This window comes from Oncorhynchus nerka, linkage group LG1 (genome assembly GCF_034236695.1).
Source record: "Oncorhynchus nerka isolate Pitt River linkage group LG1, Oner_Uvic_2.0, whole genome shotgun sequence".
Classification (NCBI taxonomy): Eukaryota; Metazoa; Chordata; class Actinopteri; order Salmoniformes; family Salmonidae; genus Oncorhynchus; species Oncorhynchus nerka.
In genome coordinates this window covers 20,990,032-21,132,355 of record NC_088396.1, presented here as the reverse complement: position 1 = coordinate 21,132,355, position 142,324 = coordinate 20,990,032, and the positions used below count along the sequence as shown (strand labels likewise).

Below are 142,324 nucleotides of genomic sequence, written 5' to 3'. Positions count from 1 at the left end.
TAGACCACCGGAACCTCACCTGTGCAAATAGGACACCGACTCTTACTTTTAGGTTTACACACACCTGCACACTGTATGTTCCGTAAAACACTCTCACACACCCACACAGGAGAACAGGGAGTTAAAGAAATATGTGAGGTGGGGCCAAACAGCATACAGTAGGTGTGATCAAAAGACAGACCTGCTGGAAGGGCTTTGGCCTGCTTAAGGCTGTGGGAGTAGGCCAGTCTCTCTGACAGCTGGAAGATGGGTCTCTGGATCAGGATGTGTTTGACCATTTTCTGCTGGCCCTAATATCATGACACAATCATTAGATTATTACAGGATGTGACCTACTGGAATCAAACAAGGTTCAGAATGTCCACTGACTACCTTTCTATATTGCACACCCTTTGGTTTGTCCATTTTCATCTGTCGCTCCGTCACCCTCCTCTCGCCACCGTTGGAAGTTTGTTGTGCGGCCCATCTTGGGGGCTCTCGTGCGTGGTCACGCAAGGGGTTGCGTGCGCCGGGAGGCCGAAGGTGGACCGGTGAGTGGTTGGGTCCAGCGGTTGGCGGCGACTCTGGACGAGTGCCGGGCCCTTCTCACGGATCTCCCCAGCTACGGCGCTTGCCGGCCACGTTTACGCTGTGTCTCCAGCGGAGAACTGGTGTGGATCAGGGGAATCCGACTGTTTAATTAAAACAAAACATCCCAAAGGCCTGAGGTGGGTGTTGACGAGATGTGATTTCTGCCTAGTACTCTGAATGTCAAAGTGAAGAAATTCAATGAAGCGCAGGTAAGCGGCGGGAGTAACAATGACTCTCTTAAGTAAGTCCTTAGCGTTAGTAAGGGAGATAACGAGGTAGCCCTCTAGCAGGGCTCTTCCAATCCCTCCCTGTATGTCACCTGTTTTCAGTGTCGCTAACGATGCAAACCAAACTGGAGTTACCTCGGTCCTAGTCCGTACGCAAAGAGAGTCCTGCAGATGGTGACGGCTGTTGATCGTTAACGGAAGGCGGCAGTCGGTCCTGGAATATGGGGCTTTCGGTCAAGCATGAAAATGTGAGGGCGGTTCCACCAGACTCAACTATTTGCTGCGGAGCTATTGTAAATGAATCCTGACCTGGACAGGAAGCCAATCAGAGAATGAACACATCCCTGGCTTTGGCTGGGAGGGGGAGACGGCTGATGAAAGTGTACTACTGACATCAGTCTGATCACAGAGCGGCTGTGGTGAAACGTTTAAACACGCGTCCCCCGTATACTTAGCTAACTCTAAACTGCGAAGGTTTGAATCGAATGTTGGCTTTGGCTGGACCCGCTAACAGTGGAGCACTTAATGGAGATAGAATGTGCTTAGCAGTTATGGACACTGCCAAGTCTCAGGTCCGCCTGGGTGCGGGACTCCACACATTCTATGTGGGAGCTCTCCTCCACTCTCTTTGGAGCATGTCGTGGAGATGGCATGTGCCTTACCATTAGCTGACACTACCAGGCCTCAGGCTTGCCTGAGTGCGGGACGCCACACATTGTAGGTGGGGAGGTCTCCTCTGCGCTCCCTAGACTTGAGGCGGAGACTAAACCCATTGGCCCCGCAGTGATAGGGCATTGCAAGGATCTGGATCGTGCCCTACAAAGTAGGGAGAGGTATCTCCAGCTTGCCTGGGGTGGGAGGCCTACATCTGATGTGGGTAGTACCATCGACACCCATTGATTTGCTTCAGACCCATAAATCGGACAGAAGAAGCCTAGGTTCTCACTGGGCATAGATGTCAACTTGACGAAATTCAAAGGAGCATACCCACCTGTTGCGGTCGCACTCAAATCACCCAAGCACATTTGGTGTATGTGCTTGGCTGAGGAGCCAATGGTGCAAGGCTATCATCTGTGGGATTATGACTGAACGCCTCTAAGTCAGAATCCCCCCTAAATGTAACAATACCGTAGCGCCGCGGATCTTCAGTTGTCCCGGGATAGCCTGCTTCTTTTGGCAGGTGAGTGGAGCCGTTAGTGATCTCCTGATGCACACTGCATGTTTGTGGGGAACCTGGTGATAAATCACTCGTAGACGACCTGATTCTGGGTCAGGGTTTCGTACGTAGCAGAACAGCTCTCTCGCTGCGATCTATTGAAAGTCAACCCTCGATCCAAGCTTTTGTCGGGGACGGAAGACGTTTTCCTCCACCATCCTCCTTCTTTACTTACGGGTTACCAGGTGGACACAGAAGGGCCAGAGGCCAGACACAGAGTGTGACAGAGCCCAGGCAGGTGGGTAGAAGGCGTAAGACATTGACATGGGGCTCTAGATAGGTAGGGGGCTAGGTGGTGGTCGCCCATCCGCCCGGCTCGTCCTCTAGTGGGACTGTGTCAGGTTTGGACTCACTGTGGAAGTCAAAAGGTCACCAGGTGCACGAGGAGGCCTCCATCAAGGCGGGAGGCGCTCAAGAGTCCGAGCAGGGGCGGCCGGACACGGGGGCCGTGGAGTTGGGACTTGAATTATTTTTAATTTTATTTAACCTTTTTAACTAGGCAAGTCAGTTAAGAACAAATTCTTATTTACAATGACGGCCTACCCGGCCAAACCCAGACGGCGCTGGGCCAATTGTGCGCCGCCCAATCACAGCCGGATGTGATGCAGCCTGGATTCGAACCAGGTACTGCAGTGACGCCTCTTGCACTGAGATGCAGTGTCTTAGACCGATGCGCCCCTCGGGAGCCCCACTCAGAGACTAAAAAAGCGGGCAGGTCACCAAGTGCACAGAGCCTGTTTTGGGTTACCAGGTGCACATGGTTCTTGACAGTGGAAATGTAGACATCTTAGTGTGGTTGCCCCGGTTCGCCTGGTGGGCAAGGTTATGGAGATGGTTGAGCCCTGGCCAGGATGTGGTGATGCGCAGTGAGAGGGGTGTTGACTGGGTAGGGAGAGTAGGTGTGGAGACCTGGAGGTCTGTAGTTCCAGGGAGTAAGCTATACACTCTCAGGCCCAGGGAGAGGGTAGGCAGGCAGGGAGTGTAGGCCTAGAGGCCTGGAGTCAGAGATCATCAGGTCAATGGGGGCCTGCCTAGAGGTCAGGAAGGCCCAAGTGAATAGGTGTGTGAGTTACACTGTCCTTCAGGGGAACAGAGCAGGCAATTAATGTAAAATCATGTGAGATGAAAAAGGACAAACAAAAGGGTGTGCCATGTATAAGGCTAGTCAGTGGATATTCTGAAAGTAGTTTGAGGCTTGTAGGTCACATGACCAGGGAACTATTGAAATGTAAAACGTTTAAAAATTCATGTAATTCATGCATGAGATGAAAATGGGCAAACTAAAGGGTGTGCAATATAGAAGGGTAGTTAGGACATTCTGAACCTTGTTCGAGTCCAGTAGGTCACATGACCAAGGAGCTATTGAAATTAGAAAGTTGACCAAATGAATGTAAAATTGTGTGAGATGAAAATGGACAAACAAAAGGTTGTGCTACATATAAGGCTGTCCAATGTGTAGGCCCACTGAGTTTACATTATGAACCTTGTTTGAGGTGTGTGGGTCACATGACCAAGGCACTATTGAATTTCAAAAATTAAAACACATAATTTTAAATAGTGTGTAGTGTAAACTGACAAAAGAAAGTGTGTGCAATGTGTGTCTATGCCATCGGATTAGCTAGAACCAGTTTTGAAAGTTTTAGGAGTAATGGTTAAAGAGCTATTGAAATTTGGTTTGTCACTATGTTGACGGTCCCTAACTACTGTTGGTGGACTTAAGGAAAACTCAAGGCAAATATCTGACCTCTGTCACGTTACCAAATGTTTTCAACATCTGAAGAGGACATCAATGACCTATTAATTGTATTCACTTATGTTACATCTCGCCTCTGTTTACTTACACACTCTTATTCCAACAGCATTTTATTTATAAATTGGTCCTGACCATTTTTTTAGAGCAAGGACGGTGTTGGGAAAGCGTTCCTCTCTGCTTCAAACACCACTGAGGAGGACATCAGTTATGTTGATATTTAGCTAATTATTTCCCCAACAGATCAGTATTACACATGCCCATTTTCCTTACTTTATTCCATGATGAATGAATGAATGACAGGCGCACGCTTGAATTCACTATATGTACCTGTACATTGTGTTGTTGTCGTGGATGACATTGTAATGACTAGCCGGCAATGATTGGTTTGAATTGTTAATTTCTAAGCAATGATTGGAACAGCTACACAAGCAGCAGCAAGAGGTACACACACCTGCTTAAACTTGGACTGCAGTTATTCAAAAACTAAAAGCAGAGTTTAAAAAATGTAGCAATGTTATTTCTGATAGTTGCTGGTTGAAAATACAATCTATACAGGACCTTCTAATCAGCAGGTTTACAAGGGCAGGAGTTGTGGGAAATTGGGAAATTGGTTAATAGACCAAAAATAGAGTTGCAAACCTCTGCCAACAACAGCTGGTTTTCAGGTTCCCCCTCCCACTGGCCTGGGAGAGCATAGACCCACCCACTGGGGAGCCAGGCCCAGCCAATCAGAATGAGTTTTCCCCACAAAATTGTTTTATTATAGATGGAAATACTCCTCAGGTTCATCAGCTGTCCGGATGGCTGGTCTCATACGATCCTGCAAGTGAAGAAACTGGATGTGGAAGTTCTGGGCTGGCATGATTACAGTTGTGTGGCCGGTTGGACTTACTGCCAAATTCTCTAAAATTATGTTTTGAGATGGCAAATGGTAGAGAAATGAACATTCAATTCTCTGTCAACAGCTCTGGTAGACATTCCTCTAGTCGGCATGCCAATTGCACGCTTCTTCAAAACTTGAGACATCTGTGGCATTTTATTGTCTCCAGCACAAGGTGCACCTGTGTAATGATCATGCTGTTTAATCAGCTTCTTGATAATCCATCCACCTGACAGGTGTGGCATATTTTGGCAAAGGACAAATGCTCAATAACTCAGATGTAAACAAATTTGTGCACAAAATTTGAGAGAAATACACTTTTTGTGGGAATGGAACATTTCTTTTCATGTTGCGTTTATATTTTTGTTCAGTATACATTGAGATCATTATGGACGCATGCAATATTATTTGTATTTGTTAAATGGCAGCCAAGCATCGATCATCATGTCACCAGAATAAGACTCAATATTTATTGGAAAGGAGTATCAAGCTCATCACCTCAGACATTCACCACCCTGTGATGTTCATAATTTATTTAATTTGTAGCCTAATAAACTGCAAGCTTTCCCGAGTTGTAGTGGGAGGACCACAAAACATATCACGTGATGCCATTTCTCACATAATTAATTTTACAGACACAAAATGTCAAGCAAACAAGTTGTCTGTAGGCATTTATACAATTTTAAGAGCAATTCATGTTTCCATCAGCCCAGTCATGACTTTCTTTCATGTGTCAGGTCATCAATGCACAATTTTTTTAAAAGTGCACTTAAATTACTAAAAGTTAACTGATAAACACTGACAGCCCTATAAATTATGTATAGCGTTACTGACTGCTGGGTTATATTGCCACTGTGGGTTATCGGTGAGAATGCATAATGTTTTGATATTTATTCATACAGAAAAGGCAGCGAGGATGGTTTGATGGAGTTTGGGTAATGAAGGTTTAGGGTTTGGAATGGGCTTTAGGAGGGTTGTGGTCTGTGAAACGGAGAATAAGAGGGAAAAGGACATAAACACCATTATGTGATGGATAAATAAATAGGGATAAATACAGATAACATAACGTTAGCACAGGGTGTAAAGTACTTAAGTAAAAAAAAATACTTGAAAGTACTACTTAGTTTTTTTGGTTATCTATACTTTACTATTTATATTTTTTACAACTTTACTTCACTACATTCCCAAAAGAAAGTTAAGTACTTTTTACTCCATACATTTTCCTTGAACACCCAAAAGTACTCGTTATTTTTTGAATACTTAGCAGGACAGGAAAATAGTCTAATTCTCACACTTCTCAAGAGAACATCCCTACTGCCTCTGATCTGGCAGACTTCCAAAACACATGCTTCATTTGTAAAGGATGTCTAAGTGTTGGAGCATGCCCCTGGCTATCTGTAAAGAGAAAATAAAATTGTGATCTGGTTTGCTTAATATAAGGAATTTGAAATTATTTATACTTGTACTTTTGATACTTAAGTATATTTAAAACCAAATACTTCTAGAATTTTACTCTGTGACTTTCACTCCAGTCATTTTCTATCTTTACTTTTACTCAAGTATGACAACTGGGTACTTTTTCAACCACTGCATGAGCATGACAGACAGGGAAGTTGCAGATGACCAAAGTTGGAGGGTAGATGGACTTAATACTTACACTTAAAGTGTAGATTCAACCAGCAGAACAAAGACTTAGGCACAGGGGTCGAAATGAATTAAGGTTAGGTTTAGAAAATAGGCTTAGGTTAATTAAGGTTATGTATAGTTTCAGTGAGGTCAAGGAAAGGGTTACTGAGTACCGTGGGATGCCTTTCTATCCGATTGTCCTGGAGAATCTTGTCACCGGACGTGCTATCACTTAATGTTGGGGCATGTCAGGGATTAACATTTTTAGCACCGGTCTAAATTGCATGTCTGCCGTGTACGGAAAAACTCAGAGGTTTCGGAAGCTGGGACTATCGTTCCCACGTCTCCCGAATGTAAGTCAAGCATTAGCCTAATTGTCCTTGGACTGACAAATCATGGCAACCAACAAAGCATTATTGAATGCAGGAACAGTCAGGTCTCCAGGCTAGCAGCTGTCCAAGAGATTTAAAGTCAAAATGAGAAAAGTCATCCAGGCTATATGAATGTATACACATTCATGAGTCCATATGCCACTCGCTATATGGATGTTAGTCAGTAAGGTCTATGAGGTGCTGTTAGAGCCATCAATAACATTCATCAGCACAGATGGACTGAGTTTATGGGCAGTCTCTTAGCCAATCCCAGAAGACTAGGAGCAGGACAGGCACTTCAAATTGGACTTTCCAGTGTGTGTGTTGCTGCTCTGTGTCTGTCTCCTGTGTTCTGAGTGGGGGAGTCAGGCTGTGCTGTTTCGGCAGATGGGGGCGGCTGTGGTGTGCCTGTTCTGTCGCTGGCACCCCCCTCTGCCTCCTCCTCTCTCTGTTGCACGGAGGACAGGTACTGCTCCAGCAGACTGCAGTCCTGACTGTTCCCCCCACAAGGAGCCAGGAACCCCCCCACGACCAGCGGCCGCACAGTCTCCAGAGAGTCGCCCGTCCCACAGCTCAGGAAAGTGTCTTCCTGCCCCACCTGCAGTTCATCTGTTGACTGGAACCCCGAGTCTGGGAAGGAGAGGACTGTACAGGCTGGGTTTGCAGTGCTGGAGGCCAGAGGTAGGGGGAGTCGAAGAGCTGGGAAGTCACAGAGCCCGGAGGTCAGGGCTGGAGCAAGAGATGACCCGGCCTGAGTCACGCTGGCCAGCTGCCCCTCTACAGAACACTGCCACTGCTGCATGGACTGAAGCTGCAGAGATGGGGAGAAGGAGTGAGAAAGGGTGTGTGTATGTGCATTTACATTTGATGCATGAGCTTGTTCATCACTGACCTGCCTCCATAGAAACCTCACAGCCTCCTCCTGTACCAGTCTCTTCAACCTCTCCTCTTCATGCTGCTGCCTCACTCTGAACACACAAACAACAGAGTATTCTTTGGAAGAATTTGACATATTTGTCTGATATGTGATCTTCAACAGAAAGAGCTAGATACCTTCATCCTTCAGACTTATCTGGGTGCGCCATCAGAAGTGTTGAAAGAGCTAGCTAGTTACAGTTGAAGTCAAAGGTTTACATACACTTAGGTTGGAGTCATTAAAACTTGTTTTTCAACCACTCCACAAATGTCTTGTTAACAAACTATAGTTTTGGCAAGTCGGTTAGGACATCTACTTTGTGCATGACAAGTCATTTTTCCAACAATTGTTTACAGACAGCTTATTTCACTTATAATTCACTGTATCACAATTCCAGTGGGTCAGAAGTTTACATACACTAAGTTGACTGTGCCTTTAAACAGCTTGGAAAATTCCCAAAAAGGATGTCATAGCTTTAGAAGCTTCCGATAGGCTAATTGACATCATTTGAGTCAATTGGAGGTGTACCTGTGGATGTATTGCAAGGCCTACCTTCAAAATTAGTGCCTCTTTGCTTGACATCATGGGAAAATCAAAAGAAATCAGACAAGACCTCAGAAAAGAATTGTAGACCTCCACAAGTCTGGTTCATCCTTGGGAGCAATTTCCAAACGCCTGAAGGTACCACGTTCAGCTGTACAAACAATAGTACACAAGTATAAAAATTGTGGCCTGGTTCATCCTTGGGAGCAATTTCCAAACGCCTGAAGGTATTGTACAAACAATAGTACGCAAGTATAAACACCATGGGACCACGCAGCTGTCATACCGCTCAGGAAGGAGACGCGTTCTGTCTCCTAGAGATGAACGTACTTCCTATATCGACATAACCTGAAAGGCCGCTCAGCAAGGAATAAGCCACTGCTCCAAAACCGCCATAAAAAATCCAGACTACGGTTTGCACATGGGGACAAAGATTGTAGTTTTTGGAGAAATGTCCTCTGGTCTGATGAAATAGAACTGTTTGGCCATAATCACCATTGTTATGTTTGGAGGAAAAAGGGGGAAAGCTTGCAAGTCGAAGAACACCATCCGAGCCGTGAAGAACGGGGGTGGCAGCATCATGTTTTGGGGGTGCTTTGCTGCAGGAGGGACTGGTGCACTTCACAAAATAGATGGCATCATGAGGAAGTAAAATTATGTGGATATATTGAAGCAACATCTCTAGACATCAGTCAGGAAGTTAAAGCTTGGTCGCAAATGGGTCTTCCAAATGGACGATGACACCAAGCATACCTCCAAAGTTGTGGCAAAATGGCTTAAGGACAACAAAGTCAAGGTATTGGAGTGGCCATCAAGTGACCTCAATCCTATAGAAAATTTGTGGGCAGAACTGAAAAAGCATGTGCGAGCAAGGAGGCCTACAAACCTGACTCAGTTACACCATCTCTGTCAGGAGAAATGGGACAAAATGCACCCAACTTATTGTGGGAAGCTTATGGAAGGCTACCCGAAATGTTAGACCCAAGTTAAACAATTTAAAGGCAATACTACCAAATACTAATTGAGTGCATGTAAACTTCTGACCCACTGGGAATGTGATTAAAGAAATAAAAGCTGATAAATCATTCTCTACTATTATTCTGATATTTCACATTCTTAAAATAAAGTGGTGATCCTAACTGACCTAACAGGGAATTTTTACTAGGATTAAATGCCAGGAATTGTGGAAAAACTGAGTTTAAATGTATTTGGCAAAGGTGTATGTAATCTTCCAACCTCAACTGTATATACATACAGTGGGGCAAAAAAGTATTTAGTCAGCACCAATTGTGCAAGTTCCACCATATTTTCCACCATCATTTGCAAATAAATTCATTAAAAAATCCTACAATGTGATTTTCTGGATTTTTTTTTCTAATTTTGTCTGTCATAGTGTAAGTGTACCTATGATAAATTACAGGCCTCATCTTTTTAAGTGGGAGAACTTGCACAATTGGTGGCTGACTAAATACTTTTTTGCCCCACTGTAGATACAGTTGAAGTCGGAAGTTTCATTTAAACTTAAATAAAATAAATTTGTATGTAAACTTCAGACTTCAACTGTACATAAAAAATGGCACTCTGTTGCAGGAGAACATGGCTTCCAACATTCCAATGGATATAGCCATATTCTGGAGCATGGCCAAAGACAACGCTTTGTGCAATCCTTACAAAAGGCTAAATGTCTGCTATTTTTAATGGGAATTGAAGTTTTGTATGGATATATTCTTGCCAGTTTCTTATCTAGCTCACCAGCAAGTCTATAAACAAATGCCTTTTAGGCAACACCATCCAGACATAGTAATGAACCATGCCTTTTAGGCAACACCATCCAGACATAGTAATGAACCATGCCTTTTAGGCAACACCATCCAGACATAGTAATGAACCATGCCGTTTAGGCAACACCATCCAGACATAGTAATGAACCATGCCTTTTAGGCAACACCCTCCAGACATAGTAATGAACCATGCCTTTTAGGCAACACCATCCAGACATAGTAATGAACCATGCCTTTTAGGCAACACCATCCAGACATAGTAATGAACCATGCCTTTTAGGCAACACCATCCAGACATAGTAATGAACCATGCACATATGATATTGGTAATACCTCATGCATAATCACAATTTGTCTGGTTGTGTTCAAGCCCAGTGCCAACAGACATGATCCAACTAATTGAGGGCTTTATAACTAGTAGCAGTTTATATTTTATTCTATGAGCTTTAAGATTTGTTTTTTAATTAAAATCAATTTACAAATTTGATACATTATTACTAGTGGACTGATTGAAACTGGTGAAGTCTGCACACTTTGTGGACCAGGACTGGAGAACAGTGTCTAAACTCCAATTCTCTACCCTTCTCCTTGAGTGTGCACTCGTACACTGCCCCTCATGAATTTGAAAGGAATGGACTGGTGAGAGGAATATGGTGGAAACTCACATCAGGCATGTACGCAGCAATCCAATGCTTTTTAATGCATGAGGGGGGAGTGAATGAGAGCACCCTTCTGGAAAAGAGTAGAGAATAGGAACGCAGCCCTTGGATTGATTGGGGTCTGTTCCATACCTCTCAAACTCTCCAGAAAGGAAGACTATGTGCTCCTGCATCCTGCGCAGGCGGATCTCACACCGCACCTCTTTGGCCAGCGGGTGGCAGCGCCGAGTCCACATTCCCCTCCACCATGCCTGGATCCTGACGGCTGCCCTATCCGCCTCACAGCGACCCAGCCCATCACATCTCACCAATGCTTTATCTTCCTGCTTAGACCCTGCCCTCACCTCTACAGCATTGCAGTTTGAGTATGCTCCCTGGAGCGGAGCGCTGTCATTGGTCTGTGATTGGTCATCTCCCATCATAGGTAGACCGGCAGTTGAGGTTAAGGTACAGGTGAGGTGGCTGTCACCTGACACCCTTTCTCTCTCCATCTCTCTTTCCTTCTGGCTCTCACTCCCTTTCACCAAGGGTGCCTGTAGGGTCTTTTCAGCAAGGGTCTTTTTGGGATGAATGGGGTGTTCGGGTACCAGCGAGTCGTGCTCAAACGTCTCCGTCTCATCCTCGCTGTCAGAGCGGGGGGGTTCAGAGGTGACTAGAAGGAAGGTGGACTCAGAGGAGAGCAGGCTGCCGTTGAGTTTGTCCTCATCTGTCTGGCTCTGCACGTCCTCCAGGTAGAGGCGCTCCTCCACACCCCTGAGGCTACGGAGAGGTGGTGAGGCCACCTGGGAGGGGTCGCAGCCTAGCCAGGTGTTCACCTGCACCGTCGCTCGCTCTGAACATATGCACACACACACACAAAGAAGAGATTAGATTTACACACCAGACACACATGGGGATTGATTGACGAGTTGCAGAATTGAGAGAAACACAAACACAGGTAGAGTTCATGTCCTCCACCTGTCTGTCTGGCTGATGGAGCAGTCACAGGCGTTGTGGTTCTGTCTTCCTCTATTAGAGGCACATGGCGGGGGCTTTGAGTCTCCACATCCAGTTGGGTGGGGCGGGGAGGGCTGGGAAAGCCCCCCTGGGTCTGCTGCAGGAGCTGCCTCTGGTGGAACCTGTATATATTACACACACACACACAGGTCCCCTGGTTAACTAATGTGATACAAAGGAGAGAGTAAATAAACAGTCATTTCAATGATTGTGCAAGCTGTCTCATCTACTTCATATTTCTCATCTGGTTAAAAGATAACTTCAAGGTACCGCAAGGTAAATGACGAAAACTAAGCAGAAAAGCCACAGATAGATCCAGTTTAATATCAAATGGATTCTAACAATGGGTAGGATTTATATTTGGCACTTTTTCCATGTGATCACAGGGAGGAGAACACATCCACTACCTGTGTGATAGTTTGTTGGCATCACAGTCCTTTTGTGAATGCATTCTCCTACCTCTGCTTGCTGAGGATCTTCTCCAGCTTGGCATCCTCCGCGGTCTCCAGGGCTGTCGTGGAGGTCAAAGGGCACACGGTGGCTAAGTACTGGACCAGCTGCATGTGCTGACCTGGCCGGTATGATCGACCTTTGCCCTGGCTGTACAGCCACTCTGCCTTCAACCTGAGATCAGACGTTAGAGACATTAATCACCAGCAATAAGAGTGATCATCACTCAACACTTGGATGGTATAACTGGATAATACGACCCGGCGACTTTGCAGTCACAAGTCCATTTCCCTACCAAGGGATTGACATTATGGTCTGAAAGGCTCTCGCCCCTTTGGGCAAGTCAGGAGTATTTTTTGATTGCCCAAAGATTATGATCCCTTGCAGAAAAATGTTAAGTAGCTATTTTCACCTACAAACAGGAGGAACCTAAAAAGCCCAGACTACTGGAATTCTTTGCATTTTGGTTATTATCTTAGAGCAGGCTCAACTTGTGCAACTGCTGAAGTCACTTCCTCGGGCAATAGGGAAACCCTTCATCTCAATCCCTGCCTACCCCCCTTCCCATGCCTAGCTGGCATTTGTGAGTTCTGGAACTAGTCTCACCCTTCTTTCTGAGACACCACATATCCATCCAGGATCTTGAGATTCAGACACCAGCTCATGATGTACGGCCGGTAGTCGTATCCAGGCAACGAGGGTGTTACCATGACGCAGGGGTTAGTCATAATGGAGAGCTGTTCCAGGTCATGGAGGGGTGCCAGGTAGGAGACCTGTGGGAGGCAGAGAGAGAGAAAGAAAGAAAGAGACAAGCAGGTGAGAGAGAACTCAGAGAGATTGTTGTAAAAGCTGAGCAGGTGAGAGTGCAAAGGAACAAAAAGGAAGGGTCTTTACCTCATTGAGGTCTCGAATTTCATTCTCTGCCAGGGAGAGGATGGACAGATGGATGGGCAAATGAGTGGGAACGGTCTGCAGCGTCGTAATGCTATTTCCATGGAGGAGAAGGGTCTGCAAGAGAAATGGCAGCCAGTCAATCAACACCACAACCAATCACTTAACTTGTTTGGGATAGGGGGCAGCATTTTCACTTTTGGATGAATAGCGTGAACTGCCTCCTACTCAGTCCCGGATGCTAATATATGCATATTATTATTATTAGTATTGGATAGAAAACACTCTGAAGTTTCTAAAACTGTTGGAATGATGTCTGAGTATAAACAGAACTCATATGGCAGGCAAAAACCTGAGAAAAAAATCCAAACAGGAAGTGGGAAATCTGAGGTTTGTAGTTTTTAAACTCACCCCTATCGAATACACAGAGGGATATGGGTTATTTTTCACTTCCTAAGGCTTCCACTAGATGTCAGCCATCTTTAGAACGTTGTTTTAGGCTGCTCATGTAAAGGGGGGCCGGATGGGAGATGTTTTACTAAGGGGTCTGCCTACAGCCTCGTTCTCAGTCACACGCTTTCACTTGAGGTGTTGCTCTCATTCCAGTGCAATTCTACAGACAATGGAATTCTCTGGTTGGAACAATATTGAACTTTTATGATAAAAACATCCTAAAGATTGATTCTATACTTAGTTTGACAAGTTTCTTTGACCTGTAATATAACTTTTTGAACGTTTTGTCCGAATGGACCAGATCGCGCTTTTGGATTGTTTACCAAACGCCCTAACAAAAGAGGCTATTGGACATAAATGGACATTATCGAACAAAACAAGCATTTATTGTGAAACTGCGATTCCTGGGAGTGCATTCTGATGAAGATCAAAAGGTAAGGGATTATTTATAATGCTTTTTATGAATAATGTTGACTACCCAACATGGCGGATATTTCTCTGGCTGGTTTGGGCTCCGAGTGCCGTTCTCAGATTATGCTTTTTCCGTCAAGTTTTTTTTCAAATCTGACATAGCGGTTGCATTAAGGAGAAGTGCATCTAAAGATTCATGTATAATAGCTGTATTTTCATCAACATTTATTATGAGTATTTCTGTGAATTCATATGGCTCTCTGCAATATCACTGCATGTTTTGGAACTACTGAATCTAACACGCCAATGTAAAATACGATTTTTGGATATAAATATGAACTTTACCGAACAATACATACATGTATTGTGTAACATGAAGTCCTATGAGTGTCATCTGATGAAGATCATCAAAGGTTAGTGATTCATTTGATCTCTATTTGTGCTTTTTGTGACTCCTCTCTTTGGCTGGAAAAATGGCTTGGTTTTTCTGTGAGTTGGAGGTGACCTAACAATCGTTTGTGGAGCTTTCGCTGTAAAGCATTTTTTAAATCAGACACTGTGGCTGGATTAATAAGAATTTTATATTTAAAATGGTGCCTAATACTTGTAATTTGATTTATGAGATTTCTGTTGATTTGTATTTGGCTCCCTGCAATTTTATTGGCTGTTGGGTTGGCGAGGGGTTCCCCAGTCCTAGACAGGTTTAAACTCTCCTACTTACTGCTCCAGAATTCTATCTGAATCCCCATCATTCTGAAAAGCCAAGAGGCAAGACCTGTTCTCACCTTCAAGGCTAACAGCTTGGTAACATCACCAATGTTGGAGATGTTGTTATCAGACAGGTCCAAGTGTTGGAGAGCCACACAGTTGTTGAGCTGCTCAATGACCTGAGAGAAAAGTGGACATCCATATTGCATGATCAGGAGACAAAATGTACACAAATATAGAGGGAGTACCTTGTCCACTTTTTTCACCTCACCTTGATGTTGTTGCCTGCCAAGTTGAGCCACTCCAGGTGTGGCAGGTCTCTCAGCCCTTCAATATAGCCAATACTGTTATTGGGCAGGTTCAGAACTCTCAGCTCGGTCAGACGACACACACCCATCATTCGCACCAGGCAGTTTCCAACAACAGATAACTGCACAGCAAAGAAAACAGGAAAGAGAGGCAGGATGAGACAACAAAACAATATAGATGGAACTAATCCAACCCAATGTGGTACATTGCAAGTTTGCAATAACATATAGAAGTAGTAAATGCCCATTTCACAAATTAGATAAGGAATTCAACCATGTTCAACAGTTAAGTTGAACATATTCCATCTAATGTGCCTTGGTGGAAATGCAAATGTAGTCACACAAACAATCAAGTAACAGTACCCAGTAAGAGGGAGTGTGTGAAAGGCTGTGATGTATTTGTAGTTAATCATATCAGTAATTTTAGTTCATCATATCAGAGCTGTAGCTCCGCCCACCGGTGAAGTGGAGTAGTGCATGCTGTGCAATCTTCAGCTCAAAGAAGATCAGCTCGAGAGAACGTTCCAGCCATCCATGTTTCTTCCCACCAGTTAGCTTTCATTGTGTTAGCCAAGACCAGTGTGTGTCCTTGTTGATATTCCACACACACTTTGGTTGAATAAAGTTGACAGACCACTAAGTGCCTTAGCCAATCCATACTACATACACTGTGCGGTGCTGTTCTGTGCCTGTGCCTCTTCAGCATTATTAAACCCCCTCAACTGGAATCCTACCTGTCTGTCATCTGTGCCCTTACCAGCACACGGGAGCAAACACTAAGTAAAACCTAATCTAAAGAATATACAGTCCACCAAGACCTCACTTACAGAGAGCCTACCTGTTGGAGGCCTTGGCTCCTCTCCAAATGGTCTAGTTTCATGATGTGGTTCCGGTCCAGGATGAGCGTGTGCGTTTCATCAGAGCAGGTGAAACTGGGCTCCAGCTTCTGCAGACCCTGGGCTGACAAGTCCACCACAGGACCTGAAGGGGAAACCGGGAGAACCATAAACATGGGAGTGGATGGATGAATGTATAATCTATTATGCACATGTTGATAGTATCACCATGAACGATGCATAGAAACAATATCAGCCTCTCAAAGGCAACTAGGGAGGCAAGCTTATAAATCTACTATACAGACAGGGAGCCAACTGAAACATGCAAGCAGTCTTGGAGAACTTCTGTTGATCACCATTATGCAGTTTATTCATACTGGGTCTACTATAGTCTGAGGGATGATGATTCATTCATATTCACTCTGTTGATTGAGTAGCTGATAAAGCAGTGGGATTGGAGACATGATGGTTGTGAAAATCGAGCATGATATTGGGACTCTTGTTCAGACAATGAAAATATTTTTTCACATATCCAATGCAGCATGGCCCAACTGAAAACACTAATCAATTAGGCCATTGTGATCTGTTGGCTCTACATTAGTCCTTCAGTCCTGTAAGCATGACTATGGACTATGAGATGAGACCACATTCGCTGGAATGAGGACAGGATAGGTAGTTACAGACAGTAAGTAGCTCCAGCTAGTTATCTAGCTAAGGATAGGATAAAGCCAATCATTTGAAAGAAACGTTATAGCTATGTTCGCTAAATCGAACATCAGAAAGGGAGCGGTCATGCACTCACTCACCAGTTGTGTCAAATGTTACATCTGATATTCCCATTCTGCGAAGAATATACGATAATGCACAAAATTCGCTAGCCTGGTTCCCAGCGCACAACTGTCTTGTCAGTCAGTACAACAGAAAAAACGATTAAGAATTTACCGGAATATGTAGTACAAAAAAAATCCGTTCGCCATAAAGGACCACTATGCTTGATTTCAAAAAGACTACAAACATGCTTTACCGCAGCGCGTCACTGTTGTCGATTCCCCGGGGGAAATAGACTTCAATAGATTTACAGCTGATAGCAATTCCAATATGAAAGGACTGGAATCAAGATGCTATTTTCAAAGTGTATACTGATCTAGTATATCTCTTACTTTTGTTCATTTTTTGATTGGTTCCTTTCGTTAGCCTTTTTATCAAGGCCATACCTCAAGGGCTAGAGAAACTAACAAATGGCTTTCCTTTTTGTTTTTGAAAAAAAAAAAACGGTATTAAATCTTTTTTTAAAGTTTGACTTAAATAATTACTTTGACACATTAAATGGAATGTTCTGTAAGAATAAGAAGTTACTGAAATCAATTGAAACTCTTAATTAAGCTTTCTCATTTCTTTGAACGTAAAACCCTGTAACGTTTTGTGTTTATCTGTTTGTGATGTTTTATGTCAAACATTTTTAAGAAGGATGTATAGATTTTTGTAACACATTTTAATTTGTATCCCTCAAAATGTATGGAATTTCAATAAAACAAACAAAAAATAATATGCAAATAAAAAAATCAAGGCCACACTTCCCGCTTGTGTCAACGCCAATCAACCGATCGAGTTGCTTATTGGTCAACTACTTTGCATGAACAACATTTATATTTAAAAATCCAAATAATGCTTCTGACTGAAATGTAAGGGGAAAAAATACATGCTGTGTCGAATAAAATAAGTGGGAAAAAATAATAATAGATAATAATGAAGAAATCCTACCTGTAACTTCGTTTCCGTTTCCGACATCTTTCTTTCCGGTTTTGTGTTCCCCCTCAACCATCATGAAGTGAGTTTACGGAATAATATCTATTGCCATCAAAGCTTTAAAATAACAGTTTTAGTGCTAAAAATGCACTAGTATACAGAATGACACGTTTATCTTCTAATGATTTATATTATTCCGCTACAGGGTCGAGCTGTGCAGTTTCAGTGGGTACAAAATATACCCCGGCCATGGTGTCCGATACGCCAGAATAGATGGGAAGGTACTGCACCCTAGGTCTACTCTTTTCCTTCCTCTAATGCCACTTAGTTAATTTTGTTTTATCATGGTTGGTTGCAATAAGCCATGGCTGACATTCTATTAAAATTGTTACAGTAGAACTGTTCATTGAGTGTGTACTTGGTTCTTGGCCTGTCACTTGGACAGACGCTGCTATGCAATGTATTCATTGTTGTGACAAGGAGTAAAACTACGACCGGAAGTGACTTTTCGTAGTAGGTTGAGTGCATTTTAGGTAACCGTTTTCCTAACGTTAACTTAATTCTCATAACCTTCTACAGTAATTATCATAACTTACTACGAAAAGTCACTTCTGGTCGTAGCTGTATACCACCTAGTCAAAACCTTTCTCCACTGCAGTTATAACAATATTACAACTAGACATGGGCATGTCAACATGCCAAATAACTGTCAAATATCTCACTCATGTATAGTTTACGCCCCCACCCAGGTTTTCCAGTTCCTGAATGCTAAGTGTGCGTCTGCCTTCCTGGCCAAGAGGAACCCCAGACAGATCAACTGGACTGTGCTGTACAGGCGCAAGCACAAGAAGGGCCAGTCTGTAAGTACCTCGTGTGCATAATTTCCCCTCAAATGCTGACAAGTGGTGGCTACTGTGAGTGTTTACCTTGTGATTCAGTTATACAACCTAAGTTTTGACACGGTGTGTTTTGGTGTGCCTTTGTTTTTGGCTGCGGGTGGGAAGGTGTGCGTGGTTGCCATCTGCGTTATGTGCTGTTGCCAGGCTGTGTCCTATAGCTTGTACGGCAGTGCTCACTCCACATACCTGCGGCCATAGAGCCACTGGAGATCATAGTACTGGCTCTGTGACGTCTCTGACTCCTTACCACTGGCCAGCCTCCATACTCTCCTACAAACCTTATATGTGAGAAAGGGGTTTGCAGTAATGCAGTACACCTGTGTGGTTGTTACTGTTCCTTTGGCACAAAACTATAGTGTTAATGAGCATTCTTATTGGACTAGTTCAGCTACATGAGTGCTACTTAAAATGCAATGTTTTCTCCTGTGTTGTACCTGCTAATAACCTAACACTACCAAACTGCCCATACTTGATCCTGAATGTGGCCGTGCTGTTCCCTGTCCCAACAGGAAGAGGTGACAAAGAAGCGCACACGCCGTGCCGTGAAGTTCCAGAGGGCCATCACCGGCGCCTCCCTGGCTGAGATCATGGCCAAGAGGAACCAGAAGCCTGAGGTCCGCAAGGCCCAGCGTGAGCAGGCCATCAGGTGAGGACCTCACCAAAACCATGCTTTACCAGAAACTTGGCTTTAGATGTCAATAGCTGCCATTTTGGTGCCAAAGAAAGTGAATTGTTTACTGCTATAGTGAACTATTGTATAGTGTTTAACAATTTAGTGTTGTCAGAGTTGGCTCTGTGAAGAACAAATAGCTAGCTGTTCACACTGTGACACTGACTTTCCTGTGGTACTGTAGTTATTGTATTTTTAAAATTCAACAGTGAATTGTCAGTCTTGTTTTTTTAGCAATAATGGTGTTGTATTACTCTAGTCAGTCGATGTGTTATTTCTGCAGTCTGTGGCCTAATTTCTATCATTCTTTTGTCACTAGAGCTGCCAAGGAGGCCAAGAAGGCAAAGCAGACAACCAAGAAACCCTCTGCTGCCGGTGCTAAGGTAAGATTAATATAGCCATGTGTGAATCTGATTGGTCAGAAAGTAAAACCATTATGACCTGCGTTTATAAAACACAGCAAGGTTTTAATGTGGAATCTACATTTTCACACTGAAGGTAGACTCACAAAGTAAAAATGGTCAGTTTTGGACCCACTTCAGCAAGCAAGCATGTAGCAACATGCTCCGCAGTATTCTCAGCAGTTGTCATTCAGCTATCATTTTGCAGGAGAGTGAAGGGACCACTCACAATTGCATCCTCTTGGATCGCTCTGCAATATCTTTAGTTTACATTGCTGCTTTTAGTCACCTCAGCCTCTGGCAGAAATGTCTCACATGGTTTATTTATGCTTGGAATTTTAATGGCACCAAGTGGTTTATCAAGAGCTGTAAAGAAAAAAACTAGCACTGTGGTAAGGAACTACATTAGATTCCTATTGGAGAGTCCAAAGGTGTCAGTTATATCCCATTCATATAGCCTGAAATCTTGATATTTTTACCATACCTGCATTTTTATATCTGCTTTTTTGTCTAAAAGCAATAGGGGGGTAGAGAGATATCGGTCGGGTCGATTTATCTTTGGCCGATATTCGCCTTTCCTAGTGTATCGGCCCTTGTGTCGGCCTTTCCCCTTAATAGCAAGTGTACTTGCCTCGTGTGAAACTCCTGCAAGCTGGCGCCACTCATTATTAGTTAGCCTGTTCTCGAGGAACCTCTGAGCTGCTTGCTGCATATAAATGTAGCACATTAATAATGCCATACGGAATGTAGAAATGTATTTACTGTTACTGCAAAACAATGTCCGTACAGGCTGCAGGGCTTTATAAGGCAACGTACTGGTAGCTTGCTAGCTAAACACCATTCATAGAGCTAGCTGTGAAAATAACGTCAGTTCACTACCCTAGAACTTTATTTGTGATAGCTAATATGCAATCAATAATGCAAAATGTGCTCATTTCAAAGATGATTGTCACCAAATGTTGGCAAAATCACTTGTCTTTCCATTACCAGAATGCCTGGTTACTTGACACAAGTGGCGTCGTCTCTCTTAAAGAGATGGTGCACATTTTTATAAAAGAAAATGGGCTATTTCTATAAAAATGTTGATCAGTAGGTCTCATGGTCCCAAATGAAAGGGAAACATATATTTTGTCACCTGTAGTCCCATAAACTAATGAAATCAGCCAAAAATTTGCTCAGTGCATTCACAAAGTCCTATTGAACATGAATTCACCTGTATTGCGAGTTGGTCTATGCCAAAATTATTACTGTGTATTAAAAGTCAAATTGATTGTATGGTTGTGTAATTGATTTAATGCATACATAGCGGTTTCGGAAAATGTCTCATCAAAATGTTCAAATGTAATTATATTTATTATCAGCATACAATAGCCTCCTTGACCCCCAACATCGACATTAGCACTTAAAAACCCATGTCTTTCTCTAGTAGGGAGTAAAAAACAAGGTACATTAAAAGCCACCTAAAGACCTAATGATTCCTGCATTTTCTGTAACCAAAATAGTTTAGTTTATTTGGATCCCCATTAGCTATTGCATAAGCCGCATCTATACATTAAAGCAAAACATAATACTACAAAAGAAAGTAAATAGAATAAACAATTACATAATATTAAAATCCAAAACCAACAATATAATACCTGTAACCAAAATACAGATATCAGGTCTGAATGTTTCTGCTTTTTCAGATAAATTCATTAACACTTCCATTGTTTAATAAATTTGAAGTGCAAATAGCCCCATGGTTTAACACCACCCCTCCCAATTTGCCAGTAACCCACTATATATAAAAGGGTGTACCTGCAAGAAGTGATACAGGGGCTGTTTAAAAGGGGGTCATCAGCATTACCTTATAGTTTTTACAGGTAATAAATATACCACATCTGTTTTAAAAGGGTTATTAGTACTTTGTCTAATCTGTACTTTGTCTCCCTATGTAGGCACCTGCCAAGGCTGCACCCAAACCCAAGGTGGCAAAGCAAATGAAGGTCAATGCGCCTCGCGTTGGTGGCAAACGCTAAAGCTTTTGGCTTCGTTGATTGTGAATAAACATTCTTGGTAATCAAAGATGTTTGGTGTTTGTCAGTGCTTTTGTTTTCTGGATTTGTGTAATTGACAATTGTCTGACCTGATTTGGTCAGGCACCCTGAACTGTCCTTCCTTGCTCGTGGTCAACAGTCTGGTTAGTTGGTCATAGGACTCCAATCTTTCACCTGGTACAACCAGAAGATGTGCCTCCCCTTGGATTCTGGTTTCTTCCTCCTTGCGATTTTTTTCCTTGCCACTGCTTCTACTTACTCTTTAAGGGTCTAAGATGGGTTACTGTAAAGCACTCAGTGACTTGAATAAAAATGTAGTGTGCATACGAAGGTGGACCAATCAATGGGGACTACATAAAGATCATGTCAAACCAGTCATTTATTCAGAGGCATGGCCATTTGTTCTACCCTTGTGCCAAGTTGCACTATCCAAACCTCAACAGTCAATGCCAAGATGGGTCAAAACCATGTTTTGAAATCTGAGCCTGCATATCTGTGCAAGAATAACACTGCTGCAGAATATGCCAAGATTGAATATGCCAAGATTGAATTCAAATAGTTGTAAACAAAATGTACCTTTAGTCAGTTAAGAACAAATTCTTATTTTCAATGACGGCCTAGGAACAGTGGGTTTAACTGCCTGTTCAGGGGCAGAACGACAGATTTGTACCCTGTCAGCTCGGGGGTTTGAACCTGCAACGCTCTAACCACTAGGCTACCCTGACACCCCAAATAGTTAATACAAGAGCATACCATTACAAATACACTAAGTTTATGTTCAGTTATTACAGGTTGTGTGCATTATGGACAATGTAGTTTGCCAGTTATTGCATCGTCTATCAGAGGATAACTATTTCCAATGTGTAGGATTGATAGCATGTGTTCTCGTCTACACTAGTTACATTTAACACATTATGCATCTCCCAATTACTGAGAACTAACCAATAGGAGACAAGGACCTTGACTACAGGGCCAATACAAACAGTGCCTATAGAAAGTCAACACCCCCTTGGAACATTTTCATATTTTGTTACAAAGTGGGCTTGAAATGGCCTTAATTGTAATTTTGTCATTGATCTACACAGTACTCATGTCAAGGTGAAAAGCAAATTCTACACTTTTTATTAAATAAAACAAATGTAGTTGTTGCACAATTATTCAACCCCTCTCCCTTGACTTTTAAAGCACAAATTCAACTAAAGACCAGGGAGCTTTTTGAAACCCTCAAAGGGCAGTGATTGGTAGATGGGTAACAAATCAGACATTGAATATATCTTTAAGCATGGTTGCAGTAAGCTAATAATTGGGCTGTGGATGATGTCCCCCTGAACTGAGCTGCAGGACAGGAAGGAAACTGCTTAGGGAAGCCATTGGTGATTTTAAAAAGGCTGGAGTTCAATGGCTGTAATGGGAGAACTGAGGATGGATCAACATTGTAGTGACTCCACAATTACCCTAACATATCAAAAATACAAACATTCTTAAACAATGCAACAAGGCATTCAAGTAATACTGAAGAAAAAAAACTGCAAAGGAATACACTTTAGCCTAAATACAAGCCTTACGTTTGGGGCAAATCCAACATCACTGAGTAACTGCCTCATTATGAAGCATGGTGGTGGCTGCATCATGGTATGGGTATGTTTGACAGCAAAGACAAGTTTTTCAGGATGAAAACAAACATGAGCTAAGCACAGGCAAAATCGGTTTGCTTTATACCAGACACTGGGAGAGAAATCCATCTTTCAGCAGGACAGTAACCTACAACACAAAGCCAAATCTACACTGGGAGAAGAATCCACCATTCTGCAGGACAGTAACCTACAACACAAAGCCACATCTACACTGGGAGAAGAATCCACCATTCAGCAGGACAATAATCTACAACACAAAGCCACATCTACACTAGAGTTGCTTACCAAGAAGGTAGTGAATGTCAGTTTTGACTTAAATCTGCTTATATCTATGGCAAGACTTGAACATTGCTGTCTAGCCATGATCTCCAACACCTTGACAGAGCTTGAAGAATTTTGAAAAATAATAATGGGTAAATACACAATCCAGGTGTGCAAAGGTCTTAGAGACTTGCCCAAGAAGACTCCGCTGTAATTGCTGCCAAAGGTGATTCTAACATGTATTGACTCAGGGAAAAATACTTATCTAATCAAGGTATGTTTTATTTTGAATTAATCTTTAATTGTATTAATTTTTCTTCCACTGTGACATTAGATTGTGTTGATCATTGTCAAAAAATGACAATTCAATCCATTTGAATCCTATTTTGTAACACAAAATGTGAAGAAATCCTAGGGGGATGTAGACTTTTTATATGCATTGTATCCCTAAAGTTTTCCTTATTGACTCCAGGTACTAGATTCAGCCCCATTGACCGTGACACCAAACATTACTCAATGATCAGGGAAAGAAAGCTGGTGATTTCATGTTTCTATTGGCAATAGGCAGAGTGCCAATTACACTAGATCTACAGTTAAAAGCTACTATGTGAAATGTTTACCTGATTGGTTAAAGCAGTTACAACACGTGGAAGGAACAGTCAGCCACATGGCATGAATGTATGGTTTAATCATCCTTCAGGTACGACTATAAAAATCATTACCAAAATTGATTTAATAAATATTGGAGACATTCAAACACAGATTTAAGATCATCCTTAGGAAACCACACCATGAGGTATGATGACAAAAAAAAGTTTGGAAAAAAGCAACACTTCCAAAAAAATGCATGATAAACATTAATTTAAGAATAAACAATTAAACAACTTGTTTCATGAAGTAAAAATAAAACATTGTGCGCAGATGACACCATTTGAGTGTGTTTTGGTAAGGGTTAATATGCCATTATAAACCTGAAGAAATCCAGGCAAATTAAATGATCTCCAGCAAGGAAACATTCTTTTTTTTTACTGTAAAATGGAGCAAGGGTGGAAGTGGAATGGAGGAGCTGGGTTTCTGCCGGTAATGAGGCTCCCTTTCGGTCCAGGGAGTTGGATTAGATTGGTGAAACTCAACACTCAAGACTCTGCAGGGGCAGCCTCCTTTGCTAGTGCTCATACCTATAGTGTGGGATAAGGCAAAAAGACAAAAATAAAAACATGTAGGTTTATGTAAACTTAGTCTTAGCCTTTGGCCTTTCCTTCCAGTTCTCTGCTGCCAATAACTGGAACTAATTGCAAAAATCACTGAAGCTGGAGTCTTATATCTCCCTCTCTAACTTTAAGCATCAGCTGTCAGAACAGCTTTCCGATCACTGTACCTGTACACAGCCCATCTGTAAATAGCACACCCAACTACCTCATCCCCATATTGTTATTTATCTTTTTGCTCTTTTGCACCCAAGTATCTCTACTTGCACATCATCATCTGCACATCTATCACTCCAGTGTTAATGCTAAATTGTAATTATTTCGCCTCAATGGCCTATTTATTTCCTTACCTCCCTAATCTTCTACACTTGCACACACTGTAAATATATTTTTCGATTGTGTTATTGACTGTATGTTTGTTTATGCGTAACTCTGTGTTGTTTTTGTCGCACTGCTTCGCTTTATCTTGGCCAGGTCGCAGTTGTAAATGGGAACTTGTTCTCAACTGGCCTACCTGGTTAAATAAAGGTTAAATAAAAAAATTAAATAGTCTAATACATTTCCCATCCTAATTCCAAGGAAATAAAGCTAAATATTAAAAAAGAAAACACATAACTTTAGTTACAACAGTTTGAGCCTACAGATTGATTCGTAAAGAATAACTTTACTGGGCTGATTATGGTGATGCCCAATCCATAGGTCTTCATTCCTTGTGCTCTAAGATACTTACTAGAAGATCCTGTAGAGCTGGGATATTCCAGCACTACCCACAAATAAGTTGACAAAGAAGTTCCAGTTCTTTGGAATGATGACCAAAGAGTATCTGGACCAGGTCAGACCTGAGAAAGTGGGAAATGGGATTAGTCAAGGAGTGAAGTTGTTAATTTGACTGAAGAATACAGGATTAATTTAAACTGTACCTGTTACTCACTGAAGAATATAGGAACTCCACTATACATGTGGCTGTCAGTACACCAGACAGGGAAAGGCTCAGTTTCTCTACTGGTTGACTCATTTCTGTCAGACCAGCCCCGACCAGACCCTATAGAGATGAAGATGCATCTGACCTGGAATTAGTTTCATTAGACAATACCTTCCTACATGTTTACGTTTAGATAAATGCAATAGCTCAAGCTTAGCAAATGCAGCCCTTACCGATTTGAACACTGGGGCCCAGAAGAAAAACAATCCTTGGACCTAGAATGAGAGAAAAGACAATCCATGAAAAAGAATGTTACAAAACATCCAAAATCAGACAATTCTTTGCAAAAAAGTTACTTTGTTGTGACAACACGTTATAACATACTATAATCTTCCATGAAGCACTCTTACCACTACCATAGACTTGTTTAAAAGGGCAATTCCGCCACTTTCCAACCTCAGCTCCATACCAAATTGTATTAGTCACATACATATTTAGCAGATGTTATTGTTGAAGGTGTAGCGAAATGCTTGGGATACCAGTGTCTACATTTGTGAAGACTGCATGTTTCTATGATCTGTGGTTAAAAAGAAGAATGGTCCTAAAACATTATTCTCTGTGACATCACAGGGTAGGATTAAAAATAAGAAAAACAGTGATTTTCTAAATTTGCTATGAGTGTCTAGCCAGAGGAAGGGTCTTTTCTTGCTCCCCGAGTCACCGCGAATCTCAGTGTTTGAAAATCACTGTTTTAAAAATGTTTTTTTTTTTAAACTTTTGATGTTTTAAACTTTTAATTTTTAAAACTTTATATTTGTTTATACAAAACGTAAAACTGTGCCATTTTCACAAATGAAGACACTGGTATTGTGGCCGAGATCATTAAAATGAGGTTGAAAAGTGGTGGAATTGCTCTTTGACATAACCCCAGTACTTACATCCTGATCAAGAGGTCAGTAAGTGCTCTGTCAGAGGCACACTAAATGAAACATTATTCCTCTGACTTAGTTCAGGGCAGGGAAATCTTAGACACCTAATACTTATATACTCATATAATTGATGGTTGTGGATTGGTAGGCTGAACTATTTTCATTGTTCTGCTATAACCAAAGTAGGCTGAATGACCTCTCCGAAGAAACATCAAGCCATGGTCATGCCAGGCTGCCACAACAAGGTCCTGATAATGAGGAACTCATTGAAAATGTATCTATGCAAGGCTTCCCCCTCCTATATACGAAAAGTAACGTTGCCAGAATGCAACTAATGCAACTAGTGATAACCACAACAGAGCAGCATGCTGTTCAGCAAAAGATACACAGCAGAGAGCATCTTATGTAGGACTTTGCAACAGGTTAGACCAGTGTTACATCTTTGTCCCTTCACAATATTTGTCTGCCGAAGGCACATGCAGGTAACTGCCAAAACACCAACATAAAGTGTCTTAATAGTGTGCTGGGCCACCACGAGCCGCCAGAACAGCTTCAATACGCCTGGCATAGATTCTAGTGTCTGGAACTCTATTGGAGGGATGCGACACCATTCTTCCAAGAGAAATTCTATAATTTGGTGTTTTGTTGATGGTGGTGGAAAACACTGTCTCAGCCAGAATCTCCCATAAGTGTTCGATTGGGTTGAGATCTGGTGACAGATAGCCACGGCATATGGTTTACATCATTTTCATGCTCATAAAACCATTCAGTGACCACTCATGTCCTGTGGATGGGTACATTGTCATTCACTCCCATCAGGATATGAATGAATTAAATAAACTGAAGGTGATCACTCAGAATGGCTTTGTATTTATTGGCATTTACCTTGCCCGTGAACATATAATAACACATCTTATCACCTGTGCACAATGGTGAGTCTGTCCTCTCCCAAGATATGCACAGGTTATAGAAAGGGTATCGGATTTGGTAAGGACAAAGGTTAGAAAACAGCTGTAGCTAAATATACTGGTGTAGGTGAGTGTTCAAAGACAGCAAGGAGTTTGCGCTCAACTTTCTTTGTCCTTGAAGGTAGTCACATTGATTTCCTCAAAACACGCAATCACTCATTCTGTGAGGAACCATGCCAATTCTGAAAATGAAATTGCTACTCTTGGCAACCAATCTCTTTGGTATTGGGCAATTCCATTGTAACATATTGATGCAGAGACTCAGATATTTTACTTTAAAATGCATTTCAAACAAAGACCAACCAGTTCAACAAACCATACAGCTCTATGCACAAGGACTATAGATTCTAGAAAAACATATACTTGAAAAACACCTGCAGATGCAAAGTAAGGTAACCGAATGAAAGCACAAACCATTTCCAAATTCAGTGGAAATTGTTAAAGTAGTCTTTGCATATAGTTGTATGGTTTGTTTAACTTTGTAATCATTGTTTTTTGTTTGATATACATTTTAAAGTGCATCATCTGAGTCTCAGCATCACTCTGTCATAGTGGAGTTGCCCTATTGGATTCCAAAAATCCATCTCACACACAAAACTCCACGTGACCTGCAACCAATGTCTATGTCTGCGCTGCAACCCCACTCATGCAGCCAGCTACTGTGTACCATAATCTGTACACACTGGGATAACAAATCTGCAAAACAGTTGGCTGGTTCTACCTCGCTCTATGCAGATTTAGAGGCGTCAAATCTGTATTTTGCCATTTGTTTGGGTTTAAAACACTAAGATAAGCAAAAGTGGCGAGATTAGATAGTAGCTATTGGTTGCATACATCAAAAGATTTAGCAAGGGTTTTTGACTAAGGCCACTTCAGCAACAACCACGGTCATCAGTGTATACTAGTCTCTCTAGACATCCGTGTTGCCTCCCACAATTTTCAAATGCTCTGGCCTAGGGTCTGTTTTTTTTCAGGTTCGTGCTTCTCATCCCCTTCCATAAACCCTATTCGATGGGATAATATTTACTGGGGGAGCTCAGGTAATATAATCATGTGCACGAGCACAAATCGCCACATCCATAATTTGAGTCCTGTCAGATTCTGCCATGTCAGTAATTTTTACTTGGCAGGAAGGTTATTATCCCTGCCCTAAATCCCCACTGTTTTTCAGCAAACTCCCAGGTCCCCTGATAATACTTGTCCCGTGTGAATCGCCATCCCTGTGTTTTGAGGGATATTACAGAGTTTAAAACAGGTGCTGCACCCAGTTTGGGTAAGAACATGGGAACAAATTGATGCTTAAAATAAAGTGCTATGCACATAGCCTACAGATGAATGAACTGTTTTGTCAAACTTTCCTAATGCAGTTCTTCTCTTTTAAATAGTGTAAGTGGACAATATTGTGCCAATGAATTGACAGATTGCCAAATACATCAGCTAATTAAATGTCTGCATAGGTTACCGTTCATGGTTCTTATTGATATGCATTATTTAGACTCTTTGAACTGAAGGCCATTAGGCCAATATTAGGCTAGACATTTGAAAAGTCTTCACACATTGAAGAGCCTACAGGCTTCCGTCATAACAGTACATTTTGAAAGAGGATTTATTTTTTACAGGGGCAGTTTGGTAAAACTAAATCGTCTGAATCGTCCACCGTAAATACTGGGGTAATAATTACATAACCGACATTCTAGTAATACTAGTCCCGTGTGAATAGAGCTATAGACCTACATGGTAATTATGACGACTTCCGGAGGACGTCCTCCATCCAATCAAAGCTTTTGCAGTAGGAACTGACATGTTGTCCATCCAATCAAAGTGGGCATGTGTGATTTAGAAGCTTGGTGAGATTGTAAGATGGTTGGATAGATAAAGATTGAGATACTTTTGCATTTTTTAGGATATTATTAAATTCAAATGACTTTCGTCAAACTACAGGAGACAGAGGTAGATGATATTGTTTTCTTGGCTTTAGAACTTGGCTTTAGAACTATTTCTGTCGAGTTAGTGCAATTTATTTCAATCCTCCCGATATGATTGGTTTAAACCTTTAATATAACAGTGTACAGAACATTAGGAGCATCTTCCTAATATTGAGTTTCACCCCAGAACAGCCTTCAACTCTACAAGGTGTTGAAAGCGGTTCACAGGGATACTGGCCCATGTTGACTCCAATGCTTCCCACAGTTGTGTCAATTTGGCTGGATGTCCTTTGGGTGGTGGACCATTCTTGATACACACGGGAAACTTGTGTGCAAATCAAATCAAAGTTTATTTGTCACGTGCACTGAATACAACACATGTAGACCTTACAGTGAAATGCTTACTTACAGGCTCTAACCAATAGTGCAAAAAAAAGGTCTTAGATGAACCCCAGCAGCATAGCAGTTCTTGACACAAACCTGTGAGCCTGGCACCTACTACCATATCCCACTCAAATTCACCCTCTGAATGGCACACAAACACAATCCATGGCAAGGCTTCAAAATCCTTATGTAACCAGTCTCCTCCCCTTCATATACACTGATTGAAGTGGATTTAACATGTGACATCAGTAAGGGATCATAGCTTTCACCAGTATGTCATGGAAAGAACATGAGTTCCTAATGTTTTGTACAGTGTATAGCTCATTGGTTAAAGTGTACTGGAGTTCGGGGGTTTATTTATTACACCAATTTTGTTTCAAAACAAAACGGGGAGGGACCCACCTGAAATGTCCAACTTCCATTTAGCAACTGTTTGGATTAATGAATACACTAGGGTCATGTTAAGTACGAAAACATTATCGAACTTGGCAGATTGTGTTATAATGTGAGGCAGGAAGCAGGTGCAATGTTTAATAAAACAAAAATGAGACAAATCCATGTGGCTACAAGCCGGTACAGAAGAACAATACCAAATGGTGAGTGAACATAAGCGAGTGACATAAAAAGGGTAGGAAATGAGGGTTATGAAGTCCAGGTGTGAATCATAATGATGAACAGGTGTGCGTAATGATGAATCTCAGGACCGGTGGTTACTATTCTGGTGACGTCGCATGCCGGAGGGGAGGAGCAGGAAAATATGTGACGGCACCCCACTGCTGACACGCGGCTCCAGCCACAGGACAACGCCGACCAGAGGGACGACAAGGAGGAGCTGGTCGGTCCGGGCGGCGAAGGTGTAAATCACAGATGTTGTTGGGGTCCAGAATGTCCTCCACCGGAACCCAACACTGCTCCTCTGGACCATACCCCTCCCAGTCCACCAGATACTGGAGCCGACACCCACGATGTCGGGAGTCCAGTAGGGATCAGACGGCGTATGCCGGACTCCCCTCATTGTCCGGGGGTGGGGTGGTGTCGTGGGGGACAGTATAAGCTAGGGGACCAGGAACCACCAGCCTGAGAAGAGACATGAACCGAGGGTTAATACGATAGTGACTGGGTAGTTGTAACCTGTATGTCACCTCGTTGACCCTCCGGAGAACCTTGAACAGCCCCACAAACAGGGGGCTCAGTTTCTTGCAGGGCAGCTGGAGTGGGAGGTTCCTGGTAGAGAGCCAGATGCGGTCCCCAGGACGGAACATAAGGGTCTCACTGCGGTGGCGGTCTGCCTGTTCCTTCTGACGATGGACGGTGCGCCGGAGTCTCACGTGCGTGTAGCTCCACACCTCTGCCGCCCGCTAGAACTACTCATCTACCCCAGGAGCCGCGCTCTGGCTGGAAAATCCAAAACACACTGGAAGGGGGTCAACCCAGTGGAGGAGTGACCTAGGGGGTTGTGGGCATACTCTGCCCAGGGAAGAAATTGTGCCCACTCACCCTGCCACTCGAGATAGTGACTCCTCAGGAACCTCCCCAGCTCCTGGTTCATCCTCTCCACCTGCCCATTGGACTGAGGCCGATACCCGGAATTGAGGCTGACCGTGACCAAGCTTCTCCAAGAAGGCCCTCCAAACTCGTGATGTGAATTGGGGGCCACGGTCAGAGACAATGTCCTCCGAAAGGCCACAATGCCGGAAGAGTGGCTCAGCAACCTGGAGAGCAGTGGGGAGACCAGGAACTAAATCGACAGGACTTCTGGGGGAACTTGGTTTGAGCACATACGGAACAGGAGTTGACATACCGTGTGACATCCTGCACCAAGGTGGGCCACCAGTACTTCTCAGCGATGGAGTGAATGGTGCGAGAAATACCTGTATGTCCAGCGATGACAGCTGTGTGTGCCCAGGTCAGCAGCCAATCCATTATCCCTGTGGGCACGTAGATGCGCTCAAGAAGACAATTCCGGGGTGCGAGCTCCCTCTAGAGCCTGGCAGATGTCCACGTCTACATCCCAAACCACTGGACTCGGGAGGATGGGATTATGGGTGCCCTCTGGACAGAACCTCTCCCGAATCGTAGATACGGGACCGAGCATTGGCCTTTATGGCGATAGGTCAGCGTGAAGTCGAACCTGGTGAAAAAAAGTGCCCACCTGGCTTGGTGCGGATTCAGTCTCCTCGTTGTCCGTATGTACTCTAGGTTCCGATGGTCGAAGAGGATGACAAATGGTTCCTTGGCACCCTCCAGCCAGTGTCTCCACTCCTTCTTCACCACCAGGAGCTACCGATCCACAACGTCATAATTCCTCTCTGCGCAGGACAGTTTCTTGGAGAGAAAAAAAGCACAAGGATATAATTTAATTGGGTTACCCTGTCATGGTGACAAAACTTCCCCCACGCCCACCTCAGATACGTCTACCTCAACCACAAAAGATAGCGTGGGATATGGGTGCTTTAGCAAGGAGGGGGAGGAGGTGAAACGCTCCTAGAGCAAAGCCTCGTCGGCTGCTGGAGACCACGCCAGCCTGCGAGGCGCACACTTGAGGGAGGTGAGAGGGGTGGCGACAGCACTGAAGTTCCTGATGAAGCGGCGGTAGAAGTTGTCAAACCCCAAAAACCATTGTAACCCGTTGGTGGTAGGGACTGGCCATGACTTTACTGCATCCACCTTCCTATCCTACATCCTCAGCTCCCTGTGGACTGATTTGGTAACCCAAGGATACCGCCCTCTGGTGGAATTGGCACTTCTCCGCCTAGACGAACAGGTGATTGTCCAAGACTGCTCGTGGGTGAAGTGATCTTTCAGGTTGGCCGAGAGGATCAGGATGTCGTCGATGTATACAATCACCTGCCATCTGAATAGGTCCCTGAACACCTTGTTGATGAATGCCTGGAACACTGACGGAGCATTGGCTAAGCCAAAGGGCATAACCAAATACTCGTAGTGACCAGACATCGTACTGAAAGCCATCTTCCACTCATCCCCTTCCCAGAAGCAGAGGAGATTGTAGGTACTCCGCAGGTCCAGTTTGGTGAAGAACTGGGCCCCGCGGAGTTGCTCGATGGTACCAACGGGAGAGGGTACCGATATTTCTTAGTGATGTCAAGTCCATGGTAATCGAAACATGGGCGTAATCCTCTCTACTTTTTGGCCACAAAGAAGAAACCAGCCAACGCAGGGGACATGGGTGAAACCCAGTTGGAGCGCTTTTTGAATGAACACTACCGTTCAAAAGTTTGGGTTCACTTAGAAATGTCCTTGTTTGGAAGAAGAGCACATTTTTTGACCATTAACATAAAAAATGATCAGAAATACAGTGTAGACATTGTTAAAGGATGTTGTAAGTGACTATTGTAGTTGGAAACTGCAGATTTTTTATGGAATATCTACATGGGCGTACAGAGGCCCATTATAGCAACCATCACTCCTGTGTTCCAACGTCACGTTGTGTTAGCTAATCCAAGTTTATCATTTTAAAAGGCTAATTGATCATTAGAAATTGCTTTTGCAATTATATTAGCACAGCTGAAAATGGTTATGTTGATTAAAAGAAGCAATAAAACTGGCCTTCTTTAGACTAGTTGAGTATCTGGAGCGTCAGCATTTGTGGGTTTAATTACTGGCTCAAAATGGCTAGAAACAATGAACTTTCTTCTGAAACACAGCAGTCTATTCTTGTTCTGAGAAATGAAGGCTATTCCATGTGAGACATTGCCAAGAAACTGAACATCTCATGCAACGCTGTGTACTAATCCCGTCACAGAACAGCGCAAACTGGCTATAACCAGAATAGAAAAGGGAGTGGGAGGTCCTGCTGCACAACTGAGCAAGAGGACAAGTACATTACAGTGTCTAGTTTGAGAAACAGACACCTCACAAGTCCTCAACTGGCAGCTTCATTAAATAGTACTTGCAAAACACCTACTCCTCTTTCTATTCTGGTTAGAGCCAGTTTGCGCTGTTCTGTGTGACCCCAAACGTTTGAACAATAGTGTAATCCTCCATGGCCTGGGTCTCAGCCACAGGGTAGATGCGTCCGAGCGGAAGTGTAGCACCAAAAAATTGGTCGATGGCACAGTCCCAGGGGCAATGAGGGAGACAAGTAGCCGTAGGCATTTGGAAATTGCTCCCAAGGATGAACCAGACTTGTGGAGGTCTACAATGTTTTTTCTGAGGTCTTGGCTAATTTCTTTTGTTTTTCCCATGATGTCAAACAAAGAGGCACTGAGTTTGAAGGTAGGCCTTGAAATACATCCACAGGTACACCTCCAATTGACTCAAATTATGTTAATTAGCATATCAGAAACTTCTAAAGCCATGACATAATTTTCAAAATTTTCCAAGCTGTTTAAAGGCAGTCAACTTAGTGTATGTAAACTTCTGACCCACTGGAATTGTGATACAGTGAATTAGAAGTGAAATAATCTGAAAAATCAACAATTGTTGGAGAAATTACTTGCGACATGCACAAAGTAGATGTCCTAACTGACTTGCCAAAACTATAGTATGTTAACAAGACATTTGTGGAGGGGTTGAAAAACAAGTTTTAATGACTCCAACATAAGTGTATGTAAACTTCCGACTTCAAATGTACTCCTTAGCACCCCCATACCCACCCCCCTCAGACAATCCCGCAGGTGAAGAAGCTGGATGTGGAGGCCCTGGGCTGGTGTGGTTATACTTGGTCTGTGGTTGTGAAGCCAGTTAGACATACTGTCAAATTCTCTAAAATGATGTTGGAGGCAGCTTATGGTATAGAAATGAACATTACATTCTCTGGCAACAGCTCTGTTGGACATTCCCGCAGTCAGAATGCCAATTGCACGCTCCCTCAAAACTTGAGACATCAGTGGCATTGTGTTGCGTGACAAAACTACACATTTTGAAGTGGCCTTTTATTGTTCGCAGGACAAGGTGCACCTGTGTAATGATCACACTGTTTAATCAGCTTCTTGATATGCCACATCTGTCAGGTGGATGGATTATATTGGCAAATGAGAAATGCTCACTAATAGGGATGTAACAAGTTTGTGCTGAAAATTTGAGAGAAATAAGATTTTTGTGTGAATGGAAAATGTCTGGGATTTTTTTATTTCAACTCATGAAACCAACACTTTACATGTTGCGTTTTATATTTTTGTTCAGTATACATATATAAAATGGTGTGTATAGACAGTATGTGTAGTTAGCAGTAGGTAGGATGAGCCTTGACTAAAATATAGTATGTAAACATAATTAAAGTGACCAGTGTTCAATGACTATATATATAGGGCAGCAGTCTCTAAGTTGTAGCGTAGAGTACTGGGTGGGAGCCAGCTAGTAACAGTGACTAAGTTCGGAGCAGGGTACTGGGCGGAGGGTGGAGATAGAAGCTGTTTTTCAGTCTTTCGGTCCCAGCTTTGATGTACCTGTACTGTCTCCTCCTACAGTAAACTCCAAAAGTATTGGGACAGTGACACATTTTTTGTTGTTTTGGCTCTGTACTCTAGCACTTTGGATTTGAAAATTATACATAAATATCATACCTCCCAAAACTGCTGACCTCCCCTGTTATGCTGACCTCCCCTGTAATAGTGAGAAGTTAGCATGTCTTGGGGGTATGATATTTGTACATCTGTAATTTGTCCCAATACTTTTTGTCCCATAAAATGGGGGGGATTATGAACAAAGATATTACCTGACACCCTCAAATTAAAGCTGACAGTCTGCACTTACCTCATAGTCATTGTATAATTTCAAAAACAACTAAAATGTGTCACTGTCCCAATACTTTTGGAGCTCCCCGTAGATGGTAGCAGAGTGAACAGGCGCCGACCAGGTAGTGTAGATGTCCTGGAGGGCAGGCAGAGGGCAGGCACATGATGCTCTCAATGGTGCATCTGTAGAAGTTTGTGAGGGCCAAGACGAATTTCGAGGCACTGTTGCGCCTTCACCACACTGTTTATGGAAGGACAGTTTCAGGTTGTCAATGATGTGTGCGCACCAAAGAACTTGACGCGTTTCATCTGAATGCTCCAAAACGTTGCGTCCTGCTGAACGGTCCCCAGAGTCTACCATTTGTTAATCTACCTACACATCCAGTATTAATATGATAACACTTTACTACATAATCGCGCAATTATAACTATATTATATATAATGGCCTCAACTGGGTTTTCAACTAATATTGTTAGAGACTAGGTTCTTCTCCTTGAGTGCTTGCTGCAATGTTGACGGTCTCGATTAATGGTCTCGAACATAGAAATACAACGCATAGAACGGTTCACATACCACTGAGAACCTGCTTTATTGCGTTGTTTCAACCAGGGAGTTCATTGGTTGCATAGGCAGGGTTTGACACAACAAGACAGGGAAGTAGAGAGCCATCCAAATAACAAGCATCAGAAGAATATTGCGGCCGAAGAGAGGCTGCAAAGTGAAGAGGGGCGATAAAGATAAAAGCTTGATATAGCTAGAGTTAGCTTAGCGCCCATGCTGACGTTACTAGCTAGCTACTGTACGTCGCAACGGCCCCAACGACCCCGCAGAGAACAAGCAAAACAACATCCAAAGGCGATAGTCAGAAGGCAGGGTTTACAACTGTATTTCAATGCTATTTTTAAGTAAAAGGAGGTTCGAGCATGATGTCCTGCTCTGGTAACCTGGTTTGGGATGTTAACAAGCGCTCTATTGGATATAATGAACCGAATGCTGTCAGGATCAACTACTTAGGTAAGAGCTCCTGACTGGGTCCAAAATAATTTGCTACAGCTAGTGAACGTCGATCAGTTAACTAGCTAGCTAACTATATTTTCGATTAGCTTGCTGACACGTGAAATACAAACTTGCAACAACATTGTCGCTAATTTGTTTCCCAGTTTAGACATTAGCGTTGATACTTCGTTTCATTGCAACGATTGCTTGCCTTTCCGCTTGGGCAGCTGGCTATTTGTAACAATACCCCTTTGCTTGCCACATCTAGCTATGCCTTTTTAGGTAGCGACACCCAAGATACACCATTACTTATAGTTCTGTCAATTCCTGTGTTGATATTGATGTTTGATTAACCAATTATTTCCACACAGAGGTTACACTAGTTGTAGATGGTACCCAGGGGTACATTTCTATATCCATCTGCAGTCTACCTCTCCTTACAAAATAAATAATAACAATAATAATAATGCTGGTCATTTGAAGATTGTATTTCGACAGAATATTGTATTGGGCTTAGTCATTGGAAATGTTGATTATTGCAATTTGCCCAGTTGCTAATCAAATTAGTAACTATCATTATATTATACAGTACCAGTCAGAAGTTTGCACACACCTACTCATTCAAGGGGTTTTCTTTATTATTATTTTTTACTATTTTCTACATTTTAGAATAATGGTGAAGAAATCAAAACTATGAAATAACACATGGAATCATGTAGTAACCAAAAAAGTGTTAAACAACTCAAAATATAATTTATATTTGAGATTCTTCAAAGTAGCCACCCTTTTCCTTGATGACAGGTTTGCACACTTGGCATTCTCTCAACCAGCTTCACCTGGAATGTTTTTCCAACAGTCTTGAAAGAGTTCCCACATATGCTGAGCACTTGTTGGCTGCTTTTCCTTCACTCTGCGGTCCAACTCATTTCAAACCATCTCAATTGGGTTGAGGTTGGGTGATTGTGGAGGCCATGTCATCTGATGCAGCTCTCCCATCACTCTTTGTTAAATAGCCCTTACACAGCTTGGAGATGTGTTGACTCATTGTCCTGTTGAAAAACAAATGATAGTCCCACTAAGCACAAACCAGATGGGATGGTGTATCGCTGCAGAATGCTGTGTTAGCCATCCTGGTTAAGTGTGCCTTGAATTCTAAATAAATCACTGACAGTGTCACCACCAAAGCACCCGCACACCATCACACCTCCTCCGTGCTTCACGGTGGGAACTACACATACAGAGATCATCCGTTCACCTACTCTGCGTCTCACAAAGACAGGCGGTTGGAACCAAATATCTCACATTTGGACTCATCAGACCAAAGGACAGATTTCCGCCGGTCTAATATCCATTGCTCATGTTTCTTGGCCCAGGCAAGTCTCTTCTTCTTATTGGTGTCTTTTAGTAGTTGTTTCTTTGCAGCAATTCGACCATGACGTCCTGATTCACACAGTCTGCTCTGAACAGTTGATGTTGAGATGTGTCTGTTACTTGAACTTTGTGAAGCATTTATTTGGGCTGCAATCTGAGGTACAGTTAACTCTAATGAACGTATCCTCTGCAGCATAGGTAACTCTGGGTCTTCATTTCCTGTGGCGTTCCTCATGAGAGCCAGTTTCATCATAGCACTTCATGGTTTTTGCAAAATCACTTTAAAGAAACTTTCAAAGTTCTTGACATTTTCCTTATTGACTGACCTTCATGTCCTAAAGCAATGATGGACTGTCATTTCTCTTTGCCTATTTGAGCTGTTCTTGCCATAATATGGACTTGGTCTTTTACCAAATAAGGCTATCTTCTGTATACCACCCCTACCTTGTCACAACACAACTGATTGGCTCAAATGTATTAAGAAGGAAATAAATTCCACAAATGAACTTTTAACACAGCACACCTGTTAATTAAGATGCATTCCAGGTGACTACCTCATGAAGCTGGTTGAGAGAATGCCAAGAGTGTGCAAGGCTGTCATCAAGGCAAAGGGTGACTACTTTTGAAGAATCTCAAAAATAAAGTATATTTGGATTTGTTAAACACTGTTTTGGTTATTAAATTATTCCAAATGTGTTTTTTCATAGTTTTGATGTCTTCACTATTATTATAATGTAGAAAATAGTACAAATAAAGATAAACCCAGGAATAAGTAGGTGTGTCCAAACTTTTGACTGGTACTGTACATTTGAGACTGGACTATGAATTGTATCCCGATAGCCAGAAGGGGGAGTCATGGGAAGCATTGATCTACAGAAATTCAGCAGTGGCATTATATTCATTTTGACAATAGATATTCTGCTGGTTAAAGCAACTGGGATATTATTCCATCTACCAAGGCCAGATTTAACTGATTTTGAGCATTTTGTTAATTTGTGGCTATGGTTTTATCTAAGGAAATATATATACTCCCAAATATAAAAAGATAACTATCGGGTTCCATAAGTAGAGATGGAGTCCTCCATCGGGGTCTGGAGAGGCAGTAGGGCTGATTTTGGTTAGATAAATTCAGCTTAATCTCAAGCAATAAAATGTATCTACGGTCTTCAGTGCGTTTGGGAGCGATTGAGATACATTGTCTAAATATAGTAAAATATTGTCTGTGCATAATGAGATGAAGTGATCAGTAGATTTTAGAGAAGTGTTATTTTCTTCGATTGACGAATCGCTTAGGCCAGGGGTTCCATGGATAATAAGAATAGAAAAGGTGAAATTGGATCAACTTGTCTACTGCTTTATTGATTCTGAACAGAGCTGAGCATATCAAATCAAATCCAATTTTATTTGTCACATACACATGGTTAGCAGATGTTAATGCAAGTGTAGCGAAATGCTTGTGCTTCTAGTTCCGACAATGCAGTAATAACCAACAAGTAATCTAGCTAACAATTCCAAAACTACTACCTTATAGACACAAGTGTAAGGGGATAAAGAATATGTACATAAAGATATATGAATGAGTGATGGTACAGAGCAGCATAGGCAAGATACAGTAGATGGTATTGAGTACAGTATATACATATGAGATGAGTATGTAAACAAAGTGGCATAGTTAAAGTGGCTAGTGATACATGTATTACATAAAGATGCAGTAGATGATATAGAGTACAGTATATACGTATACATATGAGATGAATAATGTAGGGTATGTAAACATTATATTAGGTAGCATTGTTTAAAGTGGCTAGTGATATATTTTACATAATTTCCCATCAATTCCCATTATTAAAGTGGCTGGAGTTGAGTCAGTGTGTTGGCAGCAGCCACTCAATGTTAGTGGTGGCTGTTTAACAGTCTGATGGCATTGAGATAGAAGCTGTTTTTCAGTCTCTCGGTCCCAGCTTTGATGCACCTGTACTGACCTCGCCTTCTGGATGATAGCGGGGTGAACAGGCAGTGGCTCGGGTGGTTGTTGTCCTTGATGATCTTTATGGCCTTCCTGTGACATCGGGTGGTGTAGGTGTCCTGGAGACAGGCATATATGGCCTGTTATAACTATGGCTGAGGGATTGGCATATAGTATTTTAATCATATTAATGAAATTGGAGCCAATTCCCATATATTCCAAGGCAGATTAGAGATTTGACCATTCTAGTCTATCAAACGCTTTTTCTCCGTTGAGAGATGATACAGCACAAGAAGCTTGTTTCTGATGAAGCATCTAAGATATGTTTATCTTGGCAAGTCATTTAAGAACAAATCCTTATTTTACAATGACTGCCTACCCCAGCCAAACCCTCCCCTAACCCGGACGATGCTAGGCCAATTGTGCGCCACCATATGGGACTCCTAGTCACGGCTGGTTGTGATACAGCCCAGGATCAAATCAGGGTCTGTAGTGAATCCTCTAGCACTGAGATGCAGTGCCTTAGACTGCTGCGCCACTCGGGAGCCCCACACAAAAATAAGATGAACATGTAATAGTCGACAGAGGTTATCCAAGGATAACACTTTTTAACAAACCCGCTTTGGTCCGTGTGGACCAACTTGGGTAAATAAGTCTCAATGATTTAAACATTCTGTTAAATATCTACTCCAAATTAAGATTCAAAGATGTCTGCAGAAAGAATGGGGTGTCATGATATACAGTGCCTTCAGGAAGTATTCACACTTTTTCAACATTTTGTGTTATTTTATTTATTTTTATTGAACCTTTATTTAACTAGTTAAGTCAGTTAAGAACAAATTCTTATTTACAATGACGGCCTACCAAAAGGCCTTCTGCGGGGACGGGGGCCAGGAATAAAAATAAATACAATATAGATATAGGACAATACACACATCACAACAAGAAACACAACACTACATAAAGAGAGACCTAAGACAACAACATAGCAAGGCAGCAACACATGACAACACAGCATGGTAGCAACACAACATAACAACATGGTAGCAACACAACATGGTAGCAGCACAAAACATGGTACAAACATTATTGGTTACAGACAACAGCACAAAGGGCAAGAAGGTAGAGACAACAATACATCACACAAAGCAGCCACAACTATCAGTAAGAGTGTCCATGATTGAGTCTTTGAATGAAGAGATTGAGATAAAACTGTTCAGTTTGAGTGTTTGTTGCAGCTCGTTCCAGTCGCTAGCTGCAGCGAACTGAAAAGAGGAGCGACCCATGGAAGTGTGCTTTTGGGACCTTTAACAGAATGTGACTGGCAGAACGATTGTTGTATGTGGAGGATGAGGGCTGCAGAAGATTTCTCAGATGGGGGAAGTGAGGTCTTAGGGTTTTATAAATTAGCATCAACCAGTGGGTCTTGCGACGGGTATACAGAGATGGCCAGTTTACAGAGGAGTATAGAGTGCAGTGATGTGTCCTATAAGAAGCATTGGTGGCAAATCTGATGGCCGAATGGTAAAGAACATCTAGCAGCTCGAGAGCACCCTTACCTGCTGATATATAAATTATGTCTCTGTAATCTAGCATGGGTAGGATGGTCATCTGAATCAGGGTTAGTTTGGCAGCTGGGGTGAAAGAGGAACAATTACAATAGAGGAAACCAAGCTAGATTTAACTTTAGCCTGCAGCTTTGATATGTGCTGAGAGAAGGACAGTGCACCGTCTAGCCATACTTACAGCCTGAATTTTAAATGTATATTTTGTGCCACTGATCTACACACACTACCCTTAATGTCAAAGTGAAATTTTGTTTTGAAGACATTTTTCCAAATGAATAAAAAATGAAGAACTGAATTGTCTTGAGTCAAGTATTCAACCCCTTTGTTATGGCAAGCCTAAATAATTTAACAAATCACATACGTTGCATGGACTCATGCTGTGTTCAATAATAGGGGTTAACATGATTTTTGAATGACTACCCCATCTTTGTACACCACACTTCTGTAAGGTCCCTCAATCGAGTAGTGAATTTCAAGCACAGATTAAACCACAAAGACCAGGAATGTTTTTCAATGTCTCTCAAAAAGGGCCCCGATTGGTAGATGTGTTTAAAAAAAAAAAAAAAAAAAGCATAAGCTGAATAATCCCTTTGAGTATGGTGGTTATTAATTAGTTTTTACACCCAGTATCAATACAAAGATACAGGCGTCCTTCCTAACTCCATTGCCATAGAGGAAGGAAACTGCTCAAGAATTTCACCATGAGGCCAATGGTGATTTTAAAACAGTTACCGAGTTTAATGGTTGTGATATGAGAACTAAGGATGAATCAACAACATTGTAGTTACTTCACGATATTAACCTAAATTACAGAGTGAAAAGAAGGAAGCCTGCACATGCATCCTGTTTGCAACAAGGCACTTAAGTAATACTGTACAAAATGTGACGAAGAAATTACCATTATGTCCTGAATACAAAACGTTATGTTTTGGACAAATCCCAAAACATCACTGAGTTCCACTCTTCAGATTTTCAAGCATGATGGTGGTTGCATCATGTTATGGGTATGCTTGTCATTGGCAAGGATTAGGGTGTTTTTTAGGATAAAGAGATACCGAATATAGCTAAGCACAGGCAAAATCCTCGAGGAAAACCTGGTTCAGTCTGCTTTCCACCAGACACTGGGGGAAAAATACACCTTTCAGCAGGACATTAACCTTAAACACAAGGCCAAATCTACACTTGAGTTGCTTACTAAGAAGACAGTGAATGTTCCTGAGTGTTCGAGTTACAGTTTTGACCTAAATCGGCTTAAATCTATGGCAAGACTTGAAAATGGCTTTCTAGCAATGATCAACAACTAACTTGACAGAGCTTGAATAATTTAAAAAATAATAATGGGCAATATTGTACAATCCAGGTGTGCAAAGCTCTTACAGACTTACCTAAAAAGACTCACAGCTATAATCGCTGCCAAAGGTGTTTCTAACATCAATCAATCAATCAATCAATCAAATGTATTGATAAAGCCCTTTTTACATTAGCCAATGTCACAAAGTGCTTTACAGAAACCCAGCCTAAAACCAGAAACAGCAAGCAATGCAGATGTAGAAGCATGGTGGCTAGGGCAAAACTCCAGAGAAAGGCAGGAACCTAGGAAGAAACCTAGATAGGAACCAGGCTCTGTGGGGTGGCCAGTCCTCTTCTGGCTGTGCCGGGTGGAGATTATAACAGTACATGGCCAAGATGTTTAAACTTTCATAGATGACCAGCAGGGTCAAATAATAATAATCACAGTGGTTATCAAATCAAATCAAATCAAATTTATTTATATAGCCCTTCGTACATCAGCTGATATCTCAAAGTGCTGTACAGAAACCCAGCCTAAAACCCCAAACAGCAAACAATGCAGGTGTAAAAGCACGGTGGCTAGGAAAAACTCCCTAGAAAGGCCAAAACCTAGGAAGAAACCTAGAGAGGAACCAGGCTATGTGGGGTGGCCAGTCCTCTTCTGGCTGTGCCGGGTAGAGATTATAACAGAACATGACCAAGATGTTCAAATGTTCATAAATGACCAGCATGGTCGAATAATAATAAGGCAGAACAGTTGAAACTGGAGCAGCAGCACAGTCAGGTGGACTGGGGACAGCAAGGAGTCATCATGTCAGGTAGTCCTGGGGCACGGTCCTAGGGCTCAGGTCCTCCGAGAGAGAGAAAGAAAGAGAGAATTAGAGAGAGCATATGTGGGGTGGCCAGTCCTCTTCTGGCTGTGCCGGTTGGAGATTATAACAGAACGTGGCCAAGATGTTCAAATGTTCATAAATGACCAGCATGGTTGAATAATTATATATATTATTATAGAGGCTGCAACAGGTCAGCACCTCAGGAGTAAAGGTAAGTTGGCTTTTCATAGCCGATCATTCAGAGTTTGAGACAGCAGGTGTAGTAGAGAGAGAGAGAGAGAGTCGAAAACAGCAGGTCTGGGACAAGGTAGCACGTCCGGTGAACAGGTCAGCCGCAGGCAGAACAATTGAAACTGAAGCAGCAGCAGGTGCACTGGGGTGGACTGGGTACAGCAAGGAGTCATCAGGCCAGGTAGTCATGAGGCATGATCCTAGGGCTCAGGTCCTCCGAGAGAAGAGAGTTAGAGGGAGCATACTTAAATTCATACAGGACACTGGATAAGACAGGAGAAGTACTCCAGATATAAGACTGATCCTAGCCCCCCAACACATAAACTATTGCAGCATAAATACTGGAGGCTGAGACAGGAGGGGTCGGGAGACACTGTGGCCCCGTCCGACGATACCCCCAGACAGGGCCAATCAATCAAATGTATTTATAAAGCCCTTCTTACATCAGCTGATGTCACAAAGTGCTGTACAGAAACCCAGCCTAAAACCCCAAACAGCAAGCAATGCAGGTGTAGAAGCACGGCCAACCAGGCAGGATATAACACCATCCACTTTACCAAAGCACAGCCCCCACACCATTAGAGGGATATCTTCAAATCACCAACTTACTACACTGAGACAAGGCAGAGTATAGCCCACGAAGATCTCCCCCACGGCACGAACCCGAGGAGGGGCGCCAACCCAGACAGGAAGATCACATCAGTGACTCAACCCACTCAACTGACACACCCTTCCTAGCAACAGCATGGAAGAGCCCCAGTAAGCCAGTGACTCAGCCCCTGTAATAGGGTTAGAGGCAGAAAATCCCAGTGGAGAGAGGGGAACCGGCCAGGCAGAGACAGCAAGGGCAGTTCGTCGCTCCAGTGTCTTTTCGTTCACCTTCACACCCCTGGGCCAGACTACACTCAATCATAGGACCTACTGAAGAGATGACTTAATAAAGACTTAAAGGTCGAGACCGAGTCTGCATCTCTCACATGGATAGGCAGACCATTTCATAAAAATGGAGCTCTAGAGGAGAAAGCCCTGCCTCCAGCTGTTTGCTTAGAAATTATAGGGACAATTAGGAGGCCTGCGTCTTGTGACCGTAGCGTATGTGTAGGTATGTACGGCAGGACCAAATTGGAAAGATAGGTAGGAGCAAGCCCATGTAATGCTTTGTTAGGTTAGCAGTAAAACCTTGAAATCAGCCCTAGCCTTAACAGGAAGCTAGTGTAGAGAGGCTAGCACTTGAGTAATATGATCACATTTTTTGGTTCTAGTCAAGATTCCAGCAGCGGTGTTTAGCACTAGCTGAAGTTTATTTAGTGATTTCTCCAGTTAGCCAAGAAGGTAGGGCATTGCAGTAGATTAATCTAGAAGTGACAATAGCATGGATACATTTTTGCACAGGAGGTTTCTGATTTTTGCAATGTTATGTAGATGGAAATAAGCTGTCCTTGAAACAGTCTTGATATGTTCGTCAAAAGAGAGATCAGGGTCCATAGTAACGCCGAGGTCCTTCAGTTTATTTGAGACTACAACCATCAAGATTAACGAGACTAATGTACAACCATCAAGATTAATTGTCAGATCCAACAGAAGATATCTTTGTTTCTTGGGACCTAGAACTAGCGCGTCTGTTTTGTCTGAGTTTAAAAGTAACACATTTTCCGCCATCCACTTCCTTATGTCTGAAAGATATGCTTCCAGGGAGGGCAATTTTGGGGCTTCACCATGTTTCATCGAAATGTCCAGCTGTGTATCGTCCGCAAAGAAGTGAAAGTTAACATTATGTTTCCGAAATGACATCACCAAGAGGTAAAATATGTAGTGAAAACAATAGTGGTCCTAAAACGGAACCTTGAAGAACACCGAAATGTACAGTTGGTTTGTCAAGAGGACAAACCATCCACAGAGACAAACTGATATCTTTCCGACAGATAAGATCTAAACCGGGCCAGAACTTGTCCGTGTAGACCAATTTGGGTTTCCAATCTCTCCAAAAGAATGTGGTGATCGATGGTATCAAAAGCAGCACTAAGGTCTAGGAGTACGAGGACAGATGAAGAGCCTTGGTATGACGCCATTAAAAGGTCAATTACCACCTTTCCTAATGCAGTCTCGGTGCTATGATGGGGTCTAAAACCAGTCTGAAGCATTTTGTATAGATTGTTTGTCTTCAGGAAGGCAGTGAGTTGCATGTATTGTCTCAGGGGGGTGAATACTTATCTAAACAAAATATATTGGTCTTATTTTTCATAAGCGTTAGAATTTTTCTTCCACTTTGTCATTAGAGTAAATTGTGTAGATCGTTGACCAAAAATTTAAATTCCTTCCATTTGAATCCCACTTTGTAACAAAAGAAAATATAGAAAAAGTGAAGTGCTAACACCTTCAGTTTGAAAAAATCTATTTTGGTTATGGAACTACAGTAACATGCTGACCAGACCGGACATGTCGCGTGCGCGAGCGTCGCAAAATAAATGTAGAAATCCATGTTATTCAATTATTGCACCCACACTGCTCTCGTGCGCCAACGAGTGTCTGCGATGCCAAAGGCTAAAATAGAACTCCTTTCTATTTCTGACGCAGATCGCGCTGCAAGTCCTGCCTCTCCCATCTCCTCATTGGTTTATAGAAGCAGGTACCCACGTGCCATCTCCTCATTGGTTATACCCACGTGGGTGATTGAAAGATGAACTGTTTTGCCGGTTGTTGTGGTAATACTATGAAAGTGTAGATGTCATCACCATATAAGTTCAAAGATGAAAAAGCCTGGAAGGAGGAGAGATGACTAGAAACGATTCGGTTGGCCGTTTTATGTGTGGATTAATTGTCGGAGTAGAGGACCTTGTGCATTTCAGGTAAAATAAAACTCAATATTTATATCCCAGGACAAATTAGCTAGCAACAGCAAGCTAGCTAAATAGGACAAATTAGCTAGCAAGTGCAAGCTAACTAGCTAAATTGCCATACATGTTTAATGCTTTTCGACCTGTCCCCAAATTAATGTCATTGGTTCAGAGTTTGTTTTGATATTTTAACCTGCGTGTCGTGATCGCGTTTGGTGTAGGGGACAAAAAACATTTATGCACGATGGCGCACGCAGCTGGTTTGGGTTCCGTGTAAGTAGTGCTGAGCGATTAGTGCTTTCTGAGGTCGATTTAGTTTCCGTTCGATTATAATTTTTTTTAAGTATCTTTCTTTATTTTTTTCATTTTAAATGCATTATGTGGGTTGAACGCTGTAACAACACAGGATGAAACAATTAATACAAGTTCCATGATGGTAGTGACTGCCCATTTACAGCTTATTCTCATTACTTTAATCAAATATTTCAGTTGTGTTTATTACATTTGTTTTATTTGATGACTTTATTTCATTCGAAGTCATCTCATCTCCAAAGAGCTGCTGCCTATGCTGTTTGAAAAATAAAATCACTATTTTAGTACTTCTTCAAAGTAAATAAGGCATACTTTTATGACTGCTGAATGCCAAATATCAATCACTTAGATAATGTATTTTCAGGTAGTTACCTCGCGAATAAAATAAACACACGTCGGACAAGTGTGCAGATCACTGTCACAATCTCAATTTAATCTATTTTACAGTGTATTCGGAAAGTATTCAGACCCCTTGACTTTTTCAACATTTTGTTACATTACAGCCTTATTCTAAAATTGATTAAATTGTTTTGTTTCACTCATCACAATACCCCATAATGACAAAGCAAAAACAGTTTTTTAGAATTTTTTATTAAAAAGTTATTAAAAAGAAAAAGCTGAAATATCACACATTTACATGAGTATTCAGACCCTTTACTCAGTACTTTGTTGAAGCACCTTTGGCAGAGATGATAGCATTGCATCTAGCTTGGCACACCTGTATTTGGGGAGTTTCTCCCATTCTTCTCTGCAGATCCTCTCAAGCTTTGTCAGGTTGGATGGGGAGTGTCACTGCACAGCTATTTTCAGGTCTCTCCAGAGATGTTCGATGGGGTTCAAGTCCGGGCTCTGGATGGGCCACTCAGGACATTCAGAGACTTGTCCCAAAGCCACTCCTGCGTTGTCTTGGCTGTGTGCTTAGGGTCAATGTCCTGTTGGAAGGTGAACCTTCCGGGTTCAGCGCTCTGGAGGTCTGCAGTGCTCTGGAGCAGGTTTTCATCAAGGATCTCTCTGTACTTTGCTCCGTTACTCTTTGCCTCGATCCTGACTAGTCTCCCAGTCCCTGCCGCTGAATAACATCACCACAGCATTATGCTGCCAGAAATCTGAGTCTCGGCGTCATTTTGTTACCGTTACCGTTGCCCATACACATAACTTTACCTCCTACACATCCAGTTCTCTGCATGTAGAGCAGTGGTACTCATTGCCGCGAGCTGTTAATTTGCGGCTCGCTGTGATTTTCCTATTTCCCATTCATAATACATAACAATGATACAATTTCAATTCAATGTGTTTAATGCAGGCCTGAATCACTTCATTGAATATATCTATTGTTCCCTGGACAGCAGTATAGCGCCGCTGTTGAACAGACAGGCCGAAATAGAATGTTGGCCAAAATAGAACGCAACTGCTCAGCTACAGCGACCGACACATTTCAGTTTGATACTAGCTAATTTTGCAGTCTGGTAGACATGGATCGATTTATTGTAAAAAAGACATGTAAATCTATTGACAATGAATATGAGGGGTAAGAGCTGGAAACAACTTGAAAGCTATGAACAAACAATCAGGAAGATGGCGGCGGAGAAATGCAGCTAGCTAACGTGGCTCCGGTGGCTAAGAGAAGGATAGGGTTGATTCAAGAAGAGATAATGGGATTAGCTCACTTTGTCTTGTTTGCCAGAAGGCAGTCAATTGTTTTAAGCAAGCAAATTTAGAGTGAAATCCAGTCACACCATGCCCATGTTGACAAAACATATCCGCCACAAAGCAACCTCAACAACAAAATAGCGCAACTCAAAGGACAGCTCAAAGGATCTAGCACTGTTGCAGGGAAAATGACAGAGGCAACATTTGAACATTTGCTTGGATACTCGCGAGAAACAAGAAGGCCTTCAAAGATGCGGAGATTGTCAAGTAATGTTTTTTGGCCTCAGCTGAAATATTGTATGCTGATGTAACAAACAAGGAAGCTATTTTAAAGCAAATTAAGGGACTGCAACACTCAGACTCGACAATAACAAGACTCATAGAAGACATCTATGTTTGTTTATTCACTGCTTAAGCACACTCCGCCAACCCTGATGTCCTAACCGTGTCTGAATCCTGGCTTAGGAAGGCCACCAAAAATTCTGAAATTTCCATCCCCAACTACAACATTTTCCGCCAAGATAGAACTGCCAAAGGGGGCAGGGTCACAATCTACTGCAGAGATAGCCTGCAGAGTTCTGTCATGCTATCCAGGTCTGTACCCAAACAGTTCGAGCTTCTACTTTTAAAAATCCACCTTTCCAGAAAGTCTCTAAATTTTGCCGCTTGCTATAGACCCCCCTCAGCCCCCAGTTGTGCCCTGGACTCCATATGGAATTGATTGCCCTCACTTATCTTCAGAGTTCATACTGTTAGGTGACCTAAACTGGGATATGCTAAACACCCCGGCCGTCCTACAATCTTAGCAAGAGGCCCTCAATCTCACACAAATTATCAAGGAACCTACCAGGTACAACCCCAAATCCGTAAACATGGCCACCGTCATAGATATCACCCTGACCAACCTTTCCTCTAAATACACGTTTGCTGTCTTCAACCAGGATCTCAACGATCACTGCCTCATTGCCTGCGTCCGTAATCGGTCCGCGGTCAAACGAACACTACTCATCACTGTCAAACGCTCCCTAAAACTCTTCAGCGAGCAGGCCTTTCTAATCGACCTGACCCAGGTATCCTGGAAGGATTTTGACCTCATCACGTCAGTAGACGATGCCTGGTTATTCTTTAAAAGTGCTTTCCTCACCATCATAAATGAGCATGCCTCATTCAAAAAATGTAGAACTAAGAACAGATATAGCCCCTGGTTCACTCCAGACTTGACTGCCCTTAACCAGCACAAAACATCCTGTGGTGGATTGCATTAGCATCGAATAGCCCCCGCGATATGCAACTTTTCAGGAAGTTAGGAACCAATATACACAGTCAGTTAGGAAAGCAAAGGCTAGCTTTTTCAAACAGAAATTTGCATCATGTAACACAAATTCCCCAAAGTTTTGGGACACTGTAAAGAACATGGAGAATAAGAGCACCTCCTCCCAGCTGCCCACTGCACTGAGGCTCGGAAACACTGTCACCACCGATAAATCCACGATAATCGAGAATTTCAAAAAGCATTTTTCTACGGCTGGCTTTGCTTACCACCTGGCTACCCCTGATGTCCTGAAAGAGCTGCAAAATCTGTACCCCTACAAATCAGCTGGGCTAGACATTCTGGACCATCTCTTTCTAAAATTCTCCACCGCAATTGTTGCAACCCCTATTACTAGCCTGTTCAACCTCTCTTTCCTATCGTCTGAGATCCCTAAAGATTGTAAAGCTGCAGCAGTCATCCCCCTCTTCAGAGGGGGAGACACTCTATACCCAAACTGTTATAGACCTATATCCATCCTGCCCTGCCTTTCTAAAGTCTTCGAAAGCCAAGTTAATAAACACATCACCGACCATTTCAAATCCCACCGTACCTTCTCCTCTATCTCTATGCAATCTGGTTTCCGAGCTGGTCGTGGGTGCACCTCAGCCACGCACAAGGTCCTAAACAATATCATAACTGCCATTGATAAAAGACAGTACTGTGCAGCCTTCTTCATCGACCTGGCCAAGGCTTTCGACTCTGTCAATCACCGCATTCTTATTGGCAGACTCAACAGCCTTGGTTTCTCAAATGACTGCCTCGCCTGGTCACCAACTACTTCTCAGACAGTTCAGTGTGTCAAATCGGAGGCCCTGTTTTCCGGACCTCTGGCAGTCTCTACGTGGTTGCCACAGGGTTCAATTCTCGGGCCAACTCTTTTCTCTGTATACATCAATGATGTCACTCTTGCTGCTGGTGATTCTCTGATCCATTTCTACGCAGATGACACCATTCTGTATACTTCTGGCCCTTCTTTGGACACTGTGTTAATAAACCTCCAGACACGCTTCAATGCCGTACAACACTCCTTCTGTGGCCTCCAACTGCTCTTAAATACAAGTGAAACTAAATGCATGCTCTTCAACCGATCGCTGCCCGCCCCCGCCCGCCCAAGTAGCATCACTACTCTGGACGGTTCTGACTTAGAATATGCGGACAACTACAGATACAGTTGAAGTCGGAAGTTTACATACACCTTAGCCAAATACATTTAAACTCAGTTTTTCACAATTCCTGACATTTAATCCTCGTAAAAATTCCCTGTCTTAGGTCAGTTAGGATCACCACTTTATTTTAAGAATGTGAAATGTCAGAATAATAGTAGAGAGTGATTTATTTAATCTTTTATTTCTTTCATCACATTCCGAGTGGGTCAAAAGTTTATATACACTCAATTAGTATTTGGTAGCATTGCCTTTAAATTGTTTAACTTGGGTCGAACGTTTCGGGTAGCCTTCCACAACCTTCAATACCTTGACTTTGTTGTCCTTAAGCCATTTTGCCACAACTTTGGAAGTATGCTTGGGTTCATTATCCATTTGGAAGACCCATTTGCGACCAAGATTTAACTTCCTGACTGATGTCTTGAGATGTTGCTTCAATATATGAACATCATTTTCCATCCTCATGATGCCATCTATTTTGTGAAGTGCACCAGTCCCTCCCTTAGCAAAGCACCCCCACACAATGATGCTGCCACCCCTATATTTCACGGTTAGGATGGTGTTCTTCGGCTTGCAAGCCTCCCCCTTTTTCCTCGAAACATAACGATGGTCATTATGGCCAAACAGTTCTATTTTTGTTTCATCAGACCAGGAGACATTTCTCCAAAAAGTACGATTTTTGTCCCCATGTGCAGTTGCAAATGGTTTTGGAGAGGTGGCTTCTTCCTTGCTGAGCTGCCTTTCAGGTTATGTCAATATTGGATTTGTTTTACTGTGGATATAGATACTTTTGTACCTGTTTCCTCCAGCATCTTCACAAGGTCCTTTGCTGTTGTTCTGGGATTGATTTGGACTTTTCGCACCAAAGTACGTTAATCTCTAAGAGACATCTCGTATTCTTCCTGAGCGGTATGACGGCTGTGTGGTCCCATGGTGTTTATACTTGCATACTATTGTTTGTACAGATGAATGTGGTACCTTCAGGCGTTTGAAAACTGTTCCCAAGGATGAACCAGACTTGTGGAGGTCTACAATTGTTTTTCTGAGGTCTTGGCTGATTTCTTTTGATTTTCCCATGATAACAAGCAAAGAGGCACTGAGTTTGAAGGTAGGCCTTGAAATACATCCACAGGTACACCTCCAATTGACGTCAATTAGCCTATCAGAAGCTTCTAAAGCCATGAAATCATTTTCAGGAATTTTCCAAGCTGTTTAAAGGCACATTCACCTTGGTGTATGTAAACTTCTGACCCACTGGAATTGTGATACAGTCAATTTTAAGTGAAATAATCTGTCTGTAAACAATTGTTGGAAAAATTACTTGTGTCATGCACAAAGTAGATCTCCTAACCAACTTGCCAAAAACATAGTTTCTTAGCAAGAGATTTGGGGAGTGGTTGAGAACCAAGTTTTAATGACTCCAACCTAAGTGTATGTAAACTTCCGACTTCAACTGTACCTAGGTGTCTGGTTAGACTGTAAACTCTCCTTCCAGACTCACATTAAGCATCTCCAATCCAAAATTAAATCTAGAATTGGCTTCCTATTTCGCAACAAAGCCTTCTTCACTCATGCTGCTAAACATACCCTTGTGAAACTGACTATCCTACCGATCCTTGACTTTGGCAATGTCATTTACAAAATTGCCTCCAACATTCTACTCAGCAAATGATATGTAGTCTATCACAGTGCCATCTGTTTTGTCACCAAAGCCCCGTATACCACCCACCACTGCGACCTGTATGCTCTCATTGGCTGGCCCTCGCTTCATATTTATCGCCAAAACCACTGGCTCCAGGTCATCTATAAGTCTTTGCTAGGTAAAGCCCCGCCATATCTCAGCTCACTGGTCACCATAGCAACACACACCAGTAGCACGCGCTCCAGCAGGTATATTTCACTGGTCATCCCCAAAGCCAATTCCTCATTGGCTGCCTTTCCTTCCAGTTCTCTGCTGCCAATGATTGGAGCAAATTGCAAAAATCACTGAAGCTGGAGTCTTATATCTCCCTCTCTAACTTTAAGCATAAGCTGTCAGAGCAGCTTACCGATCACTGAACCTGCACACAGCCCATCAGTAAATTGCCCACCCAACTACCTCATTCCTCAAATTGTTATTTATTTTTGCTCTTTTTGCACCCTAATATCTCTACTTGCACATCATCATCTGCACATCTATCACTCCAGTGTTATTCCTACATTGTAATTATTTCGCCACTATGGCCTATTTATTGCCTTACCTCCCTAATCTTACTACATTTGCACACACTGTACATAGATATATTTTTTTCTATTGTGTTATTGACTGTACGTTTGTTTATGTGTAACTCTGTGTTGTTGTTTTTGTCGCACTGCTTTTCTTTATCTTGGCCAGGTCGCAGTTGTAAATGAGAACTTGTTCTCAACTGGCCTACCTGGTTAAATAAGGGTGAGAGAAAAAACATTGGCGAGGACATCGGTAAGCAACTGATTACTGACTCATCCGTGGCGCCGTGTTTTAGTATTGCACTTGACGAAAGCACTGATGTTAGTGACATTGCCCAATTATGTGTTTTGGTCCGTTTCCCTCAAAACGAGTCATTCAGAAAGGAACTTTTATGTTTACTGCCCCTTCAGGATCAAACACGAGGAGAGGATATTCTGAAAGCCCTTGTTACATTTTTTGCTGATAGTAATATTGACTGGTCAAATCTGGCATCTTTGTGCACTGACGGCGCCCCAAACATGTGAGGGAAGGAGAAGAGACTCAATAATGAACATTGTGAAACAAAAACAGAGAAACAGACTGAGCAATGGACACCTGGATTGCCTCACAAGCATTGCAACAACAGACTATACGTTTAGAATGAATTCAGTCAAGGAGCAGAATGGACATTTTTGCTTATCCAACTACTGAGGTAAACCTTAATATGGGTCTTACACACATCAAATAGGCTACATCACATGTATATATTTGTGATGTGCTGTACATCAAATCATTTGTATGTGCTCTCTGAATTTGCTCTCAATTGATAATTGATAATATTGGAAGCAAAAGTACAACAAATTTAAAGATCTGTGTGGCCCTCTGAATGATTGTCTCAACCTAAAGTGGCCCCCTTACAAACAATTGTGAGTAATACTGATGTGCGTGTGTGTGCGTGCGTGCGTGGGAGATGGGGCCAGGAGTTGAATAATTGATCATAATCCTTGACACCCTGCTGGGCTTCACAGAACGACAGCCCAAACATCATCATCGCTTCCTTCCGCCCAAACACAGCTCTCCATTAATTTCAGTTACTTTTCATGGGGGACAGTTTTAATTGGGACACGTCATGAGCACAGATTGGAGGATTCATAAAAAAAAGCTCACAAACAAAGCTTTAAAATCAGAGTACAGTAAGTGTTCAAAAACACTGGCATTAGTGTTTGTTTTCCTCGACACACAAGGAAAGAATCAGTTGATTTGGGACAAATGGGCTAGCCATAATATAACTCCGACAGACATTGAAATTAATCTGCTTGAGTGAGAAATGCACTGGAATTGAAAGCCTCTCTCTGACCTGGGTCTTAATCTAAAGTCTCTTGTCTAGAGAAGAAAGACCACTTTTTTCAACCGCTGCCGTGTCTGCAAGGAACAGAGTTCTATGAGTGTGCTACACCAGACTACATGATCTTAGATGAAACAGTAGGCGTATGACAGAGGCTACAGTTATGGAATCCTCAACGTCAAAATGATCATAACAATCTACTGTTTCTATAATGAGGACATGTATTGGTTTACTTAATCCTTCTTCCTGCTCATCTTTATTTCCTGCCTGCAGCTCTGTAGTGTTTACTAACCTTCAGCTGTCCCTCCTACAAGCCACTCTTCCTGGGTTTGGCTCTCTAATACACTGACTGGCATCCCAAGTGGGTGGACCAGGACAACACTGGTGTTTTTCTCTGGTAGTGTGGGTACTGGATATGTGCACTCATGTCAGGACCCTGACCTGGAACTGAACCGGGCTTTTCCTTGAGCACCATTCACAAAAGATCAATGACGCTCTGATGAAAACACTTATGTTTTTATATGCCTATGCTATTTTCTCAATAGAAAATCATATTCAATGTTTTTGATTTGCTGTGCTTATATTTGATTCCTATCTGTTGTGTTGCCCTCTGCTAACATGGATTTCAACAATGTTCTACCACTCCGTCCGTGCCTTTTTAAGTTTCATTGTGTGGATGTTTCACTTGCTGGTGAAAAATAATGATCAAGCTCCATAGAATCATACTGTTATGTGTTATTCACTTATCAAGAGGATTATGAAACACAGTGTTAATTTGATCCTTTGTGTTTGATTGCTATAAAACCAGGTACCACGTCATTTCTCAGGTTGGGTCATGTTGGCCAAACCTTTGCGGTTGACTGACATGTTGATGAATCAGGGAGTTGTCCCTGTAAGGAATGCACTGCCTCCCTTCAATTACTAATGCTCACAGATTTGTTGATATTGCCTATTGAGACAAAGCTTAAGCTGATTTAGTATGTTACGATAAAAATGCAACTTTAGGCCTATAATAAAGCATTCCATGCATCATCGCATTTGCAGACTTATGTAGGCTACTATTCCTCATGTGATGAGTGGATTGGATAGTAATAATTTAGGCTAATAATATAACTCAATCATTGTATGCAAACAAAGACTGTTCAATTCATGGCTGGCTATATCAAATTAGTTTCTCATTTTTTTGCAGGGGAAAAAATGTTGCCTTTTTTAAATGAATTTCATGAAATTTTCTGGAGACATTAGGTGAAACATTTGTATTTCTTTTTTGACACAAATGACAGCATAAACTACTCTGCTGACACTGACAAACAGGTCGATAAAAACAACATTGTCTGATCCATATGTAACCTTTATTTCTCTAGGCAAGTAAGAACACATTCTTATTTACAATGACGACCTACCCCGGACGATGTTGGGCCAATTGTGCGCCGCCCTATGGGACTCCCAATCACGGCCGGATGTGATACAGCCTGGATTCGAACCAGGGACTGTAGTGACACATCTTGTATTGAGATGCAGTGTCTTAGGCCACTCGGGAGCAATATAAAAGGCCTAAGAGAAGGGAAGACTCATACAAAAACCAAAAACACATTTTCAAGTGGCACTGACCCAACAATGATAAAGAGTGAATATGAGCACTCATCAGGGATATGGCCGATGCTCTCCGCTAGTGCCAAATAGGCAGGCCTAGGGAATACTGTTCGCTCAGTTCAGTTGAGAATTTTGACAACTTAAAGACATATTAGAATCTTGTCTTCTCTTTACAGCAATAACTATTTGCTTTCCAAACTGTTTTCCCGCGATTGTATTTTAAAATATTGCGGTATGCCTGGCTGGGCCTCTACTTTTCACTGACAGTCTCAACTCAACAATCATCTGCTTAGCATTTGCTGCTCGCGCTGCCCAAACTGCGGGCCCTTCCAACTGTAGACGATGCGATTTAAAGCAATCCACAGCTGCGTTTTTAAAAAATAGGCTAATGGTCCTCTGTAGCCAAATCATGCTTTCTGGTGTAGTAGCCTATTTTTATGTTATTTATTGGAGTAGGCTAATTAGGCTATATCATTAGGCTATATCATTTTGGCAATTTACTTTAGGGCAAGCTTTATGTGTGTGTGTGTGTGTGTGTGTGTGTGTGTGTGTGTGTGTGTGTGTGTGTGTGTGTGTAATGTATGTATGACTTCAGTGAATCAGTGGTGAGGAAGTGGCTTTGAGAGATGTGATCTTCTGCATGTCTCGCATTCTCTGTTTCCCAAAGATGAATAACAATTACAACATGCTTGCAAATCTACAGTATCAACCACCATGCACAGTGTTTAGCAACATAGCTATGATCATGGTATCCTATGTGATATTGAGTCAAAGACACCTCTGCTCTCAAACTTTATGGACTTGCCAGACACTGTGTTAACCAGGCCATTCAGGATATCAACCATCTTCAATCAGAGTCCCAGACAGTTTCAGTCACGGATGGATTGCAAATGTTGACACACATCTCCATCCATACCAGTGGTTTTAGTGTTATCTACCTCAAGAATGAGAAACGCTGAAATTAAAGGGGTGTCTTTTTTTTCTATGGCTTCTTCAAGCAGAATCAGACATCTTGGGACATGGTCAATTCACTCCTCTAGGGTTTGGTGACACTGGTGTCACGTTAGCTTGTATAGCATGATGCTATATGTGGCTATGCTGTTTGGAGCTACCTGTATGCTAAATGTGTATTTTCTATCTGGGGCCAAGCTAACCTGTGATTGTACTGAGTGAGGATTAGCAGGCCCAGGGGTGGGGCAGGTGGCGTATGGATTTGCCTAGCGCTGCATTTAGCTTGACTAGGCTGGCTGTGTTGCTAGAGCTGTCATTGTCAATGGACAGGTAATCATACCAGTTGGAGACAAAATTTGGCACTGTAAAAGGGCGGCCGCCAAGGGGGGCTAGCATAGCATTTGTGGGGTCTAAATCCCAACAAAAAGCTAGAAAGATACTTCAAGGGATAGTTAGGCCTAGGCTAATCATAGCACATTTTAAGGCTATATTTTGCACGGTCTTCCTCACCCATGAGATTTAGCAAGATCAAAGTAGCCTCCGTGGTTTCAGCTAAATCTATCATCACGTTACTTTCCCATGACATCAATGCCCATCAGCAAATTGAAAAGGGGTTGGGACATGTTTATCTGGGTCTCATTGTCTTTTTGGGCATTTGACTTTAAATATCTGAAGGTTGAAAGACAAAGGAGGGGATATGGAGACAATGGAGACAACACTATTGTTACTGTTTGATTTGAACAGCAATGCAGCAGCAATGAACTAGAACCAAGCTGTAGGACAAAATCTGCCCTACTTATTTATCACATTACCTATTTATTTACCTTTGCCTCTCTGTTATTGAATGGGACCTTCAAATTTCATCTGGCTAGGCGACACAATATACGAAGCGTCAGTGTTAGTTCATTTTATATGAGCATTTCAGGACTGGCACGAGGCACGCAAGGTCACAAAGGCAGACCATAGTGTTATTGACTGTCTGCTGTAATTCTACTTGATTGCCTTTGACATTGGCTGTGAACTGTCAATGCACAGTAGAGTCTGTCATAGTGGATTATGGAACTAAGGCCATCCTTTCCATGCCTACTACGATTGCAGTATACAAGGAATGGTTTTTAGATTCTAGTCTGTCATCACTTTACCTGATGGCATGAATTCTCGCCCAATGTTTTTTGTTTTTTTCTCACTATTCGAAGGCAAGTTTAATCATTTGAGGTGATTTTTATTTTAAAACCTGGATCTTTTAGCCTAATACAGTGTAAGTTTAGAAGCAAGTTCATTCATAAAATACTGCACCTTATGCTATGAACCTTTCTTCATGGCATAAGTCTACAGGATAGGCAGCCTGCTCATTTGGTTTTTCTTCTCTTCCTGTGATGGTGACAGCAGATGCGAGGGAGGCTTCCTCAAGATGAATAATACATTATAAGCCACAGAAAGACAGAATCATTGCAATCAATGTGACACGTTATTCATCTTCCTGCTCCCTCTGTATATACTGAGAGCTGAGGCATGAAAACAAACCATGGCAAAAGAAAACGGAGCCTTACAAATGGGTTCCAACACTTCTGATATAGGGTATCTACCCTAGTCGATGATGGCCATCTACCCTAGTCGATGACTTGAATTCATCAGTTATTTTTTATGCTGACTGAATTAGTGCAAAAATAAATGAAAGTAACAAGTCATGGCTAAACAATTGTGACTTGATAAGAATGTCTTTCTTCTGTTTTTGCACAGGCAGAAGAGAATTTGTCCAGCGGCTGAAACTCGAAGCGACACTCAATGTCCACGATGGCTGTGTAAGTACACACTACCCACCCGTGTGTGTTTGTGTCTGTGGTGTACACTGTGCACATCTGTCCCTACTTTCATCTTTAGAGCACTTCACCATTCACCCTCCCCCGCTGTCTGTCTGTCTGTCTGTGTGTGAAACCTTGAGTCTGACCGACTGAGTGATGGACAGACACAGACGGGGACGGACGGACAGACAGATGGGGACTGACGGACAGACAGACGGGGACTGACAGACAGACAGACGGGGACGGACAGACAGACGGGGACGGACAGACAGACTGGGACTGACAGACAGACGGGGACTGATTGACGGACAGACAGACAGACAGACAGACGGGGACTGATTGACGGACAGACAGACAGACGGGGACTGACGGACAGACAGACAGACGGGGACGGACAGACAGACGGGGACTGATTGACGGACAGACAGACAGGGACTGACGGACAGACAGACGGGGATTGACGGACAGACAGACGGGGACTGACGGACAGACAGACAGACAGACTGGGAATGACGGACAGACAGACAGATGGGGACTGATGGATGGACGGACAGAGAGACAGACAGACGTGGACTGATGGACGGACAGAGAGACAGATGGGGACTGATGGATGGACAGACAGAGAGACGGACGGGGACTGACGGACTGACTGGCGGGGACTGATGGACAGGGACTGACTGACGGGCGGACGGGGACTGACGGACGGACGGGGACTGGCTGACGGACGAACGGACGGGGACTGACAGAGGGACGGACGGGGACGGACTGACGGACAGACAGAGAGACAGACAGACGGACAGAGAGACAGACAGACAGACGTGGACTGACGGACGGACAGAGAGACAGTCAGACGTGGACTGACAGACAGCGAGAGAGACGTGGACTGACGGACCGACAGACGGACGGGGACTGATGGACGGACGGATAGACTGGGACAAACAGGGATGGACGGGGACTGACGGACGTGGACGGATGTACGGACATAGGGGGACTGACGGACGGACGGGGACTGACGGACAGACATACGGGGACTGACGGACGTGGATGGATGTACGGACATAGGGGGACTGACGGACAGACATAAGGGGACTGACGGGCGGACAGACTGGGACTGACTGACGGACATACGGGGACTGACGGACCGATGGGGACTGACGGATGGTCGGAGGGGGACCGACGGACAAACAGACAGACAGGCGGGGACTGACAGACAGACGGACATACAGGGACTGATGGAGGACATACATACAGGGAGTGACGGACAGACCTACTGTACAATCCAGGTGTTCAAAGCTCTTAGAGACTTACCCAGAAAGACTCACAGCTGTAATCACTGTCAAAGGTGATTGTAATATGTATTGACTCAGGGCTGTGAATATTTATATAAATTCAATATTTCTGTATTTCATTTTCAATAAATGTGCAAAAACAATTATCGTTATGGGGTATGTGTGTGTAGATGGGTGTGAAGAAAATGATTGAATCCATTTTGAATTCAGGCTGTACCACAACAGATAAGTCAAGGGGTATGAATACTTTCTTAAGCTACTTTACATTAGGAATATATATACAGTTGAAGTTGGAAGTTTACAAACACTTAGGTTGGAGTCATTAAAACTCGTATTTCAACCACTCCACACATTTATTGTTAACGAACTATAGTTTTGGCAAGTTGGTTAGGACATCTACTTTGCATGACAAGTCATTTTTACAACAATTGTTCACAGACAAATTATTTCACTTATAATTCACTATCACAATTCCAGTGGGTCAGAAATGTACATACACTAAGTTGACTGTGCCTTTAAACAGCTTGGAAAATTCCAAACTCAGTGCCTCTTTGCTTTACATCATGGGAAAATCAAAAGAAATCAGCCAAGACTTCAGAAAAATAATTGTAGACCTCCACAAGTCTGGTTCATCCTTGGGAGCAATTTCCAAACGCCTGAAGGTACCACGTTCATCTGTACAAACAATAGTACACAGGTATAAACACCGTGGGACCATGCAGCTGTCATACCGCTCAGGAAGGAGACGCGTTCTGTCTCCTAGAGATGAATGTACTTTGGTGCGAAAAGTGGAAATCAATCCGAGAACAACAGCAAAGGACCTTGTGAAGATGCTGGTGGAAACAGGTACAAAAGTGTCTGTATCCACAGTAAAGCGAGTCCTATATTGACATAACCTGAAAGGCCGCTCAGCAAGGAAGAAGCACTGCTCCAAAACTGCCATAAAAAAGCCAGACTACGGTTTGCAACTGCGCATGGGGACGAAGATCGTACTTTTTGGAGAAAAGTCCTCTGGTCTGATGAAACAAAAATAGAACTGTTTGGCCATAATGACCATCTTTATGTTTGGAGGAAAAAGGGGGAGGCTTGCAAGCTGAAGAACACCATCCCAACCATGAAGCACAGGGGTGGCAGCATCATGTTGTTGGGGTGCTTTGCTGCAGGAGGGACTGGTGCACTTCACAAAATAGATGGCATCATGAGGAGGGGAAATATGTGGATATATTGAAGCAACTACTCAAGACATCAGTCAGGAAGTAAAAGCTTGGTCGCAAATGGGTCTTCCAAATGGACAATGACCCCAAGCATACTTCCAAAGTTGTGGCAAAATGGCTTAAGGACAACAAAATCAAGGTATTGGAGTGGCCATCACAAAGCCCTTACCTCAATCCTATAGAACAGTTGTGGGCAGAACTGAGAAAGCGTGTGCAAGCAAGGAGGCCTACAAACCTGACTCAGTTACACCAGCTCTGTCAGGAGGAATGGGACAAAATTCACCCAACTTATTGTGGGAAGCTTGTGGAAGGCAACCTAAAACATTTGACCCAAGTTAAACAATTTAAAGGCAATGCTACCAAACACTCAATTAGTATATGTAAACTTCTGACCCACTGGGAATGTGATGAAAGAAATAAAAGCTGAAATAAATAATTCTCTCCTATTATTCTGACATTTCACATACTTAAAAAAAGTGGTGATCCTAACTGACCTAAGACAGGGAATTTTTACTACGATGAAATGTCAGGAATTGTGAAAAACTGAATTTAAATGTATTTGGCTGTGGTGTATGTAAACTTCCGACTTCAACTGTATGTATTTTTTTAAATAACTAGTTCTCAAGATTTGAAAATAAGTTTTCAGTGAATAGCCTATTTATTGCACAATCTCAACCTACATTTGTACAAACATTTTCTGTAACATCAAATGTTGTGCTTTTCTAGGTTGATACCAGTTAACAGCAGTGTAGTATTTAATAGCGTGGCTGTGAGTGTTGAGCTCTGACCAGTCTGCTGATATCGTTTTGAAACCCGAGGCAGCCTTATGGCCAGTCACACACACTGTCACACTGTGAGCCTGCCAGTCACTCCCTCTACCACTGCAAACAGCCTGATGCTGGCTTGGGCCAAGGATTCTGTCATTCTAATCCTGTCCATAAATAATTGATGAAACTGCTGCTTAGTACAAACAAAAAGAGTTGGCCGCCTCGCTTCGCGTTCTCAGGAAGCTATGCAGTATTTTTTTTTTTATGTATTATTTCTTACATTGTTACCCCAGGAAGTCTTAAGTTTTATCACATACAGCCGGGAGGAACTATTGGATATAAGAGCAACGTGAACTTACCAACATTACGACCAGGAATAGGACTTTCCCGAAGCGGATCCTCTGTTTGGACCACCACCCAGGACAATGGATCGGATCCCAGCCGGCGACCCAAAACAACGACGCCGCAGGAGGGGCAGAAGAAGCGGTCTTCTGGTCAGGCGCCGTAGACGGGCACATCACGCACCACTCCAGAGTTTACTACTCACCAACGTCCAGTCTCTTGACAACAAGGTAGACGAAATCCTAGCAAGGGTTGCCTTCCAGAGAGACATCAGAGACTGTAACGTTCTCTGTTTCAGGGAAACATGGCTCACTCGAGATACGCTATTGGAGTCGGTACAGCCACCTGGTTTCTTCACGCATCGCGCCTACAGAAACAAACATCTCTCTGGTAAGAGGAGGAGCGGAGAGGTATGCCTTATGTTTAACGAGACGTGGTGTGATCATAACAGCATACAGGAACTCAAGTCCTTTGGCTCACCTGACCTAGAATTCCTTACAATCAAATGTCGACCGCATTATCTACCAAGAGAATTCTCTTCGATTATAATCACAGCCGTATATATATCCCCCCCCAAGCAGACACATAGATTGCTACACATAGATTGTTACTCTAACTTCCACGACGCATACAAAGCCCTGCCCTGCCCTCCTTTCGGAAAATCTGACCACGACTCCATTTTGTTGCTCCCAGCCTATAGACAGAAACTAAAACAGGAAACGCCCATGCTCAGGTTTGTTCAACGCTGGTCCGAACAATCTTATTCCACGCTTCAAGATTGCTCCGATCACGTGGACTGGGATATGTTCTGCATAGTGTCGGACAACAACATTGATGAATACGCTGATTCGGTGTGCGAGTTTATTAGCAAGTGCATCGGTGATGTTGTACCCCCAGCAACTATTAAAACCTTCCCCAACCAGAAACTGTGGATTGATGGCAGCATTCGTGCAAAACTGAAAGCGCAAACCACAGATTTTAATCAGCGCAAGGCAAACGATAACATGACCGAATACAAACAGTGTAGCTATTCCCTCCGCAAGGCAATCAAACAAGCTAAGTGTCAGTATAGAGACAGAGTAGAGTCTCAATTCAACGGCTCAGACATGAGAGGTATGTGGCAGGGTCTACAGTCAATCACGGACTACAAAAAGAAAACCAGCCCTGTCGCGGACCACGATGTCCTGCTCCCAGACAAACTAAACAACTTCTTTGCTTGCTTTGAGGTAAATACAGTGCCAACGACATGGCCCGCTACCAAAACCTGCGGGCTCTCCTTCACCGCAGCCAACGTGAGTAAAGCATTTAAACGTGTTAACCCTCGCAAGGCTGCTGGCCCAGACGGCATCCCTAGCCGCGTCCTCAGAGCATGTGCAGACCAGCTGGCTGGTGTGTTTACGGACATATTCAATCAATCCCTATCCCAGTCTGCTGTTCCCACATGCTCCAAGAGGGACACCATTGTTCCTGTTCCCAAGAAAGCTAAGGTAACTGAGCTAAATGACCTTCACCCCGTAGCACTCACCTCCGTCATCATGAAGTGCGAGAGAGACTGAAGAGAGTGTGAAGTGTGAAGAGAGACTAATCAAGGATCATATCACCTCCACCCGACCTGACACCCTAGACCAACTCCAATTTGCTTACCTCCCCAATAGGTCCACAGACGACGCAATTACACTGCACACTGCCCTAACCCACCTGGACAAGAGGAATACCTATGTAAGAATGCTGTTTATCGACTACAGCTCAGCATTTAACACCATAGTACCTTCCAAACTTGTCATTGAGCTCGATACCCTGGATCTCGACCCCGCCCTGTGCAACTGAGTCCTGGACTTCCTGACGGGCCGCCCCCAGGTAGTGAGGGTAGGAAACAACATCTCCACCCCACTGATCCTCAACACTGGGGCCCCACAAGAGTGCGTTCTCAGCCCTCTCCTGTACTCCCTGTTCACCCATGACTGCGTGGCCATGCATGCCTCCAACTCAATCATCAAGTTTGCAGACAACACTACAGTGGTAGGCTTGATTACCAACAACGACGAGACGGCCTACAGGGAGGAGGTGAGGGTCCTCGGAGTGTGGTGTCAGGAAAATAACGTCACACTCAACATCAACAAAACAAAGGTGATGATCGTGGACTTCAGGAAACAGCAGAGGGTGCACCCTCCTATCCACATCGACGGGACAGTAGTGGAGAAGGTGGAAAGTTTTAAGTTCCTCGGCGTACACATCACGGACAAACTGAAATGGTCCACCCACACAGACAGCGTGGTGAAGAAGGCTCAACAGCTTGTCACAAAAAACACTCACAAACTTTTACAGATACACAATCGAGAGCATCCTGTCGGGCTGTATCACCACCTGGTACGGCAACTGCTCCGCCTACAACTGTAAGGCTCTCTAGAGAGTAGTGAGGTCTGCACAACGCATCACTGGGGGCAAACTACCTTCTCTCCAGGACACCTACACCACCCGATGTCACAGGAAGGCCAAAAAGATCATCAAGGACAACAACCACCCGAGCCACTGCCTGTTCACCCCGCTATCATCCAGAAGGCGAGGTCAGTACAGGTGCATCAAAGTTGGGACCGAGAGACTGAAAAACAGCTTCTATCTCCAGGCCATCAGACTGTTAAACAGCCGTCACTAACATTGAGTGGCTGCTGCCAACATACTGACTCAACCTCTGGCCACTTTAATAATTAAAAATTGGATGTAATAAATGTATCACTTTAAACTGTGCCACTTTATGTAATGTTTACATACCCTACACTATTCATCTCAAATGTATATACTGTACTCTATACCATCTACTGCATCTTGCCTATGCTGTTCGGCCATCGCTCATCCATATATATTTTTATGTACATATTCTTATTCATTCCTTTTACACTTGTGTGTGTATGAGGTAGTTGTTTTGAAATTGTTAGATTACTTGTTCGATATTACTGCATGGTCGGAACCAGCAGCACAAGCATTTCGCTACAGTCGCATTAAAATCTGCTAACCATGTGTATGTGACAAATTTGATTTGATTTGATACAATTTACTGCAATATTCCCAGATTGTAGGCTACATACATACACATAATTGCCCTAGCGACGGCTGTCTAATTTCGTTAGCTCTATTCTCTCAAACCAGTAGCTTGGAGTTGATGGCATATCACACCCACCTGCTCAGTCTTTCTCATATGAAAGATGTAAAGCGACAAGAAGACGAAAGGAAGCGATTTTTAAATGTTGCTCCGCTTCCTGTATCACCAGCCCCTGTCTCTCTCCCCGAGGTCCTGTCTGTCACTGATGTCCTCTCTCTCATTTTGGAGACCTGAAGTCGTGGAAGTAATTGAGGAGGAAGTGCCCTCCAACATGTCACGTGTGCCATTCTAACTCACAACCCCTATTGTGCCCGTACGAGTGACAAGATGTTGTGTTTGGTGCTGGGGGCCATCACTTTTCAGTTTCTCAAATCCCAACACAACCCCTATTGTGCCCGTACGAGTGACAAGATGTTGTGTTTGGTGCTGGGGGCCATCACTTTTCAGTTTCTCAAATCCCAACACAACCCCTATTGTGCCCGTCACGAGTGACAAGATGTTGTGTTTGGTGCTGGGGGCCATCACTTTTCAGTTTCTCAAATCCCAACACAACCCCTATTGTGCCCGTACGAGTGACAAGATGTTGTGTTTGGTGCTGGGGCCATCACTTTTCAGTTTCTCAAATCCCAACACAACCCCTATTGTGCCCGTACGAGTGACAAGATGTTGTGTTTGGTGCTGGGGGCCATCACTTTTCAGTTTCTCAAATCCCAACACAACCCCTATTGTGCCCGTACGAGTGACAAGATGTTGTGTTTGGTGCTGGGGGCCATCACTTTTCAGTTTCTCAAATCCCAACACAACCCCTATTGTGCCCGTACGAGTGACAAGATGTTGTGTTTGGTGCTGGGGGCCATCACTTTTCAGTTTCTCAAATCCCAACACAACCCCTATTGTGCCCGTACGAGTGACAAGATGTTGTGTTTGGTGCTGGGGCCATCACTTTTCAGTTTCTCAAATCCCAACACAACCCCTATTGTGCCCGTACGAGTGACAAGATGTTGTGTTTGGTGCTGGGGGCCATCACTTTTCAGTTTCTCAAATCCCAACACAACCCCTATTGTGCCCGTACGAGTGACAAGATGTTGTGTTTGGTGCTGGGGGCCATCACTTTTCAGTTTCTCAAATCCCAACACAACCCCTATTGTGCCCGTACGAGTGACAAGATGTTGTGTTTGGTGCTGGGGCCATCACTTTTCAGTTTCTCAAATCCCAACACAACCCCTATTGTGCCCGTACGAGTGACAAGATGTTGTGTTTGGTGCTGGGGGCCATCACTTTTCAGTTTCTCAAATCCCAACACAACCCCTATTGTGCCCGTACGAGTGACAAGATGTTGTGTTTGGTGCTGGGGGCCATCACTTTTCAGTTTCTCAAATCCCAACACAACCCCTATTGTGCCCGTACGAGTGACAAGATGTTGTGTTTGGTGCTGGGGGCCATCACTTTTCAGTTTCTCAAATCCCAACACAACCCCTATTGTGCCCGTACGAGTGACAAGATGTTGTGTTTGGTGCTGGGGGCCATCACTTTTCAGTTTCTCAAATCCCAACACAACCTGTATTGCCAGATGTTGAAAAAGTATGATGGAAGAGATACATTTAGATCTACTCTGTAGATAACATACTGTACACAAGTATTGGATATCAGAAATAGACTACTACATACTGTATTGTCATGTTGGCTATTATTACACTTATTTGACTAAAATACCAATTTCTTAAACAGCCCCTTGCCCTTGTTCCTACTCCTTGTTCCTACTCCTCACAACTTTCTTCTTCCTATAGATCTACAACATAGAAGGTACTGGGGCTAGGAGAAGAAACCACTGTAGGGTTTGGTTTCAGACTGATTCAGAATTAGACTAGTCTGACTGAAGGACCAGAGGGGTATACTATAAAGCAGGATCAATGCGTTAGCCATTTAACTTGGATAAATAACCAAAAATAACTATTGTTTTTCTGGTTCATTTAAGAAAGCTAAACTTTGTGTTTTTGGTTGTTGAGTTAGTTAGACCATGGCTATTTCAAGTTTATCTTTCTAAAAAATAAAAAAGTAATTTCAGGATATTTAGGCAAGTTATTTGGCTAATTCATTGATCCTACTTTGTAGTATAACCCTCTGGTTGAGTCGGGTTGAGGCTGGGGAGTGGAGGGAGGTAGGGACCTGGGCAGCCAGGGGCATCTGGACAGCAGAAGGTGGCACACTGAGTGGTCAGGGCTGACAGACACACAGAATTCCTACAGAGTTTGATCAAGTAGTATCCGTATACAACACAACATGCAGAAGAATGTTTAATGCAAGTGATAGGATAGGCCTTTATTAAGGTCAAGCTACAGTCTGCTTGAACAGAATAGATGGCTGTTGTGGCAGGGGTTGGAACCAGAATTATTTTTCCATTGTGAGCAGAACTCAGTTGGTTCTAACCAAAGAAAAGTTACAGTTCATATAGTTATTTTTTTGTTCCTTTTTTAACCAGTGAAATCAACGTCGTTTTTATATTTAGCTCATTCATTTACTCCCCCAATTAGCGCCGATAGAGCAGCTTGGCTGTGGAACTGGTAAGATCGTTCTTTACATGTTTGATTGGTCAGATAAGTGCAGGGCCGAGATGGCACTGAAATTTCACTGGTGTGGGGAGAGCAAGAGAGAGGGGTGGACATGACGAGTGCTTTGTTTGAAGCACTGAACATCATTACATGACGTGAATTGGAATGTGTTTAGGCTATTACTAGCATTAGAACTTTACAGAATTACAGTGCCTTCAGAAATGATGCACGCCTATTGACTTTTTCCACATTTTGTTGTGTTATTTAAAATGGATTAAATTGAGATTGTGTCACTGGCCTACACACAATATCCCATAATGTCTAAGTGGAATGATATTTTTTAGAAATGTTTACAAATTAATAAAAAATGAAAAGCTGAAATGTCTTCCGTCAGTAAGTATTCAACCCGTTTGTTATGGCAAGCCTAAATATGTTCAGGTGTAAAAACGTGCTTAACAAGTCACATAATAAGATGCATGGACTCACTCTGTGTGCAATAATAGTGTTCAACATGATTTCTTTATGACTACCTCATCTCTGTACCCTACACATAAAATTATCTGTAAGGTCCCTCAGTTGACCAGTGAATTTCAAGCAGGTTCAAGTACAAAGACCAGGGTCATTTTCCAATGCCTTTCAAAAAGAAGGGCCCCTGTTGGTAGATGGATTTTTTTTTTTAAAGCATACATTGATTATCCCTTTGCGCATGGTGCAGTTATTAATAACACTGTGTATGTTGTATCAGTACACCCAGTCACTACAAAGATACAGGTGTCCTTCCTAACGCAGTTGCCAGAGAGGAAGGAAACCGCTGGGATTTCACCATGAGGCCAATGGTGACTTTAAATCAGTTACAGAGTTTAATGTCTGTGGTAGGAGAAACGGCGGATGGATCAACAACATTGCACTAAAGTAAAACTGCAAAAAATGTGAAGAAGAAATTAACTTTATGTCCTGAATACAAATCCAACACAACACATCACTGAGTACCAGTCATATTTTCAAGCAAGGTTGGTGGCTGCATCATGTAATGGGTATGCTTGTCATCGGTAAGGACTAGGGAGTTTTTTTAGTATAACAATAAATGCAATAGAGCTAAGCACAGGCAAAATCCTAGAATAAAACCAGCTTCAGTTTGCTTTCCAACGGACACTGGGAGATTAATTCACTTTTTAGCAGGAAAGTAAACTAAAACACAAGGCCAAATCTACACTGGAGTTGCTTACCAAGACTATTGAATGTTCCTGAGTGGCCTAGTTAGTTTTGACTTAAACCGGCTTAAATCTATTGCAAGGAATGGCTGTCTAGCAATGATGAACAACCAACTTGACAGAGCTTTTTAAATAATATTGTTTAAATATTGTTCAGTCCAGGTGTGCAAAGCTCTTAGAGACTTACCCAGAAAGACTCACAGCTGTAATCACTGTCAAAGGGGATTCTAAACATGTATGACTCAGGGGTGTGAATATTTATCAAATTCAATATTTCTGCATTTAATTTTAAATAAATGTGCAAAAACATGTCGTTATGGGGTACTTCTGTGTGTGTAGATGGGTGTGAAAAAAATATATTGAATCTATTTTGAATTCAGGCTGTACCACAGCAGGGGTACGAATACTTTCTGAAGATACTTTACATTACATACACTGCTCAAAAAATAAAGGGAACACTTCAACAACACAATGTAACTTCAAGTCAATCACACTTCTGTGAAATCAAACTGTCCACTTAGGAAGCAACACTGATTGACAATACATTTCACATGCTGTTGTGCAAATGGAATAGACAACAGGTGGAAATTATAGGCAATTAAGCAAGACACCCCCAATAAAGGAGGGGTTCTGCAGGTGATAACCACAGACCACTTCTCAGTTCCTATGCTTCCTGGCTGATGTTTTGGTCACTTTTGAATGCTGGCGGTGCTTTCACTCTAGTGGTAGCATGAGACGGAGTCTACAACCCACACAAGTGTCTCAGGTAGTGCAGCTCATCCAGGATGGAACATCAATGCGAGCTGTGGCAAGAAGGTTTGCTGTGTCTGTCAGCATAGTGTCCAGAGCATGGAGTTGCTACCAGGAGACAGGCCAGTACATCAGGAGACGTGGAGGAGGCCGTAGGAGGGCAACAACCCGGCAGCAGGACCGCTACCTCCGCCATTGTGCAAGGAGGAGCACTGCCAGAACCCTGCAAAATGACCTCCAGCAGGCCACAAATGTGCATGTGTCTGCTCAAACGGTCAGAAACAGACTCCATGAGGGTGGTATGAGGGCCCGACGTCCACAGGTGGGTGTTGTGCTTACAGCGCAACACCGTGCAGAATGTTTGGCATTTTCCAGAGAACACCAAGATTGGCAAATTCGCCACTGGCGCCCTGTGCTCTTCACAGATGAAAGCAGGTTGACACTGAGCACATGTGACAGACGTGACAGAGTCTGGAGACGCCGTGGAGAACGTTCTGCTGCCTGCAACATCCTCCAGCATGACCGGTTTGGCGTTGGGTCAGTCATGGTGTGGGGTGGCATTTCTTTGGAGGGCAGCACAGAGGTAGCCTGACTGCCATTAGGTGCCGAGATGAGATCCTCAAACCCCTTGTGAGACCATATGCTGGTGCAGTTGGCCCTGGGTTCCTCCTAATGCAAGACAATGCTAGACCTCATGTGGCTGGAGTGTGTCAGCAGTTCCTGCAAGAGGAAGGCATTGATGCTATGGACTGGCCTGCCCGTTCCCCAGACCTGAATCCAATTGAGTACATCTGGGACATCACGTCTCGCTCCATCCACCAACGCCACGTTGCACCACAGACTGTCCAGGAGTTGGCGGATGCTTTAGTCCAGGTCTGGGAGGAGATCCCTCAGGAGACCATCCGCCACCTCATCAGGAGCCATGCCCAGGCGTTGTAGGGAGGTCATACAGGCACGTGGAGGCCACACACACTACTGAGCCTCATTTTGACTTGTTTTAAGGACATTACATCAAAGTTGCATCAGCCTGTAGTGTGCTTTTCCACTTTAATTTTGAGTGTGACTCCAAATCCAGACCTCCATGGGTTGATAAATTTGATTTCCATTGATAATTTTTGTGTGATTTTGTTGTCAGCACATTCAACTATGTAAAGAAAAAAAGTATTTAATAAGAATATTTAATTCATTCAGATCTAGGATGTGTTATTTTAGTGATCCCTTTATTTTTTTGAGCAGTGTATATATATATTTTTTAATGAACCAGTTCTCGATTTGAAAACAGTTTTCAATGAATAGCCTATTTATTACACAATCTAGGCCTACATTTGTACAATACTTTTCTGTAACATAAAATGTTGTGCTTTTCTAGGTTGATACCATTTCACAGCAGTGTAGTATTTAATAGAGTGGCTGTATTGTGTCTTGGCCACCACTGACATACGGTGTTAGCAGAGTAGTGACAACAGGAAAACATTCTTACCCCCTTTGGAGAGACATTCGTGTTCTCTATCAGTGAAAGATAATCTGTCTGTTTCCAATGCATGCATGACATCGTCCCCCACATTTAGAATGAGCTCCCTTTTGTGTCTGTATGTCTGTATAGTGTTGTGTGTGTCTCTTTCTAATCTAAACCATCAACCATATATCTAGTTACAGCAGACGTGTGTTATTTTAGCACGTAACACACCACTCTTATTAAGATAATGTATTTTATCAGACAGTGATGTGAGCAGTTTCTCCGAAATTACAGCCGTTCTGTGAAAATGCAATACCATTTAAAGTGTTTTAAATCTGCTCGACAAGGAAGGGAAAATAAAACACGACAGGGGATTAAGTCACCCAGAAAGACTATTTGGCAATTGGGGGGTGGATGGGGAGGAGGTGTGAAATAATGATCTAGGCAAAGACACGCATAGAGAAGGCCTTAATCGCCTTTAGTTCCATTCTAGTTCCATGTTTCTAATTTGGTGAACGTTCGCCTGGTTACCTATTTGATTTGAGGGACAGTGACACATTCAGATGTTACACCTTAGATTGGTTTAGGAACATCCACAGTTGTAGACGTTGTAACAATATTGTTATGTGTGCAGGGAGTGAACTCACACACTGTATTTTGTCCCAATCAGGTCAATACCATATCCTGGAACGATACAGGGGAGTACATCCTGTCAGGGTCAGACGATACCAACCTGGTCATCACAAACCCATACAACAGAAAGGTAAGGAGAGCTAGAGTCTGATGTACTGTATACCAGACCTGGGTTCAAAAAGTGTATTTTGAAATAGTATTTGAACCCGGTTCTGTTGTATACAGATGAACCTGATGACCTTACAATCACCAACATCATGTAGCTAACTGTGTTATAACAACAGGATCGTCCTGGGTTAAATGATAATGGATTTATAGAGAGAGTGCTTTATTGGTGCTCATTATATTGTGGTGACAGGTAGCCTATTGGTTAGAGCGTTGGACCAGTAACCAGCAGGTAGCCTAGTGGTTAGAGCGTTGGACTAGTAACCAGCAGGTAGCCTAGTGGTTAGAGCGTTGGACTAGTAACCAGCAGGTAGCCTAGTGGTTAGAGCGTTGGACCAGTAACCAGCAGGTAGCCTAGTGGTTAGAGCGTTGGACTAGTAACCAGCAGGTAGCCTAGTGGTTAGAGCATTGGACTAGTAACCAGCAGGTAGCCTAGTGGTTAGAGCGTTGGACTAGTAACCAGCAGGTAGCCTAGTGGTTAGAGCGTTGGACTAGTAACCAGCAGGTAGCCTAGTGGTTAGAGCGTTGGACCAGTAACCAGCAGGTAGCCTAGTGGTTAGAGCGTTGGACCAGTAACCAGCAGGTAGCCTAGTGGTTAGAGCATTGGACTAGTAACCAGCAGGTAGCCTAGTGGTTAGAGCGTTGGACTAGTAACCAGCAGGTAGCCTAGTGGTTAGAGCGTTGGACTAGTAACCGAAAGGTTGTAAGATCGAATCCCCGAGCTGACAAGGTAAAAATCTGTCGTTCTGCCCCTGTTCCTAGGCTGTCATTGAAAATGAGAATTTGTTCTTAACTAACTTGCCTAGTTAAATAAAGATAAAATAAATATATATATATTTTTAAATATGCCTGCTGAAAGGTCTTGCCGATAAATACGGACAAAGAAAAAAGCAGATAGTGGTTAGATGTCAAAAACCTCCTATCACCCGAATCAACAGTCAAATAAATTGGCTGTGGAGGGATTCTTAAACATCAAAATCAGCAATGTCTGTCTCTTGTGTTGATATGAAACTTGAGGACCTGGGTCAATTAAGCGCTGGCTTGATTTTTTTCAGTGCCCGGGTGTGCATTAAGTAAACCTTTTTCAGCCCTCTTATATTTTACAATTATTATACAATCACTTAAAAGTGCAATATGCAGATATCTCTCCGCTATTTCGTCAGTTTATGCGACAAAGCAAGCAAATATAGTGTGGAGCATGGGTATACAGCTCTTACCCTATGAGGTCCGGAGCTTGCTGGGTTTCTGTTCTACCTGATAATTAATTGTAGAGAATCATTGTACCATCTGCACCGCTGTGAAATACCTTTTCAATAACCCAAAATATAGTATTTTCAGCTGTTTGAAGCTGGTGTACAAAACCAAAAGTAAAAGATGCAAAAACTTAAGAACCAGAAGCATAGAAATAGCGAGCATAGAACAGATCTACCGCTTCTTAGACTTGCTTTCAAGTAGAATGACAGACACATTTTGATGTGAACTTGGTCGCGCCTCACAAAAAGTTACATCTTAAAGCTTTACATTTTATGTAAATGTAACACTATTTTGGGTGTTATATGGTCCCACCCCCACTACTCTGGTCATTGTGTGGATATTTCTGGAGTTAAAATTACATTAAATGGAGTAAATTCTCAGAATTGCTTCAATTTAACTCCCAATTGACATTTTACTCTTTTCAGTGTTGTTTTTAATCAACTCCCTTGCCATTTTGCACATTTCTGTGTTGTTTTGAATTAACAATAATCTACAGCAGAGTGCATTTCTCCAGTTTATTTCCTTTGAGTTATAAGAGTGTAAAGCCTTATTTGAATATTTCTTAATGTGTCAAATTATGGTGGTTTGCGATGTGATATCACATTTCTGTGGAAGTCAACTTGCAGGAAGATATCATTCACAACTTGCATTCAGAATGCTTGTCATAGTAGGGAAGAAAATACAATGCACTATATGTACAAAAGTATGTGGACACCAGAGGTCGACCGATTATGATTTTTCAACGCCAATGCCGATTATTGGAGGACCAAAAAAGGCAGATACCGATTAATCGGCCGATTTAAAAAAAAAATATATATATTTGTAATAATGACAATTACAACAATACTGAATGAACAATGAACACTTTTTATTTTAACGTATTATAATACATCAATAAAATCAATTTAGTCTCAAATAAATAATGAAATATGTTCAATTTGGTTTAAATAATGCAAAAACAAGGTGTTGGAGAAGAAAGTAAAAGTGCAATATGTGCCATGTAAAAAAGCTAACGTTTAAGTTCCTTGCTCAGAACATGAGAACATATGAAAGCTGGTGGTTCCTTTTAACATGAGTCTTCAATATTCCCAGGTAAGAAGTTTTAGGTTATAGTTATTGTAGGACTAGGACCATTTGTATTTCATATACCTTTGACTATTGGATGTTCTAATAGGTACTTTAGTATTGCCAGCCTAATATTGGGAGTTGATAGGCTTGAAGTCATAAACAGCACAGCGAAGAGCTGCTGGCAAACGCAGTAAAGTGCGGTTTGAATGAATGCTTACGAGCCTGCTGCTGCCTACCACCGCTCAGTCAGACCACTCTATCAAATCATAGACTTAAATATAATATAATAACACACAGAAATACGAGCCATAGGTCATTAATATGGTCAAATCCGGAAACTATCATTTCGAAAACAAAACGTTCATTCTTTCAGTGAAATACGGAACCGTTACGTATTTTATCTAACGGGTGGCATCCATAAGTCTAAATATTGCTGTTACATTGCACAACCGTCAATGTTATGTCATAATTAGGTAAAATTCTGGCAAATTAGTTCGCAACGAGCCAGGCGGCCCAAACTGTTGCATATACCCTGACTCTGCGTGCAATGAACGCAAGAGAAGTGACACAACAACAAGCAGTGCTTTTTTCATGAAAGCGCTTGTTAAATCACCCATTTGGCGAAGTAGGCTGTGATTCAATGATAAATTAACAGGTACCGCATCGTTTATATGCAACGCAGGACAAGCTAGATAAACTAGTAATATCATCAACCATGTGTAGTTAACTAGTGATTATGTTAAGATTGATTGTTTTTTATAAGATATGTTTAATGCTAGCTAGCACCTTACCTTGGCTTCTTGCTGCACTCGCATAACAGGTAGTCAGCCTGCCACGCAGTCTCCTCATGGAGTGCAATGTAATCGGCCATAATCGGTGTCCAAAAATGCTGATTACCGATTGTTATGAAAAATTGAAATCGGCCCTAATTAATCGGCCATTCCAATTAATCGGTCTACCTCTAGTGGACACCCTTTGAAACTTAGTAGGTTTGGCTACTTCAGCCACACCCGTTGCTGACAGGTGTATAGACAAACATTGGCAGTAGAATGGTCTTATTGAAGAGCTTAGTGACTTTCAACGTGGCACCATCATAGGATGCCACCTTTACAAGTCAGTTCTTCAGATTTCTGACCTTCTAGAGCTGCCCTGGTCAATTGTAAGGGCTGTTATTGTGAAGTGGAAACGTCTAGGAGCAACAACGGCTCAGCCGCAAAGTGGTAGGCCACACAAGCTCACAGAACTGGATCTCCGAGTGCTGAAGCGGTTGCAACACTCACTACCGAGTTCCAAACTGCTTCTGGAAGCAACGTCAGCACAAGAACTGTTCTTCGGGAGCTTCATGAAATGGGTTTCCATGGCCGAGCAGCCACACACAAGCCTAACATCACCATGCGCAATGCCAAGCGTCGGCTGGAGTGGTGTAAAGCTCGCCGCCATTGGACTCTGGAGCAGTGGAAACGCGTTCTCTGGAGTGATGAATCACGCTTCGAATCACGGTTTGGCAGATACCAGGAGAGTGCTACCTGCCCAAATGCATAGTGCCAAGTTTGTAAAGTTTGGTGGAGGAGGAATAATGGTCTGGGGCTGTTTTTCATGGTTCGGGCTAGGCCCCTTAGTTCCAGTGAAGGGAAATCTTAACGCTACAGCATACAATGACATTTTAGACAATTCTGTGCTTCCAACATTGGCAACAGTTTGGGGAAGGCCCTTTTCTGTTTCAGCTTGACAATGCCCCCCGTGCACAAAGCAAGGCCCATACAGAAATGGTTTGTCGAGATCAGTGTGGAAGAACTTGTCTGGCCTGCATAGAGCCCTGACCTTAACCCCATCTAACACCTTTGGGATGAATTAGGATGCCGATTGCAAGCCAGGCCTAATCTCCCAATATCAGTGCCCGACTTCACTAATGCTCTTGTGGCTGAATGGAAGCAAGTCCCTACAGCAATGTTCCACATCTATTGGAAAGCCTTTCCAGAAGAGTGGAGGCTGTTATAGCAGCGAAGGGGACCAACTCCATATTGATGCCCATGATTTTGTAATGAGATGTTTGACGAGTAGTTGTCCACATACTTTTGGTCAGGTAGTGTACATCAAGGCTACGTATACTCACAATCTCACTAACGGTTGCTATAAATCCAACCAATTACAGATTGGATTAGTTTTGGAAAAAAATGTGTGTAGATTTTTTTTTTTTAAATCTATGTACATGCGAAAACACCGATTTTTGAAACAAACAATTAATAAAAATCTACCTGCAACAGAGCCTGCTGGGAAATATGACAGAGCCCTCTCCCACATCTGTGAATAACTCCATAGATTTAACGTCTCTGGTTACTCTTAATGGAGTTAAAAGTTCTCCGTCCCAATGAACTCCAGGGAGTGTATTAACTCTCTTGAGTGTTAAGATAACTCCCAGTAGAGTCAATTTAACTTAAAAATGTGTAACACCGATTTCATATGTCCTTCATTTCCTATGTATACAACAGAGCCAACCACACACACCACTGCAACTTGCTACACACTCTCCTCTCTGAAACTCTCCTCAGGTTAAGGCAACCATACGGTCGGGTCACCGGGCGAACATCTTTAGTGCTAAGTTCATGCCTCAGACCAGTGACCAGCAGATCATCTCGTGCTCTGGGGATGGTATCATCTACTACACCCACACAGAGAAGAGCCCCGACATCAACAGGCAGTGCCAGTTCACCTGCCACTACGGCACAGCCTATGAGGTACTGTACACAAGGATTTTCTTTTGTGTGTGGCTAATTTAAAATAGGTTGAGGGAGCTATGCAAACATTGTTTATTTTTTCACATGTCCTCCCACCTTTCTCTCTCTCTCTTTCCCTCCACCTCTTGCTGCGCTCTCTCCTCCTGTTCTGCTGTTAGATTATGACGGTACCCAACGACCCCTACACGTTCCTGTCGTGTGGGGAGGACGGCACCGTGCGCTGGTTCGACTTGCGCATGAAGACCAGCTGCACTAAAGAGGACTGCAAAGACGTAAGGAAGGGATTTTTTAAACATTTTTTAACGTGAAAAAACAAACCAAGAACACCAACAATCAGCACTTATCTCTTATTCCTTTTTGTTTGTCTTTATTGGTCTATTATTTGGCCTCTTGTATTTGTCAGCATATCCTTTATTATTTTATCTTCTTATTTGTATATTATATCACACCTTGCCGGCTTGTCTGATTTTAGCCAACTAGTCTGTTGTTGTTTACGTTCTCTTCCTCTCACCAGGACATCTTGATAAACTGTCGGCGGGCGGCGACGTCTATCTCCATCTGTCCGCTAGTGCCCTATTACCTGGCGGTGGGCTGCTCCGATAGTTCAGTACGCATCTACGACAGACGCATGCTGGGCACCAGGGCTACGGGTAACAAACAACTCTGTCCTGTCATTTAGTTCTATCCAAATGTATCTCTCTCGCTCTGCGTATGTCTCTGTCTTTGTTGTACAACTGTCTGTCTGAATTTTTATCAATAGATATTTCATGGACTGTGGAAGATCAGTTTGTCAACAATCCCCTGTCATATTGTGTTATTCTATCGGTGTATCTATGGATATATCTATACTCCTATCCACTCTGCTGTTGGGACAGTGCAATCACCCATACCACTGGATCATAGAGACACCATCCCTCCAGCACCTGCAACTGCTTTTCACTTATTCCAGAGTGCAGCAGTACACTGTGGCAGCCAGGTCTTTGGGTTGACAGATAAGGGCAATGCACTAGAGGCTGTCTTGTCTGTCTGTGCCTGTCTCAGTGCTGCCATTGCCCTGTGGGCTAGAGAAAGATGAATGTCTGTTCCATTGAGCGCACTCTAGTCTAGATGGCTGGGCTGTGTCGGTCTGGCATCCTTTGGGATGCGTCTCTGAATGCTCTGTCATTGTGGAAGACAGACAGAATCTAGGATCTAACCTTAACCATTGGAGCCAACGTCATCGAACGAGTGAAATGCATGTTGTTTTCAAACTCTCGGTTCTCCAACCGAAGGTGTTCCTGCATATAAATACTTAGACATTAGGATTGACATGGGTTTGACGTTTAAAAAACATAGATGAGCTGGTTAAGAAGTTAAGATTTAATGTTGGCTTCTTCTACAGAAACAGATTGTGCCTTTCTCTTAGCAGTACGATGCAGGTTACTCAGTCAACCTTTTGGTCTGTTCTTGATTATGGTGATATTATTTATCAAAGTGCAGCTGCTACTACTCTTAAACCTTTGGATGCCGTCTACCATAGTGCCCTTCGTTTTGTTACAAGTGCCAGTTTTGATACTCATCACTGCATCCTGTATCAAAAGATAGGCTGGACTTCACTAAAGATCCGTAGATCTCTACATTACTCCCTAATTGTTTACACTTCATAAACGTCCGTCTCTCCGTCTTATCTAACTTTGCTGTTGAAGTATAGATACCGGAGTTGCCTAATCCGTTCACAGGATTGGTTAATTCTTGAGGTTCCTACGGTCTCCCCCGAGCTAGGTAAATCTGCTTTTAGTTTTAATGCACCGTATTGCTGGAACAAAATTCAAAATACATTTCATCTTGATGTTCGGGCAAATTCAATTATTGATTGGGGACTGTTTTCTGGGTGATTTGTGATATTTAATTTGTAGTTCCCATGACTGTGATTTTGTATTTTAATGTGTATAGATAGATAGATAGATATTGTTAGGGTCTAATGTGTATATACAGGGCACATTTGTAAAAGAGATCTCAATATGTCTTTCCTGTTAAAATAAAGGTTTTCTTCTTCGAGATAGGGGGCGCTCTTTTAATTTTTGGATAAAAAACGTTCCTGTTTTAAACAAGATATTTTGTCACGAAAAGATGCTCGACTATGCATGTAATTGACAGCTTTGGAAAGAAAAAACTCTGACGTTTCCAAAACTGCAAAGATATTATCTGTGAGTGCCCCAGAACTAATGCTACAGGCGAAACCAAGATGAAATTTCATACAGGAAATGCCCCAGATTCTGAAGGCGCTGTGTTCCAATGTCTCCTTATATGACTGTGAATGCACCATGAATGAGCCTGCACTTTCTGTCGTTTCCCCAAGGTGTCTGCAGCATTGTGACGTATTTGTAGGCATATCATTGGAAGATTGACCATCAGAGACTACATTTACCAGGTGTCCGCCCGGTGTCCTGCGTCGAAATTATTGCGTAATCTCCAGGTTCATGCGCGTTCCATTTCTTCAGAGGAGAAACCAAACTGCCACGAATGATTTATCATCGATAGATATGTGAAAAACACCTTGAGGATTGATTCTAAACAACGTTTGCCATGTTTCTGTCGATATAATGTAGTTAATTTGGAAAAAAGTTTGTGTTGTAATTACTTAATTTTCGGGTTTTTTCTTACCCAAACGTGATGAACAAAACGGAGCGATTTATCCTACACAAATAATATTTTTGGAAAAACTGAACATTTGCTATCTAACTGAGAGTCTCCTTATTGAAAACATCTGAAGTTCTTCAAAGGTAAATGATTTTATTTGAATGCTTTTCTTGTTTTTGTGAAAATGTTGCATGCTGAATGCCAGGCTTAATGCTATGCTAGGCTATCAATACTCTTACACAAATGCTAGTTTAGCTATGGTTCAAAAGCATATTTTGAAAATCTGAGATGACAGTGTTGTTAACAAAAGGCTAAGCTTGAGAGCTAATATATTTATTTCATTTCATTTGCGATTTTCATGAATAGTTAACGTTGCGTTATGGTAATGAGCTTGAGGCTATAAATAGGATCCCGGATACGAGATTGCTCGTCGCAACAGGTTAAATAATAGAAACATTTGGAGTTGCGCTACTACTGACTTTGTTTAGTTTAACTCTGCCCCATGTCGTTCCCCCCTACTTGCCTCTGACTGTCTCACTAAATTCTCTGCCCCCCTCCCTCAGGTAACTACATGGGCCGTGGAACGACTGGCATGTGTGTGCGCTTTGTCCCCGCCCACCTGTCCAACAAGTTATGTCGCGTGACGTCGCTCTGCTACAGCGGAGACGGACAGGAGGTGCTGGTCAGCTATTCTTCAGACTATATCTACCTGTTTGACCCCAAAAATGACCAGGCCCGAGAGCTGAAGGGCCCATCCGAGGAGAGGAGGGAGGAGGTGAGGAGAGGAGGGAAGAGACGCCACCATTTTAGTTTGTTAAATATGAAAGGTGTATTCTTCTCTATGCACAGCCAGGCTAGGATACACACACACTGTGTTTGCCCCTCTGTGAAAGTGGGTATACGTACTTCAGTATTTTTACACTCTCCTTCTGTGTGTTAAAAACATTCAAGAGCAATTACATGAGTCAGTGGGGGATTTTATCATGGTACCATGTTGTTTATTGTCCATATGGGACTTTGCTGGGAGCATAAACACACACATGGCCAGACAAGACATAGGCTTCTAATGTAAGCAGGGTTGGGGAGTAATTGATTACATGTAAGGGATTACAAAAAAAAAGTTAAATGTAATCCGTTACGTTACCAGCAAAAATATTGTAATGAGATTACAGATATCTTTGAAAAACTAGATGATTACCTCGAGGATTACTTTAAATTCAGAAAGAACATTTGCGGGGGGAAAACTTTGGCTTGACATTCAAATCAGCATTAAAAAAGGCACAAGTTTAAGTTTGTTCCACCTGAGCGAGTCTGACCACAAGTCAGAGACCACTATGACGACACACCAAATGTGTTGGATTGATTGTGGGAAAAGAGCAGGAATAAGCTTTGTAGGCTACAGTCAAAGCTATGCCTTCCAATGGTGTGAATGCTGTCAGCATTCAAAGATGATCCAACTTGAATAAACGCTCGGAGGTAAGGATGGCATCAGTGTTGTAGTCTACGGCGATACGGATATCACTTGTTATTGATATCTAGATAGCGCATTGATGTGAATCACCATGCTGCTCTCTCATTTAGCTATTTGCACCTTATGGATTGTGGTTGTTGTTGATGGATGTTCACAGATCTAAACGTGTATTTTAACCCCATAATGGTTGAATTGAAGATGTTTAAGCTGCCTATTAATCATTGTTTTTGTGACCAGTGGACAGCCAGTGAAAAATGTACTCTTGCAACAGCTGCAAAGTGCTGATTCCAACCTATGGAATACAAGTGAGGCTTTTATTGCTCAATCTAAAACGCTATACACATGCTCAACCTTGCACACTTTTGATAGACTTAAAGTGGAAATCTGTAGTTGCTACATCCATTTTTGGATTTATATATATATATACATTGATTCTTGAAGAATATAACTTATGAGCTTAGTTCAACTGTCACACTCCATGAGAACCCAAGATATAAGCGTGTATTTCCCAAATGTTTGTAAACATTGCAAATGTAAACAAACACTGTATCGCCTCATAATATGGTTCAAACAATCGTTTCTATATCATGGAGGGTCAGTCCTTGCATCCATAGCTCTGTCTATTAATCTGAGTTGGTTACATTTCTCCAGGCCCATCCCTCAGCTTTTTACCAAAACAGGTGACCGTTTTGTTATTGGTTCCTCTGGGGATTTGCTCTTTAAACAGCTGCACATTATCAAGATATCAAAGTGTCACCAACAAAAAGGTAAACAATAGGCCTGTAGCAAATGCAGCATATGACATTCATTTTTCACATGTAAATAGCACTTTTCAGTAGTGCTCAAAGCATGCCATTCCATGAGCGCAGCATTTATTTTTCCACTCGATTCAATGAGCCCAATCAGTCCTCCGTGACAGCAAAATCATAAACAACAGAGTAGGGCTGGCTAATAAGTCCTTAGTTTTGGAGTCATGCTCAAGTTAAACAATTTAGCTAATCTATACTTCTATATTTCCAAGTCCTATTCTTGAAGATCAAGGGGTATAACATTTATTGGAATGACTAGAATTCTGATAGACCTTGGTTTTTAAATGTAAAGATATAATTGAATCATATTATTCTACGTAGTAGAACGTGATGGGTTAGAAGAAGCCTACATACCCAACCCATAAAGTAAACATTACCATCCATATATGGCCAGCTATTTAAGCTTTAACATGGATTTATCCTGCAATACATGTCGTTCAGTTGGTAGCATACATTTGTGTCTTCTAATGCCTGTTAAGGGGAAAGTAATCTAAAAGTAATGGAATATAATCAGATTATGTTACTGGGTTTTGGTAATCCAAAGGTTAAGTTACTAATGAACATTTTCGACAGGTAACTAGTAACTGTAATGGATTACATTTAGAAAGTAACCTACCCAACCCTGAATGTTAGCTCCCCCTCCACTCTCAAACCAAGGGGATGTTGATTGTAAACAGACATAGCTGGCTTTGTGTTGAGTGACTGAAGTGCTCTCAGGGCATCTCCTGTTAATGTGTTGTGCGGTGGCAGCTGGTGCAGTGAGAGGAACAAACAACCCTGACAGGCCTGAGGAAGGACATAAAGAGCGAGGAAGAGGGGAAGGAAGGAAGAAAGAGAGGGAACAGGAGGATTAAGAGGGAGAATAAAATTAAAAGGAGATGAGCAAAGGATCACACACTAGATTCCAGGGGAAGGAAGACAAGAAAAGATTCTGCTCATAAACTCAGTGGTGCACACACACACACACACACACACACACACACACTCCCGCAAACAAACACAGTCTCTAAGGATGTGGGCCAAGTAAAGAGTAAGGGCTTGGGGGGAAGCAGTTTTTCTGGATGTGCTAGATCACGGTGCCAGTCTCCTCAGCTGTCTCAACTGTCACCCGGCTCTGCTCCCGCATGCCTTTCTAAATACAGCTACCGACGCAGGCAATGTTCCACCACTCACCCCACCGAAATAAACCAGATCGGGGACTGTAGGGCCTGCCAAGGAATCTTTTTACCTCTCTCTAATGCTCTCTTCCTCCACCCATAATCTTACTCCTGCAACCCTACTTGTGCAACTCTTTGTCACACCTTCAGCCCTCTCACTATCTCGCCTGTCTTTTTCTCCTCTCCCCTCAGCTCTTTACCTTCTCTCACCCCCCCTCGCTCTATTTATTTATCTCTCCACACAGTTGTGATTCTGTCTCTCCCACGTTCTCACTCTCTCTTCATCTCGCTCTCCTGAAGTTGGCTGTCCCTCTCTCTATCTGTCCCCATGGGAGGAGTTAAGGCACCAGTGTTGGGTGACCAGGTCCCTGGCTCTAGGCCTGTTTTCCTGTGTGGGGGAGTGACTGGGACTGTGCCATGGCTATTTTTAACTATGCTTAATGTTTTGTGTGTGTGTCCACAGCTGCGGCAACCCCCAGTGAAGCGTCTTCGTCTACGAGGTGACTGGTCTGACACTGGACCCCGTGCTCGCCCTGAGAGCGAAAGAGAGCGGGACGGTAAGCGTGCACAATCACTCTCACAACAAACAAACCTCCTCAGTCTCTCCGTTATTCTTCATTTGGTATGACTGAACACAGACACACATTCTACTCTCTCTCTCTCTCTCTCTCTCTCTCTCTCGCTCTCTCGCTCTCCCTGACACACACACACACACACACACACAGCCTGATTACTCTCTACGTCTCTTCCATCTCCTCTGAGAGCCTGAGCTCTAATCTCTCACCCAGAGCCTCTACCTCTCATTGCTAATGAGGCTAACAGGGCCTATCTCTGTCTATGGGGATCTCGTTAGCTTTAGCTTTCACTGACTCACAACTTATTACGGGCCCAGCTGGGACTGTGATAAAGCTGCCTCTCGCCATCACAGACTTTTATAGATCTTAGGGTATTGTAGATGAAGGAGAAGCAAACTTTTTTTTTTTTCCCAATTAGTCAATGTCTGGATGATGCAGTGGATTGGTACTCCGCTGTTGGCTATTGAGGGACTTATGCATTATAGTACAAGCTATACCCTGATACGAGGATTGTCTGGACCGATGGTAAAGGGGGCAACAACAACAATAACTTTGTGGGTTTTCAAGGAAATGTTGTGCTGAGAAATGCCGACTAGTCATGTCCCATGCCAACCCGATCTCTGACCTTTGAACCCCCCCAGGAGAACAGAGCCAGAACGTATCGCTGATGCAGAGGATGTCAGACATGTTGTCCCGTTGGTTCGAGGAGGCCAGCGAGGCCCAGAGCACCCGGGGGACCACGCGCTCTCAAACACGCCCAAGAGGTGAGACACTGGGACGATAGTGGTTGGCAGCCAGCTTAAATGGTACTTAGTGTTGGCCCGTTGCCACAGATCTAAGATCAGACCTTAGTTGTTCGTTTGGGACAAACGTTAAAAGTTGGAAATAATTGAATAAAAAATAATGAAATAGAATACAATATAGTAGAACTGTCTGAAGATGGAAATTCTCCTTGAAGTAACACTGAAAAGACATGCTTCAGAAAAAAACCCTGTTCCAAAACATCTGTTCCATTTGTCTCCTCCAGGCACTCTTCCCCGTATAGAGGGGGCTCTTACAACACCCACCATCCCAACGCTCCCTACAATACCCCCTTCACAACAAGCCAGATCCCTAGAGGGCTCCATGGAAACAGAGGCCCCAGCCGTTGCCTCTGTACCTGTACCCCTCCCCAAGTCCACCTCAGAGTCATCGTCAACAGTTACAGCACCTCCTGCGTCAAGCTGCTCGTCCATGGAGGGCTCGGTGCTCCCTTCCTCCCTCACCTCCTCCCTAAACTCAGAACAGAGGAGTCAGGCAGACATGCCTGTGACCCCCACGCCAACACCCACACCCACCACAGAGATTGCACTGTCTGGTAAGAATTGCGTGGAGAGAACACACACACACTGAGTACTCCCAAAAGAGGGGCGAGTCAGCATATTTGATTTGAGGTGAGCTAACCGGTGACTCATAGTAGACTCCCACAAGCAGACCAAAACACGTGTGTGAGTGTGTGTGTACCGTCTATTGGTGTGTGGGAGCCGTGCCACTCAAGCAGCAGCCTTACCCTCTCCTTTTTCAACCATATTATTTCCTTTTATTTCCCTTTGTCTCCCTTTGTTTACCTCTCCTCCTTCTCTTGTCTTCTGCCTCCATTCACTCTATCCCTCTCGTCTCTCTATCTCTCTGTCAGAGTACGGCCCTAACCGGCTGCCGGTAAGTCTAGTGTGTAGGCGTTTGCAGCGGTTGCTCCTGTTGGCCGACCCCCCAGGACAGAGCCAAACCCCTTCCTCCACCGCAGCCACTGAGATCCAATCAAGGGGGGCTGCTGCTGTTGGCGCTTCCACCGAGACGCCCCCCCCTGCAGGTTACTTGCCACCCCAACCCCTCTACTTCCTGCTTTCCACTTAATATTCCCATACTTTCGGTCAAACGTTGCCCGTACAGATAGAGGATCATCTTACCCTACTGAATCTGACCTTATATCTGTCTATGGGTCGTCTTCATCCTACTCCAATCCTCACACCCATACACCCTTTTCTCTCTTCTCCCTAACTCACCACCCGCTCTACCCAAATTCCCTTTCCTAATTCTCATTTACACCTCACCCAAACCCCTTCCCACCAAACATGCACAACCCCTTTGCTGCTTGGGTAGTCCCGCCTGTAGCTCCCCTGTACGGTGTGGCATTTGGCACCCTCTGGCTGTGGAACACTGCTTCTTCACCCCCTTGGCATCAAAAGCAATATGAAGTGGTTGGCACGCAGTTCCCTCTTACTGCCATGCAGAATAAATATCAGCTCGCACAGAGAAGCACGAGATTGAACTTCACTCAACTTTCTAGTTTTTCTCTTTAACAAATCATATTTTATTGGTCACATACACGTGTTCAGCAGATGTTATTGCAGGTGTATATTGCCGGTGCGGTACAACCAATCAGAGCTGCAGTATCCCTATATGCAAATAGACCATTGCCATATATGCATCTGTGCAGTTCACTTTGAACCGGACTGTGTTTACAGCATGAGTGGTCGATAGTAGTTGCGCTTCTTTTGAGATCAAAGCTAGAGCTGCATGTAGCCACATATGTACATTTGTTCATATTCTTTGCTAGTGGGTTATTAGCCCAGTTATAGCTCATTTCTAGTCAGCAATGGGGCAGTGTTTGCTTCCTACAAAATGTGTGCATTTCTAGACATCTTTGAAAAGCAAGTCCGGTAAAGAGCATTTTTCTCCGTCTTAAGGGGACAGTGTTGTATTTTGAGACAGGCTTGAGTAAGCTAGTTTTTTAAGCTAATTTTATTTTGTAAAGTGGTTTCTTGCAATTTCATTCACCTCCTTGTCTGAAGGACAAGTGAGTAAACAGGTTAATGTCAAGCCCTGCATATTTTTTCCAAAAGTCTAATGGAATGTAGGCCTATATTGAACACCACCCATTGGCTGCTACTGTAGGCTGAATGATAGAACAACTATTTCAATGTAAAGAATGTTATGGGATGCGTTTTCTCCATTGTGTTTGATGGTAGGCCACTCTGATAGGCCTACATTATGATCAAATAGCCACAGTGGCCTTCTTGGACACTGTTATAACTGTAGCTCAAAGCGGGTACAGCCTCAGTGTTCACAGTAAACGTGCCAGAAGTTGCACAGAATTTTCACAACGTTCAAGTTTGTGCTCAGCAGACCTGACATCAGTGCCGAAAAATGGCGAGGGAACATTGACTACGACTATGGATGGTTAAGATTAAGATCTGATCTCTCTACAGCCTTTGTATCAGATCTTCTAGGAGCTGATGTAACGATTGATGCAAACACCCCCATGGTCTATTAATGTCATGTTGTACTGAGCTTCTTCACTCCGTCTGGTACACATCACTTTCCAACTCACTTAACCCCATTGTAGAATTCTTACAGTGTTGAAATATGAGAATACATACAGTATATAATGTAAGTGGCAACAATGATTTAGTTTTCTTTGTACTTAAACTAGATATGTCCATATTTGGACCTGAACATTTGAGCTTCAGCAATGGCGAAGGCCTCTTCGGTGCTGTGAAATATCTGGGTTTACTGTAGACACTGAGGAAGCTACTTTGTGCACACCAATTGGTATTTTCATATTAAGGTGAAATAACAATGTTCATTCTCAATCCTCTACGATTTGCCTAACGCAACGCTGTAATGTGTACGTACGTAGCTTGAATTGCAGTGGAATGCACTGGCATCAGACCATGTGACATTGGGGTGGAAATCAATCAATATGTACCGGTAACACCTTTTTTGGTGAAGTCTATGAATCTAATTTGAGGTGGAGTAAAAGGTTGACCAGTGATGAAATTCTGCATAATGCCTTGTTTGAGATGACTGACTACTGCTCACGTAAGGTGACAGGTGTTTGGGCATGACATGGGTTTTGGTCAGTGTGGTTTCCCACTGGTATCCGCTTAACAGGCATGGAGTGAGTGGATGTTGGTATTACTGTGAGGTCCATCAGACCATGACTTAGGTCTCACTCGGCCCTGTGAGAGTAACTTGAGATGCGTGAATAAGTTAAACTACTGTGTAAATCTTCAATTGACATCAAACCTTGAATCGCGCGTGTGATATAATTTTCAGCTCTGCACGTGTGGCACTGTACAGTCTGTGTTCAATCTCCCACAAGCTGTGTCTAGGGCAATTGCTGCTGTTCTATACCCATATCAATATCAACTTGTCCTTCCTAGCGCTTCCCAGCGTTGCAACAAAGAACACTGTCTGTTCATGTAGCCGTGTTTGTTAACTCTTCTTCCTGCTTGGCCTTGGTCCAATTTAAGCAGCGTTTGAACTTTGACCTGAGCGTGACCATATGACCTCTGGTGTGACCTCCGACCTCTATTCCCGTTGTTTAGTGAGTCATATTTGTGTTCCAGATTCTCCCTCATCTGTGGTTAACAAACAGCTGGGATCCATGACTCTGGATGAGCAGCAGGGTGCGTCTCCTCTCCTCTCTTTTCCTCCCTTCTATCTTTCTCTTGCTGTCGCTCTCTCCCTCCCTCCTAAACTCTCTCCTTCTTTCCCTGTATCCCTGTACTTTCTTCCTCTCTTTCTCTCCTTCTTTTGTATCTCTGTTTTCCTCTGTGCTTTCTGTCTCGTCTGTGTGGCATTTAAAATATATTCGCATGAGACTTCCGGTGTTCACCTTGTCCCTCCACCATCTTTACCTCAGAGCATTTTCACTAGGCATGCATTCTAGTCACATTTGGCCAACCCAGTCCCCAGGGCGAAGGCTGGTGTTGGATATCTTATTCAAGGCTCTCTTGTTGAACCTATAGCTTGAGATAATGTTTGGTCATTCGCCAGCCCTTGGGCTCCCGGTCTAAGGCACTGCATCTCAGTGCTAGAGGCATCACTACAGACCCTGGTTCGATCCCGGGCTGTATCACAACCGACTGTGATTGGGAGTCCCATAGGGTGGCGCACAATTGGCCCAGCATCGTCTGTGTTAGGGTTTGGCCGGGGTAGGCCGTCACTGTAAAATAAGAATTTGTTCTTAACTGACCTAGTTAAATAAATGTTAAATAAAATTAAAATAAAGTATTGTTTTTATGTTGGACTCATTACACAATCTTGCTCCTCTTCTTCTGCCTTTTCACTCAGTAAATCATCTCACGCTCAGACCATTAACAATCGTCCCTGTATTGGCTTATTTCACAGAACATTAACACAATATACCCTATGATACAATGACATTCCAAGACCCATTTTGTGATGAACTATTGTGTGTGGTGGTAGTTTGAGAGGCTTGCGTTTGACCTCTGTATATTTGTGTTGTTTCCTACTCACCTGTGTGATGTTTTGGTTCAGATCTGGGTCAAACACTGGCAAATGCTTGAGGTCCACTTGATTTAGCTTCACCGGCGTGCAGGGTGGTCGCTGTCCTATTGGTTCTATTGGTACCGTTGTGATGGGCAAGTTAAATCAAGTGCACCTCACATTTTTGATAGTATATGATACATTGTATGTATTGCTCCTGTGGTTTGGGACGATTGAAACCATTCCACTCTTCCTCTGTGTAAGGAATGCCTTGCACACTGTCAGTGTGAACTGTGTGTAGTAGACCTACACGAAAATGTTATTGTGTAACAAGACAGTCACTAGGAGGTGAGCGTACAATGCAGCACAGAGGACTGAGTATGCACAGCATATTTGAGATCAGAATTTTAACACAGTGTTGAATTCAGCACTTTCTTAGTGTGTATACAATCAAATTCTATTGGTCACATACAAATGGTTAGTTGATGTTAATGCGAGTGTAGGGAAATGCTTTTTAAATTTTTTTATTTTTTTATTTTTTCACCTTTATTTAACCAGGTAGGCAAGTTGAGAACAAGTTCTCATTTACAATTGCGACCTGGCCAAGATAAAGCAAAGCAGTTTGACAGATACAACGACACAGAGTTACACATGGAGTAAAACAAACATACAGTCAATAATACGGTATAAACAAGTCTATATACGATGTGAGCAAATGAGGTGAGAAGGGAGGTAAAGGCAAAAAAGGCCATGGTGGCAAAGTAAATACAATATAGCAAGTAAAACACTGGAATGGTAGTTTTGCAATGGAAGAATGTGCAAAGTAGAAATAAAAATAATGGGGTGCAAAGGAGCAAAATAAATTAATTAATTAAATACAGTTGGGAAAGAGGTAGTTGTTTGGGCTAAATTATAGGTGGGCTATGTACAGGTGCATTGATCTGTGAGCTGCTCTGACAGTTGGTGCTTAAAGCTAGTGAGGGAGATAAGTGTTTCCAGTTTCAGAGATTTTTGTAGTTCGTTCCAGTCATTGGCAGCAGAGAACTGGAAGGAGAGGCGGCCAAAGAAAGAATTGGTTTTGGGGGTGACTAGAGAGATATACCTGCTGGAGCGTGTGCTACAGGTGGGAGATGCTATGGTGACCAGCGAGCTGAGATAAGGGGGGACTTTACCTAGCAGGGTCTTGTAGATGACATGGAGCCAGTGGGTTTGGCGACGAGTATGAAGCGAGGGCCAGCCAACGAGAGCGTACAGGTCGCAATGGTGGGTAGTATATGGGGCTTTGGTGACAAAACGGATTGCACTGTGATAGACTGCATCCAATTTGTTGAGTAGCGTATTGGAGGCTATTTTGTAAATGACATCGCCAAAGTCGAGGATTGGTAGGATGGTCAGTTTTACAAGGGTATGTTTGGCAGCATGAGTGAAGGATGCTTTGTTGCGAAATAGGAAGCCAATTCTAGATTTAACTTTGGATTGGAGATGTTTGATATGGGTCTGGAAGGAGAGTTTACAGTCTAACCAGACACCTAAGTATTTGTAGTTGTCCACGTATTCTAAGTCAGAGCCGTCCAGAGTAGTGATGTTGGACAGGCGGGTAGGTGCAGGTAGCGATCGGTTGAAGAGCATGCATTTAGTTTTACTTGTATTTAAGAGCAATTGGAGGCCACGGAAGGAATGGTGACACCAGAATGGTGTCGTCTGCGTAGAGGTGGATCAGAGACTCACCAGCAGCAAGAGCGACCTCATTGATGTATACAGAGAAGAGAGTCGGTCCAAGAATTGAACCCTGTGGCACCCCCATAGAGACTGCCAGAGGTCCGGACAGCAGACCCTCCGATTTGACACACTGAACTCTGTCAGAGAAGTAGTTGGTGAACCAGACGAGACAATCATTTGAGAAACCAAGGCTGTCGAGTCTGCCGATGAGGATGTGGTGATTGACAGAGTCGAAAGCCTTGGCCAGATCAATGAATACGGCTGCACAGTAATGTTTCTTATCGATGGCGGTTAAGATATCGTTTAGGACCTTGAACGTGGCTGAGGTGCACCCATGACCAGCTCTGAAACCAGATTGCATAGCAGAGAAGGTATGGTGAGATTCGAAATGGTCGGTAATCTGTTTGTTGACTTGGCTTTCGAAGACCTTAGAAAGGCATGGTAGGATAGATATAGGTCTGTAGCAGTTTGGGTCAAGAGTGTCCCCCCCTTTGAAGAGGGGGATGACCGCAGCTGCTTTCCAATCTTTGGGAATCTCAGAAGACACGAAAGAGAGGTTGAACAGGCTAGTAATAGGGGTGGCAACAATTTCGGCAGATAATTTTAGAAAGAAAGAGTCCAGATTGTCTAGCCCGGCTGATATGTAGGGGTCCAGATTTTGCAGCTCTTTCAGAACATCAGCTGAACGGATTTGGGAGAAGGAGAAATGGGGAAGGCTTGGGTGAGTTGCTGTTGGGGGTGCAGTGCTGTTGACCGGGGTAGGAGTAGCCAGGTGGAAAGCATGGCCAGCCGTAGAAAAATGCTTATTGAAATTCTCAATTATGGTGGATTTATCAGTGGTGACAGTGTTTCCTATCTTCAGTGCAGTGGGCAGCTGGGAGGAGATGTTCTTATTCTCCATGGACTTTACAGTGTCCCAGAACTTTTTTGAGTTAGTGTTGCAGGAAGCAAATTTCTGCTTGAAAAAGCTAGCCTTGGCTTTTCTAACTGCCTGTGTATAACGGTTTCTAGCTTCCCTGAACAGCTGCATATCACGGGGGCTGTTCGATGCTAATGCAGAACGCCATAGGATGTTTTTGTGTTGGTTAAGGGCAGTCAGGTCTGGGGAGAACCCAGGGCTATATCTGTTCCTGGTTCTAAATTTCTTGAATGGGGCATGTTTATTTAAGATGGTTAGGAAGTCATTTAAAAAAAAAATCCAGGCATCCTCTACTATGGGTCTCCTAACATTATGGGTGTTATGAATTTGGACTTAAATGAACACTTTATTAGGGCAGATGCTGTTCCACTTCCTCAGTGTTAGGGCATTAACACCTGTGGTGTTACCGTAACTATTTGTTTTGTGATGTAAGACTGTGTGGTGTAAAGCCTTTTTCGCATATTTATTTCACAGGGTGCCTTTTGAGGGAATTTTTAAGTTATCAGTACCACCCATGTCTGTGTTTGCTATTGACAGAGACATGATTGTTGCATTCAGCAAGTGAATGCCTAAGTGAATATTATATCATAAAAATACAATTCTTTATGACAGTACATTACTTTTATCATAAGGCAATACTTTGACAGCCTTGTTTTACCCTAACACAGTGGTCTGAACTTTTGGTTTGCAGGCAACATTGGCAAGTCACATGATGCTGGTTTGTGTTGTATAATTCCTATTGGAATCCACTCAGATCTAGGATATTAAACAAATGGAACTTTTAATCAACCGCAATCTGCAGTTAGAATGTCTGTCAAGGTGGGGAAGATGGTTAAATTAGACTACTTAAACCATATAAACTGGAACAACCATCTCAATAATGGGTGAAATTAGTCCAACCACTTACAGGTTGAATTAGTGAAGTAAAATGTGTTATTTATCTTTGTGTATTATAAGATCAATGAATCAATGTGCATGCAGAAACATAGATATTAAACAAACTATTCTAAAAAGCAACCTGCAACAAAGCATCCTGGGAGATATGATCATGAGGGCCCTCCCACGTCTTTTTCATTCAGAGTTGACGCGGTAGAGTAACGATTCCACTGGGATTCAAATAACACTTAATTTATTCACCGCATGTGGCGTCAATTTCAATCCCATAGGTTAACCCCACTTGAACAACACTCCGATATAACACTCGCAACACTTTTCTTTTTTTTTCTTTTCTTTTTACCTCAACACCAAGATTTTAACACCAGAAAATTTGCCATTGATCTACCTCAAATAACAATGCTGCATGTTGTCATCATATTATATTGTCCTATATAGTAAAAAACATCAAATATAATCTAGTTGACATGTTTTTAACCAACACAACTACAGACTACATTCTGCAAAGTGCTAACACTGAAATGGAATCTATTTGGTAAAATATTTTTAGTCTACACACTAGTTCATTGTTTTATCACAAAGTCTCAAATGTACCTAATGCCTTACGATGAATAACTGTGTTGAAAATGTATGGAGGCTAGTAGGGATTTTTACTTTGGTAACCAGGAGCCACTCAAAGACTAAACTATTGTCATATATAAAGCTAATATATTCCACTTTATTAAATAATCCATCTGTTTCTACTTCCCTTTCTTGCTCTCTCTGTCTCTGTCTCTCAGGAGCATCAGAAGCTGTGAGTGTGGAGCGAAGTGCTGGAGCGAGTTCAATCAAGGTGAAAACCCAGTCTGTATCTGCCAGTGTAGCTGGAACCTCGCCCGGGGCACCCAGTAGCAGTACTGGACCAGGAGGTAGTCGAGCCAGCACAGCAGAACCAGTCCTGAGTTTACACTACAGCACTGAGGGAACCACTACCAGCACCATCAAACTGGACTTCACTGACGAGTGGTGAGCAAGCGACTCTGACTCCACAGCTTAAAAGGCCAGAAGCACAACTTTACCCTATTCAAACTTTATGAGCTGATTTCACAGACCCAGGTTAAGCCTACTGCTGGAATGAAAAGCACGCTCCATGGAGATTTTTTGTTGTTGTGACTTTGTTTTATTATTATCATTTTTATAAGAGCTAAAAACGAACACAAAAACAAACAAACAAAATGGCCACTATACCAAACATTCTTTAAAGTGAACAACATACACTACATGGCCAAATGTATGTGGACACCTGCTCGTCAAACATGTCATTCCAAAATCATGGGCGTTAATATGGAGTCCCTTTGCTGCTATAACAGCCTCCACTCTTCTGGGAAGGCTTTCCACTAGATGTTGGAACATTGCTGTGGGGACTTGCTTCCATTCAGCTACAAGAGCATTAGTGAGGTCGGGCACTGATGTTGGACGATTAGGTCTGGCTCACAGTCGGTGTACAATTGATCCCAATGGTGTTTGATGGGGTTGAGGTCAGGGCTCTGTGCAGGCCGGTCAAGTTCTAACACACCGATCTCGTCAAACCATTTCTGTATGGACCTCGCTTTGTCCACGGGGGCATTATCATGCTGAAAAAGTTGGAAGCACAGAATCGTCTAGAATGTCATTGCAAAATAAGATAACATTTGATTGGTCACATACACATGGTTAGAAGATGTTATTGCGAGTGTAGCGAAATGCTTGTGCTTCTAATTCCGACAGTACAGCAATATCAATCAATTAATATCTAACAGGAATGGAATAAGAAGATATACATATACCGTAAATATATGGATGAGCGATGACCGAGCGGCATAGACAAGAATAAATAGATGATATGAAATACAGTATATACATATGAGATGAGTAATGCAAGATATGTAAATGTCATTATTAAAGTAACTAGTGATCCAGTACAGTTGAAGTCGGAAGTTTACATACATTTAGTTTGGAGCCATTAAAACTCGTTTTTCAACCACTCCACAAGTTTCTTGTTAACAAACTATAGTTTTGGAAACTGGGTTAGGACACCTACTTTGTGCCGCCTGACACAAGTAATTTTTCCAACAAATATTTACAGACAGATTATTTCACTTATAATTCACTGTATCACAATTCCAGTGGGTCAGAAGTTTACAGTGTGTTTACATACACTAAGTTGTGCGTTTAACCCTAACCTTAACCATTCTAAAAACCATACCTAACCCTAACCCTACAGACAGACAGTCTTTAAACAGCTTGGAAAATTCCAGGAAATTATGTCATGGCTTTAGAAGCTTTAGAAGCTAATTTACATAATTCGAGTCAATTGGAGGTGTACCTGTGGATGTATTTCAAGGATTACCAACAAACTCAGTGCCTCTTTGCTTGACATCATGGGAACATCAAAATAAATCAGCCAAGACCTCAGTAAAACAATTGTAGACCTCCACAAGTCTGGTTCATCCTTAGAAGCAATTTCCAAACACCTAAAGGTACCATGTTCATCTGTACAAACAATAGTACGCAAGTATAAACATGGGACCACGCAGCCATCATACCGCTCAGGAAGGAGATGGGTTCTGTCTCCTAGAAATTGCGAAAAGGGCAAATCAATCCCAGAACAACAGCAAGGGACCTTGTGAGGATGCTGGAGGAAACAGGTACAAAAGTATCTCTATCCACAGTAAAACAAGTCCTATATCTACATAAGGCCGCTCAGCAAGGAAGAAGCCACTGCTCCAAAACCACCATAAAAAAGCCAGACTACGGTTTGCAACTGCACATGGGGACAAAGATTGTACTTTTTGGAGAAATGTCCTCTGCTCTGATGAATCAAAAATAGAAAGGTTTGGCCATAATGACCATCGTTATGTTTGGAGGAAAAAGGGGGAGGCTTGCAAGCCGAAGAAAACCATCCCAACCGTGAAGCACGGGGGTGGCAACATCATGTTGTGTTGGTGCTTTGCTGCAGGAGGGACTGGTGCACTTCACAAAATAGATGGCATCATGAGGTAGGAAGATGATGTGGATATATTGAAGCAGCATCTCAAGACATCAGTCAGGAAGTTAAATCTTGGTCGCAAATGGGTCTTCCAAATGGACAATGACCCCAAGCATACTTCCAAAGTTGTGTCAAAATGGCTTAAGGACAACAAAGTCAAGGTATTGGAGTGGCCATCACAAAGCCCTGACCTCAGTCCTATAGGAAATTTGTGGGCAGAACTGAAAAAGCGTGTGCGAGCAAGGAGGCCTACAAACCTGACTCAGTTACTCCAGCTCTGTCAGGAGGAATGGGACAAAATTCACCCAAATTTATTGTGGGAAGTTTGTCGAAGGCTACCCGAAATGTTTGACCCAAGTTAAACAATTTAAAGGCAATGCTACCAAATACTAATTGAGTGTATGTAAACTTCTGACCCACTGGGAATGTGATGAAAGAAATAAAAGCTGAAATAAAGAATTTTCTCTGCTATTATTCTGACATTTCACATTCTTAAAATAAAGTGGTGATCCTAACTAACCTAAGACAGGGAGTTTTTACTTGGATTAAATGTCAGGAATTGTGAAAAACTGAGTTGAAATGTATTTGGCTAATGTGTATGTAAATTTACGACTTAAACTGAAAGGTAGCAGCTTCTCTGTGTTAGTGATGGCTGTTTAACAGTCTGATGGCCTTGGAATAGAAGCTGTTTTTCAGTCTCTCGGTCCCAGCTTTGATGCACCTGTACTGACCTCGCCTTCTGGATGTATGCTGTAGCGTTAAGATTTCCCTTCACTGGAATGAAGAGGCCTAGCCCGAACCATGAAAAACAACCCCAGACCATTATTCCTCCTCCAGTAATGCAACTGAGGACATACAATTTTTACACGCTTCAACACTCGGCAGTCTCGTTCTGTGAGCTTGTGTGGCCTACCACTTCATGGCTAAGCCGTTGTTGCTCCTAGACATTTCCACTTCACAATAACAGCACTTAAAGTCGACCAGGGCAGCTCTAGCAGGGCAGTTATTTGGTGAACTGACTTGTTGGGAAGGTGGCATCCTATGACAATGTCACGTTGAAAGTTACTTATCTCTTCAGTACCGGCCATTCTACTGCCAATGTTTGTGGCAGTGTGCTCGATTTTATACACCTATCAGCAATGGGTGTAGCTAGCTGAAATAGCCAAATCCACTAATTTTAAGGTGTGTCCACATACTTTTGACCATGTAGTGTTTGTCTTCCAAATTCTATCAAATATTTCCGTTTTTTGTTTAACTTTATAACATACAAAATCTAAAGGGATGTAACTGCAGTGCCACGAAAAAGTATTTGGCCCCTTTCTAATTTTCTCTACTTTTGCATATTTTCGATGCTGAATGTTATCAGATCTTCAACCAAAGGGAACCTGAGTGAACAAATAACACAAAAATGATATACTTATTTAATGTATTTTATAAACAAATTTATGCAACACCAATGCCCAAGTGAAAAAATAATTGCCCCCTTACACTCAATAACATGTTGTGCCACCTTTATCTGCAATGACTCCAACCAAACGCTTCCTGTAGTTGTTGATAAGTCTCTCACATCGCTGTGGAAGAAATTTGGCCCACTCTAGGTCTGCGCTAGTCAAAGTCCAGCCCTAATCCCAATTGAGAAGTTGTGACAGGACTTGAAACAAGCAGTTCATACTTGAAAACCCACAAATGTCGATGACTTACAGCAGTTCTGCATGGAAGAGAGGGCCAAAATTCCTCCACAGCGACATGAGACTGATCAACAATGACAAATATAGTTGGAGAGCAGGCCATTTTATTTTATTTCAAAAGTTGGATGGAATAGAAACTGTCAGGGCCTGGAATAAATATGTCAAGCTTGGTAATATATTCCTTTTGATTATGTTGATCCTAACCCGAGTGGCGCAGCGGTCTAAGGCACTGTATCTCAGTGCAAGAGGCGTCACTACATTCCCTGGTTCGAATCCAGGCTGTTTCACATCCGGCTGTGATTGGGAGTCCAATAGGGAGAAGCACAATTGGCTCACCGTTGTCCAGGTTTGGCCGGGGTAGGCCGTCATTGTAAATAAGAATTTATTCTTAACTGACTTGCCTCGTTAAATTAATGTACAATTAAAAAATAATAATACCTAATATATAGGGAGAGATCTGAACATGGAATCCAATCTGTTAAAACAATTGATTTTGTATGCCTCCTCCAGATTGCTTGGTATCAGTACACACAGGTATTTCATGTTTATTTGTCCATTTCCCCTTAAATGTACTTTCTAAGCTTGAGAAGTCATGATTATAAATGGGCATTATTTTAGTTTTCCCCCAATTCCCTTTGAATCTGTATACAGAACCATATGTGTCCAATGGTAGTGAAAGAAATGACAGAGAAAGTTCAGAGGAATAAAGTTAAATGTCATCTGCGTACAATGATTTCACATGTTGATCTCCACCAATCTACAGTGGGGCAAAAAAGTATTTAGTCAGCCACCAATTGTGCAAGTTCTCCCACTTAAAAAGATGAGAGAGGCCTGTAATTTTCATCATAGGTACACTTCAACTATGACAGACAAAATGAGAAGGAAAGAAAATCCAGAAAATCACATTGTAGGATTTTTTATGAATTTATTTGCAAATTATGGTGGAAAATAAGTATTTGGTCACCTACAAACAAGCAAGATTGAAAGGTTGAAAAATTACTCCAACCTAAGTGTATGTAAACTTCCGACTTCAACTGTACAGTCGTGGCCAAAAGTTTTGAGAATGACACATATTAATTTCCACAAAGTTTGCTGCTTCAGTGTCTTTAGATATTTTTGTCAGGAATACTGAAGTGTAATTACAAGCATTTCATAATTGGCAAAGGCTTTTATTGACAATTACATGAAGTTGATGCAAAGAGTCAATATTTGCAGTGTTGACCCTTCTTTTTCAAGACCTCTGCAATCTGCCCTGGCATGCTGTCAATTAACTTCTAGGCCACATCCTGACTGATGGCAGCCCATTCTTGCATAATCAATGCTTGGAGTTTGTCAGAATTTGTGGGTTTTTGTTTGTCCACCCGCCTCTTGAGGATTAAGATCTGGGGAGTTTCCTGGCCATGGACCCAAAATATCGATGTTTTGTTCCCCATGCCACTTAGTTATCACTTTTGCCTTATGGCAAGGTGCTCCATCATGCTGGAAAAGGCATTGTTTGTCACCAAACTGTTTCTGGATGGTTGGGAGAAGTTGCTCTCTGAGGATGTGTTGGTACCATTCTTCATTCGTGGCTTGTTCTTAGGCAAAATTGTGAGTGAGCCCACTCCCTTGGCTGAGAAGCAACCCCACACATGAATGGTCTCAGGATGCTTTACTGTTGGCATGACACAGGACTGACTGATGGTAGCGCTCACCTTGTCTTCTCTGGACGAGCTTTTTTCCGGATGCCCCAAACAATCGGAAAGGGGATTCATTAGAGAAAATGACTTTACCCCCGTCCTCAGCAGTCCAATCCCTGTACCTTTTGCAGAATATCAGTCTGTCCCTGATGTTTTTTCTGGAGAGAAGTGGCTTTTTTGCTGCCCTTCTTGACACCAGGCCATCCTCCAAAAGTCTTCGCCTCCCTGTGCGTGCAGATGCACTCACACCTGCCTGCTGCCATTCCTGAGCAAGCTCTGTACTGGTGGTGCCCCGATCCCGCAGCTGAATCAACTTTAGGAGACGGTCCTGGAGCTTGCTGGACTTTCTTGGGCGCCCTGAAGCCTTCTTCACAACAATTGAACCACTCTTCTTGAAGTTCTTGATGATCTGATAAATGGTTGATTTAGGTGCAATCTTACTGGCAGCTATATCCTTGCCTGTGAAGCCCTTTTTGTGCAAAGCGATGATGACGGCACGTTTCCTTGCAGATAACCATGGTAGACAGAGGAAGAACAATTATCCCAAGCACCACCCTCCTTTTGAAGCTTCCAGTCTGTTATTCGAACTCAATCAGCATGACAGAGTGATCTCCAGCCTTGTCCTCGTCAATACTTACACCTGTGTTAACGAGAGAATCACTGACATGTCAGCTGGCAGGGCTGAAATGCAGTGGAAATGTTTTTTGGGTGATTCAGTTAATTTGCAAGACAAAGAGGAACTTTGCAATTAATTGCAATTCATCTGATCACTCTTCATAACATTCTGGATTATATGCAAATTGACATCATACAAACTGAGGCAGCAGACTTTGAAAATTAATATTTGTGTCATTCTCAAAACATTTGGCCACGACTCTGTGTGTGTGTATATATATATTTTTTTTAATTAAAAAAATTCCTCTCTCTCCTACATAACTATATGTAATAAATATACACTGCACTGAACAAAAATATGCAACAATTAAAAATATTTGACGGAGTTAAAATTCATATAAGGAAATTAGTCATTTGAAATAAATTAATTAGGCCCTAATATATTGATTTCACTTGACTGGGAAGGTGAGCATTTTCCCACTGCAGTCAGGTCAAGCACCTGGTGTAGACGTCGACCACGCAGATGAGCTTCCTTGAGACGGTTTCTGACAGTTTTTGCAGAAATTCTTTGGTTGTGCAAACCCACAGTTTCATCAGCTGGCCAAGTGTCTGGTCTCAGACGATCCCGCAGGTGAAGAAGCCAGATGTGGAGGTCCTGGGCTGGTGTGGTTGCACATGGTCTGCCATTGTGAAGCCGGTTGGAAGTACTTCCAAATTCTCTAAAACAACGGATGCGGCTTATGGTAGAGAAGAACAATTAAAAATTCTCTGGTAACAGCTCTGTTGGACAGTCCTGCAGTCAGCATAAAAATTGCACGCTCCCTCAAAACATGAGACATCTGTGACATTGTGTTGTGTGACAAAATTGTACATTTTAGTTGCCTTTTGTTGTCCCCAGCACAAGGTGCACCTGTGTAATGATCATACTGTTTAATCAGCTTCTTGATATGCCACACCTGTCAGGTGGATGGATTATCCTGGCAAGGGATAAATGCTCATTAACAGGAATGTAAAACAAATTTGTGCACAAAAAGAGAAATAAGCTTTTTTGTGTGTATGGACATTTTCGGGGATCTTTTATTTCAGCTCATGAAACATGGAACCAACACTTTACATGTTGCGTTTTATATTTTTGTTCAGTGTGTGTGTGTGCGTGTGTGTGTATTTATATATATAATATGACTTATGATTCCATTGGTAACTCCATTGCCCAACTAGGACTAAATTACACTTTATTTATTTTATTAATTACAATTATTATTTTAAATTTTTTATATATAAAAATGTTAATGAAATATGGAACATACTAAATATCGAGGGAAACTGACCCTTGATGTTCTGATTTTTTTCTCATCAAATAAATCCACAATCTCATTTTGGTGACCATGTTTCTCAGGTGTTCTTTAAGAAAGACTCAACCCCTCACCCCCCCCACACACACACACACTTTAGGAGCAACAGAGCCTCCAGTTCCAGGGGAAGTGGAGGGCCCAAACAGTCAGAGGCAGCAGGGGCCGTCCAGACCAGAGAGGGACCCTCGGCAGAGAGCTCTGCCTCAGCGCAGGGTGAGGACTAGAGCGGCCTAGTGGCCATGATTCTTACTGCACTCTATGGGATACATTTACATTTAAGTCATTTAGCAGACGCTCTTATCCAGAGCGACTTACCATGTGTAGTACTGATCTGGTGGGCATGACTTCAAATATTGGATGGTTTTATTCAGTGGGTCACACGAAAACACCATTAGGTCCACTTACTTTCTGACATATTGCCCTGACGTAGACAACTGTTCAGTTATTGAGCCTCATAATGACCACATCTTTCTCGCTTTCTCTCTCCTCCTTCTATACCAGCAGCTGCGGCTGGTTTAGAGCCCTCAAGCCAGAGCAGGGTTGCTGCTCCCCACACCGACCCAGTGTGTGAGGCTGGGGGTGCCTCCGCCGCCTCTTCCAGCACCCAGGGGTACATGCCCACCCAGGCCCCAGCACAAGTCTCCTCTGTGGGGAGAGTTTGACTGCCTCGCCCCTGGAGAGGAGCCAGGGTGTGGGTGCGGAGGACACCTCTGGGGGGTGCAGGAGAGAACAGCCTGCTGGGGAGGGGGGGTATGGGGGTCCAACAGGACCAGGGGGGCAGGGGGTTCCAATGGGACCGGGTGGGCAGAGCCAACCCTCCCGTAGCAACCAGGATTCAGACGACAGTGATGACGACCCAATTCTTATCCCCTCAGCGAGGTACAGAGGAGGACAGGGACAGAGGTACGACTACAACACGGCAGTTCATATACACACACACACTATTTTGATGTATATTTTCTCCATGTTGTGAGGACTCCTTTTCTCTTCTTCTGTGTGGTTTATTACGATGATGATTCTGCTATACACATAGATCAAATTTCAGAGGATCAGCGGTAGGCGATAGGATGATCAGGTAACATCTGTGTGTTGACAACTTAAACATCTAACCTGCAAGGAGTGCAGTGCTCATAGAAAACGTGTAACTTCCAAAACTACTGCTACCATGAGTCCAAGCAACCCCCTGCGACTTGTAGTTTTCACCAGCATTATTAAGCCTTGTGTGTGGGCACTGTTGCGAAACACTAATCGTGTGAGCATGCATATGCATGTGAGTATCACCACCACCATTTGCTAAGAGGAGAGCTATTAGCTTCATCATCCCTGGCAGGTTACCTAGCGATATCACCAGGGTAACAGGCAACACCAGTGATGCAACAGCCAATGAATGAATGAATGAAGCCCTACAATCCCTGGAGAAAATGTAGATAATGCCTATGGTAATATAGCCAGCTTAGACTGAGTGTAGTACTTAGCTTACTCATTGTTTGCACACAACAAGATTGATAGGATAAAGATGTGTACATACTGTATATACAGTGCATTCGGAAAGTATTCAGACCCCTTGACTTTTTCCACACTTATTACGTTACAGCCTTATTCTAAAATTGTTGAACAATTTTTTTCTCCCCTCAATCTACACACAATACCCCATAATGACGAAGCAACATTTTTTGCAATTGATAAAAAAATATATAAAAAAACGGAAATATCACATTTACATAAGTATTCAGACCCTTTACTCAGTACTTTGTTGAAGCACCTTTGGCAGCGATTACAGCCTCTAGTCTTCTTGGGTATGATGCTACAAGCTTGGCACACCTGTATTTGGAGAGTTTCTCCCATTGTTCTCTGCAGATCCTCTTAAGCTCTGTCAGGTTGGATGGGGAGCGTCACTGCTCAGCTATTTTCAGGTCTCTCCAGAGATGTTTGATCAGGTTCAAGTCCGGGTTCTGGCTAGGCCACTCAAGGACATTCAAAGACTTGTCCTGAAGCCAGTCCTGTATTATCTTGGCTGTGTGCTTAGGGTCGTTGTCCTGTTTAGAAGGTGAACTTTCGCCCCAGTCTGAGGTCCTGAGCGCTCTGGAGCAGGTTTTTTATCAATGATCTCTCTGTACTTTTCTCTGTTCATCTTTCCTTCGATCCTGACTAGTCTCCCAGTCACTGCCTCTGAAAAAACATCCCCACAGCATGTTACTGCCACCACCATGCTTCACCATGGGGATGGTGCCATGTTTCCTCCAGACGTTACACTTTCTTTGACCTCATGGCTTGGTTTTTGCTCTGATATGCACTGTCAACTGTGGGACCTTATGTAGACAGGTGTGTGTCTTTCCAAATCATGTCCAATCAATTGAATTTACCAGTGGACTCCAAACAAGTTGTAGAAACATCTCAAGGATGATCAATGGAAACAGGATGCACAAGCTCAATTTCAAATCTGTATTTCGTTTTGATTTTTTTTATTAATTTGCAAATATTTCTAAAAACCCGTTTTTGCTTTGTCAATATGGGGAATTGTGTGTAGATGAGAGGGGGGGGAATATTTAATACATTTTAAAATAAGGCTGGAACGTAACAAAATGTGGAAAAAGTCAAGGTGTCTGAAAACTTTCTGAATGCACTGTACAAAACAACAAGAACACCTGTTCGTTCCATTACATAAACTGACCAGCTGAATGATACAATTCCTTATTGATGCCACTTGTTAAATCCACTTCAATCAGTGTAGGTGAAGGGTAGGAGACCAGTTAAAGAAGGATTTTTTAGCCTTGAGACATGGATTGTGTATGTGTGCCATTCAGAGGGTGAATGGGCAAGACAAAAGATTAAAGTGCCCTTGAACGGAGTATGGTAGTAGGTGCCAGGCGCACCAGTTTGTGTCAAGAACTGCAATGCAGCAGTGTTTTTCACCCTCAACAGTTTTCTGTGTGTTTCAAGAATGGTCCACCACCCAAAGGACATTCAGCCAACTTGTGGAACCCTTTCAACACCTTGTGAGTCCATGTCCCGACGAATTGAGGCTGTTCTGGGGGCAAAAAGGATGGTGGGGGTGCAACTCAATACTAGGAAGGTGTTCTTAATGTTTTGTACACTGGATAGATAGATGGATGCTTAGTATTCACTTCCCTCTCTGCAGATATAGAGTGAAAGATATTAACTGTCAATACTGTATATAACTTGTGTGTGTCTCTTTGTGTCGCTGCGTCTGTCGGCGTGTGTCAGACGCTCTGCTGCGGCCCGTATCCAGGAGTTGTTTCGTCGGAGGAAGGAGAGGAGAGAGATGGAGGAGAGCGAGACCCAGAATATCAGGAGACCTTCAGTCAAAATGGTCTACAAGGGACACCGCAACTCCAGGACTATGGTACGCTAATCTTCACTTCCGACTTCGGTTACTTCTGGTCCCTATTTTACAGCTGATTCTAGATCAGCTCACTTCTACCTGAGCCCCTACTGAAAACATCATGCGAAGAGCAACAAACTCATCATGGGCCAGATAGAGAGAAAGATTCTATTAGGACTCTCTGAAGAACTGTGACAATTGTTGCTGAGTGAACTCTAGTCCTGGTTTAATAGAGTAAGTAAGATATACACTACAGTTCAAAAGTTTGGGGTCACTTAGAAATTTCCTCGTTTTTGAAAGAAAAGCTCATTTTTTATGTCCATTAAAATAACATCACATTGATCAGAAATACAGTGTAAACGTTGTAAATGACTATTGTAGTCGGAAACGGCAGATTTTTTATGGAATATCTACATAGGTGTACAGAGGCCCATTATCAGCAACCATCACACCTGTGTTCCAATGGCACGTTGTGTTAGCTAATCCAAGTTTATCATTTTAAAAGGCTAATTGATCATTAGAAAACCCTTTTGCATGTTAGACAGCTGAAAACTGTTGTTCTGATTAAAGAAGCAATAAAACTGGCCTTCTTTAGACTAGTTGAGTATCAGGCACACCTGTTAATTGAAATGCATTCCAGGTGACAACCTCATGATGCTGATTGAGAGAATGCCAAGAGTGTGCAAAACTGTCCTCGAAGTATAGGGTGGCTACTTTGAAGAATCTCAAATATATTTTGATTTGTTTAACACTTTTCTTGGTTTACTACATTATTCCATATGTGTTATTTCATAGTTTTGATGTGTTCAGTATTATTCAACAATGTAGAAAATTGTAAAAAATAAGGAAAACCTTGAATGACTGGTACTGTGTGTGTATATATATATATATATAGAGAGAGCATTCAGAAAGTATTCAGACCCCTTGACTTCTTTCCACATTTTGTTACGTTACAGCCTTATTCTGAAATGAATTAAATAAATATTGTCCATCGTCAATATACACACAATACCCCACAATGACAAAGTGAAAACAGTCAGACCCTTTGCTATGAGACTCGAAATTAAGCTCAGGTGCCTCCTGTTTTCATTGATCATCCTTGAGATGTTTCTACAACTTGATTGGAGTCCAACTGTGGGAAAAATCAATTGATTGGACATGATTTGCAGAGGCACACACCTGTCTATATAAGGTCCCACAGTTGACAGGGCATGTCAGAGAAAAAAACAAGACATGAGGTCGAAGGAATTGTCCGTAGAGCTCCAACACAGGATTGTGTCGAGGCACAGATACCCAAACATTTCTGCAGCATTGAAGGTCCCCAAGAACACAGTGGCCTCCATCATTCTTGAATGGAAGAAGTTTGGAACCACCAAGACTCTTCCTAGAGCTGGCCGCCCGGTCAAACTGAGCAATCGGGAGAGAAGGGCCTCGATCAGGAAGGTGACTAAGAACCTAATGGTCATTCTGACAGAGCTCCAGAGTTCCTCTGTGGAGATGGGAGAACCTCCCAGAAGGACAACCACCTCTGCAGCCACTCTTCAGTAAAATGCACATGACAGCCTGCTTGGAGTTTGCCAAGTCTCTAATTGTCCTTGAGTGGCCCAGCCAGAGCCTGGACTTGAACCCTTTCGAACATCTCTGGAGAAACCTGAAAATAGCTGTGCAGCGATACTCCCCATCCAACCTGATAGAAAAAAATGTATTTAATCTATTTTAGAATAAGGCTGTAACTTAACAAATGTGGAAAAGGGGAAAGGGGTACTTTCTGAATGCATTTAACGTTCATTTATCTACGCCAATGATTTGTGTGTTTTCTGTAGATTAAGGAGTCGTGTTTCTGGGGAAACAACTTTGTGATGAGCGGTTCAGACTGCGGACACATCTTCATCTGGGACAGACACACGGGGGAGCACCTGATGCTGCTGGAGGCAGACAATCACGTAGTAAACTGCCTCCAGCCACACCCCTACGACCCCAGTGAGTTGTATTTATTTTGTATTCCTTATTTTACCAGGTCCGTTGACTGAGAATACTTTCTTATTTACAGCAATGGCCCAGGGAAAGTAACAAAACATAGTAAGAATAATAGTTAACATACACAATGTATGGTAGTGGTGGAGTAGGGGCCTAAAGGCACACAGTGTGTTGTGAATGTATTGTAATGTTTTTAAAATTGTATAAACTGCCTTAATTTTGCTGTACCCCAAGAAGAGTAGCTGCTGTCTTGACAGCAAATCCATAATAAATACAAATACAAATATTAAAGCTTGCTGTTTGTCAATCAAAGCACAATAAATAGCCTATGCGCCGCCACTCCGTGGCTGCATATTAAACACGCCAGGTTCCAACCTTAACTTTTTTTTGTCAGTGGCCCGATTGGGCCAGTTGGCCAAAAATCCACTGACCGAACAGCATTTCTACTTTCCCAGACATGGTGTAATTCTTAAATGCATTGGGGTCATGTAGGGCCTATAGATTGGTGGCTGGTCTCAAACAATCCCGCAGGTGAAGAAGCTGGATGTGGAGGTCCTGGACTGGCATGGTTACACGTGGTCTGCAGTTGTGAGGCCGGTTGGGCGTAATGCCAAATTCTTAAACGACGTTGGAGGCAGCTTATGGTAGAGAAATTAACATTCAATTCTCTAGCAACAACTCTGGTGGACATTCCTGCAGTCAGCATGCCCATTGCACGCTCCTTCAAAACTTGAGACATCTGTGGCGTTGTGTGACAAAACTGCACATTTTAGAGTGACCTTTTATTGTTCCCATCACAAAGTGCACCTGTGTAATGCATTTACATTTACATTACATTACATTTAAGTCATTTAGCAGACGCTCTTATCCAGAGCGACTTACAAATTGGTGCGTTCACCTTAAGACATCCAGTGGAACAGCCACTTTACAATAGTGCATCTAAATCTTTTAAGGGGGGGGTGAGAAGGATTACTTTATCCTATCCTAGGTATTCCTGAAAGAGGTGGGGTTTCAGGTGTCTCCGGAAGGTGGTGATTGACTCCGCTGTCCTGGCGTCGTGAGGGAGTTTGTTCCACCATTGGGGGGCCAGAGCAGCGAACAGTTTTGACTGGGCTGCGCGGGAACTGTACTTCCTCAGTGGTAGGGAGGCGAGCAGGCCAGAGGTGGATGAACACAGTGCCCTTGTTTGGGTGTAGGGCCTGATCAGAGCCTGGAGGTACTGAGGTGCCGTTCCCCTCACAGCTCCGTAGGCAAGCACCATGGTCTTGTAGCGGATGCGAGCTTCAACTGGAAGCCAGTGGAGAGAGTGGAGGAGCGGGGTGACGTGAGAGAACTTGGGAAGGTTGAACACCAGACGGGCTGCGGCGTTCTGGATGAGTTGTAGGGGTTTAATGGCACAGGCAGGGAGCCCAGCCAACAGCGAGTTGCAGTAATCCAGACGGGAGATGACAAGTGCCTGGATTAGGACCTGCGCTGCTTCCTGTGTGAGGCAGGGTCGTACTCTGCGGATGTTGTAGAGCATGAACCTACAAGAACGGGCCACCGCCTTGATGTTAGTTGAGAACGACAGGGTGTTGTCCAGGATCACGCCAAGGTTCTTAGCGCTCTGGGAGGAGGACACAATGGAGTTGTCAACCGTGATGGCGAGATCATGGAATGGGCAGTCCTTCCCGGGAGGAAGAGCAGCTCCGTCTTGCCGAGGTTCAGCTTGAGGTGGTGATCCGTCATCCACACTGATATGTCTGCCAGACATGCAGAGATGCGATTCGCCACCTGGTCATCAGAAGGGGGAAAGGAGAAGATTAATTGTGTGTCGTCTGCATAGCAATGATAGGAGAGACCATGTGAGGTTATGACAGAGCCAAGTGACTTGGTGTATAGCGAGAATAGGAGAGGGCCTAGAACAGAGCCCTGGGGGACGCCAGTGGTGAGAGCGCGTGGTGAGGAGACAGATTCTCGCCACGCCACCTGGTAGGAGCGACCTGTCAGGTAGGACGCAATCAAGCGTGGGCCGCGCCGGAGATGCCCAACTCGGAGAGGGTGGAGAGGAGGATCTGATGGTTCACAGTATCGAAGGCAGCCGATAGGTCTAGAAGGATGAGAGCAGAGGAGGATGAGAGCAGAGAAGAGAGTCTCAGTTGAATGAGTTGAAACCTGACTGATTTGGATCAAGAAGGTCATTCTGAGAGAGTGCGGGAGAGGGCCTCCGTGAGTTTTAGAGAAAAGAAAGAAGGGATACTGGTCTGTAGTTCTCAGTTGAATGATGCTAGTCTTGATAAACCAGGTGGATGGATTATCTGAAAAATTTGGAAATAATCGTATGGAAAAGAAGGATCTTATATTTCATTAAAACATGGGGCCAACACTTTACAGTTTATATTTTTGTTAGATAGCCCTAGGGGAGCCCATCAGCTCACACAGGCGAATAGGACAGGAGGACTCCAGATATAACAAACTGCACGACACATAAACTACTGCAGAGAGCTTTTGGCCCCAGAGAACCCAGGAAGGAATCAATCAACCCAATCAATCCCTATCCCAGTCTGCTGTTCCCTCATGCTTCAAAAGGGCCACCATTGTTCCTGTTCCCAAGAAAGCTAAGGTAACTGAGCTAAACAACTATCGCCCCGTAGCACTCACTTCTGTCATCATGAAGTGCTTTGAGAGACTAGTCAAGGATCATATCACCTCCACTGTACCTGACACCCTGGACCCACTCCAATTTGCTTACCGCCCAATTGATCCACAGACGACACAATCGCAATCACACTGCATACTGCCCTAACCCATCTGGACAAGAGAAATACCTATGTGAGAATGCTGTTCATCGATTACAGCTCAGCATTTAACATCATAGTACCCTCCAAACCCGTCATTAAGCTCGAGACCCTGGGTCTCGACTCCGCCCTGTGCAACTGGGTCCTGGACTTTCTGATGGGCTTCCCCCAGGTGGAGAGGGTAGGAAACAACAACTCCACCCCGCTGATCCTCAACAATGGTGCGTTCTCAGCCCTCTCCTGTACTCCCTGTCCACCCATGACTGCGTGCACGCCTCCAACTCAATCATCAAGTTTGCAGACGACACTACAGTGGTAGGCTTGATTACCAACATCGATGAGGCGATGAGGCGGCCTAGGAGGTGAGGGCCCTCGGAGTGTGGTGTCAGGAAAATAACCTCACACTCAACGTCAACAAAACAAAGGAGATGATCGTGTACTTCAGGAAACAGCAGAGGGAGCACCCCCTATCCTCGGTGTACGGCAGCGTAGCCTGACACGGTACAAATCTGTCGTTCTACCCCTGAACAGGCAGTTAACCCACTGTTCCTAGGCCGTCATTGAAAATAAGAATTTGTTCTTAACTGACTTGCCTAGTTAAATAAAAAAAATAAAGGTACACATCATGGACAATCTGAAATGGTCCACCCACACAGACAGCGTGATGAAGAAGATGCAACAGTACCACTTCAACCTCAGGAGGCTGAAAAAATGTGGCTTGTCACCGAAAACACTCACAAACTTTTACAGATGCACAATCGAGAGCATCCTGTCTGGCTGTATCACCGCCTGGTACAGCAACTGCTCCACCCACAACCGTAAGGCTCTCCAGAGGGTAGTGAGGTCTGCACAACGCATCACTGGGGGCAAACTACCTGCCCTCCAGGACACCTACACCACCCGATGTCACAGGAAGGCCAAAAAGATCATCAAGGACAACAACCACCCGAGCCACTGCTTGTTCACACTGCTATCATCCAGAAGGCGAGGTCAGTACAGGTGCATCAAAGTTGAGACTGAAAAACAGCTTCTATCTCAAGGCCATCAGACTGTTAAACAGCCATCACTAACATTGAGTTGCTGCTGCCAACATACTGACTCAATCTCTAGCCACTTTAATAATAAAACATTGGATGTAATAAATGTATCACTAGTCAATTTAAACAATGCCACTTTATATAATGTTTACATACCCTACGTTACTCATCTCATATGTATATACTGTACTCTATACCATTTACGGAATCTTGCCTATGCCGCACGGCCATCGCTCATCCATATATTTATATGTACATATTCGTATTCATTCCTTTACACTTGTGTGTGTATAAGGTAGTTGTTGTGAAATTGTTAGATTACTTGTTAAATATTACTGCACGGTCGGAACTAGAAGCACAAGCATTTTGCTACACTCGCATTGATATCTGCTAACCATGTGTATGTGACCAATAAAATTAGATTTGAGGTAGTCGTGGGCGACGCAAATTGCTTAAAACTGTAGGGAGAAGGCAGAATGCCACCTAGAGTTGTGAGAGCTAGCTAGAGGCTAGAGCTGAACTGCCTGTGGTAGCTACTAGCTAGCTAATTCATTCACTTCAGTCGAGAAGGAGTGAAACATTAGCTAACGTTACATTTCTGTTACACTACTAGCTCAGCACTGGGAATAAACACTAGTTGGTTTTTTCCCTCTTCTGTTAAGTCAAACAGCAGTTACTTTGCCAGTTACATCAGTCAACTAAAGAGTAGCCAGTTTCTTCTCTGCTTGTTTTTACAACTTGGAGAAAGCGCGCAACACACACACACTTACAGCAGCTGCCTCTGTTCAACTCTACCCCTTGCCAGTCTTAAGGCAGCCTTTCCTTCAAACAGCCTGTCCGTAAGCTCTGGTGGTGTCCACCCTGTCCTAAATCTCAGCCTATCCAACCACTCTTAGGCATACGCATTGCAATAACGGTGTGAGTAACACACACCTACCCTAGTCTTATCCCTACATCTAGTCTCACAGATACACCTCAACCACACCCCTGCGACCCCAGTAACACACATACCTACCCTTGTCTCACCACTATACCCACACCTCTACGATCCCAGTGAGTTTTTTTAGCTACATATTCAGCCTTGTGTAGAGAGCCAATAACACCCTACCTGATTCAGAGGGGTTGGGGTAAATGCGGAAGACACATTTCAGTTGTACAACTGACTAGGTATCCCCCCTTTAACTGTATCATACCCTATTGCCAATCATTTGCGTCTCCTGTCTGTTCCAGTTCTTGCCTCGTCAGGGATCGACTACGACATCAAGGTCTGGTCACCTCTGGAGGTGTCTCCATCGTTTAACAGAGTCCTAGCTGATGAGGTATGTTTGGTAAATGATTTATTCAATCTTAATGGCAGACGAGCAAGTAGCCTGGGGTGCACTTCTGTCATCCAGTAGAGTCCCCACCGTGTGGGACTTCCCCTCTTCTCCATGAGCTGTCACAACAGCTGACTGGGGACGCCTTGCCCCAGGAGGCTTTACCTATCCTTCTCTGTTCTCTTCTCTCGATCATCACTCCTCCTCCCCCCCCCATGCCCTCTTCTTTCTCCTTCGTCACCCCTTCTCCCTCTCACCCGTCCCACTCCCAACTCGTCAGTGATAGAAACCACATTCTCTTTGAAGCTTCTGACAACCGAGATGATGAATTCAGAGATCAACTACAAGGTTCACTGGTATATTTCACTTTCTTTCACCCTCTCTCTTTCTCTCACACTTATTCTCTCTGTAGGTGATCACGCGTAACGAGTTGATGCTAGAGGAAACCAGGAACACCATCACAGTCCCAGCATCCTTCATGCTGCGAATGCTGGCCTCCCTTAATCACATAAGAACGGGTACACATGCTCTTTCACTCACTGACATTTTGCTCGTAGTTTAGTGATATTAACTATATGTGTGGCTTTTGCGAATTGGTTAAAATGGTGCTTTGAAAAGCAGTTGGCCAATGAACCAATAGAAAGTGCATGTGGAAGTATTTATGTTCTTATCGATGTACTTTGGGACCATTGAGCCTGGGCTGAGTAAACCGCTTACCACCGGGAGGTTAACTGGTTCATTCACTCAATTACCAGCACCCAGTTATGATGCTTCCACTACAGACTAGGTACAGTAGGAAATGGGATTTAGGCTGCGTTCATTAGACACAAAATGGAAGAAAACCGTCTGAAATAGGGTAGAATTACCTGGCCATTTTTGTTTTCCGTATGCCTTAATGAACATAACCCAGGGGTTTATTACACACTTTGTTTTTCATTCCTTTCCTCAGATCGCTTGGAGGGCGACCGCTCAGAAGGTTCTGGACAGGAGAACGAGGATGAGCAGTAGCTGCTCAGATGCCATTTTATTTGAAAAATAAATCAAAAACACTTTTCTTTTGCTCTAAAAAGCACTTGAAGATCTTGAGATTTGTTACAAGTATTATGTAGAATATTTCCTTTTCTGAGCATTAGTTACATTTGTAGCCCTCTTCTTTTTTTTAAGATGACTTTCTTACTGGTGTGTCTGTATGAGAACTGCATCGAGAAAAATAACTGTGTGAATGCAAGCGCAAAGCCAGGCAATATATATATAAAGAGGGGAATATTATTTAGATGACTGGTGCGTGAGGATGTTTAAAGTGCAATATTATTTTTGTCAGGAGCAAATGAGCTTTGATCAGTGTTACGATGTGACATTTCTTATTTGTAGTGCAAGGCTGAGAACTCATGTTTATATACCGTATTTGCAATTGTGTATGTAAACATAAGAATTATGCTTTAAATAAACCATGTTGTTGTTGAAAAATGTCTACGTATGCCTGTCTCAAAGGTATAAGTATGTCTTGTGATTCTGTCCTGTAACAGTTATTACACAGGACAACTGAACTCCCCTCTCGGCGTTGTTGAAGGATCCACACAACAGTTTAGGGATCCTGAATGTCGCCCAGGTTACAGGACAGATGGCTTGTGTAGCTGTTGACTGAAGCACGAACACAGTATGGCCCGTTTACTCCATAATGTATAATTAGTTTTAAAAGAGAGGACTCTATATACTGGAATAGAGAAAGTGACTGGTAGCAGGATTAATAATTGTGCAAACAAGGCTGAAAAGTGACTGGTAGCAGGAATATAGAAATGCTTATGGTAATATACAGTGTACAAAACATTAGGAACACCTTCCTAATATTGAGTTGCACCCCGCTTGCCCTCAGAACAGCTTTAATTCGTTGGCATGGACTACAAGGTGTTGAAAGTGTTCCATAGGGATGCTGGCCCATGTTGACTCCAATGCTTCCCACAGTTGTGTCAATTTGGCTGGATGTCCTTTGGGTGGTGGATCATTATTGATACACGGGAAACTGTTAACCGTGGAAAAACCCAGCAGCGTTGCAGTTATTGACACTCAAACCGGTGCGCCTGGCACCTACTACCATACCCTATTCAAAGGCACTTTAATATTTTCTCTTGCCAATTCACCCTCTGAATGGCACAGATACACAATCTATGTCTCAAGGCTTAATACTTATTTAACCTGTCTCCTCCCCTTCATCTACACTGATTTGAAGTGGATTTAACAGGTAACATCAATAAGGGATCATAGCTTTCACCTGGTCAGTCTGTCATGGAAAGAGATGTTCTTAATGTTTTGTACACTATATTCATGAAAATAGAAGTGGCCGGTAGCAGGATAACAGATGGATATTAATATATACAGGTGAACAGGAGTAATAGGAATCAGAAGCAGGATAGCATGAATAGGATAGCACTAATGGCAATCAATGAAAAGCAGTGTAGTAGTAGTACATCTAATCAATAATCAGTGTAGGTGTGAGGGGGGTGGCCAGGGGATGGAAGCTGTTGAGTCTGTTGGTCTGAGCCTTGATACCTGGTACCGTCTGAGAGCATGGAGAACAGTCCATGTCTCAGGTGGCTGGAGACTTTGGACATTTTCCAGGCCTCTCTAAGAGTACCTACATGGAGAACAGTCCATGTCTCAGGTGGCTGGAGTCTTTGGACATTTTCCAGGCCTCTCTAAGACTACCTGGCATGTACGTCCTGGATGGTTGGGCGCTCACCCTCAGTTATACGCTGGGCCGTCCGCACGACCCTCTGTAGGGCCTTCTGGTCGAGGGGCGTTGCAGGTGCCATATCAGATGGGGATACAACCAGTATAGAGCAGCTGTGAAAGTTCCTAAGGATCTGTGCTAAATCGTTTCAGCCTCCTGAGGGAGAAGAGGCACTCCTGTGCCTTCATGACTGTGCTGGAGTGAGAGGACCAGTCATCAGTGATGTGGACACCAAGGAACTTGAAGCTCTTGACACTCTCCACTGCAGCCCCGATGTTGATGGGGGTGTGCACCCGCTCCTGTTTCCTGAAGTCCGCAATCAACTCATTGGTCTTGCTGACGTTGAGGGAGAGGTTGTCCTGGCACCATACTGGTGCTTGACGACCTCTCTGTAGGCTGTCTCATCGCCATTGGTGATCAAGCCGACCATCGTCGTGACATCAGAAAACTTTGAGTTGGAGTCGTGCATGGCCACACAGTTGTGGGTGAACAGGGAGTACAGGAGGGGGCTAAGCGCACACCCCTGGGGGGCCTCCTTGTTGAGGGTCAGTGTGGCAGAGGCGTTGTCTACTATTACCACCTGGGGTTGGCCAGTCAAGAAGTTCAGGATCCTATGGTGTCACAGTCTAGGTGGGAGAGGGCAGAGTTAAGAATTAAGATTGCGTTGTCTGTAGATCTGTTGGGGTGATATGCAAATTGGAGTGGATCCAGGGTGTCTGGGATGATGGAGTTGTGTGCCATGACCAGCCTTTCAAAGCACTTCATTAGTACAGATGTGAGTGCTACAGGGTGGCAGTCAGTGTGGCAGGATGCCTTAAGAGTTTTTGGGGATAGGAATGATGGTAATCAGCTCAAAATGTGGGGATTACAGACTGGGACAAGGGGAGGTTGAAAATGTCTGCCAGCCTGCCAGCTGGTCTACGCATGCCCTGAAGACTCCCTGGAATAGCGTCTGGGCCTGCGGCCTTACGAGTGTTGACCCGTTTAAAAACCTTACGTCAGCATTAGAGAGAGATCACCTAGTCCTCCAGATTTGACCCTCATGCAGGGCTCTGTTGTGTTTGTCTAAGCGTGCATAAAAAGGACTTTGTGATTAAATGTATTTGGTTACAGAGTATTGCAAGACATTGGCAAGATTAAACAATCTGGGAGTCATGGCAGTGAGCAAAATGATAGAAATCTTGAAATATTGTTACCCAGCCAACTAAAACACAGAACGCTTCTGCTATGTATAAAAAAACTTTAATACAACAGTACAAAATATCTTAGGGCTGGATTCAGTCCAAATCGTTTACCGTGTATTCAATCTCTGCGAATGCGGGAACACTGCCTTTAAATTTAAATCACACTATAAATGCAAATCTAATGCGATACGGAATGAATCCAGCCCTTAGTGGAAATCAAAAGTGTATAATACCTTACGTTCTGGAGTATTGCTCTAACAATGCAGTACCATACTGGGACAGTGACACACAGATAAATACAGATATACACGAGGGCCAGTTTATTAGGTACAACACCCTTTTCATAAATGGTTTCTTCTACTGACAGTGAGTCACGTGTCCGTGGCTTGCTATATAAAGCAGACAGACAGGCATTGAGAAATTCAGTTACTGTTTGATTGAACGTTCAAATGGGCAAAACAAGTGACCTAAGCGACTGAGCGTGGTATGATCGTCGGTGACATGCGCGCCGGTTCCAGAATCTCAGAAATGGCCGGCCTTCTGGGTTTTTCACACACAACAGTGTCTAGGGTCTACCTAGAATGGTGCGACCCAACAACAAAAAAATTCAGTCAGCAGCAGTCCTGTGGGAGAAAACAGCTCGATGAGGAGGTTGAATGGCAAGAATCATGCAAGCTAACAGGCAGGCCACAAACAGGCAAATGACGGCGCAGTACAACAGCGGTGTGCAGAACGGCATCTTGGAACGCAGAACTCGTTGGTTCTTGTCACGGATATTGAAGAATATGACCACACCGGGTTCCACTCCATTCAGCTAAAAACAAAAAGAGGCAGCTCCTGTGGGAACGCGATCAACACTGGTCAATTGAATGGAAAAAACGTTGCCTGGTCCGACGAATCCCGGTTCCTGTTGAGTCATGCCGATGGCAGAGTCAGGATTTGGTGTCAGCAGCATGAGTGCATGGTTCCATCCTGCCCGGTGTCAACGGTACAGGCTGTTGGTGGTGGTGTAATGGTGTGGGGATATCTTTCCTGGCCAACGTTAGATCCCTTGATACCAATTGAGCAATGTTTCTATACCCCAAAGAATTCAGGCTGTTTTGGAAGCAAAAGGTGGGTCCCGACCCGGTACTAGACGAGTGCACCTAATAAACTGGCCGCTGAGTGGAACACTCAGTTCTGAGGTAAACACCCCAAATTGCTAATAGGATCGACAGTGATTCTCTCAGGGTGAGAAATGGTGCTCTAGTGAAGTGATTCAGAATGTATAATGTGTTAGATATGTGATAACTATAGTGTTTGAACAAGGGATGGTAACCTTAGCCTGGCTTCAGATCAGTATGTGCTTGAAAGCACAGTCAGAGGCGTTGACTGAAGCAGCACTTACAGATCTGGGATCAGGCTAGGTGTCCCTCGCTACAGGGACATAGAGAGCCCACATGACCAGAAATCCTAACCAACAGAGTAACATTTTTGAAAAATACAGTAATACTGTAAGTGGCTTCATGGTGTCCTATTATGTGCTTGACTTTGTCAGTCTGATAAAATACCACAGTCCTGCAAAGCCTGCAGCTCACCCACACTAGGACCATTGTAGAGTAATACTGACAAGAGAGATACACCACAGATCAAAAGTATGTGGACACCTGCTCGTCAAAAATCTCATTCCAAAATCATGGCGATTAAAATAGAGTTGGTCCCCCCTTTGTTGCTACAACAGCCTCCCATGATCTGGGAAGGCTTTCCACTAAACATTGGAAAATTGCTGCTGGGACTTGCTTCCAATCAGCCACAAGAGCATTAGTGAGGTCGGGCACTGATGTTGGGCGATTAGGCCTGGCTCGCAGACAGCATTCCAATACATCCCAAAGGTGTTTGATGGGGTTGAGGTCAGGGCTCTGTGCAGACTAGTCAAGTTCTTCCACACCGACAAACCATTTCTGCGTGGACCTCGCTTTGTGCACGGGGGCATTGTCATGCTGAAACAGGCAAGGGCCTTCCCCAAACTGTTGCCACAAAGTTGGAAGCACAGAATCGTCTAGAATGTCATTGTATGCTGTAGCGTTATGATTTCCCTTCACTGGAACTAAGGGGCCTAACCCGAACCATGAAAAACAGCCCAAGACCATTATTCCTCCTCCACCAAACTTTACAGTTGGCACTACACATTGGGGCAGGTAGCGTTCTCCTGGCATCCTATGATGGAGCCACGTTGAAAGTCACTGAGCTCTTCAGTAAGGCCATTCAACTGCCAATGTTTGTCTATGGAGATTGCACGGTTGTGTGCTCGATTTTATACACCAGTCAGCAACGAGTTTGGCTGAAATAGACGAATCCACTAATTTGAAGGGCTGTCCACATACTTTTGAATATATATAGTGTACTTGATAAGTCACGGCTTTCCAAAACAACATACAAATCAGAAGGGGACGGATTCATACTCTGGGTACTGCATTATTCAAGTGCATTCAAATGTACATGATCTTATAGGGCATGTTTTCACATGCCGTACTGTGAAATGTTGAAGTATACAGGAAGTTGGTCCTATGCTCCAAAAGCATTACAGCTACTGAGAACGAGGAAGTTCTCCTCCTGGGAATACCTGGGCACGTTCAGTTGGCAAATGTTGTGAAAGGTTGCAGATAGAAATGTCATGAATAGAACTGACATGATCCCTTACTTGACATGTCATTGAGGCATGTTTTATATCCGTTATTTTACCAGGTAAGTTGACTAAGAACACGTTCTCATTTACAGCAACGACCTGGGGAATAGTTACAGGGGAAAGGAGGGGGATGAATGAGCCAATTGTAAAGTGGGGATTATTAGGTGACCGTTTGAGGGCCAGATTGGGATTTTAGCCAGGACACCGGGGTTAACACCCCTACTCTTACGATAAGTGCCATGGGATCTTTAATGACCTCAGAGAGTCAGGACACCCGTTTAACGTCCCATCCGAAAGACGGCACCCTACACAGGGCAGTGTCCCCAATCATTGCCCTGGGGCATTGGGCTATTTTTTAGACCAGAGGAAAGAGTGCCTCTTACTGGCCCTCCAACACCGCTTCCAGCAGCATCTGGTCTCCCATCCAGGGACTGACCAGGACCAACCCTGCTTAGCTTCAGAAGCAAGCCAGCAGTGGTATGCAGGGTGGTATGCTGCTGCATGTTCGTTCTACATAAAACATTTCTATATGAACGTTCCACAACGTTGTTCCCAGCTGAACGCACCCCCCCCCCATCTAAAACTCCACAACAGACTTATCTGTTCACAACAGCAAGAGGCAGTCTTTAAGCATGGAAAGAAAATAAGGAATAAGTGGCTTAAGACATTATCATAGGCATAAACTAAATCTTTCCAATGGAAATACAAACATTGAACTGTCAAGATACAGTAGTTAAGGCTTCCTATTTAACAGAGGTGTATATATAGTACAACTAGCAAGGCACTCAATATATGGCACGCATTTGGTCCAAAAATGTCCTTAGTTTGTATTGCTATTTAAGATTTCAACGTATGAAAATTGGTCATTGGGCCCACTTGTAAATGTGAAGTATCTATTCACATGAGAATAGATACAGAGGCATGTACTGTAACTGGCAGAAGCCTTGCATTGTTATAAATGTCTATTTTAAATATATACACTGTCCGTACTGAGTTCAAAGATTATAAAGTATGCAATGCCCAATGTACCATAAACTCTTAGGTACCTAAAAGAAGAAAAGGGATATTTGTTCTATGCATTCTCCCTCTCTTGGTCTTCTCTGTCGTCTTTGACGATCCCTTCATCGATGCTCTCCAGCCTCAGTCTCTGACCGTCAAGGTAACGGGGCCTCTGTGCCCCCCTCGCCGCAGCCGCAAACAACACCCCAGATAGGGGTGTGTCCTCGCCAAAGAGGGTGAGCTTAGCGTCGCTTTCGATGGCCCTGGCCAGGCAGGAGGCGAAGGTGTCCAGAGATTTGTGTATCTCTACTTGGACCTGGACGGTAGAAGGGATGGTGGTGCTCTCTGCAGCTGAGAGGAAAGGGAACAGAAATTGAGTTATCGGGTCATCATCCTTGCAGCACTATTACAATGAATGGTGATGAAGACCTGATGCGAAATTGCTCAAATAAATATTGAACACATTTACACAGAAGTCTGATTGTTCAAATGCCTAAGTGGAACGAATGTACTAGTGACGGGAAGTTGTCTTTTTACTGGCTCAAATCTTTTCAACTCATTCAGTCAAAAGAACAAATCTTTTGACTCATTTCATTAATTACTTTTCATAATTTTTCGTTTCATTAATTCTGTAACCGTAAAAGTCTTGGTTTCATGAATGTTAACATCAGAAGCCTCATCCCTAAGTTTGTTTTATTCACTGCTTTAGCACACTCCACCAACAATGATGTCCTAGCCGAGTCTGACTCCTGGCTTAGGAAGGTCAGCAAAAATTCTGAAAATTCCATCCCCAACTACAACATTTTCCTCCAAGATAGAACTGCCAAAGGGGGCCAAAGTTGCAATCTACTGCAGAGATAGCCTGCAGAGTTCTGTCATGCTATCCAGTTCTGTGCCCAAACAGTTCGAGCTTCTACTTTTAAAAATCCACCTTTCCAGAAATAAGTCTCTCACTGGTGCTGCTTGCTATAGACCACCCTCAGCCCCCAGCTGCGCCCTGGACACCATATGTGAACTAATTGCCCCCCATTTATCTTCAGAGTACTGTTAGGTAACCTAAACTGGGATATGTTTAACACCCCGGCCATCCTACAATCTAAGATAGATGCCCTCAATCTCTAACAAATTATCATGGAACCTACCAGGTACAACCCTAAATCCGTAAACACAGGCACCCTCATAGATATCATCGTGACCAACCTGCCCTCTAAATACACCTCTGCTGTCTTCAACCAGGATCTCAGCAATCACTGCTTCACTGCCTGCGTCCGTAATGGGTCCGCGGTCAAACAACCACCCCATCACTGTCAAACGCTCCCTAAAACATTTCAGCGAGCAGGCCTTTCTAATCGACCTGGCCCGGGTATCCTGGAAGGATATTGACCTCATTCCGTCAATTGAGGATGCCTAGTTGTTCTTTAAAAGTGCTTTCCTCGCCATCTTAAATAAGCACACCCCATTCCATTAAAAAAAAAAATAAGAACAGATATAGCCCTTAGTTCACTCCAGACCAGCACAAAAACATCCTGTGGTGTATTACATTAGCATTGAATAGCCCCCGCGATATGCAACTTTTCAGGGAAGACAGGAACCTAAATACACAGGCAGTTTGAAAAAGCTAGTCTTTGCTTTCCTAACAGAAATTTGTATCCTGCAGCACAAACTCCAAAAAGTTCTGGGACACAGTAAAGTCCATGGGGAATAAGAGCACCTCCTCCCAGCTGCCCACTGCACTGAGGCTAGAAAACACTGTCACCACCGATAAATCTGCAATAATCGAGAATTTCAATAAGCATTATTCTACGGCTGGCCATGGTTTACACCTGGCTACCCCTACCCCAGTCAACAGCTCAGCACCCCCCACAGCAACTTGCCCAAGCCTCCCCCATTTCTCCTTCACCCAAATCCAGATAGCTGATGTTCTAAAAGAGCTGCAAAATATGGACCCCTACAAATCAGCTGGGCTAAACAATCTGGACCCTCTCTTTCTAAAAGTATCCGCTGCAATTGTTCCAACCTCTATTACTAGCCTGTTCAACCTCTCTTTTGTATCATCTGAGATCCCTAAAGATTGGAAGGCTGCTGCGGTCATCCCTTCAAAGGGGGAAACACTCTAGACCCAAATCTATCCTACCCTGCCTTTCTAAGGTCTTTGAAAGCCAAATTAACAAACAGATCACCGACCATTTCGAATCCTACCGTACCTTTTCCGCTATGCAATCTGGTTTCCGAGCTGGTCGTGGGTGCACCTCAGCCAAGCTCAGGGTCCTAAACGATATCATAACCGCCATCGATAAAAGACAATACTGTGCAGCCGTATTCATCGACCTGGCCAAGGCTGTCAATCACCGCATTCTTATCGGCAGACTCAACAGCCTTGGTTCCTCAAATGACTGCCTCGCCTGGTTCACCAACTACTTCTCAGATAGAGTTCAGTGTGTCAAATCGGAGGGCCTGTTGTCTAGACTTCTAACAGTCTCTATGGAGGTGCCACAGGGTTCAATTCTCGGGCCGACTCTTTTCTCTGTACATCAATGATGTCGCTCTTGCTGCTGGTGATTCTCTGATCCACCTCTACGCAGACGACACCATTCTGTATACTTCTGGCCCTTCTTTGGACACTGTGTTAACTAACCTCCAGACAAGCTTCAATGCCATACAACACTCCTTCCATAGCCTCCAACTGCTCTTAAATGCAAGCAAACTAAATGCATGCTCTTCAACCGATCGCTGCCCGCACCCGCCCGTCCTAGCAACACTACTCTGGATGGTTCTGAGTTAGAATATGTGGACAACTACAAATACTTAGGTGTCTGGTTAGACTGTAAACTCTCCTTCCAGACTCACATTAAGCATCTCCAATCCAAAATGAAATCTAGAATCGGCTTCCTATTTTGCAACAAAACATCCTTCACTCATGCTGCCAAACATACCCTCGTAAAACTGACTATCCTACCGATCCTTGACTTTGGCGATGTCATTTACAAAATAGCCCTCAACACTCTACTCAGCAAATTGGATATAGTCCATCGCAGTGCCATCCGTTTTGTCACCAAAGCCCCATATACTACCCACCACTGCGACCTGTATGCTCTCGTTGGCTGGCCCTCGCTTCATATTCGTCGCCAAACCCACTGGCTCCAGGTCATCTATAAGTCTTTGCTAGGTAAAGCCCCGCCTTATCTTAGCTCACTGATCACCATAACAGCACCCACCCGTAGCACATGCTCCAGCAGGTATATTTCACTGGTCACCCCCAAAGCCAACTCCTCCTTTGGCCGCCTTTCCTTACAGTTCTCTGCTGCCAATGACTGGAATAAATTGCAAAAATCACTGAAGCTGGAGACTAATGTCTCCCTCACTAACTTTAAGCATCAGGTGTCAGAGCAGCTGACAGATCATTGCACCTGTACATAGCCCATCTGTAAATAGCCCACCCAACTATCTCATCCCCATATTGTTATTTATTTTTTGCTTATAGATTTTTCTATTGTGTTATTGACTGTACATTTGTTTATCCCATGTGTAACCCATGTGTAACTCTGTTGTTTGTGTCGCACTGCTTTGCTCTGTCTTGGCCAGGTCACAATTGTAAATGAGAACTTGTTCTCAACTGGCCTACCTGGTTAAATAAAGAATAAAATAAATAAAACATTTATTCAGTAATGCCCAAAGCACACAGGACCCTCTACCGGCGACCTAAAAACTTGAAAGAATCATGATTCTACAAGCCTCTCGTTCACCATAGGGGCCTTATTGGAGCTGAGGTACGCTTAATTTTTTGTGCAGTGTGAACACTCCAAAGGAACTCAGACCCCTCAAAAGAGCCCACAAAGCGAATCGAACTGACAACATCTAGAGAGGTGGTCTCAGGCGGTCCCTTTTTTAGGACAATGCAAACCCAAAGCTCCCCAGGTTCCCTTGTCATTATTCCCGCACCACACTAGACTACTGCAACACCGTTTGCCCTGCCATAACCCCTCGCACTAGACTACTGCAACACCGTTTGCCCTGCCATAACCCTTCACACTAGACTACTGCAACACCGTTTGCCCTGCCATAACCCCTCGCACTAGACTACTGCAACACCGTTTGCCCTGCCATAACCCCTCGCACTAGACTACTGCAACACCGTTTGCCCTGCCATAACCCCTCGCACTAGACTACTGCAACACCGTTTGCCCTGCCATAACCCCTCGCACTAGACTACTGCAACACCGTTTGCCCTGCCATAACCTTTCACACTAGACTACTGCAACACCGTTTGCCCTGCCATAACCCCTCGCACTAGACTACTGTAACACCGTTTGCCCTGCCATAACCCCTCGCACTAGACTACTGCAACACCGTTTGCCCTGCCATAACCCTTCACACTAGACTACTGCAACACCGTTTGCCCTGCCATAACCCCTCGCACTAGACTACTGCAACACCGTTTGCCCTGCCATAACCCTTCACACTAGACTACTGCAACACCGTTTGCCCTGCCATAACCCCTCGCACTAGACTACTGCAACACCGTTTGCCCTGCCATAACCCCTCGCACTAGACTACTGCAACACCGTTTGCCCTGCCATAACCCCTCGCACTAGACTACTGCAACACCGTTTGCCCTGCCATAACCCCTCACACTAGACTACTGCAACACCGTTTGCCCTGCCATAACCCCTCGCACTAGACTACTGCAACACCGTTTGCCCTGCCATAACCCTTCACACTAGACTACTGCAACACCGTTTGCCCTGCCATAACCCCTCGCACTAGACTACTGCAACACCGTTTGCCCTGCCATAACCCCTCGCACTAGACTACTGCAACACCGTTTGCCCTGCCATAACCCCTCGCACTAGACTACTGCAACACCGTTTGCCCTGCCATAACCCCTCGCACTAGACTACTGCAACACCGTTTGCCCTGCCATAACCCCTCGCACTAGACTACTGCAACACTGTTTGCCCTGCCATAACCCCTCGCACTAGACTACTGCAACACCGTTTGCCCTGCCATAACCCCTCGCACTAGACTACTGCAACACCGTTTGCCCTGCCATAACCCCTCGCACTAGACTACTGCAACACCGTTTGCCCTGCCATAACCCTTCACACTAGACTACTGCAACACCGTTTGCCCTGCCATAACCCCTCGCACTAGACTACTGCAACACCGTTTGCCCTGCCATAACCCCTCGCACTAGACTACTGCAACACCGTTTGCCCTGCCATAACCCCTCGCACTAGACTACTGCAACACCGTTTGCCCTGCCATAACCCTTCACACTAGACTACTGCAACACCGTTTGCCCTGCCATAACCCTTCACACTAGACTACTGCAACACTGTTTCCCCTGCCATAACCCTTCACACTAGACTACTGCAACACCGTTTCCCCTGCCATAACCCCTCACACTAGACTACTGCAACACCGTTTCCCCTGCCATAACCCCTCGCACTAGACTACTGCAACACCGTTTCCCCTGCCATAACCCCTCGCACTAGACTACTGCAACACCGTTTCCCCTGCCATAACCCCTCGCACTAGACTACTGCAACACCGTTTCCCTGCCATAACCCCTCGCACTAGACTACTGCAACACCGTTTCCCCTGCCATAACCCTCGCACTAGACTACTGCAACACCGTTTCCCCTGCCATAACCCCTCGCACTAGACTACTGCAACACCGTTTCCCCTGCCATAACCCCTCGCACTAGACTACTGCAACACCGTTTCCCCTGCCATAACCCCTCGCACTAGACTACTGCAACACCGTTTCCCCTGCCATAACCCTTCACACTAGACTACTGCAACACCGTTTGCCCTGCCATAACCCTTCACACTAGACTACTGCAACACCGTTTCCCCTGCCATAACCCTTCACACTAGACTACTGCAACACCGTTTCCCCTGCCATAACCCCTCGCACTAGACTACTGCAACACCGTTTCCCCTGCCATAACCCCTCGCATTGAGTTTTTAGTTTAGATCATTTGTTTGCAATATGTGATCTATAGGCTAAGAGAGTTTCATAAATTGTTTATTGATTGTGGGTTTTGAATAGGGTGAGAAGACAACATATTTGCTGAGAATCATAAAAAGGGTACAAAATCTCTAGTTCTTAAAGGGGCAGTAGCCTACCTTGGGGGTACAATTTTCAATTACAGCATTATTTATTCAAAAGTCATTCTATTGCTATTTGTTCTGTTACCAATCACATTTTTATGTTTAATAGTATGTTCTAATTACAATTATTATGGCTCATACTTTGACTAAATGCAATCTATTAGCTTCCAAAATGTAAGTAGGTACATAACACATTCTGATTGAATGGCTTGTCCTGATCTTTGAGTGCATCTTGGAAAAACAGCAATGTGAATGTAAAGAGGACTCGGCCCACAAAACAGTTGAAGTGCACTGAAAAAAAAGTTGTGTCCTCATTCAAAGGCAAAGAGAACTGAGTTCTTTTATATTTTTTTTACCCCAGAGTTCACTTTAAAGAAGACTGAGATCGGTTTGTTTAAAAGAGGACTATATGTGAAAACAGCCTTAGAGACTTAGTAAAAAGTGTGCTTCAAACAATGTACAGTTGCGATTGCTTGGCATACATATAAAATTATTTATTGATAGCTTTGAATCGAGGTCTAGATGCGACCGCCACCGGACTACTTTGACTCTTGACGGAATACAATTGCTTGACTGCCGTGAGGGAAATAAGCATAATATTGTTCGAACTGCAACAGCCCCCCAAACGTTTCATTCTCGAGTGAGAACGGACAGGTACCTTTGGAATTCTGCTGTTGCTCGTCTTCAAAGGTGACCGAGCTCCGCCTCTTTACGGCCACGCTTCCAATGTGGGAGGAGCCATCTGTGGAGAAGTTGTCAAGCAGCATCACGTCTGTACCTGTATGGGGAAAGGGGGGGATTCATGACCTTCAGTATTTTGTAGTGTATTTGTAGTGCAGTATTTCAGTAGAGATTAAGGAACCACAAGATGCATAGCAGACAGACACTAAAGAAAATAAATCCTATTGTACTTACAATGTGTGTCTTCTCTAAACGAATCCGAAAGACTCAAAATAGTATTAAATCAGGTAACTCAGTTGATAGAGCAAGGCGCTTGAAATGCCAGGGTTGTGGGTTCGATTCCCACGGGGGACCAGTATGACAAAAAAAAGTATGAAAATAATAAGAGCCTCTGCTAAATGACAAAAAAAGTAAATGTGAAAGAAAGTGTGTGAATGCCTGTGATGATGCCTGTTGATGGTGCACATGATAATACAGTACACACACTACCATCTACCCTCTGCCAAGACATGAGCCACAAACCAGGAATCTGGGCTGATCAGAACACAGCTGAGGGATGATGATGATACAACAGAGAACTAGGCTAAACAATATTTATCAGCAATAAAGCCCTAAGGGAGCAGTTTTAAAAGGTACTGGAAGACCAGGGGCGTATTCATTATGTTGCAAAACATTTATTCAACGGAAGGAAATGAAAAAGGGAGGGACCCTGTTTTGTTCTTAAACGGCAAACAGTTTCCACAATGAATATGCCCCAGCTATATCTGTACTGTTCAGTACATTCAGACACTGCATTTCGACTAGGACTTAAAGGTCTTGTTTGAATCGTCTTATGGAAACAGTGTCGTGTCTTTGCCAGCTTTCTGTGTGCGCCACTCACATGAGTCCTGAGTGAAACTGAAGCCGGTGTCTCCAGTGCTGCTGCCGGGGGCCAGGAGCTGCCCTCCTCCCACCAACATGGCCGTCAGGTGAGGGGACATGCCCAGGTCTGCAGGAAGAAACACAACAGCAGGGTCAAATATACAACGCCATACAATTAGGGCTGGCACAATTATGTATAATCGTACAACCAACGGTTATGGATGAAGACTGTGATGAAAATAAAATAACCGTCATAGGTGTTTGTTCCACAATTGGTTGACTGAAGACAAGACAGCTGCCCATTCATGCGTTAGTGTCTCTTTCTGCGGTAACATGGACTCTTACCAACGTGATTCAACTTTCTTTTCTCCTTACTGAAATAAGCAAGGAGTTTTATGTTGCCTAGGCAATGTCCCTTCCCTGCAGCAGCACACATAGAAATATAATGAATAGAACGGCTTGGAAACTCTAGCCCTGGCCATTTGACTGGGAGTTTACCCTCGCAATGGCTGCCTGGTATTGTGACGCAATAATTTCCATGGTAATGTAGAATGTGAATTCAAATGATGTCTGGTTGAATCAACAAATCACAGCACATATTGATGGGTATACTTCCTGCTTTACTCTTATCGGTACGCTCGCAATAGCAGCCAGTCCACCCATTATGCCATCATTGACTTGAATGGGAATGCCCATACGTAATGACTGTCACAGCCCTACATACAACACACCACAACACAATGTAACACAGTCAACTTAACTATAAACACAATAGCAGGGTCAGCCATACAGCACAACAAAGAACACGACAGAACAAGATTTGATGTTGCACCAGTAAGGTTGTGCTGGTTTTCAGCACACAAAGCCAGTTCAAATCTCATCCATCCTCAGCCTCAACCTAACACTACCAGCACCCTCCCCCTGCTCACCTGTGATGCGGTTGGAGATGCTGAAGAGGCGTGACGTGCGGTGGCGTGTGGCGAACGACTCCACGCGGTAGTAGCGATCCCCGAAGCACATGCCCAGCAGTTCCTTGCGCACAGTCTTGTTCCACAGGCCGTAGATGAGCGGGTGGCAGACGGCGCTGCAGAAGGACAGCCAAGCCACCAGGGTCTCCAGGCCCTGGGACACGCTGCCCTGACCCCACAGGGCCTCTGTACACACCACCCCCACGTAGGGGCCCCAGGTCACCAGGAAGGTCCCAATCACCACCATAATGGTGACGAAAGCCTTGCACTGGCTCCCAGCATACACTAAACTCCACCGGCTTCCATTGGATGACGTGGACGTGGATGAGTTTTTACGCTGGTCGTTCCTCTGAGCACCCGATGACGTTTCTTCTGAAGACGCGACCACCGTCGTCCCACAATGCACCTTGCGGGCCTTGAGGCGTGCCACGCGGAAGATTACGCCGTAGCAGGCCAACATGGCGAGCAGTGGCGGCAGGCTGCACCAGGTGACCCAGAAGGCGGTGTAGGCAGGGGTGCGGTGCCAGGCCGCCACGCATGTCCACTTGAAGCGGTCGAACTCGAAGGAGGACCAGCCGAAGAGGGGTGGCAGGCAGCCCACCAGGGAGTGCAGCCACACATAGGCGATTGCCACCACCGCCCGGTTGCCTGTGATCTTCATGGGGTAGATCATGGGGTACAGTACAGCATAGTACCTGTGGGCACAATGATAATGTCATTATCAAATCCATACATTCTATCAGTGTAAAAAAATATCCAAAAATGATTGCGCATAATATGATAGATCGTGAGGCAATGGAGAGAAAAAAACATCGCAGTTCGGGAATCCTACATACATTTTAACGTGCAAGGAAATTCCACCAAGAAAGTATGTTCCGGGATGAGCAGCATAACAACCAACCAGCCAGGAAGTGACAGGGATTTTTAGGCTACAGTCACAGAGCCTCCGTGTCTGGCAAAAGTTAGGAGATGCTTAATGTAAGATGGAATTAAAATAGAATTAAACGTTAAAGGAGAAAGATGGGCTACAACAACCAAGAGCCAACAGGTAGGCCTCTACATCATTTTCTGAATGGAGTCGTTGTTACGATGAGAAAGCGCATGACTGCAGCCTCAACTAGCCTTGCAAGCTAATATTAACTAGCTCCTCCTGGTTTGATGCAGTCAAGACCGGTACTACATATTGGATGTTAAATAACCTATACTGAACAAAAATATAAAAGCAACATGCAACAATTTCATGACTAGGAATACAGATACAAATCTGTTGGTCACAGATAACTTACAAAAAAAGGTAGGGGCATGGATAAGAATCTGGTGTGATCACCATTTACCTCATGCAGCACGACATCTCTCGCAGAGAGTTGATCAGGCCGTTGATTGTGGCCTGTGGAATGTTGTCCCACTCCTCTTCAATGGCTGTGCGAAGTTACTGGATATTGGCGGGAACTGGAACACGCTGTCGTACACTTTGATCCAGAGAATCCCAAACTTGCCCAATGAGTGACATGTCTGTCGAGTATGCAGGCCATGGACATTTTCAGCTTCTGTGTATTGTGTACAGATCCTTCCGACATTGGGCCATGCATTATCAGATTGAAACATGAGGTGATGGCACCAGATGAATGGCACGACGATGGGCCGCAGGATCTCATTACTGTATCTCTGTGCATTCTAATTGGAATCGATCAAATGGAATTGTGTTCATTGTCCGTAGCTTATGCCTACCCATACCATAACCCCACCACCACCATGGGGCACTGTTCACAACGTTGACATCAGCAAACTGCTCGCCCATACAACGCCACACACGTGGTCTACAGTTGTGAGGCCGGTTGGAAGTACTGCCAAATTCTCTAAAATGACATTGGAGGTGGTTTATGGTAGAGAAATGAACATTCAATTATCTGGCAACAGCTCTGGTGGACATTCCAGCAGTCAGCATGCCAATTGCACGCTCCCTCAAAACTTGAGACATCTGTGTTAGAGTGGCCTTTTATTGTCCCCAGCACAATGTGTAATGATCATGGTGTTTAATCAGCTTCTTGATATGCCACACCTGTCAGGTGGATGGATTATTTTGGTAAAGGAGAAATGCTCTCCAACAGGAATCTAAATACATTTGTGCACTACATTTGAAAGAAATAAGCTTTTTGTGTATATGGAAAATTTCAGGGATCTTTTATTTTAGCTCAGGACCAACACTTTACATGTTGTGCTTATATTTTTGTTCAGTGTAGATTTGGCAACTATTAGTCTACTATAGTGTGAGTCAGCTTGTTGGATGGTTGCCATCTCTCCCTCCTTCCTGTCTCACTCGCTGACAGTATGGCCCCTCCCCCGCCTGCTAGAGCAGGACCTCTCCCTCCTCTCGTGCTTTATCTGCTGCTTCCCTCACTTGGCTTGGATTGGGTCAGGTCTGGATCTGATCAGGTATATTCAGAACAGGTCTCTATATTTAAAAATATCGAATCCGGGTGGGAAAACCACAGGTCCATTTCGGAACGGGTCCAACTTTTTGGACCAGTGAACACCTCCAGCACAACATCCCCAACAAACATATTGTACCTTGCAAGCAGCCATCCCAGTGTATGGGTACTATCACTGACCTGTCAATGGCGATGGCCCCCAGGGTGAGCATACTGGCCGAGCTGATGAGCAGGTAGATCAGGGCGGTAAAGTTGCACCACACCACACCAAACACCCACTCCCGCCGTGCTGAGCTCACCGCCACAAAGGGCAACACCAGCACTGACAGCAGCAGGTTGGACAGGGTCAGGCTGAACACAAACTTGTTGCTGGGTGTGAGGAGGTAGGGCCTGCGGTACAGAGTGGCCACGATGAGGAAGTTGCCCAGGCAGGCCAGGAGGGCGATGGTGACGATGAACACTGACTCCAGCACCACCGGGCCCCCACCAGCGTCCCACGCAGCTGTGGCGTTTCCCGCAGTGGAGACATTCCCGCTAGCATTCATGGTGAGGTGCTGGGCTGCCGGAGGAGACAGGGCATACCAGGGGACTAGAAGGAGGGGAGAGGATAGGGTTAGACTGAACTGCACACAACCACAGGCTTGGAGTTGAGGTTAGTCGGGGTTGAAGCCTCAAGGGTTCAAATGTAGTTTTGCATTTTATCCTCTAATGGTTAGGTTAGGACACACACAAACACACTCTCCCCCTTGCTCTCATTGTTTAGCTAGTGCGTAAGCTATGCACATTGTATATGTATGGGGAAGAAGAGAAGCCAGATTAGTTCACTAAACTGAAAACTGAAAACAGAGAGACTGACTGGACTTACATTTATACATGTTAGGTAATTTGTCAATCTAATTACACGAATGTGCCCGACACAGCAGCACAAAATACTGTAGTCTAGTTTGATTTATTCAGGTTTCAACGTTTTATTGTCACATGCACAGCTTACAGCAGGTGTAAAACAGTGAAATGCTTAGCCTGACGACTCACACTAAATTCTTCCGCTGCTCTGTCGTTCGCTACATACTTCAGTCTGAGACTGCCATCCTTGAAGTCGTTTGTTGTTAAGACGAGGGACATTGTACAATTGTAAGTCATCAGCGATTGGATTGTCTCTAACCAATCAGAGTATCAAAGCCAATAAAACATTTTCAAACCACCACTTTACCCATGCGTGTTCTGTCTCTGGCCCAACCCATCGGATTCTGGACCAATCAGACGGACCGGAATGTGTTTACATTCGGTGAAGGGTCGTGCATGTATTCAGATCCAGACTCATTGCAGAGAAGAAACTAATGTATGTGGCGTAGCATTTGGCCAGAGAAAGGAGTCTGGGCAGCCAGGCAATAAAATGCTTACTTGCGAGCTCATCCCAACAGAGCAGTAATAATACATGAAAAAAAAAATGAGACATACAAAAAAAAATTGTGAGAATGCAGTTATATACAGGTCAGTGCCAGTACTATTATTAGAATGTGCAGGGGTAATGGAGTGATTGAGGTAGTTATGTACATGTAAACAGGGGTAATGGAGTGATTGAGGTAGTTATGTACAGTGCCTTGCGAAAGTATTCGGCCCCCTTGAACTTTGCGACCTTTTGCCACATTTCAGGCTTTAAAAATAAAGATATAAAACTGTATTTTTTTGTGAAGAATCAACAACAAGTGGGACACAATCATGAAGTGGAACGACATTTATTGGATATTTCAAACTTTTTTAACAAATCAAAAACTGAAAAATTGGGCGTGCAAAATTACTCAGCCCCTTTACTTTCAGTGCAGCAAACTCTCTCCAGAAGTTCAGTGAGGATCTCTGAATGATCCAATGTTGACCTAAATGACTAATGATGATAAATACAATCCACCTGTGTGTAATCAAGTCTCCGTATAAATGCACCTGCACTGTGATAGTCTCAGAGGTCCGTTAAAAGCGCAGAGAGCATCATGAAGAACAAGGAACACACCAGGCAGGTCCGAGATACTGTTGTGAAGTAGTTTAAAGCCGGATTTGGATACAAAAAGATTTCCCAAGCTTTAAACATCCCAAGGAGCACTGTGCAAGCGATAATATTGAAATGGAAGGAGTATCAGACCACTGCAAATCTACCAAGACCTGGCCGTCCCTCTAAACTTTCAGCTCATACAAGGAGAAGACTGATCAGAGATGCAGCCAAGAGGCCCATGATCACTCTGGATGAACTGCAGAGATCTACAGCTGAGGTGGGAGACTCTGTCCATAGGACAACAATCAGTCGTATATTGCACAAATCTGGCCTTTATGGAAGAGTGGCAAGAAGAAAGCCATTTCTTAAAGATATCCATAAAAAGTGTCGTTTAAAGTTTGCCACAAGCCACCTGGGAGACACACCAAACATGTGGAAGAAGGTGCTCTGGTCAGATGAAACCAAAATTGAACTTTTTGGCAACAATGCAAAACGTTATGTTTGGCGTAAAAGCAACACAGCTCATCACCCTGAACACACCATCCCCACTGTCAAACATGGTGGTGGCAGCATCATGGTTTGGGCCTGCTTTTCTTCAGCAGGGACAGGGAAGATGGTTAAAATTGATGGGAAGATGGATGGAGCCAAATACAGGACCATTCTGGAAGAAAACCTGATGGAGTCTGCAAAAGACCTGAGACTGGGACGGAGATTTGTCTTCCAACAAGACAATGATCCAAAACATAAAGCAAAATCTACAATGGAATGGTTCAAAAATAAAGATATCCAGGTGTTAGAATGGCCAAGTCAAAGTCCAGACCTGAATCCAATCGAGAATCTGTGGAAAGAACTGAAAACTGCTGTTCACAAATGCTCTCCATCCAACCTCACTGAGCTCGAGCTGTTTTTCAAATCAAATCAAATTTTATTTGATTTGTCACATACACATGGTTAGCAGATGTTAATGCGAGTGTAGCGAAATGCTTGTGCTTCTAGTTCCGACAATGCAGTGATAACCAACAAGTAATCTAACTAACAATTCCAAAACTACTCTCTTATACACAGTGTAAGGGGATAAAGAATATGTACATAAGGATATATGAATGAGTGATGGTACAGAGCAGCATACAGTAGATGGTATCGAGTACAGTATATACATATGAGATGAGTATGTAGACAAAGTAAACAAAGTGGCATAGTTAAAGTGGCTAGTGATACATGTATTACATAAGGATGCAGTCGATGATGTAGAGTACAGTATATACGTATGCATATGAGATGAATAATGTAGGGTAAGTAACATTATATAAGGTAGCATTGTTTAAAGTGGCTAGTGATATATTTACATCATTTCCCATCAATTCCCATTATTAAAGTGGCTGGAGTTGGGTCAGTGTCACTGACAGTGTGTTGGCAACAGCCACTCAATGTTAGTGGTGGCTGTTTAACAGTCTGATGGCCTTGAGATAGAAGCTGTTTTTCAGTCTCTCGGTCCCAGCTTTGATGCACCTGTACTGACCTCGCCTTCTGGATGATAGCGGGGTGAACAGGCAGTGGTTCGGGTGGTTGATGTCCTTGATGATCTTTATGGCCTTCCTGTAACATCGGGTGGTGTAGGTGTCCTGGAGGGCAGGTAGTTTGCCCCCGGTGATGCGTTGTGCAGACCTCACTACCCTCTGGAGAGCCTTACGGTTGAGGGCGGAGCAGTTGCCGTACCAGGCGGTGATACAGCCCGCCAGGATGCTCTCGATTGTGCATCTGTAGAAGTTTGTGAGTGCTTTTGGTGACAAGCCGAATTTCTTCAGCCTCCTGAGGTTGAAGAGGCGCTGCTGCGCCTTCTTCACGACGCTGTCAGTGTGAGTGGACCAATTCAGTTTGTCTGTGATGTGTATGCCGAGGAACTTAATGGGAAAAAATGTCAGTCTCTCGATGTGCAAAACTGATAGAGACATACCGCAAGCGACTTACAGCTGTAATCGCAGCAAAAGGTGGCGCTACAAAGTATTAACTTAAGGGGGCTGAATAATTTTGCACGCCCAATTTTTCCGTTTTTGATTTGTTAAAAAGTTTGAAATATCCAATAAATGTCGTTCCACTTCATGATTGTGTCCCACTTGTTGTTGATTCTTCACAAAAAAATACAGTTTTATATCTTTATGTTTGAAGCCTGAAATGTGGCAAAAGGTCACAAAGTTCAAGGGGGCCGAATACTTTCGCAAGGCACTGTACATGTAAACAGGGGTAATGGAGTGATTGAGGTAGTTATGTACATGTAAACAGGGGTAATGGAGTGATTGAGGTAGTTATGTACATGTAAACAGGGGTAATGGAGTGATTGAGGTAGTTATGTACATGTAAACAGGGGTAATGGAGTGATTGAGGTAGTTGTGTACATGTAAACAGGGGTAATGGAGTGATTGAGGTAGTTGTGTACATGTAAACAGGGGTAATGGAGTGATTGAGGTAGTTGTGTACATGTAAACAGGGGTAATGGAGTGATTGAGGTAGTTATGTACATGTAAAAAGTGACTGGTAGCCAGATAAATATGAATGATAATAATAATAATCAATATAGCAGCAGCATAAGTGGATGTGTGCATGGTGATGTGTGTGTGTGTGTGTACACTGAGTTTACGAAACAAAGATACCTGCTCTTTCCATGACAGACTGACCAGGTGAAAGCTATGATCCCTTATTGATGTCACCTGTTACATCCACTTCAATCAGTGTAGATGAAGGGGAGGAGACAGGTTAAAGAAGGATTTTTAAGCCTTGAGACATGATTGTGTGATTCAGAGGGTGAATGGGCAAGACAAAAGATCCAAGTGCCTTTGAACCGGTTTGTGTCAAGAACTGCAACGCTGCTGGGTTATTCACACTCAACAGTTTCCCGTGTGAATCAAGAATGTTATACCACTCAAAGAACATGCAGCCAACTTGACAACTTTGAGAAGCATTGGAGTCAACATGGCCAGCATCCCTGTGGAACGCTTTCGACACCTTGTAGAGTTCTGGGGGACACACTCAATGTTAGGAAGGTGTTCCTAATGTTTGGCATACTGTCAGTGTAGGTGTGTGTCTGCGTGGGTAAATACCTGTGGATGAACATTGAGTCAGTGCTGATGGTCTGTGGGTGAGGGAGGCAGTAGTTGTTAGCTATTCAACAGTCTTTGGCAATTTTGGGATGGCTGGGAGCTCGCCCCCAGTGATGCTATCGGGCTGTGGTTTCTTACATTAATGGGATAATATGGCATGGCAACACAGCCAGACAGCAAAGACAACAAGATAAGGATTTGATCCTTTGAGTCCAGACCAGAGATCCAGACTTGCGCAGCTGGAATGCAGAATAAACTTCCACACCCTGTGGAATGGATGAAACTGTTTTCCTTCATTCCGTGACCTAAAAATAATACCTAGTTATCAAATCAAACTGTATGGCTATATACAGGGAGTGCCAACAGGAGTCGATGTAGTTAAATGTATAACTAACTGTATTGTGCTTTTACTTTGTCTGAATTCTTAAGTTAAGTTACTTTTGTACGTGTTGCATTAGCTAAGCTTACAATTTACAGAGTAAGCTACAGCCTAATAATGGACTAAAGGAGACTAACGTTACTCCTTATAGTCCAAGGACCTTACATGTTCTATTTAGAGGCGAATTGGCCCTGGCAGCAAAATACTCAATCTAAACATGAATCGATTGTCAATTGCGGTACAGTTCTAGAAACATAAAGCCATCTACTTCGATACCACATCAAAATAATTCCACAAATGCAAATTATACAATTAACCGGTTGAAGTCGACTGTGTTTTCAGTGACAACACGTTTGTGGCGTCCGTCTTCCATTTACACACAGGTGTTCAAAGACAGATGGGCAATGAACACAGGCAGTTGATGCTGTCTTCCGTAAACAAACGCTGAAACATGGCCATGTGGGTACCCTATAAAATGTGTGTAGTTAATTTAACCTTTTGTTTTGAAAATGATTCATCGCTGATATCCTTATGTTTCCAAAAACCGTACAGAGCGCCGAGGCTATTAACAAAACTCGCATGGCCCGAAGATACTATCACAGATCGAACAATAAGCCAGATGTTTCACCCAATGTATAAAGCTGAAGTATGGAGAAATCTGAAACATCCGGTTGGCGATTCCACTCACAACCATATATGGTGATGAGAGGAAGCCCAGTGGCTGGCAGTGGGGAAAAAAATGGGGCGAGAGATTTCAGCCGACATTCTGCTCATCAATGAAACGTTTGAGAATCAATAAAGTTGTCTGGTCCCAAAAAATAGAATATGTTACGAACAGAGTCGCCTACCTTTTGTAGACTTTACCCTTTGCCAAATTAAAAAAATATATATATTTTAGGAATGCAAGGGCGAATCGAGTTACTGCAGATATGCACTTCAGAGTAGGCGTTCCCTACGGAAACACATGCTAGAACGCACCAATAGGATCTCGCTTGTTCTGCCCATTGACTAATTTGCTCCCATTGGAAATGACAGGCTACGGTCCATCTTGGGTTAGTCATAAAAATCTTTGATACTATTGGCAATAGGCAGTAAAGATAATTAGCGTTTATGAATTAGAAAGCTGCAGCCTAGTTATTTACTGTCAACAAAACTCTGACAAACAGTTCAGGTCACCCCTTCAAATATTACACCAAACTTTCCAGATGTACTACTTTAACAACATTTGCTGTCAAGAAAGGGTCGTTCAGTTGTTTTTGGAGTTTGTCAAATAATTATTTATACAGACAGCACTGGGGGAGGGGTTAACGTAGACAAAAAAAAACACGAGTTTCGCATGATTGACACAGACGCCGTTCACTCAGTTACAAATGACAACATACATACGCTTCAATAACCTATAAAGGTCTAGCTAGCTACTTACATAATTTCTGCTATTTAAAGATTTTGAATACCGTCGTCCCCCTTTGACCCTGTTTCTAGCTAGCTTCTATTAACTCGCTAGCTAAAACTTTCTCCATTGTCCTGGCAGACTCCCCACCTCCACTACTATTCTCTTCTCACCTCTAGAACAGCGTTGAGGACCGTCATCTCCCACGAACTGGCAACGAAAGTTGTGTTCATTGGCACTACAACTTTAATTCAACGTAGAAATAGTTGTTTAATTTTCCCCATTTCATAGTTATCCTTTCGCTACAAATTTCAAGTCTGTCAGTTCTCGGTTTCAATGGCGTCCTCCACTAGCCCTCCACTGACTGAACTCAGTCTTCTCTATCCTTGCTGGCGGGTCCCCCTTCTCAGTATGTGGGTGGTCTGTTATGGGTGTTACTTGAGTTAGTTCGTTCTTAGATAGTTTTTATGCAAGACAGTTGCATTTGCTTTCACGTTCAACATGATACAAATAGCCTACGTCGACGAGTGAAACAATATGTTTGTTGCTGTAATAAAAAAAATAGGCTAACTAGCGGATAAGGCTATGTCTACACATTTGGTTAGTTTCGTTAACGTTTATATCTGTAGGAATGACATTTGTGTAGTAAGTACGCCTAATACATTATCACAGCATATTGGCTACAGTGCATTCGGAAAGCATTCAGACCTCTTGACTTTTTACAAAATGTGTTACGTTACATCCTTATTCTAAAATTGATTAAATAGTTTTTTCCCCTCATCAATCTACACACAATACCCAATCAGGTTTTTAGACATTTTTGCAAATGATTTAAAAATAAAACCCTGAAATATCACATTTGTATTTGTATTTACGATGGATCCTCATTAGCTGCTGCAAAGGCAGCAGCTACTCTTCCTGGGGTCTGGAAGAATTAAGGCAGTTATACAAATACATTACAATACATTCATTGCGGAATTCATAACACACTGTGTGCCCTCAGGCCCATACTAAACTACCACATATCTACAACACAAAATCCATGTGTGTGTGTATGCATGTGTCTGTGCCTATGTTTGTGTTACTTCACAGTCCCCGCTGTTCCATAAGGTGTATTTTTACCTGCTTTTTAAATCTGATTCTACAGTGTGCATCAGTTACCTGATGTGGAATAGAGTTCCATGTAGTCATGGCTCTATGTAGTACTGTGCGCCTCCCATAGTCTGTTCTGGACTTGGGGACTGTGAAGAGACCTCTGGTGGCATGTACTGTGGGGTATGCATGGGTGTCTGAGTTGTGTGTTAGTATTTAAACAGACAGCTTTGGACCTTCAGCTTGTCAACACCTCTTACGAAAACAAGTAATGATGATGTCAATCTCTCTTCCACTTTGAGCCATGAGAGATTGACATGCATGTCATTCATGTTAGCCCTACCGGGGACTTTTAAGGGCCAGCCATGCTGCCCTGTTCTGAGGCAACTACAATTTTCACAAGTCCCTCTTTTTGGCACCTGACCACACCACTGAACATTAGTCCAGGTGTGACAAAACTAGGGCCTGTAGGACCTGCCCTGTTGATAGTGTTGTTAAGAATGCAGAATAGCACTTTATTATGGACAGACTTCTCCCCATCTTAACTACTGTTGTATCAATATGTTTTGACCATGGCCGTTTACAATCCAGGGTAACTCCAAGCAGTTGAGTCACCTTAACTCGCTCAATTTCCACATTATTCATTACGAGATGTAGTTTAGGTTTAGGGTTTAGTGAATGATTTGTCCCAAATACAATGCTTTTACTTAGGACTAACTTATTCCTTGATACCCATTCCGAAACTAACTGCAGCTCTTTGTTAAGTTTTGCAGTCATTTCAGTCGCTGTAGTAGCTAAGGGGCCTAAACAGCTACCCTGGGGAATTCCTGCTTTTACCTGAATTGTGTTTGAGAGGCTTCCAATAAAGAACACCCTCTGTGTTCTGTTAGACAAGTAACTCTTTATCCACATTATAGCAGGGGGTGTAAATAACACATTAGTTTTTCCAGCAGCAGACTATGATCAATAATGTCAAAAGCTGCACTGAAGTCTAACAAGACAGCCCCCACAATCATTTTATCATCAATTTCTCTCAGCCAATCATCAGTCATTTGTGTAAGTGCTGTGCTTGTTGAGTGTCCTTCCCTATAAGCATGCTGAACAGCTGTTGTCAATTTGTTTACTGTAAAATAACATTGTATTTGGTCAAACACAATTTTACTAAGGGTTGGTGACAGGCTGATTGGTCGGCTATTTGAGCCCGTAAAGGGGGCTTTACTATTCTTGGGTAGCGGAATTACTTAAGCTTCCCTCCAGGCCTGAGGGCACACACTTTCTAGTAGGCTTAAATTGAAGATGTGGCAAATAGGAGTGGCAATTTCGTCCGCTATTATCCCACATACAGTACTAGTCAAAAGTTTGGACACACCTACTCATTCAAGGGTTTTTCTTTATTTTACCTATTTTCTACATTGTAGAATAATAGTGAATACATCAAAACTATGAAATAACACGTATGGAATCAATTTTAGATTCTTCAAAGTAGCCATCCTTTGCCTTGATAACAGCTTTGCACACTTGGCATTCTCTCAACCAGCTTGAATGCTTTTCCAACCGTCTAGAAGGAGTTTCCACATATGCTGAGCACTTGATGGCTGCTTTTCCTTCACTCTGCAGTCCAACTCATCCCAAACCATCTCAATTGGGTTGAGGTCGGGTGATTGTGGAGGCCAGGTCATCTGATGCAGCACTCTAATACTCTCTGTCTTGGTCAAATAGCCTTTACACAGCCTGGAGGTGTGTTTTGGGTCATTGTCCTGTTGAAAAACAAATGATAGTCCCACTAAACACAAACCAGAAGGGATGGTATATCACTGCAGAATGCTGTGGTAGCCATGCTGGTTAAGTGTGCCTAGAATTCTAAGTAAATCACAGACCGTGTCACCAGAAAAGCACCCCCACACCATCACACCTCCTCTTCTGTGCTTCATGGTTAGAACAACACATGCAGAGATCAACCGTTCACCTACTCTACATCTCACAAAGACACAGGGGTTGGAACCAAAAATCTGACCAAAGGACAGATTTCAACCGGTCTAATGTCCATTCCTCGTGTTTCTTGGTTCAAGCAAGTCTCTTCTTCTTATTGGTGTCCTTTAGTAGAATCTTGTTTCTCATGGTCAGAGAGTCCTTTAGGTGCCTTTTGGCAAACTCCAAGCGGGCTATAATGTGCTTTTTACTGAGGAGTAACTTCCGTCTGGCCACTCTACCATAAAGGCCTGATTGGTGTATTGCTGCAGAGATGGTTGTCCTTCTGGAAGGTTCTCCCATCTCTACAGAGGAACTCTGGAGCTCTGTCAGAGTGACCATTGGGTTCTTGGTCACCTCCCTGACCAAGGCCCTTCTCTCCCGATTAATCAGTTTGGCCTGGCGGACAGCTCTAGGAAGAGTCTTGGTGGTTCCAAACTTCTTCCATTTAAGAATGATGGAGGCCACTGTGTACTTGTGGACCTTCAATGCTGAAGACATTTTTTGATACCCTTCCCCAGATCTGTGCCTCAACAAAATCCTGTCTCTGAGCTCTATGGACAATTCCTTCGACCTCATGTCTTGGGTTTTGGTCTGACATGTACTGTCAACTGTGGGACCTTATATAGGCAGGTGTGTGCCTTTCCAAATCATGTCCAATCAACTGAATTTACTACAGGTGGACTCCAATCAAGTTCTAGAAACATCTCAAGGATGATCAATGGAAACAGGATGCGCCTGCATCCGTAAAGTTTTCAGAACCCTTGACCCCTTCCACATTTTGTTACGTTACAGCTTTATTCTAAAATTGATTAAATCCTTTTTCCTCGCATCAATCTACAGTATCAAATCAAATCAAATGTATTTATATAGCCCTTCGTACATCAGCTGATATCTCAAAGTGCTGTACAGAAACCCAGCCTAAAACACCAAACAGCAAGCAATGCAGGTGTAGAAGCACGGTGGCTAGGAAAAACTCCCTAGAAAGGCCAAAACCTAGGAAGAAACCTAGAGAGGAACCAGGCTATGCGGGGTGGCCAGTCCTCTTCTGGCTGTGCCGGGTGGAGATTATAACAGAACATGGCCAAGATGTTCAAATGTTCATAAATGACCAGCAAGGTTGAATATTAATAAGGCAGAACAGTTGAAACTGGAGCAGCAGCACGGTCAGGTGGACTGGGGACAGCAAGGAGTCATCATGTCAGGTAGTCCTGGGGCATGGTCCTAGGGCTCAGGTCCTCCGAGAGAGAAAAAGAAAGAGAGAATTAGAGAGAGCATATGTGGGGTGGCCAGTCCTCTTCTGGCTGTGGCGGGTGGAGATTATAACAGAACATGGCCAAGATGTTCAAATGTTCATAAATGACCAGCATGGTCGAATAATAATAAGGCAGAACAGTTGAAACTGGAGAAGCAGCACGGCCAGGTGGACTGGGGACAGCAAGGAGTCATCATGTCAGGTAGTCCTGGGGCATGGTCCTAGTACACACAATATCCCATAATGACAGGGTTTTAGACATTTGTGCAAATGTATAAAAAATAAAAACCAGGAATACCTTATTTACACTACCAGTCAAAGGTTTTAGAACACCTACTCATTCAAGGGTTTTTCTTTATTTCTACTATTTTCTACATTGTACAACAATAGTGAAGACATCAAAACTATGAAATAACACATATGGAATCATGTAGTAACAAACATTTTTAAACAAATCAAAATATATTTTATATTTGAGTTTCTTCAAATAGCCATCCTTTGCCCTGATGACAGCTTTAAACACTTGGCCTTCTCCCAACCAGCTTCATGAGGTAGTCACCTGGAATGCATTTCAATTAACAGTTATGCCTTCTTAAAAGTTCATTTGTGGAATTTCTTTCCTTCTTAATGCGTTTGAGTCAATCAGTTGTGCTGTGACAAGGTGGGGGGGCTATACAGAAGATAGCCCAATTTGGTAAAAGTCCCTATTATGGCAAGAACAGCTCAAATAAGCAAAGAACAACGACAGTCCATCATTACGTTGAGACATGAAGGTCAGTCAATACGGAACATTTCAAGAACTTTGAAAGTTTCTTCAATGCAGTGATGAAACTGGCTCTCATGAGGACCGCTACAGGAAAGGAAGACCCAAAGTTACCTCTGCTGCAGAGGATAAGTTCATTTGAGTTACCAGCCTCAGAAATTGCAGCCCAAATAAATGCTTCACAGAGTTCAAGTAACAGACACATCTCAACATCAACTGTTCAGAGGAGACTGTGAATCAGGCCTTCATGGTCGAATTGCTGCAAAGAAACCACTACTAAAGGACACCAATAAGAAGAAGAGACTTGCTTGGGCCAAGAAACATGAGCAAT

General features: G+C 43.4%; 3 protein-coding genes, 1 non-coding gene and 1 pseudogene across 5 annotated transcripts; 3 read left to right on the top strand and 2 right to left on the bottom strand.

The window, feature by feature from the left end:
- Positions 1-4,983: 4,983 nt before the first annotated feature.
- On the bottom strand, positions 4,984-16,723 carry LOC115115010 (centrosomal protein of 97 kDa-like). Of its 2 annotated transcripts, XM_029643510.2 has the most exons (11): positions 16,402-16,723; positions 15,598-15,740; positions 14,723-14,881; positions 14,529-14,630; positions 12,883-12,996; positions 12,595-12,761; positions 11,998-12,162; positions 11,500-11,660; positions 10,675-11,374; positions 7,536-7,611; positions 4,984-7,454 (listed from the first exon to the last, which is right to left on the bottom strand). In XM_029643510.2, exons 1-11 carry the CDS (start codon positions 16,433-16,435, stop codon positions 6,942-6,944), a joined length of 2,334 nt encoding a protein of 777 aa, XP_029499370.1. In that variant the 5' UTR covers positions 16,436-16,723; the 3' UTR covers positions 4,984-6,941. The 2 variants fall into 2 exon arrangements, with proteins under 2 accessions (XP_029499370.1, XP_029499441.1); XM_029643581.2 differs by lacking the exon at positions 16,402-16,723 and having other exon boundaries at positions 15,587-15,669.
- Positions 16,724-17,341: 618 nt separating this feature from the next.
- On the top strand, positions 17,342-21,375 carry LOC115114914 (large ribosomal subunit protein eL24-like). Its single transcript, XM_029643405.2, has 6 exons — positions 17,342-17,423; positions 17,547-17,622; positions 18,091-18,201; positions 18,750-18,886; positions 19,230-19,293; positions 21,249-21,375. The coding sequence occupies exons 1-6, from the start codon at positions 17,419-17,421 to the stop codon at positions 21,327-21,329; spliced, it is 474 nt and encodes a 157-aa protein (XP_029499265.1). The 5' UTR covers positions 17,342-17,418; the 3' UTR covers positions 21,330-21,375.
- LOC115131358 (small nucleolar RNA SNORA23) lies at positions 18,338-18,518 on the top strand. Its single transcript, XR_003863944.1, has one exon. It is a non-coding gene; the product is annotated as a small nucleolar RNA SNORA23 (small nucleolar RNA).
- Positions 21,376-35,869: 14,494 nt separating the features above from the next.
- On the top strand, positions 35,870-112,902 carry LOC115114518 (DDB1- and CUL4-associated factor 6-like; annotated as a pseudogene).
- Positions 112,903-115,389: 2,487 nt separating this feature from the next.
- On the bottom strand, positions 115,390-137,316 carry gpr161a (G protein-coupled receptor 161a). Its single transcript, XM_029642733.2, has 6 exons — positions 137,089-137,316; positions 130,248-130,656; positions 127,600-128,333; positions 126,690-126,797; positions 125,787-125,906; positions 115,390-119,362 (listed from the first exon to the last, which is right to left on the bottom strand). The coding sequence occupies exons 2-6, from the start codon at positions 130,610-130,612 to the stop codon at positions 119,085-119,087; spliced, it is 1,605 nt and encodes a 534-aa protein (XP_029498593.1). The 5' UTR covers positions 130,613-130,656; positions 137,089-137,316; the 3' UTR covers positions 115,390-119,084.
- Between the last annotated feature and the right edge of the window lie 5,008 nt (positions 137,317-142,324).

Excerpts from the sequence above, each read along its gene's own strand:
- LOC115115010 (XM_029643510.2), bottom strand. The coding sequence starts at position 16,435 with ATGGGAATATCAGATGTAACATTTGACACAACTG. Across the intron at positions 15,741-16,401 it reads TGTAACATTTGACACAACTG|GTCCTGTGGTGGACTTGTCA; the intron begins GTGAGTGAGTGC and ends TTTCCCCTTCAG. Across the intron at positions 11,661-11,997 it reads AAGATCCTCAGCAAGCAGAG|GTTCCACCAGAGGCAGCTCC; the intron begins GTAGGAGAATGC and ends TAATATATACAG.
- LOC115114914 (XM_029643405.2), top strand. Across the intron at positions 18,202-18,749 it reads AGCACAAGAAGGGCCAGTCT|GAAGAGGTGACAAAGAAGCG; the intron begins GTAAGTACCTCG and ends CTGTCCCAACAG. Across the intron at positions 18,887-19,229 it reads CAGCGTGAGCAGGCCATCAG|AGCTGCCAAGGAGGCCAAGA; the intron begins GTGAGGACCTCA and ends TTTTGTCACTAG.
- gpr161a (XM_029642733.2), bottom strand. The coding sequence starts at position 130,612 with ATGAATGCTAGCGGGAATGTCTCCACTGCGGGAAACGCCACAGCTGCG. Across the intron at positions 126,798-127,599 it reads CATCTCCAACCGCATCACAG|ACCTGGGCATGTCCCCTCAC; the intron begins GTGAGCAGGGGG and ends TTCTTCCTGCAG. Across the intron at positions 125,907-126,689 it reads CAGTTTCACTCAGGACTCAT|GTACAGACGTGATGCTGCTT; the intron begins GTGAGTGGCGCA and ends TTCCCCATACAG.